Source organism: Anthonomus grandis, chromosome 6 (assembly GCF_022605725.1).
Source record: "Anthonomus grandis grandis chromosome 6, icAntGran1.3, whole genome shotgun sequence".
NCBI lineage: Eukaryota > Metazoa > Arthropoda > Insecta > Coleoptera > Curculionidae > Anthonomus > Anthonomus grandis.
The window spans coordinates 7360161-7495146 of record NC_065551.1 but is presented as its reverse complement, the minus strand read 5'-3'; the positions used below and the strand labels follow the sequence as shown (position 1 = coordinate 7495146).

The window sequence follows — 134986 nt, the reverse complement described above, 5'->3', positions numbered from 1 at the left end:
CTTATAAACGGTATCTAATTAAATCAAATCAAAAATGTATTTATAGATTTTATAATATACAGGGTGTTTCGGGAGGAAGGGGAAATATTTTGGGAACATGTTCAGAAATCATAATCAAAATAAGATAAATTAACCCATATGTTTTAATCCGATTCTCAAACGTTTCTGAAATAATCGGTCTAAAGTTTTTTTGTCAGATTTTTATATTTTAAAAGCACCACAAGCAAATACTAGTAAAAAAACTAAGTTTCACTAATTTAAAATGTTTTCGAAAATACCTCCAGCAACTTCAAGGAGAGCTGCAGCACGTTTGTTAAGCGCTTGTGTTGCACGCTTAATTGCTTGGGGATTGTTTTTAATAATATTTAAAGCATTCAAAATTTGATAGTGGAGTCCTTCACGGTTTCTACTGATGTTTCGTATACTAGAGCTTTCATCTACCCCCAGAGGCAATATTCCAGTAGATTTAAGTCTGGTGACCTCGGTGGCCAAACTTGAGGTCTTCCTCTGCCAATCCAACGATCAGGAAAATGATTGTCTAAAAAATTACGCACTCGACGAAAATGAGGCGGAGCTCCATGGTGTTGAAAATACATTCGATGTCGAACAATTAGCAGAACATCATCCAATATGTATATTAAATGGTCTTCCAAAAAGCGTAAATATCCTTCTCCAGTAAGAGGTTCATCTAATACAAAAGGACCAAACAATTGGTCGTTCAGCATTTCACACCACATGTTAACACTGAATCGATGTTGAAAAAGTTTCGTTCAAACGTGACATAAGGATTTTCATCTGACCACCGATGTTCATTGTGTCGGTTATTAATGCCATTGCGGGTAAAATGAGCTTCATCGCTAAATAAAATGTATTTATGTAGGCATCGATTTTGTTGGATCCATAATCAACCTCTTTAAGATGTTGAACTGGTTGAATATGGAAAGACTTAAAACCGTTTTTCCTGTGTGTCTTCTAAACGTCCACATGTGTTAGTCAAAGTTATTTTGTAATCCGTCTCGTACTAACACCCGGATTCTCTTCAGCCATATCCAGAACATTTTCTTCATTTTCTACATTTAGTCCCGCCTCTCGTTCAAAATTAATTCTTACGATTGGATATTACGTCGGGCCCGAAAAATCGTGTTTTTTTGGAAATAAAAATTCATATCTTTGGCTGTATGGCTAGCGAAACGATGAAATTTGGCATAGGGTCTCTCAATACATTGGGAATGATGGATCCGTAAACGAATTTTTTTTCCGGTACCACCAAACGGAGCGGTACTGTCTCAAAGTCAAAAATTCGTAAAAAAATTGGTAAAAATCGAGTTGCTCACGAGATCTCAATTTTAAAGCAATCAATCGAGTTGAAATTTTTAGGATATAAGGGTTCTTGGGGCTTACGTGGCTGTATACTTTTTGGGCCAGATCGGTATACAGGGTGAGTTGTTATAAGCGAACGAAAGTGACTAAAAAAAAAATTCAAACTTCTCCAGAGGCTAAAAAAAAATTTTTATAAAAAAAGTATTTCGGCGAAAAGACTTTGTTTTATAAGAGATTTAACATACTTGGAGCTTTTTTTTGTAAAAAATTTATTTTACGAGTTCTGGCATTTTCAGTTTTTTGGAATTTTCCGCCAAACGATACTTACTTCGGAAAAAAAGTTTTTTTCAAAAAATAACTTCATCTTTTACCTTTCATATGCCATATAACCGAAATTTTTGAGAACCATACAGGGCGAGCAATAATGAACTTTACCCATGAAGGTCCGACCCAAAAATCACATTTTATTTAATAACTTTTTCGTAGTGGCACTTGGACCATTTATATTCTCAGGCATTAAATACTTTAATAACCCCATTATTTGTGTAAAATTACAATCTTCCAACTTTAATAGGATCTGAGCAATTCGAATTTTCGCGTTTAATTCATTTGCCACGTCCCTGTACATGGTGAAAAGATCAAACAACATCTAAAGGATCCGAAATTTTGTTTTACAACACATACTAAAATTTCAGGGTTCCAGCGATAGTACAAGTACCCGAAAAATGCGATTTTATGAAAAAAGTCCATTTTTTTGCGTTTTTGCAGGTAATTGGAGGTGTCAACCTAAACTCTAAAGAAATGGCTAGTGGGAACAATACTTTGACGCATGGTGGGTAAAAATTTTTTGCTCGTGACAGGTGGCCGGGACTTGGTTGGGTTTTTTGTAAAATTATGAATGAAAATGAACCGGAAACGATCAGGGAAAGGAAGCACCGAATCAGAAAATGAATGGGCTTTCCGAATCTGTGCATATCAATTGGGGAAATTGTGTATTGCGGCCAGGAAAATTCGGCAAACATTTTGACGTCTTCGAAAAATGCCGTTTTTTTGACAAGTCAGTGGTTTTATACCGGGGTGAGACGAAATGAAATTAGCCCGATTATTTTATTAAAATTATTTGAATATATACACGGGTCAGTCGTAATGATCTATTTAATTTAAAATAAGAATTTAGATATTTATTGAGTTTTATGCTATTTAGGTTATTATTAATAAATGTTAACAATTCTTAAACATTGCTTTTGGGATATAAATAAAAAAATTTTGAAATTATTGATTTTTAAGGTTAGTCGAGTATCATAACTTTTTTGGTATTGGTGCGATTTGGTTGAAATTTGGTACCTAGTACCTATTTCGGATAGGATTAATAAATTTTGACAGATATTTGAAATGACTATGTTTTAAGGTCACGTGACTACCTTAACTTTCTTCCTATTTGTCCGATTTAATTGAAATTTGGTATTTGGGCTTTATTTAGGATGCAATTATTAATTTTTGACAGATATTTGACATTTGACTTCCGGGTCACGTGACTATTGTAACTTTTTTGCTATGAGTCCGATTGGGTTCAAATTTGGTATTTATGCTTTATTTAGGATACAATTAATAAATTTTAACAGATAATTGACAAATTATATTTTAAAGTCACGTGACTTTGATAATCCTTTTGCTATTGAACCGATTGGGTTGAAATGTAGTATTTGGGCTTTATTTAGGATGCAAGTAATAAATTTTGCCAGAAATTTGACATATTGAATTTTAAAGTCACGTGACTTCCATAACTTTTTTGCTATTGATCCGATTGGGTTCAAATTTGGAATTTGGGGTTTATTTAAGATGCAATTGTGGATTTTTTACAAAATTTTAAAATATTGAGTTCTAGGGTCACGTGACTATCAAAATTTCCTATTTGATTGAAATTGGCTATTAGATGATATTTTTATATTTGTAGATAATATTTTGTATTACCCTATTCCTTTTATCTTATTTTGTTAAATTATTTTTTAAATTTGCCTTTAAAAAGAAAATTAAGAAATCATCGGTTCGAATACATAGGCTTTAAAGGGAACTTATGTTCTCTCGTAATATTGTGGCATTATTATAGATTTTGAAAAATTTTGTCATAAAGCTTTTTCATTACTTTTTGAGTGGTCTTTAGCCAGAAAAAAGAAATTTTGAATTTGGAGCATGTTTTGAAAAAATTTTCATTTTGGGCCCGATTTTGTTCGAAAATCGATAAATGCAAATAAATAGGTTTTCTGTTCATTTTAGAGTCAAATCGATAATAACCTTTTTAAAAGGTATCCTGGAGTAGTACAAGATAGAAAAATAAAAAATTGAAATTTTTCCATAGGGCTCTTGATAATTCGATATTTATGATTAATAGTTTTTTACAATTTTCTCCGAATCTGTGGTAGCTATAATCAATTAGTTTTAACATTCGAATACCTCGTAATATTCCCTAGAACTTTTGTTTAAGACAAAAAGTTGTCAGAGTTATAGTTTAGATAGAAAAAAATAAAAACCATTTTTTCACAATTTTTCATGGCTATACCCCTTTCGATTTTTGAGCAAAAAAAAAATTTTTTTTCTTTTTTTTTTTTACTGGAAATTGCCAACTTAGGGCTTACATTATAATTTGTCGGTTATCATTTTAAGAAAAAAAATGCTACCGTGGGAAAAAACGAGTTTTCTTTAATTTTTTTCACATTTTTACTAATATCTCGACTTCTGTAGCTTCGATTCAATTCGTTGAGAGTTTCTATTATTCTTCTATTATTTTAACGAGAAAAAAGAAATTTTTAATTCGGAGCATATTTTGAAAAAATGGTCATTTTGACCCCGGATTTTGTTCGAAAATCGAAAAATGCAAAGAAATAGGTTTTCCGTTCATTTTAGAGTCAAATTGGTAATAATCTTTTTTAAAGATACTCTGAAGTAGTACAGGATAGAAAAATAAAAAATTGAAATTTTTCCATAGGGCTCTTGATAATTCGATATTTATGTTTAATAGTTTTTTCCAATTTTCTTTGATTGTATAATAGCTAGAACCGATTCGTTTTAACAGGCGAATACCTCTTAATATAGTGAAGAACTTTATTTTAATACAAAAAGTTGTCAGATTAATAGTTTATTTATAAAAAAATAAAAACCATTTTTTTGAAATTTTTCGTGGGTATACCCCTTTCGATTTTCGACCAAAAAAAAAATTTTTTTTCTTGGGTTTTTTTAGTGAAAATTGCCAGTTTAGAGCTAAAACTAAAATTTGTCATAAATTATTTTAAGAAAAAAAATTATACCGTGGGAAAAAACCAGTTTTCTTTTGTTTTTCCCACATTTTTACTAATATCTCGGCTTCTATAGCTTCAATTCAATTCGTTGATGGTTTCTTTTATATCTTATTCTCCTCCTGTCAATTCTTTTGATATTTTAGTACTATTACTTTTCAAAACAAAAAGAAAAATTAAATCAAATCGACGTAAAATCCCTGTTTGTTCTATTTCAATAAATAGACCCTTATGGGAACTTCTCTCTGAATTTGGTATTTATGGTTTATTTAGGATACAACTAATAAATTATGACAGATAACTGACATTTGAGTGTCAGCCAAGGTCACGTGACTACCGTAACTTTTTTGCTATTGGTCCGATTCTGTTCGAATTTGGTATTCAGGCTTTATTTAGAATACCATTAATATACTTCGACAGATATTTGAAATATAAGACAGTATATTGACACACAACGCGACTATATAACAAATTATGGTTCTTTGAAGCATGATACCCCAACAACTGGTCCTCTCTTTCCTCGGCAGGTAAACGTTAGCCTCCCGACTCACCTAAGTACACCTGATAATTTTTGTTTTTTTTTTTTTAATCCCTTATGGCTTTTCACAGACAAGACCTAAAGGATCAAAACAAGACCCGAAATATTCCTGTTTCCTGAGAATTTGCAAAAACTGTCTGAAAAATTTTTTGACTAGGAATTCTTTGATTTGGAAAACGACGTCGGTATTCATCGACAGCACGAAATGCGCTACCATTAAGAAACCATACACGAATATCATGTCAGCATACTCCCTATGGGTGAATGTGTGAGGGATTACGTACTGGAAACTTTGCTCTTTTCAAATTGAAACGTTCAGAATCAATCAAACTGACAACCATGCTTGTCAAAACTACCAGTCAATTAAAATAGGTATTAACACACAATGATGAAATACCTGCAACGTGAGTTAGAAATACAGAGAACGTAATTATTCCAAAAATTTACAAAAACACTTTAGAGCCGATTATTTCAGCAACAGTTCAGAATTGGATTAAAACATATAGGTTAATTTATCTTATTTTGACCTTCACTGAATATGTTCCCAAAATATTTCCCTTTTCTCCCTAAACACCCTTTATATTTGTACAAGTCAAAATGTAAGCCTACTAGCTTTAAAAAATGAAAAACTAAAAAGGTAAATTAAAACATATTTAAATTTAAACACAAATCAAATTAAATATAACAAGAGAACACCTAAAGAGAACAAATATTCATACAAAATCAGCAAATAAATTCTAGTAAGAAGCTAAGATTAAAATATAAATATAAAAATCTGGATACTTAAAAAAACAACTTAACCTAATAAGGACAAAATTTAAAATCCTCAGTCAGGAAAAATTAAAACTAGCTGCCCAGTATTCGATAAAAGATTAAAAAGCACCATTTATCAAATATAATTTAATTTCTTAAAAAAATATAAATATAAATAGTCAGAGCTGCGACTGGTTCTAGAAATTCTGCGAAAATATGTGCTGATGTTCCTACTAGCATTTTAAATAAGTTCTTAACTGGGAGTAACTGCCTGTAACAATCTATACAGATTAAGGAATTGAAGATTACATATTGCCCAAAATAATGGTAACACCACTTATCGCTCTTAGTCGCTGTTTTTATTTTTTACAGAATAACAGTAATAATATTAGCATGTCTCATTTTGTTGTGTGACAGCACTGGAATGTTGAATTTTGAAGTGCTATTATTTCTTCATGAAAGAGTTTCAGTTAATGCTTTTATATAGGCAGGCAAGTCAACAGTACAATAAAAATAGACCAATTCCTTTAAAAAAAACAACTTTAAAAATGTTTCGAATTTTGAGACATACTTTATTTTAAAGATTGTTATAAATGCCACACTAAAGTGCAAAGGAGCAAGAACGACCCGAAAAAAATTGTTTATAGTGCCCTAATAATAGATTCAACACCATCAAGTATAAATGTTGTAGGAACTGGATATGAAACTGGACCATCAAACTGTTACCAGTTGATACTAAAAAACATGGGTAAAAATGTTAAAAATATTTCAAAACTTTTTGCAGGTATCGATCGTCTGCTTGCACGCATTTCACAAGGGAACACAGTTAACACGATTTGCAAGGCTTGGGTCTTGGCGCCATTTGCAATTATTAATCAGGTATTAATTTGTGATCTGATTGGTGGTGCATGTACGGTTATGTTGTACGAGTCAGGATCTGTTGCGAGGAATAGATCCAAAGTCTCCCTGTCTATCAGGGATCCTGGTTGGCTCCCGTATAAGCTACGTTAGGCCGTAACTAATCTTCTGCTTACCACCTCTCAGCATCAGTTCTGTTAGAAAACGTCAAATAGTTGACCTTGTGGACGTTAAAGTCTCCTGTAATAACAATTTCTGCACTTGGATGATTTGCTTGCAGATCGTCAATCTTACCAGAAAGGTGTGTGAAAAGGTGGACTATAGAAAAAGCAGAAAAATGTTCCAGAGCTTCCTTCTAATGAAGACCTAAATCGGATCTACAGGTCGTATCCAGGATATAACATATGAACCTTGCTGGTTTCCGAGTTTACTTTCGTCTTTGCTAGAGCTAAAATGCGTGTTTATTGGTTTACAGATGTTGATGTTTAGATCTCTTATATTACATAGATCCACTCTTAAATGTTTCACGCCTGATGGGGCGTGATGGCATGGTGGCCTCTCCAAATTAGCCCGTACCCGGATATCTGACGGGGTAGCTCCGGACTTTAACTTCGTAATATTTTGATCCAGGAGAGGCCATCATATAATTTTTTGTTTTTGTTTCCACCCTAGAAAACGGACACATGGGGATGAAGCTTGAGTTCCGTAGGGCCTATTCGCGTCGCCGCAATCCTATGAGGTGGTATCTCAAAAAATTATTCAATTGTTAGATATTGGTCTCGGCAAATGAACACAGAAGTTTTCAATTCAAAAATGGAATATTTGGGCTGATATTTTGAGCAACCATATTATAGAGCCTTTTTTATTGATAATACTTTAAAGGCGCAAAAATTCCTTGATGCAAAACCTTGAAAAAGTTCTTCCGGTCATTTAAATCCTCCCTAATTTAGTCCTAGAATCGGTCTATTTTCAGCAAGACCGCTGTCCTGCTTATAATGCGGTATTGGTAAAAACATTTTTATCAAATTCTTTTTTGTCTTATTAGTGGGATTCGCGATATTAAATGGCCTCCTAGATTGTTGACTTTTCACTAAAATAATTAATTTTAAGAGTTTTAATTTTATTTTTATTAGAATAATGCTTTAATTTTCAGTATATATAAAATATTTATTATGCAATACACCGCATAATAAATATTTTTAAGATTACGATTCTATGTGGATTGTATATCTGTAAAACCTGCATAAAAAAATTTTAGATATGCCCGAACTTTCTCGTAATATTTTGCACAATTTCATTGCAAATAATACAATTACCTCCGTCAAAGTGACATGCTTGCTGAAACGTCGTACATCGTCTTATACATACTGAAAAACAACGACGTAGCAGGCGAGTAGCAGACCGCACAAAATGCATGCTTGCCCGTTGCCATATTTCCCCTTTAAGCACCCCTCTATGCATAATGATCGATTCGCCAGCCTGTAGATCCAGGCTAACATGGTCCTGACACCACTTCATTGAAGCTTAAATACTCCTGTGCACGGCTAGAATGGCTCCAGTTCAAAATTGCGTAGCACATATTTGCAGAAAAGTTTTTCTCTCTCTAGTCATGAAGTAAGAATAAGAATTAATAGATGTTCTCTTCTGTTTTTGGACACAAACTCAATCAAAGTTTTATTTTTCATGAACAAGCAAAACTTAATATTCTAATAAAGGTCCCGACTAACCTTACTTTTGTTTAACTTTCCGTGCTTAACTTATTGTTTCAGTTCAGATTCGATTAATTAAAAAAGAGTAATTTATTCAAATCAAAATTCTACAATTTACCTATAGCATTGAATTTTCAATATTAGGTATGTAAAAAATGTAAAAAGTACTCAATAAATAATTAAATTAATTTGACACGGTTGACTTGATTTTTTTAATAAGCTTTTTAATCGTTTACTTTTATTATCTTGAAATAATGCATTTTTCCTAAAAGAAATACAGTGGTTTGTAGTTTAATTATATTTAAACTAAGTTAAATATCGAGTTAACATATTACCCTTTATAGGTACCAAATACCATTTGATTAATTTAATTTTAGATATAACGAATTATCTTACAGTTTTGAGAAACTAAAATAAGTTTAATTATTAAGAAAAATAGAATTCTGAGTTTAAGCTTCGGTATCTTTCTTCTAATTAATAGCTAACGTTTCCTTTTGAATCTAAAATATATGAATAGTCACTGTTTATAAAAATGGTTGTGTGTTACAATCGTAGTTGCCGAGATTTCGCCGATCATCCTACCGGCGTCTTCAGAGCGTATTACGACACTTCAAAATAATTTTTTTTGTTGCTCCCTAGGTAACTTTGAATATTCGGATATCGGATTAAGGACGAGATGGAAATGAATAATTTTAAAGTAGTTATTTTTCTTTTGCATCATTTCACTAATTATTTTTTATCGGCGTTTTTCTTTTAAGTATTAACCCAATGGGCTAGTTTTTCACTTCTTTGACTCTTCTGGAATTAAAGCTAAAACTGATTTTATCCAGATGATAGATCCGCTCAGTATATTTGAAATGATTTCTATCATTAAATATATATGTAAGCCGTGAGTTGGATAAAACCATTTATCATTTATCCATTCGGTGTAAACATTATTATTTATTTATGCACTTACTAAAACCCCTTACAGGACCAAAATTAATCGATAACACAAATGGAATATGCTTTCAAATAATTAGGCTGAATTTTAACACAAGCGACTTGGTAATTTGCTGGGTTTATTTAAATAAAATTATGGTTGTTTAAATAATGAAAATGCTAGTTTTTCGAGTGCCCTCTTAATAGTGTGTGTGTGCTCACATAATAAAACTGACAGAATGATATATTAATATTTGTTAAAAATAAGTAATTTCAATACAAGCATTATTAAAATATTTGGTAAGAGTAAGTTCTTCCCAAAGCACGTGATTTCTCACAGGTGCATCGGTGTTCAATAATAAAATCAGAATCGGTTGTAAGTTGTTGCACCTACATATTTTCCGAAAAAACCCAACCAGTCGTCCCAAGCTGTCTAACCTTGGTCAAACATCTAATTATACTTTTCCAACCACACGTGAAAAATACATACTAGTAAGGAATTCAGGAACCCACTCCTACCTCCTCTGGTTATTGTCAACATCATTTTACAAAACTTTCATCTGACTCGTGTTGACTGTCTATCTTTAATCATTTCTTAGATAAATAAAAAACTAATTCAAAACACCTCCTAGCTTCGTGCCTCTTAAAGAGCCATAGAACAATTTTCAAATGCATAAAATATTTTACATTGTGATGCCTGATGATCTCTAATTTTAATAAAATATTCACATTTAAACCAAGCAAATACATAGAATGTAGAAAATTAAAGTTACCGGACAATAAAATAACCTAAGTTGGGGCCTAAACAAGGCCTAAGATAAACTACTAAAAAATAGACCCTATAAATAAAAGTAGAACCCTAAATAAATTTAACTCACCAACGTACTCTCTAACTTAAAGTCAGAACAAAACAATATAAAAACTATGAGAAAAAATAACGTTTTTACAGTTTTATAACAATACGTTATTTCATACTTTAACGAGATATCTTCTCGTTATTCTTATTCACTTTTGTTCTGGTGTATAACATTCACTACGTATAGTTTTAGTAACAGTAAGAACTATACAAAATTATAGTTACAGCAACAATTAAAGCCCGTTCGAAGAATCTCTAAATTTGGTATCTAAAAAGATATTATAGACATTTTCATTGCTTGCTTAACAGAAGTTATGAAAATGCATGATGAAAATAAATGATGGTGTAACAACGGACAACTAAATAATTTGTAAACATAAAAAAAATTTGCTGAATTCATTTTTCGACTATCTGCATGCACCGCCCTTAAGTAGTTAAGTCACTAAAGAACAGAAAAAGATAAATAGCTTTCAAAAAAGACCTAATTTATAGAAAAAAGTAGTAGCAATCTGCATGATATTCCCATTATAATCCTAAAAAAACATCATCATAACTTTGTTGAAACATTGATTTTATTACTTTGCAGTAAAAATTAAATAAAAAAATATACAGATTTTAGCGTATTTCTAAATACAAAAATCAACATATACTCGTAATACTTATCTTTTGTTTTAAAATGAATACTAAGTCATAAATAAATACTTGTATCCTTGTTTAATATCTCACAAGCATAATTGGACAGTTGTTCACATTCTTTAGGTTTTGTAATTTTACGGTTCATGATATATATCTCTTTGTTTTTAAAACTTCACCAATTAAAGAATGGCGACAAACTGTTTTAAAAATTTTCGACCGTGGCGATCCTTTCAGCGTTACTTAACATTTTGTAAATATTTAATTTGTTATTTAAAATTCAGTTGGCTTTCCTGTTTTGTCTGACGAGGACGCTTGGGTAGTTCATCCACTAGTCGGAAGTTAAGCTTTTATCTCTATGGGAAAAATGATTATTGCTATTTTTTTTTATAAAAAGAAGTGTCTTTGTAAAAAGTGCTATCAAACTTCCTTTCTCTACTATGAAATTGATTTTCAATTTGTGTAACCTATTGTAGGTTTATGCAATTAATGTCATATACAGTGAATAAATTGAATTGTCGAAACAGTGAGCTGCCAAGGCAGTTATGCATATAGGTCTCCTAATGGACCCGTCATGCCCCACCGGGGCTTACCAGAGCCCAACGGCCTTAGAGAAACCGATAAGGCTCTTTGGTCTGAAGGACTTAAAAGTCACTCGGTATACTGAAAGTGTTACCCAAGTATTTGAATCTGACGCGCGTGAGTGCTGGGCACTCCCCGACTACATGGTCAACGGTTTCATCCTCCTCACAGCACCATCGGCATTCCGGATTGTCCGCAATACCGATAGTATAGAGATGGCTTCTTAAGTGCCAGTGACCGGTTAAAAGACCTGTCACTAGCCGAATTTCGCGTCTTTTTAGGCGTAGTAGATTTTTGGTGAGACAGACAGGCAGGAGGGCCCACCTATGTGCGCTTTGGCCTGTCTCATACCAGGGGACTCAGTCCATCTTCGGTGGGTCCACTTGTCCAGCAGACCCTTCATTGACGCGTCATATACAGTGCTTTCATTTCCAAACAATCCACCCTTAATAACTTTCTTAAAAAAAAAAACACGTCAAATTAGATATACAGGGGGACGTTTAATTATGCATTTACTGATGTTCTGTCAATCACCTCCTCACCTCCAGCTAACCTCACTTTAATATGTCAAATGGGAATCCCCATTGTGTGATACATCATAGTAAGGAGCGTAAAATTCTTTATTCAACGGTACTAAAAAAAATGAAATCGGTAAATGTGTAAGCAAATAGTTAGCGAAAATGTCTAGAAATAATGAATATTTTATTTACGCCAAACTTTGGTATGTCAAATGGCTACCCCATGGTGTTATACATTATTTTAAAGGGCATTCATTATGCTATCAATGGTTGTAAAAAAAAATAAAATTGATTGACCAAGAAGCAATTAAAGTGTAAATCGGTAGGGTAGGAAAACAAATTTAATTAGTTTAACAAATTTATTTTATTAAATGTTCAAAATGCGCGCCGTTATTATCGCCGTTATTGGCAAGGGTCTGCCCGCTAATTTCTCTGCATTCTTGAAATATTCTATTTTTTAAATTCTCAATACTCTCAGGTGGGGTTTTATAAACTTTGCTTTTTAAGTAGCCCCAAAGAAAAAAGTCTAGTGGGGTTAGGTCCGGAGACCGCGCAGGCCATTCGATTGCACCACGTCTGCCAATCCACTTTTCTCGAAAATTTTCATGAAGCCACTCTCGAACTACCAAAGTGTAGTGCGCGGGAGCTTCATCCTGCTAAAAATGTATATTATTTTCATTTAATAATATAGTACCATGTTGATCTACTTGATTTTCCATAGATTAGATGATAGAAGGGTATATTGCATTTTCTAAAAGGTTTAAATAAGAATATGAATTTTATAAGGAAATAACTTTTTTTTTAAACTTTATGTACGGAACCAGTGGAAATATTTGTTAGTTTTGCGGCCTTTGGTATAGACAAAGTTGAATCCATAGCAAATTGTCCTAGTACTTCAACTTGGCATGCTTCATCGACAACTGTATTTTCATATTTTTTCTTATTGCAAATCGATTCCGTCTCTTCAAATTTTCGTATCAATTCTAATACGTATTTATGACTCACGTTTTTATCTTGATACCTTAAATGCTTTCGCGGTTCTGCGAGCACACCGATCTTGAGCTCCATAAAGGAAAATTATTTCTATTCTTTCGGCTAGCGTATACACCATTTTATTAACTCACTGTTTTAACTAAAATTGAAAAATTGCACGCGTCAAACTGACAGTTTTAACAATAATAAATCGCCTGCTTTTTAAACGCCTTAAAAATGTTAGGTATTGCAGTGTTTTTTTGTACCTATTAGGTAGGTTTTGCAAAAAATATAAGTGAAATAAATACACATACAAAGTTATAAGACTGCAAAGATTTTTGCAAAAAATTTGAAGACACTCTTTTTTCTCGCAAATAACGGTAAACATTTTTTACTTAAAAAAATAAATAATTTGCTTGAACTAAATGTACTGTTTGTTACCACACATTTTAACTTCTAAATTGCTTGTATTTTTTTTTGATGATCTATTATAAAAAATGTAAGAATTTTAAAATGATGTAGGTACCACACTAAAAGTATTCATTTAAAATACCAAAGTTTGGCGTAAATAAAATATTCATTATTTCTAGACATTTTCGCTAACTATTTGCTTACACATTTACCGACTTCATTTTTTTTTGGTACCGTTGAATAAAGAATTTTACGCTGCTTACTTGATGTTCTAAAATGCTATGGTCGCAAAAGTCCATTGACTTTTATAATAAAAGAGTTATTAAGTTCTGTTAAAACTGCTGATGGCATCTTAAACCTTACAATTACTTACTTATCGTATTTATTAAAATTGAAAATCCTTATTGCTCATAAGCCTGATGGCACCACTAAAAATCCTTGGTTATTAAATATTATAAGAGGGTAAAACATGCTTTTTATTGTTATTATTATCCTTTTATAACATATATGACAACACAAATTTTAACAATCGCGAAATGTAATTAATATACCTACATTGGAACACATTAGGTTTACAATCATTTTATGAGTTTTTCGTCTGTAAATAGGTACCTACTATTTGCGATATGAAAATGTCATCATAAATATAATTATTTAAAATTTTAATGACGCTTTGTTTAAAAAGCTTTTGTTAATAGGCTTACGTTAAATAATAATATATTTATTATTTAACCATTCCGAATCATTAGCAAGTAAAAAATATAATTTTTATGAATAATAACGTTGTACGCCTTTTCCGGTTTGATATTGTTGATACAATTTAGACATTTTTTATTGACGACTAGTATACTTTCTTATTATTTGATTAATAATTGTTTTCATAATGGTGCTTATACATATATTATTTTAACAACTGAAAGATAATTTAGTAAAAAGTATAATATGTATATCAAAACATTGTTGGTTTTGTAGTTTATCTTTCATGTATAAAAGCGAATTTCTAAACTAAATCGTTGACTATCGACATTACTATTTATTATACAATTTATACAGTGAGGACGCGCAAGTTGGAATAAATTTATTTAAAATTCAAGCGTGTGTTCGAAAAAAAGACGATTTTCTTGATGATTAATTCATGTGTCAGGGTGAACAAAAAATGAGCTACGACTATCAACTTAATTTTCTTAAATAGAAACACACATTTTTTATTTTATTTTTAAATTTTGTATAAAATTTTAAGTATATTTTGTATACCATATCCTATACTTAATCTCAATATTTATTAAGAAATTTGCGATTAAATTTTATATAAATAACCATGAATTTGGAACAGTTTATAAAAAAAAAACAAAACAAAAAAATTAAAATAACTATTCAATTGTTGACCATTAACTTCATGACAGTAACCAAGTCGATATTCAAATTCTTGTAATACTTTACTTATTGATTGAGGCCGGATTTGTTGTATTTCGGCTCTAATTCGATTTTTTAATTCTTCTAAGCTTTCAGGTTTATCAAAATGAACTTTAGATTTTAGATAACCCCATAAAAAAAAAACCATATCGAATCTACCGGTATAAATGGGTTTTCACTATTTGGACAAAGTGCAATTAAACTAGGTACTATCTGATTTTGAAGCAACTCTAAATATTTTTCAGAGGTAAGTGCGCCCTCAATAAAATAGGGACCCACAATTGACGTGCCCACAATTCCTGCCAATATGTTTAACTTCTTGAGAAAGTGTGTGTGAACTCCAGAGCGGATTTTCTGGTGCCCAATAACGAAAATTTTGCCTATCTAGAGATCCATTTAAAAAAAACTTGCCTCGTCGGAAAAAACAATCTTACTTAACAATTGTGGGTTTGCATTACATTTATTCATCATTATTTCGCAAAACTCTATTCTGCGGATGTGATCATTAATAAGCTCCTGAATTAAATAAATTTTATATGGATGCCATTCATTCCTATGCAAATATTTAAGAACACATGATTTACTATTTAATAAATTTAATTAAACAGATCGCAAACTTCGGCTTGTGTTCGAGTCTTGTTGCCATAGCCTATCATCATCAAAATTTCAATTCTTTGTTTTTTAGCTAAGCGCGCCATACTTTAAACTTTGCAACTGCACTTGACCCTTACTGACATTTATGTACAGTAATACATACTGTTACCATGCGATTAAATGGTGACAAGGTATCAATAATCAAATATACCTGTTAAAAAACTATGAAAAAAATATGTTTGAATATGCTCAAATGACCCAAACATTTGCACATTTATTAATAATGTTAGTATTAGGTATAAGATATAGTATACAAAATATACTTAAAATTCGACGTGTCCAAGCGTTTTTTTTTCGAGCACACTCCTGAATGTTAAATAAATTTGTTCCAACTTGCGCGTCCTCACTGTATATGAACTTAATGTATGTCTATATTATACGAGTTTATAACTCGACATTTTATTTTATAATAGATTCGGGGTAATGATTCGTAGCTTATTTACTTAGCCAGTACGAAAGCAGATATAAGGTCATGTTACTGTGGCATTATTGTTAATAATTTACAACGTATGTTTATAAAACAGTAATCTTAGTTGACAAACGTGCATTCGCATATTGAGTTCATAAAAAGACTAAGATGTTGATCGCAGCCTAGTTACTGAACAGTAATCAGATCATTTTGATCGTCTATCCTTAAATTTATTAAATGATGGGAGAAAATATTTTACAAATAGTTTCGATTAGTTGGAAAGCGATGAAACTATGAGTTTCTGAGTTAAAATTACAAGCCAATAGACTCATAAGCATATGAAATAACAAAACTTTTGACGTGCTTTAATTCAAATATAAAAATCATTTCTGTCGGTGATGACCATTAGAAATGACCTAATTCTACTTTATTCTTACTTACACTAGAAGTGTTACAAAATTATCTATCATACTACTCGTATAGATCCTTGACGGATGTGGCAATCCAAAAGTAATACAATCTTCGTGCTATGTCTCTTTCTCTGCCTAAAACCTCGTAAAAATCGGTATTATGTCTATAAAGTACTCAACTAATCATAAAGAAAGAACAGTTATGATATCAAAAAAGTCTCATCAAAACTAGGCAATGCTAACTTAAGATATTTAACTTAATATAGTTACCTCACGCTTCCTGAGGCATGACCTCTCATCTCAGCCACCCGCAAGTGTCTAATGCCCCCAGGTCTTATTTACTAACGCCATATATACAATCAGCCATAAAAATGTAACCTCCTGTTATGTATCCAGCGACACCAGCTTTACTGAAGCATCTAAGGAGGATGTGCTCTTTGTGTTGGCTTTTTCAAATGGAAGAGCTTGCCCGTACTCTAAAAAATAAAAACAATACCGCACCAGGGATCAATAATACTTAATACTCCATGGTTTCAAACTTACCAGATTTTGTCAAAAAAATTCTACTACAAATTTTTAATGATATATATACAGGGTGATTGATGGTTGATGGTACCTTAGACGTTTACGGAGGACGGCAAATAGAATTTTTTTGAAAATTTGGCATCAAGGGTAGCTAGTGTTCTAACGATTAAAAATATTTTTAGAAATGCAGCGTTGCCGCTTCTATTAAAAAGTAGTAGTAACTTTGTTATTTTTATGCTTTGTTTGTTTTAAATAGAATACCCTGTATATTATTTTATTTAATGATCCGTTATTGCTTTATAATGGTTTTTGTATAAGGTGTTATATGTAGGTATTTTCTTTATTTTTTGACCCTTTCTAACGAGGTATCATGTTTCTATATCTAAGTAGTTCGGTTTCTGAAATTAAAGCAAGTTTCTGTAAAAATCGGAATATTTTGACATATTTCCTATACGCGGCCATGAAAGGTCATGCCCAAACAATGCTATGCTATTGACGTTTGACAGTTATATTTAGTTGATCAATATACACGTGGGTGTTTCTTTAAAATAGTTACCTAAAAATTAATTGAAATAGAAAGAAATTCAAATAAAGTTTTGATGAATCTATTTAGGAGAAACTGACCTAAAATGACATACTAGGGTAAAATGGCATATCGGCCACTTCTCTAATTTGAGACGTGGCAACGCTGTCGTAAATGACAAAATGTAATTGGTTTGCAGCTGTGACCTCAGTCGAGTCTACTCTGCGGGGCAGAATACACGTGTTTTTAAGGAATACCGAAAAAAACTTTTTCCGAACCTGAAAACATTGTTCTGTGGTTTTCTAATTTCTCGATATCACTTGATGAGGTACGATAAGCCTAAGTACGGTTAGTCCAGGTAAAAAAATTGACTTTTTTCTTTATTTTGATGTGATTTAACTCCGATTTTTTTTGTGTTTTTAATAAGTATTTGGGTCATTTCTAACACACTTATTCTTTGGGCAAAATGGCATACACAGTGTTGGTGTAAAACGACATAGGCTGAAACCTATACTTATGTTTTTATGATTTCAGATAATATGGTTGGAAAGTATACGCGTAAATCGATGCGTCAAAATTGGGGTGAGGCACGCATGAGCGAAGCTATTAAAGCAGTCCAAAACGGTGATCTGGGCTTGTTTGCGGCGTCTAAAAGATATGGTGTACCGCAAGCAACCGTTAGACGAAGGGCACAGGATAAAAATAAAAGAATAAAACGTTCTCAAAAAGGCTTGGGTCGTTATAGACCCACATTTTCTGCAGAACTTGAACGCGAGATAGTGCAACATATTAAGAAATTGGAAACATGCATGTTTGGCCTGAACACAACAGAGGTCAGGCAATTGGCATTTGAATTAGCTGAAAGGAAGAAGTTACCCCACAGACTTAACAGGATGAAAAAAAAGGCTGGTTGGGCTTTAGGGGGCGCATCCTGACATTTCACTCAGAACACCGGAAGCCACTCCAGCGGCTCGTGCGCAGGGTTTCAATAAGCCGCAAGTTGAAAAATTTTCCAATTTATTGGATACAGTACATACAGTAGCGGAATATAACATAACCTTTGACCGTATCTACAATGTTGATGAGTCTGCGCTTTCTACGGTTCAACGTCCGCAAAAAATTATGACCACAAAGGGAAGAAAGCAAGTTGGTGCCATTACAAGTGCAGAACAGGGGGCACACACTTCTGTAGTATGTGCTATGAATCTAATAGGTAATTTTGTGCCACCGGCTCTGATTTTTTTTCGAAAAAAATGGAAGCCAGAGTTAATTGATGACGCACCAGCTGGGACATTGGGCTTGTGTCAAGAATCGGACTGGATGACAGGTGACCTGTTTTGTAAGTGGCTGAAACATTTTATAAAGTTTACATATTCATCTCAAAATAACAAACCCCTCTTACTGCTTGATGGTCACGTTAGCCACAAACAATTGAAAGTTATTACGTTGGCTAAAGAAAATGGTGTCCTAATGATTTGCTTTCCTCCGCACTGTACACACCGATTACAACCCCTGGATTTGTGGTCCTTTATCTGCCTATTATAATCAAGCGATTACAAAGTGGCTCAAGAATAATCCAGGTCGCACTGTATCTCCTTTTCAAGTAGGAAAGCTATTTTCTGAAGCCTATGAACGCAGTGCAACTATGGAAAATGCCGTTAGTGGGTTCAAAAAAACAGGAATCCATCCGTTTAACGCCAATGTTTTTCCCGACTGGATGTTCGCTGCGTCATTAACAACCGCCATCCCTGAACAAAATGATCCCGAATTACAAACACGAGACCACCAAGGACCTCATCCAAACACATCCCCTCCACCATCACAAGCCGACAGGGATAGACCTGGATCATCCCATATAACTCCAAATGAAGAAGAAGATAATATACTAGACAGTAGCCGGGTTTCCGTGGAAAGCATCATTCCAAGACCCAAGGTATCAGCATCTTTTAAACGAACAAATCGGAAAAGACAGGGAACGGTTGTGCTAACATCTACACCTAACATGGAAGAACTCAAGGCGAAAGAAGAAGAGAAACGTTTAGTCTTGGAACGACGTGCAAAACGTAACCAGGTTAAGGTCACATTGTGGACCGATGATGAAAAAAAAAATCAAGATTCATTTGCTGAGGTTGAAGACGATGTTTAAGATGCTGCGTGGATCTATTGCAAAAGCCTTTATTCCCAGTCGAAATCAGGCGAGCTTTGGCTGTGGTGTCAAAAATGTAAAAAGTGGAGTCACGCAGAAAGGGGTCTTCCGTCGCACTAAGTTTTTTACTTGCGAACTGAATAGGCATTTGTTTTTTTGTAAGTGACCAAAGCATTATATTTTTGTATTTCATAATAAAGGTTTTTTCAATATTTCTACCTTTTTTATTTGCAACATCTTTTATAAAAAGGTGTATGTCATTTTGCCCAAGTATAAGCCTAAAATGACATACTGCACATTTTTTTTTAAAATTTGGCATCAATATTTTAAAGTGAAAAAAATGAAAGCTTTGTGCCCACCATGGGAACTGGCATAAACTAACGAACTCACTGAACTTGAAATGAATGGTCGTCAATAAATATTCCTAAGTTTTGTGGAAGCTTTTATTTAGGGTATTTCATTTTAGGCCAGTTTCCCCTATTATTCATGGACAATGTGACAAAATTGTAGCAAGAACCGAGTAGTAGAAGCCAAAAGTTCCACGAAATATACCCTAATTTACAAAAAATTTATAAAAGAAAATTTGTGTGAATACAAAATAACTTTATACAATTTGTTTCATAACTTAAGAATGATTTAATTAGTTATCCTAAGATTATAAGTAATTTACAATCAATTTTCAAAATGATTGCCATTGACTTCTAAGCACTTCAAAATTCTGCATTGTACAGCATGTGTTGTCGCTGCTTGTACTTCAGAAGGATCTTGTTGACTAATGCAATTAATAAGTCGTTGACGTAGTTCCTGTTTCCTGTTTACCGGTGTCTTGTATACCATTTGCTTCAAATTACCCCAATTTCGGAGGATCAATTGTCCGTTATTGGGAAAAGATATTGCAACGATATTATAAACCACCGAGAAACCAGCTGATTGTCCATAATTCCTGAAGGACACAAGTGGCACATCTCGAAGGTTGACGAGAATTTTCCGAAAGAGCGTCTGCCGAGTATATAAGGGGCTGCATCGCCGACGGAATTCAGTTGTTGGTTCAGCTTAGGGTCGCAATCTTGGCGCTAGTAAAAATAAATGCCTCTTTCGTGAGTGCTCTTGTCTTCGTAGTGAAGTGTGTAGTTAAATTAGATGACTATTTTCGATTGTCTTCACACGGAGCTATGTTAACTTTTTAAAAATGTCTAAAAATTTTGTAAATTAAACCAAGCCGAAAATCATTATAAAATGTCCGATACTTATTCGTTGTAAGAGTACTTCAGCTGATTTTAACTGATAGGTAAGAATGTAAATACTACTATCAACAGAAATAGACATGAAGATTAATGTTTGTATTGATTTTTATGTTTTTGTTTTTATACCAATGAGATTAGCTAATGATGAGCGGTGCCTGTGTAATGATCGTTAGCCGGCGTGACCTCCTGTACCACAAACCGTATTTTCCTAATCCTACAGCATAAGAATCTTGATGCTATCCACATTTAAGGCACCTGGCCGGAAGACGTCAATAATGCTTCTTCTGGTCAACTTATTAAATTTTTAGGAAGATTAATCATGCTTAGCATGCCCGCACGAAGAGATCTACCGAGATGCGCTATGAGGTACTACAAAACCCTGCCGCTGCAGTCGTTTGTTACATTGCATTTAATTTTTTAATATATCTTTTGTTTTCTTTCTTTATCTTTTAAATAAAATATAATAAATTAAATAAAATAAATTAAAAAAAAATGTTGTAATGATAAAGTATTTTTAAACTGAATTTGAATGGATGTTGGTGGTGTAATAAAATACAGGGTGTTACAAAATTTGGTGCAAATATTTTAAGAGCGTATTGTTGCAGTCAAAATAAGACTTTTTTTTCCTATAAACATGTGTCCTAAAATGCACTTCCTCTAAGCTACAGCTTGCGCAAATTTCTTGAAGAAAATTTATGATTTGGAATATTGACGCAATTTGAGGGAACGACTCAGGGTGCCTTATGATTAAGACCCATATCTTATTTTTCCGATAAGAGATTTGAAAATCTCGAACATCATCTAAGTAGTTAGTCATGAAAAAATCTAAAATTATTTTTCCGCCCTTTTTGATATAATTAATTATTATTTGAAAAAAAATGAAAGCAGTCACAGCCAACTTCGTTTTTTCTATTTGATAGTTTAATCAAGTTTAATAATGCTCCCCTTTCGTTTGTCAGCGATTTTCTCGAAAACGGTTAATTGTATTAAAAAAATGCAAAAGGCAAAAATTTTAGATTTTTTCATTACTAACTAAATGGTGTTGCTAGATTTATAATTGTCTTATCGGAAACGTAAGATAGGAGCCATCAGAAAGTTAAGCTTCCCTGAATGCTCCTCTAAAATTAGATTTGCCTTACTTTTGTGACTGAAAATGAAAAGAGCAACCAAAAAACGGAGATTTGCAAATTTTCAGGAGATTTGACGCGTAACTGTAGTCACGGTTCTAAATAATAGATTTTCTTCAAGCAATTTGCGCAAAGCAATATATAGCTTCCGCAATCAATAAATCGGGAGAGTTAAGTTTGCGATTTAGATCATGGCAACGTGCGTTTAACTCGATATCAGAATGTAATCAAAAGACATTAACAAAATCATATTTTTATAATAGATTTTGAGCAGCCAGACAATTTTATCTTCAGAATTTTTAATTTCATTTACCGTATACATTTTTTGTTGCAGAATAATTATAACTCAACTAAAGGAAAGATGCTACCCCTACATATCCCGAAAAGCAATAATACTTCTCTGTTGCTTTCAGCCTAGTTGGGACACAATTATGATAACCTGTAAAGTAATATAGTTAATTTAAAACTTTAATGATTTCAAGCAATGGCCTATTTTTAAAATATTCATACCAGCAAAAAAAGCCCTAACTTGCTATTTAAATAAAAACCTTGTGTTTACACACCTGTGAAGTCAATCTAACATTTTTTTGTATTCTGCAATGATTTATTTAATTGTGATTTGCTTGATTTCATTTTCTTGATTGATCTGTTCATTATGAAAGTAAATGAATAATTTTTTTTATTTCTCAAAGGTTCTAAGTAAAATAGTTTTTTTTGAAGGTTTTTATTGTTAAGTACAAATGATCTAATATTATGAAAAATATCCTAATTTAAAATTTTCTACCCTATATACTCGTAGTCTACCTAAGTTTTTGACTGTTTTAATATAAATTAAAACAGTCAGTTATTAGTTACTAAGTTTTTGTGAGGCCGTAAAATATTCTAGGTTACAGAACTGTGTCAATTTTTTTAGAAATATATTTTAGTGAAATAACTTGATTCATTATCAACTATTTGAATGTTGTAGTGTTGAATAAAAATATAGGCAATAAATAATTAGATTATAATGATCTTAACTTAGCTAATATATAAGGAGCCCTCACCGCTAGGAGGCCCGTTAATCTAAATAAAGTCTAAATAATGGTACGCCGTTTAAATCAAAATGAATACAGTGTAAATAAATGTTTTTATTATTTTGTTTAGTGTGTACGTGTATAATAAATCGGTTGACTAATTTTGTGTGTTGAGTGGTTTAATCCACACCCAAACAAATAGTAAAAACACTAGTATTAGTATATTATATTTATAGAATAAATCACCTAAAGCTAAAAACTGTTTTATGATTTGAGTATTACTCTATACCACGTTATAGTCAATAATAATCTATAATACTTACCGTGAAAAATTGTATTTTACATATGTGCTCGAGATCATTGTAATTACTTTAAAAAAATTACGTCTGTCTAGTAACAACCTGTAAGGACAATTAAACAACGGCAACCTTCTCCAAAACTAAGCAGTTAATTTCGATTTAAGAATAACATGCAAGTTGCGCCATCTACTGAAAAATTTTAAAGCTACGTCGCCTTAAAACACAAAGCACCTTACTCCGTTGCGGTAAAATAGTAGCATATCTTTCAATTATTTTTAGGTGGTATTAATTAGGTGGTAAAGATATTGATTGCTGTTACGTTACGATCCTTTTAAGATGCCAATTATATTTCCCTATGGCCCCAGGTTTGGCCGATCTTTTACCCATTTAACAAGAAAAATATAATGTTTAACTACGTCATGCATGAATTTGTTTACAATCCAAGTGACTTTCCCAACACAATATTAAGAGACAAATCTCAGTACCCCCAAAATTCAACACCTATTACACCCTCCCAAAGAAGAACCCAAAACATGAACAATAGCACTATTAAAAGGGCATACTCTCAAGTTGCTACAGTTAATAACAATAAAAAAAGAATAGTCCAAAAAGGCTACGACAGAAAACTCCATGAAGAAAGCTTATTTTTTCCTAACTCTAGACCTAATAAATCCGATCCTGACCACACTTCTCAAATTCAAATCAATTCACAGTCTTTCTCGTGCTCAAATTCTTCAAGTCCTTCTCAAGTAACTTCTCAAAAGCCTATTAGTGCACAGCATAATTTCAATTTACCTTGTAACATGGAAACATGTATACAATTTGTTATGAATACAACAAATGATGACTATCTTGACACCCTAAAAAAACTCATATTATCCCGTCAAAACCCAGATCTAGAAATGGATCTGGAATTGTCAGACTATTAAATAAATACAATTAACACACAACATTTAATATCTCCCACACAGATATTTAAAATTAAAAAATTATACATCAAATTCAATCTTAAAATTATACAGTGGAATATTCGTAGCATTAATTCCAATAGGGATAATTTGATATCATTAATTCATAGGGAATCACCAGATATTTTATTCCTAAATGAGACTTGGCTCAAATCACATTATAATTTTACTCTGCCAACATATAATATAATCAGGGAAGATCGACCAGATGGTTATGGTGGGATTGCAACCTGTATTAAAAAGAATATCATTTATAACAAATTAAAAACCTTCAACTCTGACTCAACCCAATATATTACCATTCAACTAGGTAAACTTCACCTTATAAATATATATGTCAATACTGATAAAAATATTACTACCAACTTATTGGAAGACCTAATACAGGGTGTAAACATAGAACAAACCATTATAATGGGTGATCTTAACTCACACCACCCTTTATGGGATGATTCTCCTGTCAACAAAGGGGGAAAACTAATTGCAGATTTTATCTCAGATAATAATTTGGTGGTAATCAATGATGGCTCATGTACATTGGTACAAAGTCCAAACTCATATACTAGTGCTCTTGATTTAACTATGGTAAGTGGTATATTGGCAGTAAACAGTTGCTGGAAAGTCATACATGACTGTGCTAACAGCAATCACTACCCGACCTGTTTAGAACTAAACCTATCGCTAAAATTCAACGCAAGGAAAATTTTTACGGCACCTTTTATGGCCAGAAACCTTAATAAAGCGAACTGGCAACTTTATCATGATAATATAATACTAGAAATAGACGTAGAAGACCTTAATATGACCTATAATGAATTAATGGACATCATGGATAGAGCGGCTGATATTGCTATTCCTACTAAAAAGTGTGGTGTTTCTAAGAACATTGGCAATTCGTGGTGGGACAAAGAATGTTCTACCTGGATCAAAGAAAGGAAAAATGCAATAAATAACTTTAATAATACCCCTACATTAGAAAATTACCTTGCTGCAAAAAAATGCATAGCAACTACAAAGAAGAGACTTAAAATTAAGAAAAAAGAAAAATTTAAGCTTTTTTGTCAAACACTCAACAGAGAGTCAAATATTAGATATGTGTGGAATAAAATTAAAAAATTTTCAAATAATATAAATAATACTTCAAGCAACTATAATATTTCAGATGATATTAAAAAAGAAATTCTCCAAAATATGTCTAGTGTGAATCTGGATCCCAATTTTGTTGTCTTGCAACCACGGGATGAAAACAGTGTTACTCCATTTTCTTTAAATGAATTTAACAACGCATTAAGAAATAAAAGATTGTCCGCCCCTGGCATGGATGACAAAGCTTACCCAATGTACAAACACCTACCAATAAGAGCAAAATTAACTTTACTAAATATATATAATAAATGTCTGTTTGAGGGACATATTCCAGAGGCATGGAGAAAATATAACATTATTCATATTTTAAAACCAAAGAAAAACCCTATCCTACCGGTAAATTATAGGCCTATAGTATTGTCAATGTGTGGCTGTAAGATCCTTGAAATCATGATTAAAAATCGATTGGAATGGTTCCTTGAAAACAGAAATACTTTCACACATGAACAACTAGGTTTTAGGAGGGGCAAGGGCATATATGATAATATTGCTTATCTCTCAAATTCAGTCCTTGAGGCCTTTGGTCGGTCTGAATCTGTCATTGCAGTATTTTTAGACATTAAATCTGCATTTGATAATGTTAATATATATAAATTGTATAATAAATTAAATCATCTTCAAATTCCTATTGAAATTAACAATCTTATTCATCAAATTATTGTGAATAGACTTCTATACAGCAGAAAGGCTGATGGCACATTCATGGGCCCATATTTAGCTACAAAAGGACTCCCACAGGGTTCTCCTTTGAGCACTATACTTTTTAATTTGTATATCTTGGAGCTATTTCAATTGAACTTACATTCTGCAAAAATAATTGGATATGCTGATGACTTGGCTGTTTTTGTGAAAGGTTCCAATGTCAGTGATATGACAAACAAAATAAATGGAGCATTGGAAATGATTAATTGTGTTTTAAAAGATAATGATCTCTCCCTCTCCGTCGAGAAGTGTGAAGCAATTTGGTTCACAAAGGGTAATCGCAAAAATCCCCCTCCACCTATACATATTGGCAATTATCTTATTGATTATAAACCCCATGTTAAATATCTGGGACATATTCTGCAAGAACATCTAAAGTGGAACATTCACATTGACCATATAGCTGATAAGGCTAAAAAAGCACTTAACATTCTGCGCGCTGTCTGTAGGGTTTGGTGGGGATCTGACCCTCTTACCCTGTTAACAATTTTTGGAGCAATGATTCGATCCCACCTGGACTTTGGCTCGATATTTTTAAAACCTGTAAACCAAAAGGGTCTAAATAAATTGAATGTAGTCTTTTTTGAAGGATTGCGAATATGCCTGGGCTGTATGAAATCGACTCCTAAAGCGGCTTTATTAGCGGAAGCGGCAATGGTAAACTTGGAGCAGAGACGAAAAACCTTGGCAAATAAATACATTGCAAGGTTGACCTCAATAACTAATCATCCTATACTAGAGATTTTGCAGAGAATCCGGAGAAAAATGATTACATTGCCAACTTACATTAACTCTGATAACGTTCCATATTTGATATTCGCCTTACAAAAATTCATTCCTTACCTAAACAGAATAAGTAAAGATACAAATTATGCATGCTATGGAATTGATTTTGATATCCTGAACAATCCAATTAAAATCTTAGACTTAGGAATGAACAAGAATGACACTATGTTAAAACAATATTTCCTAACTGCTACAGAAAAATTTAAAAACTCCTATACCTATATATACACGGACGCCTCAAAAAAAGATAAAAGATTAGGCTATGGGATATATATTCCGGATATAGACTATAAATTTTCATCTAGACTCCCAGACTTAATAAGTATATGTAAAGCAGAATGCGTGGCTATACACGATGCTGTAAAGGTTGCTATAAATAAGCATTTGAAGAAGGTAATAATCTTTTCAGACTCAAGAAGCGCGATACAAAAAATTAATAAATATGGTCTATCAACCTCAAGCGATTTCTGGTCTATCAAAACCAAGCAGTTAATTTCTCTAGCTAATAAGAACAATTTTGACATAAGAATTGCTTGGATTCCTGGACACTCGGGCATTCCTGGTAATGAGGTGGCGGATTTATTGGCAAGAATAGGTAAAGACCTGAATGTCCCTAAAGATATGAAAGTGGATTCTATGGAAATTTTTAACCTGATCAAGGATGATATGAGTAATCAGTTTAAAGTATACTGGAAAACTTTAGTACATAGTAAGAACTATCAATACTCTAAAATACAAAATACTTTCCCAAAAACCAAATGGTTTTCAAATGTACCTTTCAAAAATCGAAAATACATAACCACAATAATCAGATTACGGACGGGCCATTGTCTGACTAAAGAGCATTTATATAAGCTTAAGATTAAAGATAACCCATATTGTGAATGTGGCTCTGTTGAAGACTTAAATCATCTCTTTCTGGAATGTCCTATAAATTACATTCCTTATATTGATCTGTATAAGGAATTTGTTAAAAGGAATTTCCCCACGCCCTTAACAATGTATACTGTTTTGTCTGAACCAAATGAGGAGTCAATTGATCTAATTATGTCATTTTTGAATATAAATCGAATTCGGTTATAATAGTTCTGCTCAACAATTCGTGTTTTGTCTATGTTTTCTTTTCCCGTAGAATCCCAGAACCTGTGATGTCTTATGTTTGTCCAATTTACCTATATTGTGTTTGTCCATACTAATAGACTTAATCACTACAAATGAAGGAATACCACACAGCACTATAAAGGAAGTCTGAAGTAATTAAGTACAAGTCAGCGGTCCCGATTTGGTCCAGAGCCAGTCAACATCGAGGTCGCTCCAAATTGTGCTGGCAATTGCCTCGTTGCAGTGCCATAAAACAAGCAAGCAAGCAAGCAAGTAGGTCATGCATTTTAGCATTTTTTCACGCACACAGTATATAGGGTAACAATTTAAAATATGGCAATATTTCCTAATAAATGGAAACATAGTTTTTAAATTTCTAATTTTAAGAGCGGTGAGAAAAGTATTGTTAATAACTACAAATTGTTTATGTTTCTAGCCAGTCGTGAATCCCACAACTATTTGACAGACCGCAGGTCGATCTACAGTCACAAATCTATTAACCTATCTGACTAAAATTACAAAAGCTCTTTAGAATTTTAAACAAAGTGGACTTTATACAGGGTGTTTCACTTTTTGTAGCAGGACTTTAACAGTATTTAGAAAAATTAATTTTAAGGTAGGTTTCTCATATAAATATTGATCGTTAAACTTTTTATTTCTGAGACTTTTTATTACTTATATCTTATTTATAACAAACAACAGATTACAAGAACACAACAAACAATTAACAAATTTAAAGAAGGTGTTCGAAATGTGGAACCATTTTTTGCAATACATAATTCACATCGACGAATAACCGAACGTGAAATTTTATTTACATTAATTTATTTTAATAATTTGAATAGTGTGCCATGAAATAAAAACAGTGTCATAAAATGTAAATGTCATATTAGTATTATCGTGTCAAATTGCAATTGCGTTCTCAAAAAGTGTTATTTGTTTATTTCTTCTTATCGTTTTTGTGTCAAAATGCCATTTATGTTTTCAAATCAAGAGTTAGCGGATATCCACTTTATTTATGGGGTTGCAAATGGAAACTCCGCAGAAGCAGCCCGGGAATATATGCGCAGATATCCGATTAGAAGGCATCCACATCCTTCTGTATTTGTAAGAGTCCATCGACAAATTATTGAGAATGGTTTAGGCAATGTACGAGGAAATGAAAATAATGTACATTTTCGAATAGAGAGAAATAGGCAACAAATTTTGCGTGAGTTCAACAGAGATCCTACAACAAGTATTAGAAGAGTTTCCGCTGGTTTAGGAATTTCAGCTTCCCGTGTTTACCGAGTGTTAAGACGGGATCATAGACGTCCTTATCATTTGCAGCCTGTTCAGGGATTACAACCAGGAGATGAAGAACAAAGAACTGCATTTTGTCGTTGGATTCTTAATGCAGCTAATAATACTCCAGGTTTTTTAAATAACGTGTTGTGGAGCGATGAGTCGTGTTTCACTCGGCGTGGAGTGGTCAATTTCCATAATCAGCACATTTGGGCGCATGAAAATCCACATGGAATTCGACCAAGAAACTTCCAGCATGAATTTAGTGTTAATGTCTGGATTGGTATTTATGACAATCGACTTTTTGGACCATATTTTTTGCCACCACGGGTAAATGCTGCAGCCTTCTTGGAATTTTTAGAACGGGAGCATGCGAATATGTGGGAAGATATCCCTTTAAATTTAAGAAAACGGAGTTGGTTCCAGCTTGACGGTTATCCTGCGCATTATGGGAGAATTGTGCGAAACTGATTGGATACCAGATCCAGAAAGGTGAATGGGTCGTGGAGGGCCAGTAGCGTGGCCTCCACGATCCCCAGACTTAAACCCCTTAGACTTTTCAGTATGGGGATTTTTAAAAGAAAGAGTGTATGCGACACCTGTTCCAACAAGGGATGGCCTTATAAAAAGAATTAGGATTGCTTGTAATGAAATAGTACCATTTTTAAATAACATTTCACGTTCGGTTATTCGTCGATGTGAATTATGTATTGCAGAAAATGGTTCACATTTCGAACACCTTCTTTAAATTTGTTAATTGTTTGTTGTGTTCTTGTAATCTGTTGTTTGTTATAAATAAGTTATAAGTATTTGTGGTATTGTTCTAGTTGCGATTTATTAGACGGTTGAAATAAATTTATCTTCCTGCAAAAGTTCCTTTTTCAGAGAAAAGTTCAATACTTCTTAGTCACGCGAGGGTTAACTCTAAAATATGTCTGCAGAATTAAGGATCTATGAAAACTTTTTTTGTTGAGCATATAATTACAGTTACAGTAAAATCATAAAAGATGCTAGGCTTCAGAGTTAGAAGGTGTAAGATTTATTCTGTGTATACAATTAAAACTATTTATTGTTTTTTAGTTAGGTATAGGCTACAGAACAGATTGGCAGAGAGCATCAATCAGCATAAATCATTGAACATTCAGCATAAATTCTTGCGAGTATATTCATATGAACTGATATGATCAATCTGAGTTGCAATACTAGTTTTTGTTGTTACATTAGTTGGAATAGATATTCGTTGTCTATTTATGATATAACACTAATACTTTAACTCATATCTGCAAAATTTGCATTTCTCCCTATTCGAATTTAACCCATTTTGCAAACGTCGCTTAAAAACCTCACTGAAAATCTTGACAAATATTTCAAAAATCAAGACTTATCAAAACTACATCGTCAAGGTATATAAAAATATAATCTAAACCTGATCCCAAAAGACCACCTTTCTGCTACCATTGTTTTAAACTTTTTTCAAAAACACTCAGTTTTCAGATGGACCCCATCTTAAAGAAAAAATGTTCTTTTTAAAACTTATTTTAAGCCAAAGTTTATATCATTATTTATTTTTATTATTTAATAATAATAATAAATAATTATGATGCAAATTTATTTTGTATACCATGGTAATTACAAGGCAAATAGACATTTAAAAATACATAACTTTAAAATCCTATTTAAAAATTATTTTTAGTTTAAAACCATTAAGTCAGACCTACCCCATTTTTTATATTATTTATGTAAAGTGTAAATAAACACCTTATGAATTAAAACCAGATACACAATTTTTTTTCAAGAATATTTGATCAGTGCTATAGCAATTAATAAACCATTTTTATCGATACACATACATTACAACCAAATTTGAAAAATGCAAGAATATAAAGATTGTTGAAACAGAACACAGAAACAAAAAAAAAGGTGCAAAACCTATAAAACTCATGCAAATGTTCTCACCAGCAAAACAGGAAGAGAGGATGACCAAGCATAATATATATAAAAGATAAATCCATAAGCAAATTAAACACAAATATCCAACTGAAGTTGCGAAAAAGCAACCAGTATTTAAAATAGCCTTTATTATTTTTATGACAATAATAGAGACTATCTCGAAACTTCTGACGTTAAATATTTTGCAATTATTCTTTCCATAAATTCCCTGTTGAGTCAAGTTGCGTTTTAAAAATAACAGATTTTGGGTGATTCCCAGAGGAAGAAATCAAGAGGTAGTAGGTCCGGGAACTAGGAGGCCATTAAACAGAACCTCTTATTTTGACCCATTGATTAAGATTATGATGAATAGGTGCCCAATCCTGTTAAATGGCCGTCTTACCAAAATAAATGTGTGTATATCTGATTCTCTAATTCATGCAGTATCGGAGATTTAAAAGATCAGCATAAATTTTGCTATTTAAATTTTATTCTATAAACAATGAACCAATAAATGCATCTCCCAATATAACAGCCGAAACATTAACTTTGTAAGGGTATTGGGAATATGTCCTTATTCGCGGGATAATTCGGTTGCTGTAGCTGCCTGACGAATCGATAAACAGTCGTTTTCCTCAACTTTGCCACTAGTTGGCGAATGTACACGCAACTTCTATTTCTCTCTGGATCCCTTTGGTTAAATAAAGCTGTCTAATCATTTCGACACGTTCAACTTTGCTGTACACAATTGTTTCAGATAAATATTTATTGTTTATGTTCTTTTGTGTCTATTAAGCAGAAACAAATAGTTTTCAGACAAAAACAGAATTCCTATGATATTCAGATTAACTAAATTAATTATAAATAATACAATTTTTTATTTAATTAATTAAATAATATTTTATTTATTAATCAAAAAAATGATTCAATCAAAGGTAGCTGTATAGAGCACTATTAAAACACATTTTAAGAGATTTCAAGTAAAGTATCATAAGCAGGGAGCCATTTGAGAACCATTTTTTTTTAATTCCTCAAGAGATTTTTTTTTGTTTGGGATCTACAATCATGCTTTATTTTAATTGAGGAAAATCAAATAGGACATTAGTACCCACTAATGGGATGCAACAGTTTTTGGAAAACTCGGACCGTTTATTATATACAACACATTAAGAAAAGGAAATAATAACTTCATTCTGAAAAAATAAGGCATCTTACGCTGAAAAAAGCTAAGTATTTAGTGTCTAAAGTATTTAGACATCGACTTCAGACCTTACTTAGACATGAAGCAGATACATCTCCTCAGTATTATCGTGGGAACTAAGAGCAGATTCAGCTAGAACTTCATTATAGAAAGAAGAAACTTATCGATAATATCAATACCAGTCAAGAGCTTTTTGACGTCGATTTTTTAAGGCGGTTAACATGGCTAACTACTGAAAGCTGCCGATATCTGACTCCTTTCTTGAAAATTTCCACTTCTATGTCATGTTCTGTATAACTGGTACTAGCTTTACAAATTACTGCCTCATCTATTTTTTGGTACGTAAGGACTAGAGCGGTTATTCTAAAAGGAAGTTTTTTCGTCAAAATACTCTGCGATATTTACTAATAATCAAATATATTTACGTCTTGTCCTCAAACATTTATAATTCCAATGTTCTTCAAAATTTAACAATATTCTCTTGGTACTCAGATTTCTTCTCGATTTGGTCGATAATGATTTTCAACTCTAGCAAAAACTCTCAATCTGTGGGCATGAAAGTGTGAGGCTTTATACTGAAATAACAATTTGCAGTCACCTAAGTTGAGATTACTCTTATTTTCACTAGTTGCAACGTTGTTTTCAGTGCAAAATTTAGTTGGTTTTGCAACGACGTTTATTTTCGACCAAACTTGTATCGCAACTGTTGTAAAACTCTGCTGTTTTTACAACGTATTTTTTTTACTATAGATGGTAGCAGTACTAATTTACACTTAAAACATAAAGTGTAAATTAAAACCATTGAATTCAAAAATAGTAAAAAAATTACTAAAAATCAATTTTTGAATGACCTTTGTTTTTCAAGAATATGAAAAACAAAGGTAGAGGGAAAAAGAGGAAGAAAAAATATTCGATTCAATATAACCTACTTAATCTATATTTTTATTTTTATAATTCATTTTTTGCTTGGAATTATTGGGATTTATTATTTTCGTTTTGCTTTAAAAAATGAAGAGGTTTAAAGACTTTAAATATTCTGCAACTTACTATAGACACAACAAAAAACTTGCAATGGAAGCAAAAATGCCTACAACTAGCTTACCTAAAGTTGATATGGATTATGTAGAATTAATGGAAGTGGCGGAAGATAGCAGTGAAAAGGTTTGTATTAAATTTTACATATTTAAAGTTTAAAATATGGTTCCTATATTTATCCTAGTTTATAGCCTTTCTTTACACAAGAGACTAACCAGTTTGAAATCAATGGTAAATTTTATAAAGTTTTATTTTTTAGGATTTATATAGCAGCAGCAGCAGAGAGAGAACTCAGAATGTAATGTTAACATTACATTCTGAGTTTATATTTTTCGAAGAGCTTATGCATTTTTTTGTAAAAGTTAAAGTTTTTGTTTAGTAAAGTTTGTAAAAAAAGTGCTGCATACGCGCAACAAACTGCAATCAATCATTAAAATATTAAAATGTTAGGTTGGGTCCATCCGTTCTTCCTCTTGCTTCAGGCTAACCAGGGACAACGACATCGGGTTTCTTATGTAACCAATAAAAAAATTACTTATTTTTTTTTTCGAAATCCGCTATAAATTGAGGCCGCGCGTATTATTTAGGGCTAAAATAACATCTTTTTACAGTAAATTATATTCCATTTATAAATTAAGTGCTTGTCAATCTTTCAAAACGGGTATTTTACCCGTATAATTCACTATATTAACTACATACAAAACAAATATTAATAAGGACTGTTCAAAAGATGGATTAAAAAGGTTGTATTTTTCGAGTAGCTACCTACTGAAGTTATCTATTAGTTTATTGTTAAAAAAGTAATTATTTTTTCTGTCGTTATGGCGTCCATCCGTCCAAAAATCAGTAACTCTAAAAACGTTGCAAAAGCGTTTAGCAAGTTAACACTGCGTAACGTTGAGACAACCAAAAAAATTGGTGTAAAACGGGGTTGTCTCTACGCTTAAGACAACGTAACAATGCAACGTTGTCGCGTCGAAAAATTGTTAATTGGGTAGGGAAATCCTCTACGAATTTCTTTAAACATTTTAGACTATTCCAAAAAGATAATAAGAACAGTCATCCTTATGCTGCCCGCGTTTCCCACCAAACCTAGAAGATATCCTGTTTTGTTTGCTTTTTACTTTGATCATGCACAATACTTAAAAACATTAAGCTTGTTTATGCCAATTATAAAGCCGAACTCGTCTTGAATAAAAAACTTGCCTTATAGGTATTTGTGGCAACGGTTGGTTTTGTTGGCGATAAAAATAAACTTTAAAGATGTTTTCGATAGAAGCATTCAATAGTTTGAAAAATGCTTTTAATCTCATCTTATAAATTCGATAGCTGGTGATAAGCTTATGTGTTTTCTCCTTACCAAAACCTTAGTTTTTTAAAATTTTTATCAAAAACTTCTTACATATGGAACATGTATCTGAGTGTGGAAACATGTATCTCTACATTTTGTTGCTGCCTATATGATTTGGTAATATCTTAATCAATTCATTTTTGCATACAAGCTCCCCGCTTCTTAACCAAGACATTATTTTGGCCGCTTATCTTCACTTGCACCTTAAACATAAGTCAAGTTCTAGGATAACATATTATAGGGGGTATTATATATACAGTAATGCCCAAAAGTAGACAGACAAATGGTTTTTAAAAAAAATCAAAGGAATTAAAAATTGTATAATAAAGATATTTAAGTATATTATGGGCAACATAAACATGTATAAAAATAATAAAACATTCTTTAGAAACAATCACCTAATTTGGTAAATAATAAAAAATAACTAAATATACGCTGGACAAAAGTAGATAGACAAATTTAAAAATAACCAATACTCTTTTTTTTTTCGAAGTAGTTTTTTTTAATTATAAACTAAACCATCTACAATAGTAGTATTTTGTAAAATACCCATTATTGTCAATTACAGCCTAACATCTACGTGGCATTGATTCAATAAGATTGTCTATGAGTTTAAAACCAATATTTTTCCATTTCTGTTGCAACCGTTCGAATAATTCACCTTTATTTGAATAGTTTGTATCCCTAATATCACGATCTATAATTTTCCATAAATTTTCGACGAGTTTAAGATCGGGTGACTGGGATGGCCATTTTAAAACTGGTATTTTTTCTTCTTCGAAAAATAGCCTCATAATTTTGGAGGTATGCTTCGGGTCATTATCTTGCTGTAATTGGAATCTCAATGGTAAATTGTCTTCGACATAGGGCAACATAACATCTCTGAGAACCTCCCTGTACATAAACCTGTCCATTATGCCCTCTATGAGATGTAACGGGCCCATTCCATAACCTGAGAAGCAACCCCAAACCATCACTGATCCACCTCCATGCTTAACTGTGGGTTTTGTGTACTTTGGATTCAAACGCTGACCAGAAGGACGTCTAACATATTGAATTCCATCGGAATTAAACAAATTAAACTTCGATTCGTCGCTCCAGCAAACACGTTTCCATTCATGCTTTGTCCAGTGTATATGCTGACGGGCAAATTCCAATCGGGCTAAGCGATTCTTTTTTGAAAGCAATGGTTTTTTTGCTGGCCTACGTGCAAATAGATTCTCTTCTACCAACCTTTGTTTTACAGTCCTTCAGGATACATTACAAATCCCTAGAGCCTGTAATTCTATCTGAATTTGACGAGAAGTCATGAAAGGGTTGTTCTGGCTAATTTATTGGCTAATTAGTTTTAATTTGCGTACAGCTCTAATGTCCATTTTTTTTTTGGTCGACCAGATTTATTTTTTGGCTGTAATGATCCTGTCCTTTCATATCTTTTGATAATTGCCCAAATTTGTTTCACCTGTTAGTTTTTGAAATGGAGCAGCATAAACATCGCGAATTCTTATCGAGTGTTTTATTCCTTGATATGCCGCTCATATTTAAATTAAAAAGAAACGCGTAAAAACCAAAACACGAGGCGACGACAAATACCGATAAGTATTTTATTTAAAACTGCACTCAATTAACACACTTTCTAATAAAAATATTCTCTTATAAGTTATAGACTTTTTAAGTAAACCGTGTAATTAACGAGTTTTAAAAAACGCAAAGAATTACCTATAGTACTTGTATATCTTTGAACTTATCGCGTCTCGTGTATTTAACGCCAACATTTGATCAGGCATGGAATTGTGATCCATTTTCAATAAAAAATATACTTGTCGAATCTTAAAAAAACGGTTTCTTAAATTATCACTCTTAACCCTTATAACCAAATTTTGTTAAATTATTGTGCAATTAAACTTTAATTTTTATTGGAATTATTTATGTATTTTATCTGACCATTCTACATAAACACAACAATGTTTAGCAACATAAACTTGACCTCAACACGTTCAAACCTTGATATTATTATTTTAGGTGTAATAAATTCCATTATTGAAATAATTACTGGTTAAGTTATTGTTGCGTACTTAGTTTAATTAATTCAATAACCTCGTTTTTTCTTTTAATAGATTAATGAAGTTTATATTTATTGATTAACGAAAGTATACATGTCATTGTTTAATGTATTTACAGTATGTGCGTAAAAGTAAAAGCAGTATAATTTAAATATAATTTAGGGCCTAGGACAAGATAAAAGATACATTAAATTATAGCAAGAACGAGCATTTTAGAATTAGACAAACATCATTAAAATATAAATCGTAATAAGTCATAAAGTGGGACCAAAAAATAGTAGACAAAAGACAAAAAACATTGTTAGAAAACAATGGATCAGAAACCTGTATTACCACAGACAATAAGGAAAGCGGAGCTATGATTAGAATAGAACCCTTAATAATCGACGAAAAATCAACTTTAAATGAGTTATGAAATAAATTGAAATAAACGTAAAATAGTGTAGATCCTACGTTAAGATAGAACTATGTCAAATCTTATCTTTGTGCTCTTTCACATCGAGATATAAAATATTATGTAACAACGCGCCCAACATAAAAATTTCGTTCAAATCAGTCATTACTTTAAGGTCAACTTTAATTAATAATAAACAAAAAATCCTTTATACTAATAAAAGTGTCTACTAATATAGTGTATACTAATAAATTGTGAAAACTGTGCTGTCACTTACATCAGTAAAACCACTGGAAAACTCGACACAAGAATTAAAGAACACATTTCTAAACCCAATAAATCAGCTTTTTAATCTACATTTAAAAACATCTTATTACAATTTTTTCCATTCTGCTGTTCGAATTAAAATATGACCTAGCTTTTGAAGCCATGTCCCAATATTAGTAAATGATTAAATGCAGATTATTTAAAAAAAATATTAAGTTAAACTTTTGTAATCCAAAAGTCAAAGACAATGAAAATACAGAGTGATAACTTGTATGTATTTTTTTTGAAATTTGGCCATATAAACTTGCGTGCATAGGTTGGTACACTGTAAACTTTTGACTTTTTGACTGAAACTTTTGACTAAACTTTTAAATATTTTTTTAAATAACTTATCAGATCAAAAAAAATATGCTGTTTGGTAGATAATAAATTTAAAATGCTTTAATGTCAGTATAAAATTATCGAGAAAACTTATCGTTTATATGCGTGGCAACCGGTAAACAAACGAAAAGTGTTTATGTGGTGATTGTACGGAAAAAATTAGTCACATATTAAAATTATTGCATTTACAACTGAAATTTGCATACTATTCGTTTTTCATAATCTCAACAGTATTCAAGTCTATGAAGTTTAATGCATACTACAGCACAAAAAGCCGCCCAAGTTATTGCTTATATGCCATTCAAGCGCAATTTGAAGCGCGAGAGATTGGTTCAAAACTTACTCCAACTCATCGGAAAGCATGCCTGCTTTTTGCACGGTATCATCTGAATTAGACGTTGGAACACTAGGGATCTGTTCTGTTCTTAGATGAGATCAGAATATGCCTCGATTGTAGCGGTCGAAAAAGGAAAATGTACCGAATACCAAGAGAGCCATTTTCAGATTGCTGAAGAGCTGAGTGCTTATGGAGTTACTTTCTGTATGATTTGGGATGCAATTATATGGGAGCACGAACCGATCCTTAATTCATTTGTAAGGGCAATCTGTTCAGGAAAGAAGAGGTTTAACGGCTGCTAGTTATAAACAGGAGATTTCGGTATGTTATATGGTACCTTAAGGTAAACACACAAAGAAAGCAGGTCATCCAGCGCCTACTTTCGGCGCTAAATACCGGTGCCGGTTTTCCAGCTGGTACGTACATAAATAAAGCTGGTATGTACATAAATAAAGCTGGTTATCTGCCAGTAGAAAGCAGACTTTGTGAAAGCAAGATGTCCAGTTCATCCTCCGATGAAGAATTGTTGCTTCTGGAAAATATTTTTTTACGAATGCGAAAACTAAGGCAAGAAACACACATCCGCTAAATAAAGAGCGTGTATGGTGAAATACAAAAATAATATATGGTGAATATCATCACCTATTTCTAACGCTGAAAATTCATAAAAAGCGGTTTTTTAATAACATGAGAATAATATTAAATATATTTAATTATATTTTGGAAAAAATTAAACAACGCCTAAGAAAAACGTGGTGCAACTGGCACAAACAGCCGATTCTCCTCAAAGAAAGACTTGTGATTAATATTAGGTGAGTAAAATATTCATTTTTATTAAAATATTATTTATTAAACCAACGAATAATTGTAACAAAACTTTCTAAAAAAATTATAGACATCATCATTCAAGACATTCTATCTATCTAAAGCTTAAGAAAATCGTTTGATAATGCTTGTCCTGCAGATTTATCATAGATTGTAGTTGAAAAATTCGTATGTTGTGCAAAAAGCTGCGTAACTTGTGAAGTGTACGTAGATGATGAAGAATATGAACTTCCAGCATGCGGAGAAACTTGAGGAATTGGTACATAATATGAACGATATGTATAGGTATATTCTTCAACAAATTGCTCCCTCTGAACGACAGTACCGACAGTGATTGCTTAGCATTCTCATGTAAATATTCTAATTTTTATTTTCAATTGTTATTATTTATTCATTACAAGTTTCAGTTTTCCTGACTGTCTGTTTTCTTTCCATCGTTATTGATTTCGGTTTCATTATTTTCGTTTATTTTTGGAATAGTTTCATTTTCATGTCGCTCTGTGTTTATTTCAATATCTAGATTATCATCTGAAACTTCGGCAATACTGTCATTTGTCTGACTATTTTCGTTTTCGACTTGTGTAGACTTTCTGCAGTTTGTGTATTGCAATTTCCAGTCGAAATTCTAGATTTAACTATGACTTTTAAAAAGATAAGCGAATTAAAAATGCCATTTTGACGTGTAAGAGGCTGCTGGATCTCCTGATCGAGGTTTTGGAATTTTTCCTACCTCTACTGCAAACTGGTCCTGCAAATATTTCCATTTTTTTCGTAAGGCATTTTCTGAAAAAAGAGTTGGCTTTAATTTTTTCTTGCAGAAGATTAAAGTTTATTATTTGTTTCAGGTATTTAGCAACAGGCTGTTTATTTAAGTCTCTAAGCTTTTCTTTTCGAATGGGAGCCTTAACTGTAGAAAGTATTATAGCTGAAACTGTAGTTGTAATATGGCATGAGTTGCAGCCGGAACATATGCCTATTCCAAAAAAGGAAACTTTTAAAATGATCGCCGAAGACTTTTACAATTTATGGAACTTTCCCCACGTAATAGGTGCTATTGATAGAAAACATGTCGTTATTTGTCTAAAAAAATATGGGTCTATGTTTTTTAATTATAAAAAATATTTTTCTGTTGTACTTTAAGCGATTGCAGATGCTAATTATAAACTAATTGCTATAGAAGTAGGTGGTTATGGAAAACAAAGTGACGGCCGAACTTTCCTGTCCTCAGATTTTTATAAATTATTAACCACAAAAGAAATGAAAATCTCTAAACCTTCTAATCTTCCAGGCACAAATACGAAGACACCAGGCGTTTTTATAGGGGACGAAGCCTATCCACTTTTAGAATTTTTACTGAAACCTTTTGGAAAATCATGGTGGAAAAAATTTGTCTATTGATCATGAATGCTTTAATAACAGACTTTTCAGAGCTCGAAAAATAATCGAATGTTCCTTTGAAATACTAACTGCAAAATGGCGTATCTTCTCCAAACTCATCGAAACGGATATATTTGTGGCAGATAACATTATTTGCCTTATTATAAATGCATTTGTATTCTACATAACACTATTCTTGATAGACAACATTTTTCAAAGACACTTAACTGATGTAGACATTGAGCAAAGAAAACGTGAAAACCAAAGTGCTGGGAGACCGTAAAATACAGCTAAAATAATTAGAGATATATTTACCAACTTTTTTTCTAATAATGCATTGAATTATCGCTATTAAACAATTTAATTTTTACTATAATGCCCTTTTACCTGGTTTTTATATTTGTTTAATAAATTATACATACAAGTAAAATTGTAGTTTTCCTAAAATATTGAAAATATATACTATTATTATTAGTGGAAAGTTACCATTTAATTCCATTTCAGCTGTTATTTCATTCTACAAACTTTGGGATACATTTCTTTAGAGTCAGACTAGCCGTTTATTTCATAGTGCAGGCCTTGCAAAAACAGCAGAGATCAGACTTTTTACGTTCATTATCACAATTTATTAAAAAAATAATATGCACTGAAAATGCACGCTGAGCTCCAAAAACCAGCGACCAAGAATTAAAAAATCATTCCGGTAAAAGAGTCGGCGCCGATTGATGCTTGCAACAAGTTCCGACCGGCTTTGTCTATGTGCGAGAACATTTAAAAGCGCACTTAATTATTGGCGTTTATAAGCGCAGACTGCCATTAAGTAGGAAACCTGCTTTCTTTGTGTGTGTACCTTTACGTCGAATACATTGGAGACAAATTTACCTTTATGCATGACAATACAAGATCACACACCCCAATAATCGTGCAAGATTACATTGCAGAAGTCGGTGAAATCTAGTCTTGCTGGAAGATCTGCACCCAATACAATTTGTAATGAAATAAAATAAAATAAATATGTTCGCGATGAAAAACTGTTAAAACTGAAGATTTACTAATTCCAGTTCTTACTGCCATACGCCTTCCACTTATTGCTAGATCTTCAGCAATTTGGATTAACACATCTTTTTCTTGACCCACATTATATCTATTTGGACGTCCAACAGCCCTGGTCTGAATGAACCCCTTTCCCCAAGTCTTTGGTAAATGACTTTAAAAGTTAGTAAATCGGGCTACCTCATCTTATAAATGAAAAATCTAAATATTCCTGGTAGCGCCCTTTGTGACATAATATAAAATAAAAGTTAATTTTAAGATTTGCTGTATAAAAACAAACATATTCCAAATTTTGTTAATATCTTGTTTGTAGTTGTTTTTTGGACTAGGAAAATGTTACTTAACCTTATGTTTTTTGTTAATTATGGGACACCCTGTATAAAACATAATTAATATAACAATAAAACAGAATAATTTTCAGCTTCTAAATCTGGGTTTGTACCATTATTTTGAGTTTATTACCTTTAAATAATGTTTTAGGCAATAGGTATATGAATTAAATGTGTATATTAAGTACTTGAAACTCATTCCGTGTATAGTCCGCCTTCGCTATTATCGTGCGGGTTCAAAGGTCACCACGTAATATAAATCAAATTGAAAAATCAGTGGCTCCAAAATGTTATTTCCTTGAGAGTTTGACAATACATTGAACGCCGTCATGTGACATATTAAAGCCGCGTATACACCTTAGATCATAATTATTAACTGACATGATGCCTTTAACGCCGTAAAAATGTCTGCGGAATACTACGTATCCGAGATTCGGCATGTAAAACAAACGTTGGTTATTTCTTTTCATGACGTGAAAAAGCCCATAAGTATAAAGCCCGTTGGGTATACGCCTTATCGGTATATGCCTAGAATCCCCGATATTCTGCTAAGTTGCCAGACATATTTACTTTTCTTTTTTGAAAAATTGTCTGAAATAGACGGAATTCTCAATAACAATTTTTCTTTACGCAATAATATCTAAATCTAAGCATTTTATATTTTTTATAAGAGCAAAAATGCCTCCCTAGCCTTTCATTAAAATTGTACATATTTTATTTAAAAATGGTTGTTACCTAAATTTTTGAGAAATTAGTATACGATTTAGCATGACCCTATGTATGTGCATAACATACTAATTTGTCGATTTCAGGGCACAGCGTCTAATTTTTAACGATTATTTGATCTTGTCTTCTTCTTTGTTTATGTGTGATTATGTTTTTTTGTAATAATTATTGGGAATCTATACATTTTGGTTTAATGACAAACAATTAATTTGTATTGTGTGTGACGCAGTGCAGTCAGAGACCAGAAAACTACTTTCTTTGTTTAAAGGCAAGTTCATGTTACAATCTCACTTTTAAAATGACATTTTAATTTTATAATTTATTATTTGTCGTTCGACCCAATCTATACGTTGATGCACAGAAAATTAAAAAAGTTGTGTTGTCTTTTCTTTTATATCAGTTAAAAGTCAAAAAAAGATAAAAAATAACTAAAAAAAAACTGGTGAATGCGGCGGGCATTTCTATCTCCCAGCGCATTCACCAATTTATTTACTTAGCTTTTTTAAAGAGATAAATACGAAGGGAGCTACGACAGTTCTTTAAAATGTCGTTTTCTTATGAATATTTCTTTATTTACACATTACAAGGCAAAAAAAGATTGAAACTAACTATTAGAAAATGGAGAATGCGCCGGGCATATCTATCTCTCAGCGCATTCACCAATTTATTTACTTAGCTTTGTTTAAAAAAAATATTTTTGTACTTTTTAATCATGCTTAAATAATAAACGAAATGCAAAAAGAAAACTAATTATTTTAATAACGAAAAAGAAAATAAGGGATTGCTTTGAATGTACAAGAAGAAGTAGCTAAAGCGCTTGGAATTAGTTTAAGAATGGTGCAACTGGTTGTATATGAAAACAAGAACAATCTTATTTCCAAGCAGGAAACAAAGTGTAAAAGGAAGAAGCCGAAGACTGAAGATTTAAGTGAATATGTAAAAATGAAGTAACAAATTTGATTAAAAAAATATACTAATTATGACTATCATTATCACTAACAGAGTAGGAAAACTCTTCGTCATTTTCCGAATCTTCTTCAAATGGAGCAATGGTCAATGGTTCAACTTGGATATCGAGTACTTTTTCTCTCTTCCACCAGGTTCTAATAATGTTTTCTGTGTGATCCACTGATTTCCGCCAATACTCCTTTGTGATGTGATTCAATGCCTCATTCCAAACAGCTTCTACCTGGTCAGATCTAAGCCCAGCACCCACATGCTTCTCATAATAAGATTTTGACCCTGCCCATAAGGGCTCATTGGCATTAAACTGACAATGGTATGGTGGCAATCTTAAAACTTCATGGCCATATTCACGTACTATTTTGTCAACAGCATATATTTTGCAATTGAAAGAAGTTCGGGTTTTAGCATATATGGCAAGGAATTCTGATTTTCTTTTACTAACCATTCATAAATTTCGCTTTTTCTCTAACTTAAAACTTGCGCCTGGAACGAATCCCGTTGAAGACCCGGCATGTAAAATAATAAATCGTTTTCCCTGACCATATCCTTTTTTTCTTTTCACGCTTTTCACAGATTCATCTTGCCAAGATTTTATTCTACTCCCGTTTGAAAATATCCAAGTTTCATCTAAGAATACCATTTTCCTTAACTTTGATTTTTCATTTTGTGTATATTGTCTTAAAAATCCTATTCGTTGGCTCACAATATTTGGCAGTTCACACAAATACCTTCTATTGCAGTCTTTTTTATAGCGAAAACCTATGCTTTTAATTAATTTTGATAAAGCAGAAAGTCCAGTTTCCAAAGTGCCGCGTTGCTTTAAAACATCCCTCAAAAATGGCAGCGTTATATTTGTTTTTAGCCTATATAGTTCATAAATCCTATCCCTTACTTCCATTTTTACACATTCACTTAAATATTCAGTCTTCGGCTTCTTCCTTTTACACTTTTTTTCCTTCTTGGGAATAAGATTGTTCTTGTTTTCATATACAACCTTTTGGACCATTCTTAAACTAATTCCAAGCGCTTTAGCTACTTCTTCTTGTACATTCTTAGGCAACCCTTTATTTTCTTTTTCGTTCTCGAAGTAACTAATAACATTAAGTACCATTTTTTTGGCTTGAGGATTTAGAAATCCACAAAAAGGCTTTTTCTTTTCCATAATTTGAAATTTAAATTATCTTGTGACAAATAATGTCATCCGTCAATCGAAACGAGACAGGCATGTTTGTTATGAAAGTAATTGTTCTAGAACCACTGACATTTATAATTTTATCTTCTTTTGATACATTAACGCTGCATATATCTGTTTCGTTTATCTGACGCGTTGTAGTTAAAAAACGTTGTTGCGCAAATTGAATTGAAACGTAACTACAAAAATAAATGGATAGACGCAAACGACCATTTAAAAGTAACATACATCAGGCAGAACAACAATCAAGAAAAGGATAGTGTAATTTATGCGGAATGCTCAGGGGGATTGTTGGACAAAATGATACATTATGGGAAAATATTCATGGATTGGCAGCGTCTGCCAGTATATGAAGATCTGACCGTTTCACGTTGCTACAGGTGCCAGGGTTTTCAGCATAAAAGCACCAAATGCACCACAAACGAAGTGTGTGGAAAATGTGCTGGAAACCATGGCACACGGGAATGTAACCAACAGTTAAAACTATGTATAAATTGTACGGTTGCTAACCAGAAATACAAGCTTAAACTCAAAACGGATCACTCAGCTCTCGACCAGGAATGCCCAACTTTGAAATATCAAATAGGAATTTTGAGAAGTAAAATTGACTATTCATAAATAAATGGTACTTAACAACCAAGATGCTATTTTAGAGGAACTAAGTATGGAAAGTGACATTCAAGGGGAAATGGTGGACGAAAAGAGGTTAGAATGTCTTAAAAATAAAAAATGTTTAATAAGTTTAATTCATTTTAATATTAGAAGCCTATATAAGAATATTGACAACCTAATTACTTTTTTAGAAACTTATAAATTGCAAAATATAGATGTCATTGTACTAACTGAAACCTATCAAATCGCAACAGTAGACCATTGTAACATTCCGGGGTATAATGTTTTTTATAATGAAGCAAACTACAATAAAAATGATGGTGTGGTTATACTTGTCAAAAAACATTTCAATGTGGAGTTTTCTTTTACTCTATTGCCGAATTCTATGGCAACAGGAAGCCGAATAAATTTTGAAATAAATGGTTATTCTATTGGCCTAACAGCAACATATAAACCACCCCCTATTCCTAAGTCTAATTTTATAAGTGATTTACACTGTTTTCTGGAAACAATAAAATTTTCGAACATAGAGATTTTTGTGGGAGACATTAATATAAATTTATTAGAAAAAGATGATAACCAAGTAGCAAGTTATCATGCTATGATGAATGCTCTTGGTTTTCAGTCATACATTAATTCAGTAACAAGAAATATTTCAAAAAGTTGCCTTGATCATTTGTTTATAAATCAAAAATTAAAGTCCAATATATTATGTTTTGAATCTTATATTATAGAAGAGGACATTACAGATCATAGCCCAATAATGCTTCATATAAGCCAAAAAGAACCAAAGAAAAATTTAACATCAACACAGAAAAAAAGAAGTAAAATTGATATCTCTAAATTTAAACAGCTTCTACAGAATTTTGATTGGTCAATTGTATTAAATGAAAATAACTCTGAAATTGCTACAAACATTTTTTTAGAAAAATACCAACAGTTATTAGCAGATGCAACAAAAACTTACATTCTAAAAAATCCAAAATACAAAAAAATTAAAGCATGGATTACTAATGGTATCATTACCTCAATTAGAACAAGGGATAAAATGAAGAAAAAATTATCAAAAAATTATTGTCCCATTCTAGAAAAAACGTATAAAGACTACAGAAATAATTTAAACAAACTTATACATAAACAAAAAAATCAATATTACAAAAATCAAATAGAAATTAACAAAAATAACATGAAAAAACTTTACGAAATAATCAAAGATGCCACTTATGAAAATTGTAATAACAAAGACACTTTTCTAAATATAAAGAATAAAAATAATGCAAATTTCAGTAGTCCACTTGAGGCATCTAATTATTGTAATGAGTACTACATTAATATAGGGGTTGACATGGACAAAGCAATTCCACCACCACAATATGTTCAACAATTGGAGCCTCCAATAACAAACTCCGTTTACCTAATCCCAATTACAAAAAATTAACTAATAAAATACATCTCAGAACTAAAAACGAATAGCTCCCCTGAACATGATGGTATAAGGGCCGATCTTATAAAAAAGACCCATTTAGAAATTATAAACCCACTTTTACATATACTAAATTTAATTTTAGAAACAGGTGAAATACCTTCACAAATTAAAATTTCAATTGTAACTCCCATTCACAAAAAAGGTACCAAAACCTTAATAAATAATTATCGACTTGTCAGCCTCATTAGTAACTTTTCAAAAATTTGTGAAAAATGCATAAAACATAGAATAATAAACTTTTTTAAACTAAACAATGTTTTATCCACAAACCAATTTGGATTTGTTGAGGCATGTAGTACAGAAGATGCGATGCATAGGTTAATAACTGAGGTTGTAAATAATTGAAACTCAAATAAAAGGTGTTTAGCGGTATTTTTGGATCTTGCCAAGGCATTTGATACCGTCCCTCATAGGGATCTTCTCAATGTACTTGAAAGATATGGAATAAGGGGAAGAGCCCTTCAGCTCTTCTCTAGTTATCTGTCGGAGCGGTATCAGATGGTAAGGCTAAATAATGTGTTGAGTGAAAAACGAAAAATAAAAATTGGCATTCCTCAAGGAACGGTCTTAGGCCCGATATTATTTATAACATATTTAAACTCCCTTTTAAAATTACAGATTGATGGGTTAACAGTATCTTATGCTGATGACACGGCAATTGTTGTTTCGGGAGATTCTTGGGAAAGCATAAGGGACAAATCCATGAACATATTGGTAGAAATAAAAAACTGGCTAGAAACTTCTAAACTAACTTTGAATTTAACAAAAACTAATTACATAGCTTTTTCTTTGACTAGTGTAAATAGACCTGAGTATACCTCGATTTTATTTAATGATGATTGCATTAAGGAGACCTCATCTACAAAATATCTCGGAATTATAATCGACAAAAATTTAAAGTGGAAAACACATATTGATCATGTCTCCAACAAAGTCCGAAAACTTGTTCATAAATTTTACTTGCTAAGAGAATTTTTGAATAAAAAAACACTTACTATCATTTATAAAGCATTTGTAGAGTCAATTTTAAAATACGGAATACGGGTGTGGGGAGGACTTTATAATAACAGCTTATATAAGTTAAATATAATACAGAAGTACATTTTAAAAATAATTCTTAAGAAAAACCGTTTATATCCTTCTCATTTGCTTTTTAATAAAGATATTCTAGATATTAGATCGTTATATATACTTACAACATGTTCCTATATACACACTCAACCTAACTTAAAGATTTTGATAGAGCATTCCTATGAAACAAGAGATAGATATCACGAGCACATAAAAATTCCGACAAGTTTAAATAATCTTAATCTGAGGTATATAAACTACTTTGGCCCAAAACTTTATAACTTATTACCAAGAGAGGTAAAAATATGTTCTAGAATGAAAAGATTTAAATTACTAACAAAGAATGTAATCTTTGAAAATCACAATCAATTTGTAAGGATTTTTAACTAGTTTTTGTGATTTTATGTCTATTTGGGTAGATTTAGGAGATCTATGATGTTAACATTACTAATCTTTTGATTGTATATGCAAATTGTTATAGTAGAATTGTTTTTGTTTTGGTTTTCACGGTGTAGAATAATATTACAAATAAATGTAACAAATTATTAGAAAACTTTACTACGCACATACAGATGTTTTTACATCTAGGTGTTGAGTACTAAGACTTGTATTAGATATAGCTATAGTTTAATTTTTGAAATAATTAAATAATATCATTCTATTGTAATAACTGATATATTGTGAAAATAAATATATTTTCTAGAAGAAGTTTCTTTTAGGAAACAAATAGAAATAGAAAAAAGTTTGTCGTTGATAATCCGATACACCCGCACGATAAGAGCGATTTTGACTATATAACTTATCTATTCGACTGTAAAAATTTGATTTTTGTTTCTGATTCCGTTTCTAATCTTCACAAAGTAATATGATCATACTACAGTATATAGATTTATCCTTGGAAAGTAATAGAAAAAAGTGTGTTCGTGTCCAAAAAAAAAACAAATAAAAGAAATTAAATACCAGATGTAGGTTAAATTTAGGTTAAGTATGCTAGTCGTAAAATTATTTTCATAAGTGGCGTATCAGAGGTTTGCCTCTCGTTATATTGATGTATCTAGTTGGCTAGAAGTCAACTGGCGGTGTTTACTTTTTCCATGCGGCAGAAAAATAAATTTTTCCTTGGCAATCTTGTAAAAAACTATATGTGGAAAGTTAGTTTTCTCATTGACTTTTGGTAGAAAAAGTATTTCTTATTTCAGAAATTTAAATTGATTTAGATTTGAATTTTTAATCTCAATGTTAAAAAAAATACATTAATGACTCGCGTCTAAAAGTTTTTTGAATTGCTATCCTTGCTTTCACATGATGTAAAAAAAATTTCTCTTAATGGTTTCAAGAAAACTTTTTGAATGAAATCGCGTCTTTTGGAGAAGCAAAAGGAATAATTTAAATTGGTTTATTTTGAGCAATTTAACGTATTTGTATTATTTTTGTATGCTTTAATGGCTTAAAAAAGCTTGTTCTACTTAAAATTATTATGTAATACATTTTTTTCTATTGTCAATATTCGCATGCCTTATGCATATCTCATGTTTTCTTTAAGAACTAAAATTAAATTGTATATTTCCGATGCTTTTTATAAATTTCATTTTGTTTTTCTTTTCTTCCTTTTTGCAGTAAAAGTTCATCATTTTTCTCTTTTTTTTCATCAGCTATAAGTTTTTTTTTCTAACTTACACTTATTTTAATATTTTACATTATTGTAAAAATAGTATAGAGGGCTACAAAGGGCTAATACTTTACACAGCCTTGTGTAGATAAGCGACTCTGGATCGGTTATTCTCGTATAATCGCGCCGTAGTTTTAAATAGTAAATTGGTAATGAAAATATTAGACATAATTTTTTTGTGCAAGGTATTTTGAAGTATGATCATATAAAAAGTTATACAGTCAGAATACCTAAATATGAAGTCGGTATTTTTATCAAAGCAAAAAATCGGTAAATGCAGATCTTCTAGCTTTATTTTATCATTTCTCCATAATTTTCTCAAGAAATAGAAGAGAACGCGGCAAATGAATCCTGGGGCACCACTTAAGTACACTCATAGACCTTAAAGATCCCTATTGCCTTTCGGATCAGCTTTTAAACAGTGAAGAAATCAGGTAGTGAACCAGAAAATATAATTTTAAAAGAATAAAGAACTAACACTTCTAATGAAAATTTAGTAATGATAGGTTTTGTTGCGTATAAAAATTTTAAAATAAGACTGAAGATATTCTGATTTCTATTAATTCAAAGTTTTGTAGATCTAGCACAGTGAGGTTTTCTCTGATGTGGTGAAGAGTCATAGAAGGTGGAATAAAAACCATCCCTCGTATTAGTGTATAGAATCAAAAATAGATTTAAACGATCGTTTCTATTTTCTTGTAATTTTGAGCAAGAATTGTTATAAAATATTAGTAATGGGCAGTCCGCAATTAACTAAATACAGTCATTTTTATTAAATGTCATGAAAGGACTTAATCGAAGTTAAGAAATAAAACAATTCCAGAACTTGAAAGCTAACACCACCATGTGAAAGAAGATTTATTACACAATAAAGAAGAAACTACAACATGTGCAACAGGATCCACAAAATCATACTCTCACTCAAGAACTTTCTCTTTTTGTACGAGTTTCAACTCTTATTTGTTTCTTTTACATGAATGAGTCATATTTGGATTTCCATACCTCTAAACAGTTTTTTCAATTTAAAGTCAGGTATTGTCCCATTGTATCTGATACCTTCATTGGGACTTTTAGATCATGAATCAATAAACCTTTATAGAAATTGGATTAAATTGGATGATTTAATAACTCTAATTAAACGAATATATACATCCGGGCTTGAGCAAACTTGAGAAACGCCATGAAAGACACCGGCCATTTTTCTTCTCAAGAGAATTCGTTGAAACTATAAAAAACCCAATACAGAAGAATTCCAAAAACATTTTGCTTTTGTTAGGTACAAGAAATGTTTTATCTACAATCGCTTATACTGCGTACAGCGATTTAACGATTTCTGATACCTCGAGAAAGGTGTTGGATAAATGTTGACTATCGCTTAAACTATTAAATTAATATTTATTTAACTATACACTTAAATGCAATCATTCTAAACTAAGTAAGAAATAAAATAATAATTGTGCAGAATTCTTGGCTATGTGACATGTAGATTTAAGCAGTATGGGTTAGAGTTTAAGAAAGTACAAAGTACAAATACAACAAAACACAGAACGATGTAGTATTTGAATACCTATAAAAGATGTTCTAGCCAAGGCTTAATGCTTAATTACAAATAGATCACGAAATGTTTACGTTTAAAGAGCTTCCGAACAAGACTATTGGATTAAGAAACTATGATCAACATACCGTAAGTAACCGTTATTAAATGATGTTCTGTTAAATCCTTAAATTATGCCAGAGTTTCCCACGGAAGGTGTCACTTACCTGCTGTCAAAATATACCCATATAGCAACACATCTTACAGCAATAGAAAACTCGTACTTAGTATATCCTGGTAGTATTGGGATGCATCACGATGATGCTGGGGATGGATCATTTTCTTTTTAAACTCACCTATGTCAAATTAGCGGACATCGATCGATCGAAGCATTTAAATAAGCAGAATTTGAATTCGAAAAGGTTTTTTTCAAGGCGATTCTTAAAACTCATTATGGTTTTGCCTCGTCATGAATCCACTCATACTAAATTCAACAAGGTATCGATTTGCTAGAAAGAACAACAATAGAGAGCCACTACTACTATACTCTCTAAGTTGTTAGCGGTGGCCCGAAATTAATTTTGTTAACGTTGTACAGCATTAAATGACCTTCTCCCCATAACGGCCAAAAATATCGCAAACTATGCGGCATGTTACTACTATGTGGAACTATATGGAAATCGTAATGTACATGAGATCTTTCCTGACCGTCCAGTATGTCGAAAGTATATTTGCAAGCTAATTCAGAAACTTACCGAGATGGGTTGTTGCCAATAGGAAGAATCCAGGGAACTGCTATCAAAAGCTATCCAGAAGAAAAACAGGTAGATATTACAACAGCTATGGTAAGAGATCCACAACAGTCTACTTCCACAGTTGGTAACACATATGATGTATCTTCTGCTGTTGTGAAAAGGGTACTAAAAAAATTGTTCATCAATTGACAGAAGATGGTCCTGATCGACGTATGGAATTCTGTGAAGTAATGACCGAGAGAATAGGACGCCAGCCTGCTTACATGAAGAACATTTGTTTCAGTGAGGAATGTACTTTTTTTGTGTGGCAAAAGTAAAAGGGCAAAGTACTGTGAGTAAAATTGAAGAGCAATTTAGAAGTCATGGACATATCAGAAGTATCCTTAGATAAAAAAAACCATTGCCTCGGTAAGCGAGGATATAAAACTGGATATTCTACTGAATTATGAAGAATCACTCCGGCAAAATAAGTAGCTCAGGATTACGTTGTATGTCACAAAACATTCGTTTTAAAAATTTTAAAGTCAACAGGAAAATCCTTTAAAATGAAACCAGTCCAGGAGCTGGTACAGGAGGATCCTGATGTAGATTAGAATTTTGCGAAACCGTGATGATTTGATTAATAATGTTCACATACTTAGTGTGAGTGTTTTAAAGTTTAAGGCAAAATCTTATCAAGTGATCTTAAATATTTATCGCATAGCTTTTTTCCTAGCTAAATCGATAAAATTGTGGTTACGCCCAAATAAATCCAAAGTGGATGGTCGGACAGCATACACATCACGCAAAAATTAAAGTGTGGACTTAAACTGTGGAGTGGAAATAATTGGAGATCGAATTATTGTCCCAATATTTTTTGATAAAAATTTAACTGGTGACAGATATCTTAAATTTTTTATTGGTGTCAGAATTAACACGACTATTTCCTACTATTTTCATCACCTTTCCAAACTTAAACAGTAACAATACCAGAAATGTTTCAATTTAATTTTAAAGAAATTTGATTTTTTAATAAACTAATGACAAACCAAATGTGCAATTAACCTTTATTTTAAAGTATTCGTACAAGAGGCACTATTCCACTTAAACAATTGTGTAGGGACGGTCCTGACCTGACCACTTGTGAAATGATGGTCATATTTTAGTGATTGATCACTTTCTCAAGATAAAAAATTGGCAGATGGTAATATATTTATTTCAAAATTCCATTAGCATCCTCTAAGCTAGTCTAAACCATCCTCAACCTAGAACCTTCCTTTCGATCGCAATATCTCGATGCAACCAAGTTTTTAAATGCTCTGCTGAATGAAAACGGGATTGCTCGCATATCCACAAGATTTCGGGGCAATCTTGATCCTAGGTTTTTTGTTAATAAAAATCAATAAAAATTTATGAATCGAGTAGGCTACTATCAAATTGTAAAAGGCTATCAGTTTAAAGATTTTATTAGAAGGTTAATAAAAAATATATAATTCCCAATAATTTAAAACTAGATATATGACAGTATTTTTACATTGGATATTGTATGTGATAATATTTTTACAGTCTAAACTATTTAAATCCTGTTTTTATATTCCTACTTCCTGATAGTACAAATGGAGTACAAAAGACATGCATCACCAAATTTTTACCAATTTTGAATATGCTGAATATCGAGGGAATTTTTCCTTTTTCTTTCTAAAAAACTTTTTTTAGATCTGTTTATAGAACGTTTAGTATGTTTGTCTAATTAGGCTAGGATAATCTTTATTCACATTAAACATTCCGTTTTAATTTATTCCTTGATACTTGTTTATTTATTTATGAAATAAGCAGGTAGGTTAGGTTATATTAAGTTTTTTATGAGTGGGGCACCTTGTGTCCCTCCACTGCGACCCTAGGTTTATTGTGGCTCACTCCTAGATGTTTATACTTCCCCATTCAAGTCCGCCCTTTTTAAGAGTTCGATAATTTGACTGGGAGAAGCATTATAAATATCTTTCGTCTTAAGTAATTGCCGGAGATGGGCTGCCTGATTCTCTCTGGTGCCAAATCATCATAGGATGTGCTCTGCAGTCTCGTCTTCCGCACTGCATAGTCTGCATTCGTCGACTTCCGTCAAGCCAATTCTATTCATGGGGTGACGCAGTCTGTAGTGGCCGGTATAGATTCCGATTAGGGCTTTTAGGTGCTTCCTATTGAGTTCCCTTATGGTATCTGGTACCTTCCTTGTTACATCCGGTATGAAAGCCTACGTATGGTTGTGTCTTGGTATCCTGCATAAACAGACCGCATAATGATCACCAATACGAATAATTTTAGAAAGAACACTTTTATTTTTCATTAAGTTATTTTCTAAAGTTAGGAGCATGCCTTCTCCAGTTCGTTCTCCATAGTTTTTTTTTGAAATGTTCAGCCCATAAATTGGAAAAATCAGTTTTGGTCGGGAAAAAATCCTCCCAGTAGCGCTTTGCTTTGTTGTGCTGCAGGTTAGAAATGTTTGTATTTTGCCATATTGTAGGCAATGCCTAACTTATCAATTTAGGTTCTACTTCTTTTTTGGGTAGCTTGTCAGCCGCTTCATTTCCTGTAAGCTCAGCATATACCGGCATCCATGTTAGGATAATTTTGTTTTGTTTTCTAAGCAGTATGGTCCCCTACCTACAAATATTGCTCTATATGTGCAGGTAGAGGATTCTAGCGCCTTTAGAGCCGCCTGACTGTCACTCTAGATTTTGATGGTTCTGTTTTCAAGTTGCATTTAGTTAAACATTCTTGCACAGATTTCAATAGCATGTACTTCCGCCTGAAAAATTGATGTAAGTAGTTCTTATGGCTTCCTTCTGCAGGTATTTGTGCAGAGGGATCAGTCCAAGTAGTACGTCCATGGCGGCTGTCGGGGTGGTTCTGATCGCCCTCGTAGTGTTAAGTTTTGTTTTAGCCAGTTGTTGTGTTGCTTTGCTTCACCACACCAGAGCCGTAAGATATCGTCAGTCTGATGGCCTGTGTGTATAACCACTGCATTTGTATTAATTCCCCAGGTTTTACCGCATATCCTGCGACAGTTCTATAGAGAAAGTTTTGCTTTCTTGATAGAACTTGTTTTATCAAGATGCTAGTTCCAATTAAACGTTCTATCTAAGGTTATCCTAAAATATTTTGTCTCCGTTGCTAATTGGATGGTTTCACCACTTAGAATTGGCGGTTTGAGTTAGCGCCCATATTCCTTTTTCTGGTGAATGGCAGTATTACCAGTTTATGCGGATTAATGGATATTTTCTCCCTCTCGTACTATTTTAGAATAATGTTCAGCACTTCTTGTAGGGCTGTTGAGATTGCTTTCTCATTTTTTCCTTTTAAAAGGATCACTAGATCATCTGCGCAAGCTTGGACTTCGACCTCCCATTGTCGAATTATGCCCAACAAGTAGCGACCCCAGGAGGGGAGATAGTATTTCTCTCTTCTGCCGGCAGCATCGCGCGGCCCTAAAGAGCACACGTTCGCCCTGTAAGGTGGTCGTTATTCTTCAGTCATTTAGCATGGCTTTGATACAGTTGCAAATAAGAGGGCTGACTCATCTTGCTGCTGTCGATCCATAGAGTAAGCGTGGCAGTGCATTGTTGAAGGCTCCTTCAATGTCTAAGAAGGCCGCCACTTCTCCTTCCTTTTGTTTCAGCGAGCTACTGAAGTTCGTTACAAGATTGTTGAGAGCTGAGTCTGTATTTAGCTGTCTGGTAAGCGTATTGATATTAAGCGAGGGTTTCTCCAGCGCCACATCTCTGATGTGTCAATCAATGATCTTCTCCAGGGTCTTCAATAGAAAGGATGTCAGGCTTATTGAATATGCCTCGGCAATTGGTCGCCCGCCTTTCGGTATGTATGTTACGTTTCCAGCACGTTGGAATGGGTCCCCATGCTAGGCTACTTCTAGGTAGTACTAACAGGTGGGGTAGAAGTAAGTCCATCCCAACTTGAAGAAGTGCTGGATAAATTCCTTCCCCCCCGGGTGATTTAAAAAACTAAATTGATTTAATGGCACTTTTAACTGCGAAACAGGCGAACTAGGCGAAATTATGTTTCTGGTAAAAAGCCAGTTTTAAAGTTATAAAGCAATTCGGACCCGGAGAAGTATGTTTGTGCTAGGACTTCAAGCGTCTCTCGTCTGTTTTGTGTGAAAGTGCCATTGGGGCATTTTATCAACCCCAGCTCCTGTTCACGTTCCCTTGAGAGCACTTTGTAGATCCTTGCACTGCCAGGTGTTTCATTGACGTCCTCGCAGAACCTTCTCCGTGAAGCTTTACGTATAGCCTTATTGTAGGCGGTTAAAGCCCTACGATACGGCTCCCAGTTCTTACTGGTTTTGGCACGGTTGAAGAGTTTGCGTACTTCAGACCACATTTTGTTAAGCTTGTTGTTTCACCAAGGTGTGCTGCGATTGTCCCACTTCACCTTCAGTGGACAGTTTTCATAATATGCTATTACAATAGCTTCAGACACTTTATCAGCCATGTAATTTAGCTGATCATGATTCTTTATAGTTTTGTCACAGGATAGTGAGTTCCTCTGCAGGGTCGATTTATATCCGGCCCAGTCAGTATTTCTCACGTTCCTGTACTCAACTATTCGTCTGTTATCGATAACAACGAATTTAAACCCGTCATACAACTGCAGGTTTAAATCCTAAATCTAATTCAGACTCAAAAACACAGTATTCCAGATTAAAATGCAATAGAGACGTGGGAAAAGCCTTAGAAAGGGGAAAATAAATATGGAAATAATAATTTTCACAGTCGCGAAAACATCCAATAGACAATCAAATTGCTTCTACCGTGATCTTGTTCAGCAGAACCTATGTTGGCCGAACTATTATTTCCGGTGCCTGAAATATACATGAAGTAACGACATCATTTTGACGAAATTCTATATTTGAGAATTCACGCAGGAACTAAATTTATAGTGGCTGTTCTTTACATTTCTGTACATTTTTGTAAATGTTTAACATATTTCTTCAGAAAATAGTGGAAAACCTTAATGTTCATGATCACATTAAGGCATAAAAGATATATCATTTTTATAATACAGGTATTATACAGGTATAGCTATCAAAAATACTTTTAGTTATATAGGAGTGTTTATCGTTTTAAAAATAAAATAGCTTTGTTTTAAACATTCTTGCATTTCCGCTAAATTTTTGTTAGGTTTCGTATTCTCCACTAATTTGATGGCCCGAATTGTTTTTTGAAATATTTTCTTCGCCTTTTCCAGATCTCCCTCTTCTAGGGAGTGTAAATCTTTTTGGGATATAAGCAACTCGCGTCTTTTAATTTCTTTCAAATTGTCATAAAGCGGGTAGTCATTTGTGCAAGCGATACATGAACATTTGAATAAATACTGTTTTTGAAGTTTAGCCTGGCGATCGGACTTTGGCATCACAGCATAGTGATATCTAAAAAATAGTTTAAAATTCCTTAGTTACTTAATAAAAATACATTATGGAGACTTACCCATAGTTATCAAAACATTGGTCTCCTTTTTTAATGGTTTCCAGTGCAATAAGAACAGTGGTGGAGCCATAACTGTATCTAACCACATTAGGGCAGCAAGAATGGTTAAACATGCTTAAAAATGAATAGGCACCACTTCCAATCTCATATCCTTCCATAGATTTATCAGAGGATGGGTGTTCTAAAATCTAAAGAAAATGTTTATGATGTCAAATAATTTTTCAAGAACTTACTTCATGAAAGTTACATGGTCCTGTCTGCATATGATGAAGTAACAAATTTTTAAAAACATCTTCTGAAAGATCAGTTTTAAAGAAACAGGTATGAGATCTTAGCAAATGAAAAAAGGCAGCAGCATAAACAGCGCGGTTAAAAAGATCAGAAACAGACCGTTTGCTCGTATTGGCTACCAAATTATGTATTTCGTTATATCTAAAACAGAAACGAGTAGAAAAAAATAATTAAAACTCCAAACATGCCACAAACCTATCACTTCTGTATATACCTTCCTTGTCTGGCACAAGATTACTGATTTTATCATATTCGCTTCTTGCCACTATAGTGATCCTTAAATGAACTAGTCTCCACATAAGTTCCATATGTTGAATTGTTAATAAAATTTTACATTCAAACTGGTGGTAAGATTCGTATGAGAATAACTTGCAACTCTCGCTGCAGAACATCGCTTCTGTACACATTTCACAAGGAATTAAAGTATAACAGAGTTTAAGGCAGTGGTGACAATGTGTGAGAAATTGGGCTAAAAAAGGTTTTTATTTATATTTTAAAGAGGATTTGCTATAGATATTCTAGCAAAAGTGCTAAATATAGGGCTTCGCAAGTCTTTAAAAGGAATTAAAAAGCCAACAAACTTTCTTTTTGTCAAAAAAATATGGTTATACCTATCAAGGTCTGACAAAAAGGATCCTCTACAGCTATAATTTCGCCAGGTTCAATATCCTTCGAAGCTATGATATGGCGACCCAACTCTTTGGAATCTTCTATCTGAATGCTGTCCATAGCACTCTGAATTAACGTATTTTGCCTCTTCTTTGGTATACTTGGAACGGGAGTTAAAAATTCAACTTTTTTCTGACTTGGCAATAATTCAGTTGCTTTTGCTTGTCTTGCTAAAAGTTTGGACATTAACCTCTCCGGATAGTCATTTTTTAATGTTAAATTGATGTCCTAGAAATCATTATGAGAATAAATATAGGATGGCCATATGCTTTTATAAAATTTTAATTGTAGTAAATAAGAGTTTAAATGAATAGGGCGTTACCAAAGATTAAAGTAAACGATTGTTTAATTGGAGGTTGAAATAACTGACTAATTATAGTAAAAATAGAACATTTAGATAGAGAACATATAGGATAGGATATTTTTTATGGCTTAATTATTATTAAAAGAACAGTTGCTTTTTTATTAGAAATGCCCATATATCTTAATTCGCTTATTTTTTATTAAAATGTCCATTCTTTATTGTATTTAAGCTGAAAAATTCGGTGGTAGAAATATAGAAAATGACTCTTTACACAAATATTGATACACTAGCTATATTATTCCAGAACAGATCTTGGACGAATTTACATTCACAAAATTTAAATGATTAACGTTAACTAGAGTCCATGTAAAATATCTCGAGCTCTACTATTGAATCTACGAGATTAATGAAAGTCAACATAAACAGGTTGACAAAAAACTGTATTAAACAAAAATAAGCTAACGGGTGACATTGAAGAGTAACAAACTAAATTTTAGATACGATATGATGGGGTGGTTGGTTCTACGGGAACTGAATGGGTCTATTGATTGATTGATAAGAAATTTAAAATATTTTGTAAGGTCGGTAATCGTTCTTACTTATAGTATATTATATTGTAGAATTAATATTCTAAATAATTATTTTAAATTTCTACCGATCTGCCGCCAATATACCAGCTGTTCTCCGTCATTTGGAAATCATCTCGGTGGCGCAACGTGCGACATCTCGGGAGACACGTGGAAGGTTAACGAATCTTCTGGGACAATGGTCTAGACTCTAGTTAATGTATAATAAACAATTCTTTAGTGATTCTATACAAAAATTAGAGTCTATGGACCATATATCTGAATCCGATGAGGACGATGAGGACTCAGAATAAATATTTTGTGACCATAATGAAACTCAAAAGATGGATGTTTCGAGCAGTGATAGTGATAGTAAAAATAGTAGTGATAAAAAACTAGACAGTTACCATTTATGTAACAAAAATGGAGAAAAAAGAAAAAAATACTTCTATGGGAAAAATAGATTCAAATGGAGTACAAATGAACCCACAAGAAATGTACGTACTTTAGCGCATAATATTGTACGTTTACCAGCGGTACGTGTTGTTGTAGGTGATAACACTAATCCAAAGGCATTTTTCAGTCAATTGTTTCCTGCCCAGATGTTTGAACTGATTTTAAAGTGGACAAACAAAAAATTAGTTTCCATGCGAACAAAATATAAACGGCAAAATAAACCAGAGCTTGTAGACATTGGTATAAGGGAATTAGAGGGGCTTTTGGGTTTATTGTTATATACTGCGATTTTCAAATCCAGCGATGAAGACGTTAGCAGTATTTTTGCTGACTGATGGTACAGGCAGGGATGTCTTTCGAGCAGTAATGTCTAAAGAGCGTTTTCTCATACTATTAACAGCTTTACGATTCGACGATTCAGATGACAGGGAAGAACGAAAGAAGGAAAATCCAGTAGCTGCTATAAGTGAATTATTTGACTTATTCATTGAAAATGCCAGAAACTCCTATACGATAGGTGCGAATGCTTGCATAGATAAAATGTTGGTGGGATTTCGAGGCAGATGTAGATTCAAGATCAGAAAAGTATGGCATAAAAATAATGGCACTAACAGATGCAAGAACCCAATATTTATACAACGCCTATATTTATGCAAGCAAATATAGTGACGGTCGTGGATTGACGAATGAAGTGAAAAAACTTTGTAAACCAACTCAGTCAGTCATAAGGCTCGCCAAATGTGTGTACAATTCCAATAGGAATATAACTGCTGACAACTGGTTTTCGTCTGTAGAACTTGCCGAACACCTATTTGCAAATAAATTGACATTTGTGGGGACCCTTAGAAAAAATAAAAAGGAGATTCCTCCTGAACTTCTTCCTAGAAAAGATTGCAAGTAAGGTGATAGGCTTTACGGATTTACAAAAAATATGACTATCGTTTTACATACTCCTAAAAAAAATAAAGCAGTTATAATTTTATCAACTATGCACCATTGTGAAGCAACTGATAAAGCAACAGGAAAGACTGAAATAAATGCCTTTTATAACTGTACGAAAGGAGTTGATGCCATGGATGAGAAATGTGCTAAATATACGTGTAGTCGCCGAACTCGACGATGGCCATTGGCAATTTTTTATAAAATTGTCGATATTTGCAATGTAAACTTTTTTATAATGTATGCTTCCTTTCTTAATAATGATATGTCCCGTTTCACTTTCATTAAAACCTTAGCATCTCAGTTGATTCAGAATCATATGAGAGATCGATTAGAAAATTCATATGTTAACAGAGATATAAAAGGTCTAATTCGTCGAATTTTGAGTATGCCGGAGCCTCCAGCTCAGGAAGAACGTCTACAAACCAGGAAATACTGCTATATGTGTCCTTTCCGATTGAGAAGAAAGACTGCATACACCTGTATAACATGCAAAAATCCCATATGCCTTCAGTGTTCACGTAAATGTTGCATACACTGTTGTCATGGTCCAGAAGACGTCTAAAACATTAGCGTTACTGTTTCATTTGCACATTTTTTTGTCCTTCAACTTTAGATTTTTTTTTATTATTTTTAGCTTTACTTTAGTTTCATGTTATCAATGTTTTCAAAACAGTTTACTCGACGGTTTACGATACGGTTTAATGGACATATTCTATGAATAAGGACCCTTAAGTTGTATTATGTTTTGGAAATTGAAAATTTTATATCTTAACTTTTTTTGTTAGTTTTTCGTAAATAATATACAAATATGTATTTTCAATAAACGTGTGGTAAACGTATTTGATGTAATAATGTATAAATATGACATTCAGGCTTTTGTTATAGTTTTTATTTATATATATATTGACAGGAGTCTACGAGACTCCCTATCAGTATTACTGTTCGAAAAACAAGTGGGGGTACTTAAGAGTTAAGTTTGTTTATAAGTGGGTGATTCTACCAATGATAGGAATTAAACGCAAATATTTGGTGAAAACATATTTTTTTATATATTTTGTATGAATAGTATGTAAAGATCAACAAAACAGCATAAATACCCTATCTTGTAAGCGGCCAGATACAAATAAAGTTTATTTTTTATTTTTTACTTAACAAAATATTATTATTTTTATTTATTAGGTATACCTATAATTAATTAGAATAAAAAAACATATTTCTTAAAGTGCTTGGAAATTATTTATTTCTCTCTATTTAACAAAATTTTAAATTAAAAACTAAAAAAGAAATTGGTTCCTATTTTAAAGTTTAAAAAATAAATGCTTTTTACGCATTATAATACAAAAATAGAACATTTCAAAGAAAAAAATTATATCTTAAAAAAAAAAAATTGGTCAAAATTACATTTTGAACAGATAAATAAGTTAGGATCTAGTTTTATACAGTTTATTTGTGCCCATTGAGTACATTTTAGGCATTTGACCCAATCTTGGCCAGTGGTGTCATATTGATACAAAGCACCACAAATAACACATGAACAATTTTTATCAGACTCTTTTTCTACTTTTTAATTTTTCTTTATTTTACTTTTTTTGGGTCTTACTTTTGAATTTTTCTTTTGATTTTCTTTTTCTTTTGTTTGGTTATTTTTAGACTCATCTTCTTGCTCCTTTTTATTTTGATGAAATTCCGGATTTTTTTTGCATTTTTGATTTTTAAATTTTTTTACGTCTTCTGGAAAAAGTTCTTTGGGGTCTATATCAATAATGGAAATATTAAGTAAGCCGTCAGGATCATCTATGTTAAAGGTCAAATCAGTTGTATTATTTAAAGTGACATCATTGTTAGATGAGTCGGATTCACCAACAACATCATTTACGTTTACTTTTTCTGCTGAGGAATACTTTATCGCCCCCAATCGGAAATGATTACATGTATTTTTACAAAAGCAGCTGAGAGATTTCATTATAAGTTTCTGCATCATAAATGCACATCCTTGTACTTGATGAATTTGCAACGTACCCTTAAATGGAATAAGATTTTTGAGAAAATTTGGCTGGTCTTTGGAAATAAGGCATTCCATTTCTTCAATGTCTTGATTAGTAATTAAAAACAGGGTAATGTTTAAGCAACGATCTTGAATTGCATTACAAAACTGGGATAAATTAGTTATATCACCTCCTAATGCCACAACTTGATCTGCTGTCCGTTTACATGTAGCACCCACTCCAACGGGCGCACCCTTGCCATGGCCAGCTTCGTGGTAGTTCCAAGTCCAGTTGGTAAAAAAATTTGCACTTAAATCTGGTAACCTGCAGGCCAATACGTAAAACATGAGCTTATAACGGTATTGGGTTACCGGACCATCACTGACAAAGTGGTCGTTTTCAGTTTCTGCTGGTAATCCAGCCAATATTGGTTTTAGGTGAGCCCATATAGCAGGAACGTTATGGGATAGATTACTGGACACTGTGCAATAAGACCTTGTTGAACTTTTTAAGTACACCACGACATCATGAAGTGAGATTTGTAGACGGGACCCTCCAAAATGAAAAGACTGCACCTCTTCACTGTATTTTGTTCAATAGTTTTCAGCAAAGTCCATATGAATGACCGCATCTTTTTTAGTTAGCGTTTTTCAGTTTTTTTTAAAAATTGGTATTGATGCACAATATTTCTTTCATGAATAAATCTTTTATCCAGGCTGTTTTTAAATTTTGTAACTAATTCCCCAAGAAAAGCTTCATAAGTTGATTTTTTTGTTTTAATAACTGGACGGTTTTTCTTGGTTTTCGGATCAATTATATTTTCACGAGTTGTATTCCATTCTTAATATTTTACAAGAACTGATTCATCAATTGGTTCACAGAAAGGGAGAGATATCAAGTTGCAGTTTTCACATGATCGTTCCAGACATCGTTCAATATAACGGTCACAGCAGAGTGTAATCAGCAAATTTTGATAAGTTGGCACCTTAAGAACTTTGACTTTATTTAACGCTGTCACAAGTTACTGTATGTTGCTGTGCATCGTACATATATATGTATCCCTATCTGCAACTTTTGGAGCAACTATCCAAAAGGGTGTTAGCCTGGCAAACATTGAATAACTGATTTTTGCCTTACCAGTTTTTAAAAATTAATTGTGCAAATTTCGAAGAGTATCAAGTCTATATCTCTTTTGTTTCCTAACCTTATTTCTCTTGATATATTCCTTTTTCCCTGCACTTAATCTGCTGTATTTATCATCTTCTAAGAATGTATGAACTAACTTCATAAGGAAGCCGTCGTTGAGTTGTATTTTTAATTTTTGTTTTTTCTTGGTCCGCATTCCATATTTTTTTATAGGTTATAATTCTTTGGTTTGTTTTCCAAATTTTTCTTTTCTTTACCACAGAGCCTAAAAGCAATTTATTGATGGTCTTCTTTTCTTGTGTAGTCTTAAGGTTGCTGAGGTTAACTGAAATTTGTTGTTCAAGAATATCTCCAAATAACGCCTTTTTAACAGCTTCGTCTCGGGTGGAAGGGTTGTCCGCCATTCTGTACATTTGTGATGTGGGAGATAACTTTGTTTTAAGCTTTTCTTTTTGTTTGAGAAATTTGCTAACTCTTTTTTGATACTTACGAACAGGTTTAAGTCTTAGAATTTTCTCATCTTTTTCTTTACTTTCTTTACTGCGTTTTCTTCTTTGGATAATGGATCTTTGTCTAGCCGCATTTAATCTAGGCGAGTCCTTAACCGCTTGATCTTGGCCCGTATTAATTTGTAAGATTGGTGAATTACAAATCAATGCTTCATCACATAAGCTTACGGGTGTATTTGCTCTGATGAATTCCCAGCCTCTTTTTTAAGTGCACTTTTGTTCTTGTAATATTTACTAGATCTTGCCCGCCACGACTTTCTGCATTGCCGCTTTTCACGCTCAGTCATTTCAGAGATGGTTTTTCGTACCCCAGTAGCTTTTTCTTTTAAATACTTTTGTCTATCTTTTTCTTTATAAGCAGCTAGTTTTTCTGGATCATTTTTAATTCTAGCATAGCGCTTTCGTTCATTTTGTCTTTTTCTTTCTAATATTTCTTCCCTAGTTAAGGTTTTCTGTTTGATTCTTGGCATTTTTAATTCTGCAAGAGAATATTATTATTACCAATAAATACTTTTAAAAAAAGTTAAGTGGCAAATATATCCAAATGTAGTATAAATACATAAAAGTATAAATACTAGGAATATATTTTCTATAATTTTTACATTAATTATTATAGATATTCTATATTTTTATCACTTCCCTGTCTCTAAAACGGGAGGGAAGTGATATTTACCAGTTATTTTTAAAATACACCACATACATGTAAACTTTATCGATAACTCTTATGATTAACAAGCGCATGCAATACAGCTTAAGGAATTAATATCATTAAGCCGGTAATAAAATAAAACTTACCCTATTTTAATCGGCGACAGATAAATGAGAATTTGTTTGGTATCAATACGTCTGCATTCACCAAGATGTTTTCACACACTGACAGTTGCACGATGTGAACAAAAGAACTTCAATAATAGATTAGGCCTAGTTCATACTTGCATTTTAAATTACGGTAACGCCGTTAAATATTTTATTTCGGTGAAAATTTTATCTAGTTTAGGGTGACAGGGAAGTGATACATATTTTGTGTCGCCTTCGTTTACAGTATAATAAATTTAGATATAAAAAATTATGTACGGTCATAGTACCATACAATGATAGTCAAAGTACAGATTATTTATATAATAGTAAATATATTAGCTGTAATATAGTTTTAATCATTTTATATCAATGTACGTACGTCTAGATTTACAGACAGTCGCCCCACAGGTAAGTGATAATTTTAACTATTTGTTTATAGGTTTCTACTAGAAATATTTTTTAAACTCAGATAATTTTCAATGCCCAGAGAAAAGATAATAAGATAAATATATTTAGTTTCAAAAATAATTTTAATACCTTTTGTTTAGGGATTAATTAGCGAATCTTTATAAAATTCCGTGAATAATAGAATCACCCAAGTACACAACTTGTCTGAGTCCGACTCAAAAGGTACTTTCCTGGAGCTCAACTATTTTAAGACAAAAATTAATATTAATTTCTGTTTAAACTGTTCTTTAAATAAGGGTAAAATGTTTTGAATTTATTCTGTTTTAAAAGATTTTTTAAAAGTTTTTATCGAGTGGCGATATCGGGTTAAATCTTGGACCGATAGGTATACAATTTATTTTTTGGAGTGTTACGCTAATTAAATGAACAAGTTACAAAAAGAGTGAAATTATGATTATATTTAAACAATTGTTTCTCGTAGGTGAATACGAAACTTAAAAGTTACGAAATAAACTAAATTCTCAAATACGACATATTAATAATAATAATAATAATAATAATAATAATATATATTACATAATAAATTACACTAAATCATACCTAATCTTATTTGGTTTTACTTACTTCAATACGCATACATATGCATTCCCTCCTGAACAACACTTATAAAAGATGCCCTGACTGTTCGGTCAGTCATCTTGAATAAAGTTCCGGTTTTACCCGTTTTGCTCAAGAAAAATAAGACATCATAATGTAGGATAAAAAAGGACGATAATAATATCCTACCACTATTTAACTTATTATTAGATATACAGGGTGGTTCATAATTAGTGGGAGAAACTTGGAGGGGTTGTAGAGGTCGTCAAAATAAGCAAATTTGCGCTATGAACTTCTATCCGAAAATGATTAGATTTTGAGATACAGCGTGATGAAATTTGAAGAACAAATCTTATATTTAACATTAACAATGGCAAAATTTCACTTTCTAGTACCGAATTCTACATTAAAAGCAAGTACTTTTTTTTCCTTATAATAAATACCGAAAATATTATCAAAAGGATGAAACTAAAAATTTAAATTTTAGCGAGAAACAAATTTCGAATAATGGATGTAATGTTTTTATGCGAAAATGGTACGTCAGAAAAAACAAAGTCAGGAGACAAAATTTACTCTAAATTAACTGATGATTTACACGATATTTCTTATTTGAAGAAAAAACAGTGGTATACCATTTTTTTAAAGAGTTCACTAGGTTCTAGCCCACTGGCAAATTAAAAAATTAAACTATCTATTACGAAATAGAACTAGATGCATAGAAACTACCTACTAATTTTCAGAAAAATATGTACAGAGATGTCAAATTTATCGTGAAAAATAAAAGCTTTTTTCTTAAAATTGTATCACCCTCTATCTCAAAATCTAATGATTTTCGTAGATGGATTTATTGCGCAAACTTGCTTATCTTGAAGCCCTCTACAAGTACATTAAGTTTGTCCCAATAATTATGAAACACCCTGTATATACCTACTAAGTTAGACGCATAGTTTGAAAACTTACTCATATTATACAAAAAACACAACTCGAAAACTAGTTGTAATTTAAAATTTAAGCCAGTTTTAAAGTAAATTCAACATTCAACAACAGATCAAAAGTACCAATATAAGAAAAAAGTTTTACAAATTGTACATAAAAAAAATTGTAGATCCCACATTTCAAATTTGAAAGCTTAAAATCTAGTCCAAAACCTATTAAAAGACAAAAAAAACTCTATAAAGTAAATTAAAATTTCTTTTTTTTAGTTTTTTTGGATAAATTAGTCTATTTCTAGATGAATTGTCTCCCTGTTCTCTAAAACCCATTTATTAAGAGCTTTTTTGAAAGCGATATTGTTTTTTGAGCGATATTTAAGCTCTTACTTTTTCTGATCCGTCTTGGCAGAATATTAAAAAGTGTGGGTCCGCTATATCTATAATGTTTCCGTCCTATAGCTTCATATGCTTGATCTGTCGGGATTAAGTTATGTCTAGCTTTTGTATGTTGTGCATGTTCGATTATCTCGTATGTATTCTTATTTTTGAAAATCCATAAAAGCATTTTTTTAGCATAAAGTTAACGAGAATCACAGATATACGATTCTCTGTATAATAGTAACGTAGAACATTGAAATGGTTTGCCAAAAATTATTTTTAGATTTCTCTTTTGAATAATTTCAAATTTATGCAGCACTCACTGTTTTGGAACAACCACCACAATCGATATTTCCATAAGAGACTGGACAAGACCCAAATAAATACCTTTCAATGCCGAAATGCTTAGTACTTTTAAGTTTTTTAATTTTAAATGTTATACTCTTATCTTTTGTACCAAGTATTCAATATGATAGTTCCGCCTTAAGTTTTTATCTAAAGTTATTCCTAGATATTTGAAACGGTCTGTGGAAAATATATTTATGTTTTTATCATTATACTATAGTCTGGCAAATGTTGAGTATAGGATGAAAAGGGCATATATTTAGTTTTATCATAGTTCACTGGCAGTAAATTAATGGTGAACCAGCTAAATATATTTTTAATATCTCTCTGTACCTTTGATTTTAAGCGCCATAACAATTTGCTTCATGGAGAACAACGGTATCATCAGCAAAATTAATCATTGATTCCTTTAAGACTAATTTTAACAGGTCACTGACATGTAGAGAAAACAATAAGGGCCTCAATACGGTCCCTTGACGTATACCACAAGTAATTTCTTTCATACCACTAAAAGTTTTATTTATTTATACGTATTGTTCTCTCCCTGCTAAATAATTTTTAAATAGGGGATTTGTGCTGTACCCCGTATTCCAATATTACGTAACTTTTGCAATAAAAGTTGATGGTTGAGTGTGTCGAGATTTTTATATACCTTCTTCCGTTGTGGTTAACGTCGATATAGCATCCTTCATATTTAAACCTTCTGCAAACCCATATTGCTTGTTTGATAAAATATCATGTTTTTGATTCGTTCATGAGAAACGATAAAATTCGATTTTTAACTATTGTCTCAAATATTTTTGTAAAATTCAAAATCAGGCTAATAGTTCTGCAGTTTATCATTTTATTTTTCTCTCCTGTCTTAAATATGGGTTTTACCACGCAAACTTTAAGTCTAGCAGGGATATCTCATGTTTTCAAAATTTTATGAGATATAAATCTTAAAGGCTTGACGACGGAAGGTGAAATTTTCTCTATCAATTCGCTTTTGATATTATCCTTTTCAGGCGATTTATTGTTTTTTAATTATTTAATACACGATTCAATTTCACTTCTATGGACAGGATATGAGAATACTGATTGGGGTATTTCTGTTTTTGGAATTTTTTTAAAATTATTGGTATGTATGTTATTTGCTAAGGTGTTTCCCATGGTAACAAAAAACTTATTAAAAGCATTAACTATGTCTGGCTGTTTATGAAGCTTGTTATTTGATCTATCAACAATCGCATTCGTAAATATTTTTAGTTTGCTTTTTTTATTTGCAAATTTTCTTTGTTACTTGCCATAGTCCTTTAGAATTTCCATTATTAAGTTGTATTATCTTATTGTAGTCATTATTTTTCGTTTTATTATTGGTTTGTTTTGTCTTTAAGCAAATCTTGGTAAAGTATAAGTCTCGTTTCATAATTGATTCCAAGCTGTCATCCAATCTTTTCGTCTTTGATACTTTACTCTTTTAACTTCTGTACATGCCAGAATATGACTAGAGATTTTAGAGATCAATGTGTCAAAACAGTTTTCGGTAACCAATGGGACTCATGGAGTAGCACTTATGAGTGTAAAAATGTCTCTTCGGAGAATGTTATAATGTGTGTGGGGATGTTGGTCTCTGGAAAATCTCAAACGCATAGGCAAAGTTTACTGAATAAAATACAAGTTGCTTCACTCGGCGAAAAACCTTTTATATTTCGATCGCAAAGGCAGGCCGCCGAGCTACTCGCCGACGGGGAACTAGCAAAAAATGTAAAGGGGAATTATGGTAAAAAATACCTATTATTTTACGAGTTTCGTCTAATTCGAACTGTAGGGGAAGACGGAGCACGATTTTATAATAACTTTATTATCGTGCATAAAATTATTATTTAATGTACCTACCTGGGAAAAATATGTTAATTGATAATACTATAAATTATTTGTTTTTATAGCCACCAAACTAAATAAATTTTACATTATCAAAGTTTACGTAATTCAAGAACTAAATGGTTAAATTTTTTTTGTTAATAATTAGATACTTAGGTATCTTATTAAAGGTTGTTTTGGTACGACTGGTTTCATTATGATTTATTTTTAAATCAAAGTTAAAAGTTTGTGTGAAAAAATGCATATATTGCTGTTACTAAACGTAACAACTAAAGATAGACATAACTACTAAGTAATGACCTGTTTGAATTTTAAATGATTGATTACTACACTTTTTGACGTTTTTGTTATTTTGTCAGACTAATAATAGCATTACCAAAGACATTATAAGTAATAAACGTAATGTTTTATTCATACCCAGCCCAAAAACGTGCAATTTTATTGTTTTAAAATTAGTAGTGAGAGAGAAAAGGATGGAGAAAGTGTTGTTAGTACCCCTTGGCAACAATGCATATTTTCAATTAATTTTTGTTTGTTTGGTTTGTTGCCAGTGGGGTAGAGCTTATGCACTAGTGCAAATAATATTATAATAATAGACAAATTTGTAATGTTCATTTTCCCTCCTTTAAAAATCGGGTTAGGATTATGTACTATACAAATAATTTTTTATATCTATACGTGTTGTTTTCGTCGCTCTCGTGCAATTTTAAATAGAGGCGAAAAATGTCATTACATAATCAATTAACCTTAATATTTTTCATGTGACGACGCTGGTGGTAAACATACAAAAGTCTTTTGCTGTTTAAACGTAAACAAATAAACTTACCGATGAAACGTTAAATTTGGATCTTAATGCTCTACTCTCTTTACTACACAAGAATCGTGCTCCATGATCGTTTATTTTGGCATTAATTTTCTCCAAAAAAGTACGAAAACAACAAAAAAATTATAAAACACACTCTAAACACAAAATACGCCCTTAGACTCAATAATTTAAAGCGTAAAGCGTTTATTTGTTTTAAGTCCTTGGCAACATCGCTCGGGATTCATTCATTCATAATTTTTGACAGAACTCGAAAAATAGTAAAACGTGCGTAATACTGTAGCGCAACGCTGCCGAAGTGACGAAATTTTTTAATGCTCCAAGATATTTTTGTTTTGACTGCTGCTTTTATTAATATTTTTGCTTCTAAATTAAGTCGATTTTTCTATGAATTTTATTAATTTTCGATTAGTTTTTTTTCATTATAAGCTCAGTTATGTTTCCGACTCCAATAACCTTTAAAAGTTATTACATTTTTTAATACTTAAAAAGCGGATAAATAGCTCTGGCAAAAGTGCAATATTGTAAAAGAAGGACAAAAGATTGAGAGGAAAATATATTTTGCCATTTTAAAATGTGAGTAAGGTAGTATCTTAAGCTGGATTTATACAGACAAATAAAGTAAAATAAGAAATAAAATAAAAATAAAATAAGAGTTAAATGTACAAAAGTTCCATAACGCATTTATATAGCAAAATAATATAAGAATAAAATAAGAAGTTGACCAAAATCCAACTTTCATATTTTATTTTATGTGAAAACGAAACTGCGCACGTTATTTTGGTCACAACACACCCTCTCAACACACCCTCTCAATACAGAGAGGTACTATAACCTGGCATGTAATTGGTTACCCTTATTTCTTATTTGTTATTTTATTATATATATAAATATATATTTTATATATATATTTTCATTTTTCGGACATCTAAAAAACATAAACCACTTCCACGCTTTGTAAAACAACTGTCTACCGAACAATAAGTCGACATTTTAATATAATAGATTATAATAATTTGCCAGTCCACTGAGTCCACCCGGTACAACTAGTAATAAAACGCTCGCACATCAAAACGATTTAAACTCTACTCACTGTGTAACCCAACAGATTCGATTGTAGGAGCGTCGCCCGGCAAATGAAGTGAGGAGCAGTGAATAGGTAATTCGGCGCGTGGAGCCGAGTGAAGCAACTTCTATTTTATTCAGTAAACTTTGGCATAGGCGATGACAGATATTTATTAGAATTCTTGTAAGGGATATTTCTAATATGATCCTTTTTAGAAGTCAGTTCGACAATAATTTGACTCGAAAACAGTCGCGCAGCAGTGTCCACATTAACATAATTTCTAATGCTGCACATCAGGTATTGTTCTACCTGGACTGGAGAACAACTCTTTAACGAGGTCTACTGATGTCTATAATTTGAAGGATTTGTGTTATTGATAGTTTTATGGCATTGTGTACAGGTGCTATAAATCTGAAATGGCCTTGTGTAAACCTATTCTACTTTTATTGAACATTCACAATAACTAGGGTAAAATATTTGCTTACAGGGTACCTTTTACTTTTAAGGTAAGTATCGTATCATCTCATATCAATGATCTCGAATCCTGACGTAAGCACTCCATCTATCATTCTGTCTTCTTACACGTTCAAAACATACACGACAAGTTAATGTCAGTAAATTTACCATTTTGCCACTGTTTAAAATTTACTGTTATAATAAATCCTGACAAGATGTAAAATGTTGTACATTTATTAAAATCAAATAGAAATAACTTGGATAATCCATTATATTTTATTATCCAAGATAATTAATCTGATTGATGAATTGAATCTTCAAGTAGATCAATATTAACGTCCCCTAGAAACCATGAATAATCGTAATTCATGTTAGAAATTTTTTTGAGAGTTTGTGTCAATGATTGGTCCATAGAAGGTGGCCGGTAAATTGCAACAAGTTGAACTTTGGTGTTAAATTTCTCAAGTAAAGCGACAATAAATTTAAAATTTTTTTTTATATATTACTTGGGAAGTTTTTAGTAATAAGGTTTTAATAAATACTATTGTTCCGTTGTTCTGATTATATTTACTGTCATTGTAAATGCAAGTAAAACTGAGCACTTTCAAAGTCACAAGGGTCCGCAACATTTCTCCTCTCTGAGAAGACCGTACCATCTATGTCTAGTCAAGTATAATAATTACTATAACAGATCAATTTAAAAATAACATTATTAAAAAATACTTACGATAAGACATTCTTGATAAAGTCCATTTTCGAATAAAACAGCTGATCTGTTTGCATATGCGAGTGCTAAGTTTTGGCTACCTGATTTAGCGAAAGCCACGCTCTTAGTATAACACTCAAGCGCTTTTTTGGAATTTTTATTTTTAAACCATTCATTACCTTTTTGCCTAAAATATATATATTTTTCGAATAAGGACTGCACATAAGTAAGATATGATAAATAAGTCTAAGTACTAATGCATATGAAAAAACTAAAGTTCGCTTACCTAAACTCTTCACTTTTCTTATTATTCTTTTTGTCTATGGATAACTGAGGCAGAATTCTGTTCTCCTGCAATAAATCATAGGCAAAACTTACGCGTTTCTCGTTTGATTTTAAAAGGAAAAACGACTTTGAGATTGGGATTATTTGGTTTTTTTCCTGAAGATGTCGAAGCAATTCTTCACGTATATCTTCCCTGAGTTTATAATCTGTAAAAAAAAACTATATAATTAAGTACCCATAGAGCATTATAAGTTATGGTTTAAATATGAACGTTCTGACATTTTGGATATGGTTTTAACATTATAAAGTATATATCAAATGCAAACATCTCACTTATCCTTTTTTCAAAAAGAGTGTATATGGGGTGGTCATGATGGTCTTTCCAATAGTTGCTAAAAGAGGAAACGACGTCTAATTTTAGAAAACCATCAAAAGACGAAAAAAAATGGCTATAAAAAAGTATAATTTATTTTTGCTACGATAACATCACCAAATAACAAAAGTTTTTAATTTTTATTTTTTTTCAGGATTATTTTAAATTTTGAAACGGTATTTTATTAAGCATTAAATTATGCAGTTTTATCCCAATATAACCGACCTTATATCTTTTACGGTTTCCGAAATCTCAATGGTAACCCGCGAATTTATGACACCTTGCATATAGAAAGAATGGAAAAATAGTGAAATAAATAAAGAAATCAGTGAAATAATTTATTTTGACCGTTTTCGTTAGAATGGTAATTTTAGTCATTGTTCGGTTTTTGATGATTTTTTTTTTAATGGCCTTGTGTTGAGCACATTTAGCCACAAGTTCCAAGCGGAACAACGGTATTCATGTTGAATGATGGCTCTTATCTCATAGCCATCTATACACCTGTGTCTCAAACAAATTAGAAAAACTCATTGATTCACTTAATTATCTAAAAACTTATATCTAACTCTCTATAATATAGATATCTAATAAGATCTCATCCATTTTTCACAAAGAGACCGACGTATACAACAGACGAAAAACAATAAAAAACAATGAAAGTCACGGTCTCACAACATTTACTTAAAGCTACACGTGTTTCGCTCTATTCAGAGCATCATCAGGCCTAAAACAATAATAATTAGTATTGAAAGAAAAAAAGGGGACAATAAAAAGACTAAAACCTTAAAAAGCCACTAACGTTGGCAAAACAGTAAATAAACATACATTTAAGGTTAGGATGACTATACAGTTATTTAGAACCAAAAAAACAAAAAATAAAAAATTGTAAAATAATATTACACCTATTGGGAATCGAACCCGCGACAACAAGCTTACAAGCCAGAGACTATAACCTATGGACTACCGGAACACTGAGGAGAAGTTAAAAACATTTGTTGTTAAGCCAAGGCATTCTAACACAATATTAAACTTATTTCAGTTGGAAGATGAAATGCGTCTATTTCTCCCTATCCATACAAATTTGCCTCCTTCAATTCTTTCTTTTACAGACTTTTTAACATCGCCCTGTCAAAGGAAGCATTTGCTAAAGAGCTTAATATTATAAAACATATTGCTTTTAATAATGGATTCCCACTTTACTTAATTAACAAATTATACTTTAAGTTCTTAATAAGACATGGCAACGTTGTACTAGATTCGATAAGTTTGTTTATAAAGTGCTCTCGTTGAAATTTTGTAAATTAAGCCTTTAGTGTACTAAAAAACATCATTTTTCTGTTGAGAGCTGTCGAGTGCATCGAGTATTATGGATTTTGATGGTAAATAGTCCCTGAATACTATTTTTTTATTGTATTGTATTGCCGTTATTATAAGCCGTAATCCGCCAACCGGACTCTTAAACGATTAAGCTCCGTGCAGTAGTACGTGGTACTTGCTCACAAGCTCAAAGCGGGGTTGCCGTTGTCTGTTAATTTTCCCGCGACTGAATAAAGATGACGCTTCCAAGAAGTTGCCGCCATTGTGGGAAAGGAATAGGCAAGAAAATAAAATTGCAATGTGGCATATGTAAAGGTCTTTACCACTTAATATGTGGGAATGTATCGGAGGTTGAGGCACGAATTATGCAGGAGGATAGGACACCCTGGAACTGCAGTACTTGTGTTCGTAGATCATCGAGTCATTTTTCACAGCCAACTACTTTAATTCGAGACAAGGACGCGTCATTTATGGATCAAAACAGAAGGAGTTCGTCCCTCTTTGTTCCACAGTCTGAGACTCTTACATCGCGTGATACTGAATTAAAAGTTTTAATTCAGGAGCTACAGAGTAAGGTCAGAGAAATGAGAAAATCTATGGATTTTTTAAATGAGAAGTACGAGGATGAATTAAAACGCACCAAAGTTCTGTCGGAGATGGTTTCTGAGATCGCAAGAGATAACCAAGAATTAAAAAAGGAGGTACAAAAACTGAAATCAGCCATAAATATGAACGAGACTGCTAAAATAAAAAATAATGTTTGTGTTACTGGACTTCTAGCTTCTGTTAAAGTGGAAAATAAAGATACTTGTGTATTAAAATTGCTACATAGGGTGTGTCCAGACGTCAAAGAAAGTGATGTGGACAAGATGCAACACATACCGGTTAAAAATGGGGTTAAAACCATAATTACCTTGAAATCTGAGAATTTAAAGCAGCGCCTCCTACGATCCAGGGCCACCAAGGGGAAAATCACTGCAAGCAATTCAGGTATGGGAGATTCAGCAACACCGATTTATATAGAAGGGGAGCTCACAAAAGAAACTTATCTACTTCTTAAGAGGACCAAGCAGCATTTAAAGGACTCGTATAAATATATTTGGCACAGAAATGGCAACATTTTAGTTCGAAAAGCTGATGGTGAAAGGTACTTAGTAATTAGGAATGATATGGACTTAGATGAAATTACTGCTTAATACTTCTTGTTATCATATTTTGAGTATATACTTTTTTGTTTATTTATTTTTAATTTACCTATTATAAAATCATTTAAAGAATATGACGGACAAACTAAAAATAGGTCAAATTAATATTCGTTCCTTGTTGCCAAAGTTTATTAATTTTAAATCTTATGTATTAGATAATAATGTAGATATAGTAGGGTTATCTGAAACCTGGTTAACTAATTACACGACGGATGAGTTTCTTCGAATTCCAGGCTATAATTTAGTTAGGCAAGATCGCTCTACTGGTCGAGGAGGGGGGTAATGTTTTATGTAAAGAGTTTTATTAATTTTCAAATAATTAATTGTTTAACTGGGAATTATGCAGAACAATTATGGTTAAAAATCAAAATTGAAAACAAGATATTTATAGTAGGATGTTATTATAGGCCGCCCAATAGTAATATTAATAATTTTTATGATGAATTTGAGGTAAATGTTTCCACTTTACTAACAGAATGTGACCTTTTCTTGTGTATGGGCGACTTTAATGTAAATATGTCTAATCTGCAATCTAATGTTGTTGAACTCTTCTTATCCATTCTAGAGTCTTTAAGTTTAAAGCAAATGGTGGATGAACCTACTCATCAAGGACTCTCAGGTGAAACACTTTTGGATTTATTTATTTGCTCGCATGAAGAATTTATTAGTTCGGTAAATATAGATTTAAATTCTAACTTTTCAGATCACTATTTTCTAACATGTGACTTAATCTTAAAAGTAGCAAAGCCGGAGGCTTTTTTTCATACTTATAGAGATTTTAAAAATTTTAACAAGGAGGATTTCACTAGGCAACTAGAGACCATTCCATTTGATGTAATTTTTTATTTGACAAATTTAAACGCTAAGATCGATGCATTTACCAACTGTTTAATAGAACTTTTTGATATTTACGCTCCAAAAAGAACTGTACGCATTACTAAGAAAAAAATTCCTTGGATAACACCTAATTTAAAATATTTAATGTCACTTAGAAATAAAGCTCTAACTAAGTATAAGAGGAGTAAGTTGCGTGATGACTGGGAATCTTATAAAGAGTTAAGAAATTATGTAAGTGCAACTTTTAAGAGGGAACAGAGGGGGTATTTTGAAAATCAAATCAGAATTAACGGATCTAGAGAAAATTGGAAATTGATGCGTGACTTAGATATTTATGGGTCATCAAAAAATAGTGCGATTCCGGAGCGTTGGTCTGCAGAGGATATTAACAACTATTTTGTTAATATACCACAAGTTAATCCTGATGCGGATTTGTTAAATTTTTACCTTAATAATACATTATCAAAGGCCAATGTTTTTCATTTCAGATTAGCTACAGATCAAGAAGTTAAAGATGCTCTTTTTCAAATTAAATCAAAAGCCATTGGAGATGATGATATTGGTATTGATATGTTGCTACTTTGCTGTCCTATAATTCTCCCTGTAATAACACATTTAGTAAACTATAGTATAGAAAGATCATCTTTTCCTGATAAATGGAAATGCTCTTTGGTAACACCTCTTCCTAAAGTAAATAATCCTGTAGAATTGAAGGACTTACGCCCGGTTAGTATACTTCCTACTCTTTCTAAGGTCTTAGAAAGAATTCTTAATATCCAGATAAGGGAATATGTACAAAAATATAATTTACTACCGGAAGTACAGTCTGGATTTCGACCAGGATACAGTTGCTCGACGGCGCTTTTGAAGGTCACAGATGATATTATTCAAGCTATCGAAAATGACGAACTAACTGTCTTTATTCTTCTAGACTATTCAAAAGCGTTTGACAGGATAAATCACACTCTTCTTTTGGCAATTTTAAAATATCTGGGTTTTAATATACATTCATGCACCTTAATTGCTAGTTATTTGCAAGGTAGAAGTCAAAGGGTAAAATTGAATAGTAAATTGTCCAATGCAAAACAGCTTTTATTTGGTGTTCCACAGGGATCCATTTTGGGACCTCTTCTGTTTACATTGTATACTTCACAGATGGCCAAATACATTACATTTGCACTTCTTCATTTTTACGCAGATGATACACAAATGTATAAATCCTGTAAGTTACACCAATTGCTACAAACCATAAATCAATTAAATGAAGATTTAAGTACGCTTCTATCAATCTCACAGAAACATTGTTTAGAGCTCAATCCTTCTAAATCTCAAGTCTTACTTTTTGGTAGAAACAGGGCACAAAATTCACAATTACCTAATATTAAATTAACGTTAAATGACGAAAGTCTTATTGTCACCGATTTTGCTAAGAATTTGGGCCTAATTTTAGATAGCAGTTTAAGGTTCACTCAACACATTAATATGTGTATAAAGAAAGCCTTTATCAATTTAAAACTTATATTTAAGCAAAGACACTTATTAACAACTGCAATGAAAAGGATGCTCTGTGACTCTTTAGTGCTTTCTTATTTTAATTTTGCAGATGTAGTATATGGACCATGTTTGCTAGAAAGAGATAAATACCGTATCCAACTAATACAGAATCATTGCGTAAGGTTAATTGGGGGTCTGCGGGGCAGGGAACAGGGAGTATCGGCTAAATTAAGAGAGTTGAACTGGCTTAGAATGGATGAGAGGCGTATTTATCACTCAATAGTTTTAGTTTATAAAATAATAGCAAGGAAATGTCCAGAATATTTATACAAAAAAATTAAGTTTCGCACTGAAATACATAACTTAGATCTTCGCGACAAAGGCTCTATAACCATACCACGTCACTCCACGTCTATCTTTGAGAGATCTTTTATTTATAATATAGCGAAGCTTTACAACAGGATTCCAAATAATTTGAAACATTTGCCGGAAGTATCTTTTAAAAGAAAAATTAGGTCTTACATTAAATATTTGATGTAGTATATTATGATGTTTTATAGTGGCTAATCTGATTGCAATAATGTTTAGGGTGTAGTACTTATTGATATGAAATACTAAACTCACGAATTTACATATAACTTGCTTTTTTTATATAAATTATAGTACCTATGTAAATTGTTATGTAGTTAGTTTTAGCTTAAGGTATAGGGTTCAGTAGAGTAGCTATAAGCTAGACTGCGCCGTAATAGACCTTAGCAATAAGTTTATATCTTTGTATTATATGGGAAAATAAAAGTCATTATTATTATTATTATTATTATTAAATATAGGTTGACTTACAACCTTCTTCATGAGAAAGACGACAAAAAGTCCTTTAGATCTTTGTCCTTTTTCGGCTCAATTTCATTAAATTTAGCTAAATTTTTTAAGACCTCTAATATCAAAATCGCTTTCAAAACCGCGAATAATTTAAAAAAACAGTTAGTGAGCGTGATAGACAAGGCAAATGTCTTTTCGAAATCAGGGGTTTACTCTTTGAAATGTGGGGATTGTGACGCTGTATATATTGGCCAATCTGGAAGAAAAATTTCTACACGCGTTAAAGAACATGTAGCGTTGTTTGAGAAATTTAAAAATACAGACGTCCGTGATACAAAGTCAGCGTTTGCGAATCACCTGTTAGCTTCCACACATCACTTTTCTCCAGAGGTCGGAGCTGAAATACTTCATGAATGCCCTAAAGGGAAAAAGCTTGACCTTCTGGAGAGGATGGAAATTACTAAAGAAGAGTCCTGTTTTTGTCTGTGTTAACGACGTATTTAATTTTGAACCCAACCTTATTTTTAATAATCTTATTTAATCAATTTTATATTTACATAATCTCTTCCAACTGAAATAAGTTTAATATTGTGTTAGAATGCCTTGGCTTAACAACAAATGTTTTTAACTTCTCCTCAGTGTTCCGGTAGTCCATAGGTTATAGTCTCTGGCTTGTAAGCTTGTTGTCGCGGGTTCGATTCCCAATAGGTGTGATATTATTTTACAATTTCTTATTTTTTGTTTTTTTGGTTCTAAATAACTGTATAGTCATCCTAACCTTAAATGTATGTTTATGTACTGTTTTGCCAACGTTAGTGGCTTTTTAAGGCTTTAGTCTTTTTAATGTCCCCTTTTTTCCTTTCAATACTAATTATTATTGTTTTAGGCCTGATGATGCTCTGAATAGAGCGAAACACGTGTAGCTTTAAGTAAATGTTGTGAGACCGTGACTTTGTGTTTTTCATTGTTTTTCGTCTGTTATATAGATATCTGCTTATATCAATTATTTTAATATCTGTGCTTATAATGCTCATTTACTTATTTATTTTTATATATCTACTACCTAATAGGAATGAATAGGACATCTTTTGAAAATTTTAGACAGGGTGAATCGGATAAGTAGGAAAATAACACACGGAAAAACATAGGGGGTATTTTTAACTAGCTTATATTTTACATACTATGTCTAATTTTATCTATATCTATCTTATCTATCTTATCTATTTCTTATCTATCCTCAACTAGCATAGTATATGATTTTAAAAAACTTTTATAAACATGATATACCTTTTGAAAGGATAGAAGCCAGAGATATTTTAAGATTATTAAAGTTCTGAATCGTCTTTAATTTTTTTTTTATAATGCAAAGTTAGATTATAGTTTCCTTTTTAGTAAATCCTGCACTTTTTTAATTCGTATTAATCTTATTTTTTCTTGCTAAACAAAGATTATTTTATTTTATTTTTATTATGGTAAAACCTTTGTCTATTTCAACTTTAAAAACAAAATAGTTGACGTTGATCCGGTATTTAGATTGAAAGTTATGTCAATACAATAATATGTAATAATATCTATAAGATAGGCTGCTACTCTACTAAATAGTAAAGTAGTTATAAGCTACCTCATTAAATGACACTCCTTTTAAAATAAATGCGCTAAGTTAAACTTTCTTACAAAATACCATTATTATACAACGTGCCGAAGATAAGGAGGGCCAGCCAGTACAGGGATCTCAGTAACCATAAGAGTTAGAAAGTTTGTTAAATAGGAGGAATTTGGCGGCGTTGGGTGCTCAATAATATGCCTCTTTGAAATCTAAAAAATTCCGAGTAGTTTTCAATCATGTTTAGACCTATTTTAAGCATTGTTAAATATTTTCGATGCCTTAGAAGAAAGTAGGCCTTGGAAACAAAATGGTAGTCATAGAGATGCTGAAGGTTTGACATTGACTTGTGAATTATTTCACTGTACTTTGCTCAATAATGTGTTATAGTCCACGATAAAAAGATGCTATTTATGCTAAGAAAATGAAGGAAAAATTTTTGAACATCTATTACCGACATATATTCTTTTATTTTATACTGTTTTATTAGCTTTTTATTGTTATTGTTTGCACTCATGTTATGTATTACGAGTATTATTGTTTGTTAGCGTTGTTGAATTGATTAATTAGCCAGCATTAAATTAGTTGTACTGAGTAGGCCTTAGATTGTTTTTATTTCAATAATATTATTATTCGAAATAATAATATTTTTCGCGAAAACATGAAAAAGCATGGTTCTATGATGACTATTTTTTTTCCAAAGCCTACTTTCTTCTGAGGCAGATATTTAATATTGGGACAACACAACTTGTGATATACCGTTGAATTCGGAATTAAAAGTACTTTTAATATCTGATATCTAAAAACCAGGTCCGTATTTGAAAAAAAAAGTAGGTGATGGTGGCCCGAAGACGAAACGTCGGATCTAAAATTTAATAACGGCATCTTAAAGAGAAAAAAAGTGGCTATAAGAAAGTGTAATTTATTTTCAAAAAAATTTCGTGTTTTTTCGGATATTTCTGGAACTGCTCTAAATTTTTTAGATTTCAAAGCGGCATGTTACTGAGCACCCAAAGCCGCTAAATTCTTCCCATTTAACCAACTTTCTAACTCTCATGGTTGTGGAGATCCCTGTACTGGCCCTCCTTATCTTGGAGGCACGTTGTATAGTATATACCCGCCCTACAGTTACCGTCGATTAGATATGTACTTTATTTTATTTTCTTCATTTTTCATTTAATTTACGAATCTTCTTAAATTTTAGCAGCATATTCCTAAATAAGTGGAGAGGGAGAGGTAATGCTTTCGTGTAGTGCCTATTCAGTGTTTCATTCTCCAAATGTAAGTCCTCTGGACAATTTCTTTTGAGGACATTAAATCCGCAGTTTACAAGACACCTATAAATAATGGAGACGAATTCAGGTCAATAAAAAGAGTAAATTTAAATTTCCTTCGTCGTCTAAGTTTTCGTATATGGGAAAATGAATGAGCATCCTTTGTAAATAACTATTCTTTAAAAAGTTCAATTTTAGAACGTTTTTATTTGCATATATTCCTATTTACATACCATGTAAAAGGGATATAGAAATTACTACATTATTTAATCTCATTTTCATTATTTTTAATCTCATTTTTAATTAATTAAAGTAAAAAAACATCATTTAAAAGCAGTTCTTTGATTTTAAATGATTTTTTTTTACTTCAATTTCTATATTTTCCTTCTTCTTGGCAGTCTTTTTATCTTCTGCAGAATGTAGTGATAATATTTTAGGTATGCGTTTGAATTTATTGTTTCCATGTGTTTCTATATTCTGCTGGATGTATTGCCTCGGGCATTGAGTGTTCCATCATTTATTGTAATTTGTCTGTCCACGTAAACTTTTTCCTCGACTATGACGATCTCCATCTCACCTGTTCTTCTGTCATGTGGCCACAGTAACTGAGATATGCTATATTTATTTGACTTAGTGGACGCTTTTTGATTTTTGATTCTTGTAGAACAGAAGCGTTTTATTTTGTGTTTCACCCATAATACTTTTAGGATTCATCTGTACACCCATAATTTGAAGGCTTCATTTTCTTTTTCTTTAGTGTTCATATGTTACAGCGGAGTAGACGGCAATTGGGACAACTAAGATATTGGCCAACATTACTTTCATTATTTTAAGGGTTTGAACGTTCGTTTAATTGTAACGGTTATCTACGATCCCAAGTATATAGTATACAAACTTATCCACCACACCATATCTCGCTACGTTTTTGATATCAGATGTATCATTGGATCGATTGATGATTAATACTTTTTATTTTTTTGTTGATTTTTAAAGCATAGACTCTACTAAAGTTGTCGCCATAATCAATAATAAGTTAGTAACAATAATAATAATAATAGGTTACTAATTGGATTGGTAACCTAAGCCATCTGGAATTTTTACCTTTATTTTTTGTAGAAGAACGACTCCAATTCAACATTGCTTGCATATATAAATATCAGCTTGAAATATCACAAAAAGATATTGACTATGTCTTTCGATTAAAGCCAAAAAATCGTAAGACAAATGCACCAGCCCCAATAGTTATAAATTTTGTAAACAATATGATGCGGAATAAGATTTACTTAGCGAAGAAACAATTGAAGAACACTACTGTTTCTATTTTCGAAGACTTAACTCGACTTAGATATAACCTATTAATGTCAACCAAGGAAAAATATGGAAAAAATATGGCATGGACGGAAAACGGTAGAATTTTCGCTTGGAATGCTACAACGAGAAAGAAAATTGCAATCAATTTGTTAAACACGGAGGCAGTGGCGGCGGAGGCTCTCTAATATTAACACTGGTCAGGTCCCGCTCATTGGCTATTCAAGGTTGGAAGCATGTGTTAGGTATTTCTAGGTAGATACGAATAATAATAATAGAAATTTTTGTAAAAAAAAAGAAAAAAAAAATTGCAATGTAGTTCACGCATCTAAACCTAAAATGGTATTTTTGCCAATGGTAATTGTAAAGTATCGGTAAATATACATGGTGATATACACTAATATAAACTTAAATAATATGCTAAATTAATTTATTCTTTTTACTTTTATTTAACTAATCATGGGAGTAATGCTTGTTTTAGTTGCATTGGGTAAATCATATATAAAATAGAAAAAAGAAGAAAAAAATAATTTTTATACTATAGATGAATGCTGTTATAGACTATCATAACGAACTGAGCAATTATGCCAATGTTATAACCTCAGATATTAGTCCGATTGAGTATTATTCTGATGAAAATGATCTACTGAACTTCATTCATATAAACATTCGCAGCGCTGGTAAAAACTTTGAAGAGTTTTTGGTATTTGTTGAAAGCCTGGGCTGCACCTTTGATATCATTTTATTAACCGAAACTTGGAAAATTACCTGCTTGGATATTTTTAAAATTTTAAATTATGAGGTATTTTATTCTGAAGGAAGGTTTAATCAAAACGATGGAGTGCTTGTCTATGTCAGAAAGGGTATATTGGTGGAAAATGTTGTTAATATCAAATAATGAAGTAACTTTTACACATCTTAATTTTAAATTTAAGGAAAACAAATACCAAATATTTGCTCTATATAAATCACCTGCATCGGATACCACTGCTTTCTTAAATGACCTAAACCATTTATTATTGCAATACAAAAATAATGAAGCCATTTGTATTTTTGGGGGAGATATAAACTTAAATTTGCTTAGCGAAAATGTAACAATAAATAACTATAAAAATATTTTAAGTTCTTAGTTATATAAATAGACCTACTAGAGTAACATCAGATTGTGAATCCTGTATTGACCACTTTTTTATCTACTGTCCCAACAAAATAAAAAATAAATTGACCTTTTTACCATTTATACTAAAGAGTGATGTAACGGATCATTTTCCTATTGCACTGAAACTACAGAAAATTGATAACAATTCAAAAAAATCATGCGATAAAACTTTTGTTATATCTATAGACTATAATAAATTAAATAAAACTCTGGAAGAGGCTAACTGGGAAGTTGTTTACGATAAAGACCAAAGCGAGGAGACATATGAACTTTTTCAAAATATAATAAAAAATGCTATACAATTGGCAAGTACAAAGGTAAATTTTACATCAAAAAATAAAAAACTAAAACCGTGGATCACATCTGGTTTAATTAATTCCATCCGACACCGAGACAAATTAAAAATATCTTATCTAAAAAATAAAAATAATATAACTCTGTTGAATGAGTATAAGAGTTACCGTAATATTTTAAATATGCTAATAAAACAAACAAAAAACTCGTACTTTCAAAAAAAGTTTAATGAAACTAAACAAAATCCTAAAAAAATGTGGAAAATTATAAATGAGGAACTGAATACTAATCAAAATATGAATAAAAACAAAATATCACTTAGATGTGAAAATAACACGATTCAATCTGATAAAAAAGATGTAGCAAATATTTTTAATACATTTTTTATAAACGTAGGAAAAACAATGTCAAGTAAATTAAATTGTAATAAAAAAAAAATAAGTTTTCCCGCTTAAATTGTACCACTATGTTTTTAACGCCTATTACTGAGGATAAAGGTCTAAAAAATATAAATGCTCTAAAAAACTATTCTGCACCGGGGTTAGATGGATTAAAGAGTACCTTACTTAAGCAAATACGGAATAATATTGCAAAACCCTTGACCCATGTTTTTAATTGTATTATTTTAACAGGAATAATTCCGAATGAATTAAAGAAGTCAGTGGTTGTTCCGATATATAAGGGAAATGACGTGTGTTCTCCAGGCACCTATCGCCCAATATCACTTATTAGTAATATAGCAAAAATACTTGAAGCTTGTATACGCATTAGGTTTTCAAAGACTTACAGAAAAACAACATTTTATCTCCCAACCAATATGGTTTTAGAGAGGGTAAGTCAACTGAAGAGGCACTATTTGAGGTAACAAATCATATTTGTAAAACTTTTGAAAAAAATCAAAAACCGTTAGCTATATTTTTAGATTTGGCTAAAGCCTTCGACTCGGTATCACACGATATTCTACTTGATAAATTAGACGACTACGGGATAAGGGGATTAAGCTGGACTCTTATAAAAAATTATCTTACTGAAAGAAAGCAATGTGTTAGGGTAAAGGATGAGTATAGTGTTTTTGAAACAATAAATTGTGGTGTTCCACAAGGTACTGTACTGGGGCCTCTTCTATTCACCCTCTATATCAATGAACTTCTTTTTCTTAGTACATCTGGAAAACTTGTATCATACGCGGACGACACTGTTTTGTTGGTAAAGGGTAATAACTGGGCGAATGCTGTGGAGAGAGCAACTTCAGATTTTGCAATGGTTCGTCGGTGGCTGGAAGAAAATCGTTTAGCAGTAAATATTGAAAAAACAACATTTATGAGTTTTAGCATTCTCGATAACCATCAAATTAATACAGATGTACTAAAAATACACACATATCAGTGCATATTAAAGGAGAAGCCATGTGCTTGCATGGAAACCTTAAGTAGGACTCCATGTATAAAGTATTTGGGTATTTTTATCGATTAAAATATTAAATGGGAAAAACATATAGAAAGTATTAATATAAAAATTCGTAAACTAATTTTTAAATTTTATCATCTTAGAAATTGATGCCTCTCCACATTTTAAAAATGTTATATACATCCTTGGCTGAATCAGTCATTAGATATGGAATATCAATATGGGGAGGATCATTTGCCAGTACCATAAATATTTTAAACATTACTCAAAAATACCTTTTACGAGTAATTTTAAGAAAACATCCCAGATACTCCTCAAACCGTTTATACCAAGAAGCGCGCGTTTTTACAATACAGCAAATGTATGTTAAGTCAGTGCTAATATTTGTCTATAAATATCCTGATTTGCGGCGACCGATAGAGAACTTGGGTTGCTATACTAGAAGCCAAGCAGTGCATTCTGTTAGTGTGCTTTTTCTGACAAGAGCGACTACTCAAAGGTTTTTAACATACCTTGGCCCAAAATTTTTTAACCTTCTTCCAAGTAGTATTAGAGAAGTTCGAAATATACATATGTTTAGTAGAGAAATAAATAGGTTGCTTCATGAAAACTTTGAAGTTTTTGCTACGGTGTTGCGTAGATAATTATTTATTTGCAAATTAAATATAGGGAATATGCAGCTTTATCAGTATATTTGTGGTTAAGATCTGTTATTCTGACTAGGGCGATTTAAATCATTAGTTCATTTAATCATTATTTTGGTTTATTCTTTGGTTTTAATATAGTTAGTATATAGTATAATATAGTATATAGTATATTGGTATATTTAGTATATAGTATATAACTTTAAGTGAATTGTGAATTATATATATTATCTTCTTAATTACTTTTGTGAGTTTTGTAAAATTATTGTAAATTATTGTAAAATTATATGTAGATATTATATGTAGATATGTAGTTCTATTGAATAAAACTATAAACTATAAACTATATGTATCCAAAATAAAAGTTTGTCCAGAAATCGGAGATGTTAAAATTGGAGATGTGCACAGTGCTCTCTTTAGCCTGCTTTCAATTCTTCACACTTTGCTGATCTGTATATTGATATATTGACACTATCTGGATATCATTTTATCCTCCGTGACCTTATGTAGAGGCTTTGCAAGGTTTGCGAAATTTCTTGCAAATCTTCTGTAATATGTGCAAAGGCTCAGAAATCTTCTTAACTGGTGTTTTTCACTGAGTCGTGGCCAATTTTTGATTGCTTTTACTCTATCTAGATCAGCCTTGACACCATTTCCTTATATTACATGTCCGAGATATAGGACTTCTATTTGAAATAAGCAACATTTTTGGGACTACAACTTGGCTTCTCGTAGCTTAGCAAATACCTCTTGACTATTCTTTAAATGATCTTTAAAGGTTTTCCAAGTATGATGACGCCATTCAGATAAACAAATAAGTATAATTCCCAAGTCTATGTAACACAGTTTCTATAAGACTTTCAAAGGTGGCTGGAGTATTACAGATTCCAAAGAGCAGCATTGTAAACTGCCAAAGTCCTGTTTTAATAGAGAATGCCGTCATTTCCTTATCTTCTGGATGCATTTTTTCCTACCAATATCCACCAGATCGAGTGTTGAAAACCACTGTGAACCTGATAGTTTGTCCATGATTTCGTTAATTCTTGGTTGGGAATAACTATCTTTCAGTCGCCGATAGTCTTCATAATTTGGATGCTGCACCAAATCAATACTTTCCAGGTCATTATCGTGGAAGAAAAACACATAGATTTTCTCCCAGAAGATATTGCAATTTACTACTCTGCTCTATGGTCAAATTTGCAGAAGATTCTTTAGAAAGGTTTTATAAACATACAGGAAAAGATCAGCTTGAATGACGAATTCTATTAACATTTTTAATGACATTCGATTCAAAACAGTAACAGTATTCCTTCTGGGTGGATAACATGTGTTATGGTGGAAAAATTCTTTGACCATATACTACAGTTTTCCATGGGCTCAATCAAAACAGTTTCTCCATCTTTTTCTCCAGTTGTGGCATTAATCGCCAACTCTAAATTAGCTGATATGGTAATATACTGAGATAACCTAACGATTCGGACATTTCCAATATCTTCATGTTGATGGTGCTTTTCGTTAGCAATATGCGATTATATACATCAATTTTAATCTGCTGATCATACATAACATATTATTCTAATATAATATCATTCCATAATTTCTACTACTAATATTTGCTGCTGGAATATTGTTAAGCCAATGGTGACTTTAGCTTCATGTAATCCAATAATTGGCATGTTTTTTCCAGTCGGTGACATAAGAATTAAATTTGGTGGTGGTCTGCTGCAGTGAGATACGATGTTCGGCTTTACGATAATATGACTGGATTTTATATCTACCACCATCTTACCCTCATGGCCGCATATTTTTTCCGTTACTACCAAGCTCTCTCCAGGGCGTGGGAATCGATTTGTTGTTATACGTGGGGGCATGCACCTCATAAAGTTTTCTTTGTTCCTTGACTCCGTCAAACGCTTAGGGCATTGACGTTCAGGATGCCCCTCCTTATTACAATTGCAATAGCGAATTGATCTCTTGCGTTTTCTAGTCAAAAATGACTCGAGCTTCTTCAGGCGGTTTTCGAGGTCACTCTGCGAAGTTCCAGATTTGTTTTATCCGGTTTTGCCTTGTAATTGACTAAAAATGCTTCATACTTCAGTCCATGAGCCAAAATTCGGAAATACTTTTATGGTGAGCCATCCTTTAAGCATAGTTGGTATCTGGATCTGGAACCCCATTAATGAAAAGAATTTATAGAAATTTGTTCCCGAAACTCGATTGGGACGGAAGGGTAAGCCAAATTTACTAATCGAGCAACATCGACCTTAAACTGTTGGAGACCTTCCTCGGGTCGTTCTTCTAGATTTTAATTGGGCATGATATACGTGTTGTGGTGGCTGAACCATATCTCATCTCGAAGGACGCACCAGTACGTCAAAATTAAGCTAATCCTTAGATGGCACCATTTGGTGGCTTTACTGTCATCATTGTTGCATTCCAGGATCGGGATAAAGGGCACGCTTTACTCAGCTGTAGTCCTTGCATCTTTTTTGTATTTGCCCCAATGCTTCTTCAAGCTTCGAAGTTAGTCATTCTGGTTTAGTTTCTGTTTCCTCTCCAGTTCTTCTTGAAGTTGTAAATCTTTTTTTTTCTTGTTTTATGTCTCGTTCATCCTGCTCCTTTTTAAGGTCATCTTTTAAATTCAGTAAGTCTTGTTCTTGTTTTCTGTCTCGATTTGCATTTTCTTTCTTCAGGTCAGATTTAGTAGTTCTATTAATTTCTCGATCCCCATCTTGGCCTGACTTCTAGTTGTTGAAAAACATCCACTAAAATGAGACCAAATATCCTTTACTTCTGACACCAATTGTAACGTACTTCAGCAGCACACTACTTTCTGGAACACACTTAGTCCAGGAACCCTCTTTATGCCAGGAACAAATGTTTTATTGACAACGTCAAAACTTTAACCTGACTCGCGTTGACTGTCATTTAATTGTTTCCAAGATAAGCAACAAGCTGATTAAAATGTCACGAAATACGGTCCCTTTTAAGGAATTATGGAAGAATTTAGAATTTTCCGCATTACTTTTGCTGATGAAAACCAGTAATTTTAAATAAATTCAAAGCAAATTGTAGAAAATTTAAATTACAAGAATTTACAATAACATAACCTAAATTGGCGCTCTCAAATAAGATAAACTGCTAAAAACTAGATAATATAGGTGAACATAATAAACTAAACGTAAGTAGAACCCTAAATAAAATTAACAGCGTTTTGTATTGGTTTATTTGCTATGGTTTTTTGCCTAAAAAAAGGCATCGTTTATATATATTCGCATTTTATTATTCCAGAATTTACTTTAGAAGTAAATTTAGCACTTCTTATCTTTAACAATAGTATACAGTATAACTGAACGTGTAGACATCATTTTTGATGTTTCTTAAAGACAGCTCCACTTTTGAACGAAAAGCAGCCTGGTCAAAATGTAAACCCGGATTATGTTCGTCAATTAGCAGCCAAATTTGAAGAAACTTGTTTCTGTCACGAATAAAAAGAGAAATAAATCAACATTAGTCGACTAAAGAGTGCAACATGAAATTTTGGCTCTGTTTGCAATGAATTTAACTTTATCAACTCGTCAAGCAGCAATTGGATTATCTCGTGAATCAATAAAAAAGGTACTCACATTTCATAAGTTTTATTGAAAATACTGCAAGAATTTGATGACGACGAGCCGAACAGAACAATTTTACGAGCCGGACCAGTATTATAAAATAATGATAGATAGAATTAAAAATAGTTGTTTGGAGAGGTTCAGCTTTGGCAGTTGTTTCCAGTAGTTTTTATGTTCCAGTTTCAATCAGTGCCTGATATCAATTTTTCCAGGTTTTATCGCTGATACAGCATGTTGATTCTGGATCATAAGTATGTTTCTGGCCCCTTTCATTGCAAGTTGGATTGTAAGTTGCCATATTCTGTGATAGGATTATCTCTAGCCGGTTTTGATCCTTGACCTACTCTTAAACTGTCTTAAAGCGTTTGTTGGTGCCTAGTCTTCTGTAATGATTGCGATGGTTCGGCCCCTTGGCGCTCCTTCTCTCATCAGTTGGACACACGTCTGGATTCCTATTATGTTTGCCTATAAGTCTGTTGCTTCCACGCCCAGGTTCAGCGTGAGTTGCCTACCCTCTTGTTTATCCTCTAGCACAGCGACTGCTACCCCGATCTTCGATCGTGTGGTCGCAGTGTACTGAGAGTACCTTGTACCTTGTACCTGTACCTTGCCTAAGCCGGGTGACTTATGTTTTCAATGGTCCTTTCCTTCTTTAGTTATAAAGGATCTGTCTAGCTGTGTCACCTTGGTTTTGTCCGTTCTTAGTTCCATATGCTCAAGATCCTGTATCTTGTCGAATATTGTGTTGTCTTGTGATCATTGTGTCCAACTTCCGTTATGATCGTTGCGCCATCCGACAGTAGCCTTGTTGCCCCCGATATTGCTTTAACCCGTACTACTGGGTGTGGCTTAGACCTGTCAGGTTTGCTAGGGTAGCTATTTTTAGTGTTTTGTTGAGTATCTGAATAACAGTCCTCCTTTCTACCACATGCCACCATATTGGTGCGGCGTATGAGACCCACTTACCATTGTTGCGTATACCCAGGGTATCATTTTTGGTGGTAGTCCCGATGATCTGCCGGCAGATCTGCATGATCTCTTAGAGTACATAAACGTTTTCGTGGCCTTATTTGTGTTATTTATTATTTGTTTTTTGTAGCTGGGTTTTTTTATCCAGTACCACCCCTAGATATTTGACTTTTTCTTCGAGTCGTAGGTATTCGCTAAAGAGAATAGGTCTCTAATAGGCTCCAGTTTTGTGAAGGCAACTGGAGGTTTTTGCGGGGTTTACCCTAAGTTGTTCGTGCATGCACTAGTGCTCTCGACAACGTTCAGAGCTCTTTGTATTTTTTCGAATACATGAGCCTGGTTGGAAAATGCGGTCTCTCCAGTCATCTCAGTAGGCTGTATACAAGGCACAGCAACGGTGAGAGTACTCCCCCTGCGGTGTCCCCTGCACACTTAGGCTTTTATGGTGCTGCGGCTGAGACTCGGTGTCGCCTTCCTATGGTTTGGCATTTGGTTGACTCAATTGCCTATCATAGGATATATACCTCATGCAGCTATGGCATGGTTGATTAAATCACATGAGGTGTTGTCAAATGCTCCCTCAATGTCTAAGAAGGCTAAGGAGATTTTTTTGTTGTTCAAAGATTGCGTTCGACCATCTGGGTTATCTTGTGAAGTTATTTTTAAACAACGCTTTTTTCAGCAAAAAACTATAGCAAATAAATAAATACCAAATACCTACGAGCTTGACATGTTAAGAATTACAAATAATGAAAAATTTCAAAAATAGGTTTTTATTTATTGTTTTCTTAATAAACAGAGAAGAATTTTCCAAAATGTATCATTGAAATGCATTTTCCAAAAACTTCAACTTGACGCCCCTTTCTATTTAAGATTTAGGGGTGTATCTTACTCTGTCTTCGGATTGCAGATAAGGGTGAGATAATATACTTGTTTTTATTTCCCCTTTGTTTTCTACATACGGTTTTCAGCATTTTTAACACGCTTTTATTAGCTCGGGTTGTATCTATGTATGTATGTATGTATCTTATGGAATCTTTAAGCTTAATTTTCACTGGTTTCTAAAAGTCTGATCAACTTGAAACATTGCACACGTACCAAGGAACGATGACAAGGCAAATAATTTGATAACAGTTTCCCATTATCCATATTAGGACTGCCAGGATTAATAAATACTTTTTTAGATCGTCTGTAGAAGAGTAAGAGAGATAGAGCTAGCGAGCGATCTGCGCATGCCTGCACTCTCAGAGTTACTCTTACTGATTTCTGGAGTCTACAACTTCACCTTTGGAACTTGCTTGGGCACGTGGCTCTCCACAACGGGGACCAAAATGTCTTTAGCGTAGTTGCATTCTCACCTTGTTTATTCCTTATACATGCGTGGGTACTAATTAGTCTAATAAACGCAGGTTACTTTAATAAATATTGATATAAAATGTAATATGATACCGTGATTTAGAAAGGCTTCTTATTAATTATAACAAAATAATCAGAACATAAATTTCAAAATTATTTCACGGAACAAAATGTGGCAAGTAAATAAGGAATTTATCGTGATCAAAATATTTAATTCATAAAGTTCTATTGATTAAAGTACAATAAACGAATATGAATTAAAATAGTTTTAAAAAACTAAAAAGAAACACGATTTTATTGCTAATTGAACTAAAAAGTAGAAAATAATTTTTAATTACAAAAAGTTTTTACAGTAGTAGAAGGTCGGACAATCAATCATAATTAATTACCTTAAATAAAAATCATAATAAAATTTAAGTTATCAAATAACGAATTTAAGCAAATTTAAGTAATGCAAATAACGACTCAGGATTATTTTGCCTAATGCACCTATCATGTTCACTAAACCTGATCTTAAAGCTATGCTTTGTTCGACCCACATAAAAACAACCATACTCACAATGAAGTTTATAAATGCCTTTAGAGTTTAAAATATCTATTCGATCCTTATTATTAACCAAAAGCACCTAAGGTATGTTTTGTTCTAAAAGCAATATCAACATTAACAGAGGTAAAAACCCTCTGTATTTTATATGAAACAGCCCCGTTAAATGTTAGTGAAAAATATTTTGTTTTGGGTTGATTGTCTAAAACCAGTTGACTATTAGGAATATAGGCATTTCTGGATGCATTCCGCAATAAAATTTTGTTTTTAATTTTATTCACCAATTTAGGGTTGAAGTTATGTGTAACGGCTATTTGTTTAATAATAGACAACTCCGTCTCTCTACATTTAGCCGACATCCGAATCTCTAAAGCTCTATTCATATAGCTATTTAAGGCGGCTGCCCTATGTGAAAAGAGGTGGAATGACTCACTATGGATAATTGTACCAGTGTGGTACTAGGTTTCCTATTAATTTCAAAAAAGTGCCTATTATTTATGTATTTAATACATAAGTCTAAGAAGGTTATTGTTTTATTAGTTTCTGTTTCTATTGTAAATTTTATTTTAGGATGGATGTTATTAATAAAAGGCACGAAATTATTTAAAGATTAATTGCTACCATTCAACAGTAAAATACAATCATCTACGTATCTATAATAATATAATATATTTGAATTATAAGAGTTATTATTTAGAATGTTATTAGATTCAAAGTAGAAATTTATGATTAAAAATAAATTGGTTAGTTCTAGGCTCACCGATATTAAAGTTCAAGAAATTTTAGACCTGTTAGAAGTATGCCTTAAACAAAATTTCTTTAATTTCAATCATGAGACATACATTCAGGAAGATGGCCTTGGAATGGGCTCTTCCATCTCTCCTCTATTAGCTGACACTTTTATGGACTACTTAGAAGAAAAATCACTCAACATCCAGATTGATTTCCCTGACAATAATCTGATTAAAATATCAATTAACCAGTAATTGTCTAATGTTCTTTTAACTCCACCCCTCCCCCTCCCTAATTTTTGCCTTATGTTAAAATTTGCTTGCTTAAAATTCGTCAAACTTATAAACTTATTTAATAAATTGTGTCAAATTTTTCAACTTTCTCCTATGTTTCCAACTGCCATTTCCACCGGTTTTTTATTTATTGTAACAACAATCTGCAATTCAAATTACAGTGGAGTACCGCCACCTGGTGTTTTTTGGTACGCAAATAGTATTTAACTGTTAATTTTTGTAGAGATAAGTTTTCTTTGTATAATTTTTATATAGTTTTATAACTTTTAACTAGGTACCTCCACTTGTTCCTTTTGAAGGGATATGCCAATTTTCATGATTATTATCATTATACGTTTTAACTGTATTGTCCGGTGTATGTTTTTTAAAGAAACCTCTTAAAAGTGTATTTGTATTTTAAATTTTTTTAAGAAATGTATGTTTGTCGTCTTTTAGCCATAGTATATTTGATAATTTTCGTTTTAATAAACGTAAGTACCTTAGTTCTTTTATGATAATAAGTGAGTGTGCTTATTAGCACCTAATCCATTTACCACAACCCTCCCCTTTTTAATTTTTAGTCCTCGACCTGATGATGCGATAAGCTTTGTAATCGCAAAACCGGTCGTCACAAAATAAAAATTAGGAATTTTCTGGAGAAATAAGACCTTTTTACCTTTACCTTGACAAAACCTCAGAATATGGACGTAACTCTACAAAATATACATTTAAATAGTAAAATTAATTGCAGCATAATATCACAGAAATATCTTACAAGCGGTAGATCAACCCTTTTTGTAAAAATACTATGGAACAACATTGTTTTAATTATTATTTGGGATCTATACTTATAATTTTTTACCTCAGAACATTAGCAACATATATGGTAAATTTAAGAAGAAAGCGAAAGAACATTTGTTGTCCAACACCCTTAAATTTTTGGGCTGAATATGGTTCTGATAGTACGGCAACAATATTTGCGAAGAATATTGAATTTGAACAAACATAAGAAAAGACAAATACAAAATACTGATGCTAAAGATATTGTCAAAAATTTGCGAGTTCATAATAAAGCAAATTCGACATACAAATGAAATATAAGTAAACTGTCAAAAATAACCATGTTTTTTAAGTGGGTTAATCTAAGCATCTGAAATTTTATGCTCATAATCCGTCTTTATTAGTAATAATTCTACAGTACCTATAACTCTTAATCATTGCAGTATAAGAAGACGTTTACTTCTAGATCCTTGGAAATATTATTTAAAGGATTATTTCGCTTGAATTGTAACCAAACATTCAACATATTGAGGACATTTAGTAAGATAAGCAGAGATAATATCCGCTAAATGAGATGAACATCCAAGTTGGTCAAAAAGACGTGTTGTAAGAATGTAACGGTCAAGGCGATCGAGAAATTTTCATAGACTACATCAAGTCTAGAATTAATATTTGTAGATTCTGGAAATAATTCTATGTTCGTAATAAGTTTAGAAGCAGTGGATGTGCCCTTCATGAAACCATACTGTCGAGTGTCGATAAGGTGTTTCATACGAAAGTACAAAGCTAAGTGAGGGGCTCGCTCAAAAACTTAAGAAAAGTTGTTGTCAAGAGTAGTCCGACATAAGAAATGCACGTGTTTTATTGGGTTCAATTATAGTATGCGGCTTAATGGATTTTAAAGCTCAATAACGGAAACTTAATCCGATTCTTCACCGTTTCTGAAATAATCGCCTCTAAAGTTTTTTTGTATATTTTTGGAATAATTACGTTCTCTATATTTCCCACTTGCAGGTATTTTATCATTGTTTGATTAATACCTCTTTTAATTGACTGGTAGTTTTGACAAGCATGGTTGTCAGTTTTATTGATTCTGTGCGTTTCAATTTGAAAAGAGCAAAGTTTCCTTTAACGTGCTGCAGGTTGCCTTGAAGTTGGTGGGGTTATTTTCGAAAACATTTTAAATTAGTGAAATTTTGTTTTTTATCAGTATTTATCTGTGTTGCTTTTAAAATCTTACAAAAAAACTTCAGAACCGATTATTTCAGAAACGGTTGAGTTTATATTACTTATTATATTAAGTTTATCAAAATAATTTAAGTATATACTTGCCTACTTGTGTATAAAATAACATTATATTCCTTGTGCTACACAAGAATGTTTTTTACCACATAAAACTGTACTTGATTATTAGTTTTAGGAGTAATTTGTTGATTTTTTTTTGAGACATACATACTATAGTTTGACAACTTTTATTGTATTTACCTTCAGCACATACAGGTACTGCGTAAGAAAATATTTTTTTTTTATGAGTACAGAAAATTGTGCATCTATTTATTTTAAAGTAATCAATCAATCATTTCAAATTATCAATTATTTCTAATTGCGAAAAAAAATATATATAGGCTTAATTAAAATTTGCCCAAAGTGGCAACAGTGAACAACCGCTAAACGCTTACCTTCAGCCATGTCTGCCGCCAACTCGCCGTCGCCGCTTCGTGTGGATCGATTCAATAGAAACAAACAATGCCGGTGTGGGAACGAAATCGATTTTTTCTTACAGCTTAGTAGGTAGCTAGAGTAACTGCAGTTAGTCACCTTCCTTTGTAGCTATGTCGCTGTACTCAACGCCGTTTCTCGTTCTGAACTTGGGTTCCGAAATGATTTTTGTCATAGCCCAGCGGCTACAGGCACAGAATATTTCTGAAGAACGGAGTACACTAGGTTAGGAGGTTACTGTGTTATTTTTAACCTTCACGGCACTGTGGCGCACGTCAACGTTTGTTGGGCATTATCGCACTGATTTAGAAGTTTTATCTAATTTCACTACACCGCAATATTTTTTATGTTTGATTACCTTTATTTGAAATGCATCGCTCAATGTAAATCTAATGTACCTTATTCTTTACGGTCTTATTCTTTACAAATAAGACCATTAATTTGATTACTGCACTTGCTGAATTTGTATTGCACTATTTTTGTCTAGTCAATTAAAATTATGAATTATGTATGAATTAGAGTAGTGTTGCAAATATTTTTTTTTATTTAATAAGAAATAATTTTGATGATGCGTGTATTGGGAACTCCAAAAGAATAGAAAAATGTTTAAAAGGAACACGTTCTAAATCATTTAGTTTTTTGAGATACCGATCTAAAAGTAGCATTTTATGTAAACTTTTAGTTCTATAGTTTTGTTTTTGAGCTATTCATTTAAGGAGTATTTCTTTATGCAGAAAAATATAATAAATTTTAATTTTAGTGTTTATTCTAATATTTAAGCATAGGTATCAAAATATTTTTTTCGTGTGGTCGTAATTTTGCATTTTAAAACTAACCTAACGAATTTTTGATATTAATAAATTGCGACATATGTCTTAGTCAAAAAGCGAAGATTTTTATATTAATGTAAATATTATGGAAATGAAATATATTTTTATTTCTTGTAAGAAAAAAAATATGAAATAAAATGCTTAGTATATAAGAACTTTTTATTTGTTTATTTTGTTAAAATTAATTATAACTTAAAACTTAATTTTTAAAATTTTTAAGGGTTTAGTTGGATAAATAGTTCAACCCAAAAATCCAACCTTTTCAAATTTTTTCTTTAATTACCAACGTTTCGTTTCGTTTTCTCAGAAATGATAAACATAAAAAAACATCAAAACAATGTAAACAAAAAACAAGATACTGACAACTTAAATCTTACATTACCTTACGCAAATTGAATTAATCTACCCAAAAATTAAATTTGAATACTCTTCAAATGACCCTTGAATAACCCATTCAACAACATTTAGAAACATACTTAAAATATTTTTAACGATAACTTAAAAAAAGCGAAAAAAGTCTTTGTTTTGTTTACATTATCTAAACACCTTAAAAATTACAGACCAGACCTAGAATATTATTCATTATTGTTAAGTACATTGTTACTGACGTACCAACAGGTACATATTCCTTAACAACAAATGAACCAAATACAATCATATGAAACCACTGTGTTCTATTTATCACAATTAAACGAAGAGCTTTGAGTATATTCAAATGTTCCCATTTAATTTTTAATTTTTTAAATTTTAACTCCTCTTAGTTTTATTATACTTATTTCATTTGTTTTTAATGTATTTTAATTGTTAATAATTTTTTTTTGACCACTGTATAACATACCGTTTTGACTTCTCAATAAATGTTTTTACTATGTTTTTTAAATTTTGTAGTGCCCTGAAGAAGACCTAATATAGGCCGTAATGTTGGCAATTAAAGAAAAAAATTGAAAAGCTTGGATCTTTTTTTTTGATCATTTATCCAACTAAACCCTTAATAATTAAAAAAATTGGACTGGTTCACGAAAACAACAAACAAAATTAAAACTTAATCTTAAATATCAAATAAATCTTTACTGGTATCTGCATCCAAAATTAACAATATTGACTTTAATAAACTAAAATTTACCTAATTACAATAAAAAAAAGTATATGTTCATCTTATTAAGATATGGGCCGTATGAATAAGACTAAAGTAAATGCTTATAAGCATGAGGTAGAAGACAAAGCAAATGCTTAGAGCAAAAGGTATAGGAGTAACATGTATGTATGTAACATGTAACATGTATTTTAGGTTTTTCTATCTTGACGAGTGAACAGTCCAGTGCTTCAATAGCAGTCGATAATCTAAACTTTCTTACTCACAGTTCTTTAGCTTTCAGTACGGCATAGTGACTTTTAGGAAACTAAATCCAATAATTGATCTGTTGTATTATTTGTTTTACCACCATTCGCACTCTGCGAGATACAGTGGACTGCTCAATGCCTAGTTGTCCGCCAATTCCGCTTTGAAAACCTGGATTTGCCAAGTATCTTTAACAGATTTTCATTCTGTGGACAGCAAATACTGCACCATAATTTTTTTTTGTTCTACAGTCTCGCCTAGAAAGTTCTGAGCTAACCACTCCACATTTTGCAGTTCAAATCAAAACATGCTTTTAAAATGACTCGTTCGCGGTGTAAGCCGTTGCTTGTAGTACTTTACAATTCGGAGATTTATCATTTCAGCCATATTTATTTGCATGACACCTAGTCGTGTAAAAAATTAAAATCGTTCCACGTGGAATTCGCGGATCCACTAATGGTTATTATAGGTACTACACAGCACTATACTGGTACTACAGCACCTGATGCTACTAAACAGCAGCATACTCAAGTAAATACACTTATAAGCAAATAATTGGCTTTATTCATACACTTGAAGCAAACCCTTTTATTTCGTGAGCATTTGCTTCATACTTTTAAGCAAAAGGATTACAATTTTATTCATTGAAGCATTTACTTTGAATTTTGCAAGTATAAGCATATGCTGCTTTTTATTCTTATGGCTCAATGTTACCAATATAAATGATACAATTTCTGTTGCGACAGGGTTTCTTTGGATTTTCACCCCTAACGCTATTTTTTTGTATATGTTTTTCGGTTAATAAAGTCAATTTTTTTGTTTATATAAACATTTGTTATCATAGACGAACAGAATATTTTAAAAATCAGAGTATTGGCAATCAATAGAAATAAACTTATCCCACCTTTCTACCAAGAAAAGGATTCCTTGCCAGAAGAAATGTTGTTCTGAAAGTCCGTGCTGCATTGATCGAAATAAGGGATAGTCAGAAGGAACTAAGTCTGGGGAATACGTCGGGTGGGGAAGAATGTCCCATTTGATGTTTTCCAAATATTTTTTAACACACTTTGCAAGATGAGGTCGAGCATTGTCATTTTGAAATATAACTTTGTCGTGTATTTGACACTGGACATTTTTCCTTCAATACTCGATTTAATTTGATGGTGTGCTGTTTCACCAGCAATTCATAATAAAGATCACTCTTACTATCGCACCAAATACAAAGCATAACCTTTTTTCCGTATATATTGTATACAGGTTGTCATGTTGATGGCTGACCTAGATCTCCCATGATGCCCAGCGCTTTGGATTGTCAAAATAAATCATCCATCTATCCACTGTCTATCACCTGTCGCAACACGATGCAGCAAAATATCACAAATAGTGTTTATCCTTTCAATATCTCTCTCCTTAAATTCATAAGGAATTTTCCTTTTTTTTTTTTATTTTACCCAATGCGTGCAGACCTTCGGAAATAGTCGATTGAGCAATTTCTGCTAACTGCTTCCATGTTTGAGTTACGTCTTCATCCCATAATGTAATGCAATAATGCTATGCATAAATCTGCATCTTGAAATTTTTTTGGCTGACCTGGGCGATCCTTGGCTTTCACATCAAAATCACTACTTTTAACACGTTGAAACATCCACAAGTTTTTTGGGTTGGCGCATGTTTACCATAAGCTTCAACCTACAGTTGATAAGTCCCAGCAGCCGTTTTATTCCAATAAAAGTATGTAATAAGGCTTTCCCACAAAAAGTCTTTTCCCGGTATAAGATTTGACACATATATAAATGAAAACAAAGTGGCTTTGATCGCATCTGTTTACCCTTCAAAGTAGCCCACAATAGATCTCACTAATGTTCAACTATTAATATACTTGTATGCTGAGTTCCTAGTAATTGTATTTATGGCACTAATTAAATTCTCGTATCATTATATTTGTTTTTAACATTCTAAATAAATTTCGTCTGTTTAAATATTCAAAATTTTTATAATTAATCTTGTTTTTCATGGTAATATTAGAAAATAGCTATTCGTCGGAATTACATATTCCTAACCTATAAAACAAATTAAATTAAATTATTTAAGAGTTCCGCTTTTTAAAGTTGAAGATAGGCTAGACAGTAACTTTTCAACAGGACTCTTGTTTGCATTGAGATCTAAGTCATCTTCAATGTCTTCTTCCAAGTGAAAACTGAGGCGTCTTATTGAAACGATGTTGTAGAATCGCTTTCGAAACAATTTTGTATTTGAATTTTCAAAGATACACTACCTTCAAAATTTGCAGGCCACGTAGATGACAATTAGTGAACTAAAAATTAAAAATTCTTAGTTTTATTTTAAAATATTTAAAAACAGTTTAAATTTTTTAAACCAAACTAACGATAAACCTAAACCTAAGCAACTCACATTTAGAGTAAATGTTAACCCGAGGTCACCCAGTATTTAGACGTACTACTGCCGTTCTTGTTGACATACCTTTAATATAGTGGTTTCCCAATCTAATTTTCTATAGATACTGTTAGATACTATGATGTATTTGAAACTGAAGCTTCCGAAGTTTAAGTGGTGTTACGTCATCCGCAAAAAGAACGATCGCAAGTTTTCAAAAGATTTTCTGATCTAGTTGCTTGCTATAGCTGTCATGAACTTGTTCGTTAATTCATTCTATATACTTCTATAATCTATTATTTGAGTTTGTTTTATTTTTAAGTATTTCTATGTTTCTTCTACGTCTATTGCTTAGATGATGTGCTAGCTTTCCATCTGAAAATTACGTGGCTGCAATAATATTAACAGTATGGAATTTGGTTTATTGGTTGGTAAAAGTCTAATCATTTACTTAATATGGATGACGATTGCAATTAAGGTCATCTATATAAAGTAAATGATTAAGCATGGCTACTTCTTTATTGTAGGTTTTAGAAAATCCATACCTAGTTGAATTTAGTCGGCTTAAGAGAGGATTGGCAAGGCAAAATCAGATTGAGCTTAGGGAATCCCCCTGTGAATTGGGATACTATTAGTTTCAATGCTGCTACCACCGGAAAGCTAGAGATTTATCGATTGCCAAAAGGATGCGTTAACCTACCCTATATAAATAGCCTGAACGAATAAATAAGTACATAGGCCATTAATGTGGCACCGCATCAAAGGTCTTTCTGTAATCGATATATTAATAATAATAATAATAATAATAATAATAATAATAATAATAGTAATAAATATGCCCCCCTCCCCAGGGGCGAGTGCGATTGCCGCTGGCATGAAAACTCATAATAATAATAATACATATATTAAAACATGTGATAAGGTTTTTGTAAATGTTTTTACAAGCGAATGAAAAAAATTTAAACATACAGATATTTTGCGAGATAAGAAAAAAACGAAACATAGTTTCGCGTAAAGTATTTATTTACAGTGTTGATTGCTTAGGGCTTCCGTACGCTACATATGCTTGATTTTTTGATATAGCAAAATACATATAAATAATAAAAAAATCATTAAAAAGGTAATAAAATAATAGGTACTTGTATTTATCAAATATGGAAAAAAGCACAGAAAACTATTAAAGTTTTTTGTAGTTCATTAGTTTTTTTTCACAAGGAATGAAATCCACAATAACAGCAAAGCTCTTAAAATTCCTTGAGTTTATTTCCATTGTTTGACGCCTTCGTCCATTATAAGTAGCGCCTCCCACGTCCCTTTATGGAATAAATAGAACTCCCGAAACCAAATGAATGAAAAATCGATATTTAATAAAAATGTCTGCTGAAAGAATAATAATAGAACGCTCTTTCGATTTTTTGTCTTTGAAGCATTAAACATGTTATATTTTACCATATATCATAAATTCTGTTCGCTTAAAGGAATAATAATAATATAGTAAATGTTTTAGTTCTTAGGTGGAATAGGTGCCTACCTATAATTTACCCATAAATTATGTATGTATATTCACTTTATATTTCAATAAAATCGAAAATAAATTACCTGAATAATATAGCACATATTTGAGTTAAAACTTATGAATATAAAAAATATTTTCCGAATGCGTATTGAGAACTAGCAATTATTATCTTCGACAATAATCAAGTGTTAACTAGATAATTACAATAATTATCTATAAAATATATGTTCCATATTTTATGTACATTGACCTACTCGCCGAGTTTGAAGGTATTACAAAACTTTAAAGAATTTGAGGGTTACACCCCAAATAATTTATATATTTTATAACTTCAGTCTCTGAAAACATTTGGCTCTAAGATATTTAATATGCTATTTTACCCTCTCACTGCGGTCCAAGGTGTGACAATAAAATCTTGGTCTACTGTTATGATTTTTTAAATTATTAATTTTTTTAATTAAGTATTGATGAGAGTTCTCAATCATTAATCCTAATATGAAGTGCGTATTTAAAGATATTATGAATTTAAAAGCAGTGGGCAGCTAAAGTGGTACTCTGCCCACTTTCAAATAAAATAGGCACTCTGTTCAAAAAGGCTTAATGTCGCTGAGTAACTATAGGTGCAACCCAGATATTTAAACATAGCGCACGGGAGTGCTGGGCAATCCCCGATAACCTGGTCGGCAGTTTTATCCCCATCTCAACACCACCGGCATTCCGCAATATCAATGTCGTGGAGATTCCTAAATACCAGTGTTCGGTTAAGACTTATCACTAGCCGGATTATGCACCTCTTAAAGCGCAGTAGTTGTCTAAGACAGGCACACGGCCCATCTATGTGTGCCTTAGCCTGTCTCATGTCAGGTGCTTTCGTCCATCTCCAAAGGGTCCACTTATCGGGCAGACTCTTCATTGATGAAACAGCTACAAATTTAGATATACCGATTATAGGTTCAGGGCCTACCGGCTCTTTCTCAGATCCCAGTCCAGCAAGAGAGTCTGCTTCCTCGTTTCTAGCGTCCAGACAAGCATAATACTGCAGCCTTCAGCGATTCCTCCAGAACATTTATGCACTAAAGTTCGTGTTTGGAGCTGACCTATTGGGAGGTAATAGCCTTAATGATAACCCTGCTGTCTGAGAAGATTTATTAAGCAAGTGGAGTCCGCAAGTTAAGATTTTCTGTCCGTATTTCGATACAGCAAGTACTTCAGCCTACAAGACAGAAGCGAGCATCTTCAGCGAGTATGTTCTAATGTTATAAGGGGCCTCCTGCACTCTGTACCAGCTCTGTTGTTCTGGAGCGAAAGTTGATTTGAGACACTCACTCCTTTCTGCCTGAAATATAGGTCACAAGACCTTTACAATCCACTTTATCAGGTGCCATATAGTAACTGCTGTATATAGACTGCTCGTATTTCACCACAGGCATGTAGCCTATGCGCCGTCCTTATTGCCTCAAATTGCACCACAAGGTCCAGGGCCGGAAGGCTTAACAGAGTCTCAAGCACAACTGATTAAAGTGCTGACCTAAAGTGCTTTAATCATAACATTTTTAAACTTTAGTTTTTAACTCCGTTGCGAACTTCCATGAGGTCTTCTTCGTTATCTGAGCGTGGAAAAATATAAGTTAGTTTTATACATTTTGAGCCAAAGCCAATCTGTCTTAAGCAAAATAATTGTTTACCTGAAGGTGACAGAGAAAATCCATGAACCGTTGATCATTTCTCTTAGAAAACCAGCAATCTTAAAGTAAAATACTTCATTATTCAATAGCATCCGGAGATTCTTCAAATCAATTAAAAATAGTTTAATAGCATCATTTAAACATTTAATAGAAGATAGAGCAGTGAAAGATCCTAGAAATAACAAAAGCTTGTAAGCTTTTCTTATTTCTAAGAAGCACTGAGCAGAATAATGATAAACATTTGAACTTTTAACTTAAATATTGACATAGGCGCTATTAAGTAGAAAGGATTTTTTAAACTTAATAAATTATCAGCTAACATTAGTCTGAAAAAATATTAACTACAGACTAACGCTATAAAAATTACAAAAAAACTTCTTACGTATATCTGCCTACAGACCATAAAAATTGGCGCGTATACAAAATTCCAACAATACATAGTCAAATTATACAATATGGATATAGTCTTATCGAAGTGTTATTATGTAGCAGGCATGTGTAATTTTAATTACAAATAAGAATAACACATTGAAATAATAAATATAAGAATCTAAGTGATAATTTAAAACGATTTTTTTAGGAAAAAATAATTTCCCAAGAGAAAATCATATAAAATTTAGACAAAGAGCATAGCTATTTATTCACTTTACCAAGAACTGTTGACTGATACATAAAATTAAAAGGAATATTATTTGCAAATAATTTTGCATTTAATATAATATTGTCACGTTTTTCTTTTCGTTAGATGTGAATTTAAAAAATCGATGCACGAAAATAGTCGACTAATTTATTTACACATTTACACTATTAAAGACGATTACTTACGACTACTAGTAATATTTATTTTCAATTTATTTATTTACTATTATTTATGTCCGATAATAATCGCTCCAATATTCCACTTAAATTTTGCGCCAATATTCTGAACTGCACTACATTGAACTGTCAACTGTCTCCCCAGCGACGACACCGGCTTATATACTCGACAAAACGCTATTCTGCAAGATTCTCGCTAACCTTTACGATATCCAGAGATATCGTGAGGTGTGTTTACTTGTATCATTCCGGAATGACGAAGAACAGTTCGCACCGGCGATGTTACTAATATCGTTACATTATGTATCTACAGATCACCAAACCAAACACATATTTATTTTTGGAAGATATAGACTGAAAACTATACATCCTGTAAGAGTAATATCGATTTATTACCAGGTGACAAGGTCAAACATTTTGCAAACTATAACTTTGTGACGACTTATTTAAAAAAAAAAAACAGTGACAGTTTCATTATCTTTAATCTGTATAACTTGTATTGTTATGAACATGTAAAAATATTATAAATTAATCAGTTATTATACAGTTTGCTGTTATTTTGTAGTTTAGGTTCGTTAGATAAGTTTATTTAGGCTTATACTGACGTTTAGCCTAATAGGTTTACATATAAGGTCTGTTATTGACACTAACAACTAATTAAAGTTATATTTTTGGTTGTTATTTTGCGCACCATTTAAATTACCTATAATAGATTCAATCAAATCAGCTAGAATATTTCAATACCCGTATAAACAAAATATATTTGTATGTCAAAATTTAAAATAATCTTTTTTAAAAATTTGCCCTTGAACCTAAAATTTACATAATTTTTCCTGCCTGTTGCTCTTTGAAAACTATCATTTCAGGATTTGTATAAAATTCTCAAAATTTTCTCATAAATGTCATTGTTTTTCTATCTTACAGTTTTAGAAGATCTAATAGCAGGCCTAACCTCTAACAGACTGATTAAAGATTTAATGAAGCCTCAACCTGTCTCTTCTGAAGGAGAGGTGCGCGAAATTATAGAAACCATAGCGAATTCAAGCGCTATGAAGTTAGATCCAGTAAGCATGAATAAATTATGGGACTTAATTACGATGGTTTTTAAGTGGCAGGCAAGTGAACTCAGTCGCTTGAAATCTTTATTTGAATCGAACGATATACACCGAAATCCACTCTCTAAGCTTACCAAAGTATAACACTTTTTTTTTAGTTAACTATTTCGTCAGCAATTATAGAAACTACTCAGCGTCATCTTTACGAACTAGAATCATACGTGGCTAGTGAAGGAACTCAGCTACAGCTTCATAGAGTACAAAACATAATGGAGAACTTCAATAAAATACTTACTGGAGATGAAAAAAGAGCAGTGCATGAAGATCTTGTAGGCTGGTGCCAAGTAAATTTTACAATTATATCCTTAAAAAAGAAACTATAACAATTATTTTAGAAGTTCAACGTTAGAGTATCACTACTTTTACGCATGGGACTACAGAATGACGACGGTAATTTTAACATCAATGATTTGGATCCTGTGGCGGAAAAAATGTTGCAAAACATCGGCGAAAATATCTATCACGTGACACAAAACGGGCGCATATTGGAAAACCAAAATGAACATAAAGCTTCTGAAGACTTTTTAGAAGTAAAGAATGCTAATGAGTTAAAGTTCTTTGTTCATGAAATGCTGGGGGAGAGGAAGTTGAGCACTGGGAGCAATGAGGGTAAGAAGTGTTTAAATTTTTCTATATCGTTTAATATCCATAAAGAGAAAAAACTATAGATAAGTCAAGGTATTATTTGTTATATTGAACATGCATTAAATAATATGAATGTAATATTATATACCGGATGACAATTTGAAAACGAACAGAATTTAATATTGCTTCTCCCAATGATAGTATAAAAATTAGGCGAAACACGTTAATTTAATTTAGTCAACGTAATTTAACGTGGGCAAAAAAAGTAATAATCTGTTCTGTCATAATTTTGCAAAACTCAATACGGTGATCTGGGTCATCATCCCCTACTTCTTGAGTAATTAGGAGTTTGTATGGATAAAATTTGTAAAGCTTCAATACTTTCCTGACTGACTCACACGACAGTCCAGTTTGATCTGCAACCTTACGAAGGGCTGCAACCTTACGAAGGGACGTAGTCGGAGTCATAGCAACTTCACCAAAAACCTCAATCTGAGCGGCATCATTGAGCAGGCTTGGCTCATTTCATTTCTCATTACCAATAGATCCTGTTTCTTTAAATTTAGCTACTAACTCACGGATGTACTTGTGTCCACCATTTCTTTCACGATGTCTTTCGTTGAATATGGCCGCCGTTCTTGCAAAGCAACGATTTTGAGCTCCATAAATGAAAATCATTTCTATGCCTTCAGCAATAGTGTAAATCATTTTAAAAAATGACACTAATAATTGAAAACTATCTGAAATTAACTTTCACAGATTTTTTCACTAATTCTAGAAGAATATGAAATAAAGTCGGAAAGTAAAGAACAAGTACCAACTTATCATTTGATAGCATGCATAAGCAAAATAGGAATCTTGTTTTGTCGTAAATGGCAAAAAAAAATTGATTTATACGTTGTAGTGTCGATATTTAAGACGAAATGTAAATAAATAGAAGAATTTGGATGTATGTTGTATACTATTGGTAGGTACAATTTTTAAACGTGCTACAAGGCGATGAATGCAATCCGTTTTAAAATTAGTTATTACATTACATTTCGCTCATTTGTGATGTGAAGTCACGATTTTAAAAAACAGATGCAGTTTATGTAGAATTTTATAAGTAGGGGCAATATTTAATGCTGTTCGTTTTCAAATTGTCACCCTGTATATCTAAGTGTTTGGGTATAGGTAATATAAAAAAAACATTAAGACAAACAATATTTGTTAGAAAATACTTTTTTATATTGGAGCATTCGTATATCGATTATATATAAGACTAATTGTTATCACCTTCGATAATAGTGGACTTTATTTAATAACACAATTTAAAGATATGGACTTTATTTTTATTACACATCGAAAGAAACATGACATTTAACAAAACGTACAAAAAAAAACGTTATTAATTGTGAAGTACAAAATGACGTCACATGTTTGATCTTGGTGACGCGCGAGACCCTCGCCTTTCATCGATCGTACAGGGACTGCCTCGACCGTCGACTCGACTGGTCGTTTTACTTATATTCCTATGAACGCAAGCGCGGTGAGATGCGCGATGCTACTGACGCCGGCGATGTGTTTATATATATCCGTGGTACGATTAGTCCTTAACATGCCCCCCGCCTTGAAGCACTGCACTTTATTAGCTTCAACCTTAACAGTCAATTTGCAAAGGACATATTCTAGAAAAAGCGCGTTTGATCACACCACTTGAAGTCTTAATATCAGCAACACGATTAATCTTGTCTTTACCGGGATAAACCGACAAAATGCTACCCAACTTCCAATTCATTGGAGGTACGTTATTTTCCTTGATGATGACTAAACTATTTACCTTAATATCTGATTGTGTTTGTTTCCATTTCGTTCTTTGCTGGAGTTCACTTACGTACTCTTTATTCCAGCGATTCCAAAAATTTTGCTTAACTTGCTGAATGCGCTGATATGTGGAAAGTCTATTTTCGGATATTAGTGTCACATTAGGATCGGGTATTCCGGTTAGGCTTTTCCCAATTAAAAAGTGGGCCGGAGAAAGGGGATTATAATCGTTGGGATCAGTTGAAAGGGGAGTAAGTGGCCGGCAGTTCAAAATAGCCTCTATTTGGGCCAATAGAGTTGTCAATTCTTCAAAAGTAAAATGTGCGTTACCTGCTACCCTCTTTAGGTGATGTTTTGAAGATTTGACACCCGCTTCCCATAAACCACCGAAATGTGGAGAGTTGACTGGAATGAAGTGCCACTGGATCTGTTCGTTTAAATACAACTGTTCAAGATGACATTTCTCATTTATTAAATATTCACCAAGAACATTTAGTTCCCGGTTAGCTCCCTTAAAATTAGTGCCATTATCGCTATAAATATGACTAGATTTTCCACTACGCGAAACAAATCTGCGAAATGCCAAAAAAAAAAGCATCACTACTCAAATCAGACACGATTTCAAGGTGAATAGCTTTCGTTATGAAACACACGAAAATACTCACATAACATTTTAGCAACCTTGCTCCGCGTCCCTTTTTATGTTTAAAATTTAGTGGTCCCATGTAGTCAACACCAACTACGTCAAAAACTTTACCAGGGATCAATCTGTTTCTCGGTAGATCACCCATAATAGGCTTAGTCTGCTGCGGCTTAAAACGAAAACATGTCAAGGATTTTCTTACGACAGCCTTGGCTAAATTTCTGCCAGCAATAGGTCAATATACTTCTCTCACAGATGAAAGTAACAACTGTGGTCCCGCATACATTAAACGTTTACGTTCGAACTCAAAAATAAGACTAGCCAAACGATGCTTTGATGAGATTAACATAGGATGTTTCTTATTAAAATCATAATTAGATTGATTTAATCTGCCTCCTACACGCATTATCCCATCCTTATCCATGAATGGATTTAAGCTTAATATTCTACCTTTAGAATGCAGTTTTTTTTTTCGGTGAACAATGAAAAATACTCATCGGGAAAACTAGTTTGTTGAGAAATTTTAACTAAAGTATTCCTAGACTCAATCAGCTCAAAGAAATTAATACGACCCTTTCTATGTTCATTTGGTTTCTTTGAAATTTTACAACGCAAGTTGTGGAAATATCGTAACCAAATAGCAAAAAACTTTACCAGTTTCCAAAACTCGGAAAACTGACTAAATACCTGCTCTTGAAAATTAACTGAAATAAAGCTAAAAATTTTTCTATTTGGACGTAGCTCAGAAAGGTTTTGAATGGTTACAATGGAAGTGGGCCAATTTCCCTCAGGTTGGTACAAAAACGATGGACCATTCCACCATGTATCTAATTTTGAAATCTGATGAGGAAATACGCCTCTTGATAAAACATCAGCTATATTGTTTTCCGAAGTAGCATGTCTTCATTCGTGACTTTCGGTTAAAGTTTGAATTTCATTCACCCTGCTACTCACAAAAGTTTTGAGCAAATTAGGAGCAGTCTTTAAACATCCCAGCACTATTGACGAATCCGTCCAAAAGATACACCTCTCAATATTACATGTTAAAGACCTAAGAACCTTCTCAGCTAAGCGAGCTAAAACCAATGCTGCACACAACTCTAATCTAGGGGTAGTCAAAGGCTTTAAAGGACTAACCTTTGATTTAGCACACAACAATCTAACTGTAATAATACCCTGTGCATCAATTGATCTTAGGTATATACAAGCACCATAACTATAAACGCACGCATCTGAAAACCCATGCAACCCGATTTTTTCAGGCTTTACACAAGTAACATGACGTGGAATTTTAAGGTCATTTATGTAAGGTAACTCTTCACGAAACTTAATCCAGGTCCTGTTGATTTCAGCTAGCAAACTGTCATCCCAGGATAATTTCTGAACCCACAATTTTCGTAGCAAAACTTTAACAACAACAACACATGGTGCGAGAAGTCGTAAAGGATCAAATATCAAAGCTATTTCACTCAAAACACCACGTTTTGTACTTCTACTTGACCTTTCTTGTATCTTTATCCTGTATGTCAAATAATCAGATTTACACGACCACGTCAACCCGAGAGTTTTGGTATTTTCGCTTTGACCAAATTCCAAAATTCCAAAACTTTCGTCCACATTACTCACAGATCTCAAAATTTCAGGCTCATTTGAAAGCCACTTTCTTAATACAAAGCAACCAGTTTTTAAAACGTCAGACACTTTCTGACACACATACTGCCTGTGTTCTATAGAGTCAACGGAAAAAATCATCGACGTAAAAGGATGTCTCAATGATTTTAGAAATATCAGGAAAACTGTCCTTACAATCTTGGGCTAATTGCACTAAACACCTGACTGCTAAGAAGCTAGCAGCAGACTGACCGTATGTCACGGTATTTAAATCAAAAATTTTAACCTTCTCATGGGGTGATTCGCGCCAGACGATTCGTTGCAACGGCCGCTGTGTTGGCTCAATTACGCTCTATACATCTTAGCAACATCAGAAGACACCACAAACGGATACTCGCGAAATCTGAACAAAATACTCAATAAATCAGGTTGCAACACAGGCCCTACCATTTGTAGATCATTAAGCGACTTACCAGATGTTGTTGGCATACTACAATCAAACACGACTCTAAGATTCGTAGTGATACTCTCTTTTTTTATTACCCCATGATGTGGCATATAATACGCGAAATCACACTCTTTTGCACTAGCTTCAGTCATATGTTGAAGTGACTCATCTTGAAGTGATCTCTTTCATAAACTGGACATATTTTTCCCTAAAAGATGGATTAGATTCAAACTTTCTCTCTAGGTTCAAACATCTCTTAAAAGCCTTATCTTTTGATTCACCTAAACTTTCTAGCGGTTCCTTAAGAGGCATAGACACAATAAATCTGCCGTCTGCATCTCTACGAAAAGTTCTCTGAAAATAAGCCTCACATTCATTCTCCTGACTAGAGAATATTTTATTATTGCTAGAAAATTCTTGCTCTACATCCCAAAACTTTCTTAAATCAAATTCAATACCTTTTGATTCTTTTACGCTAAGATTGCAAACGTAAGTACCTATAGAAGGTGGAACTGCCATAGGCCCACAACTACCCATCCAACCTTAGTTTTTTGCAAAATAGGATTTTGAGGTCCCAAACGTATCTGACCTATACACAAAAGTTAATAGAATAAATCATTGCCAATCATTAAGTCGATTTTATTTGGCTTATTAAAGGAAGGGTCAGCCAAAGTTACATTATTGGGAATCACAAGTCTGTTTGTGTTTACATAAACAGCTGGAATGCTACTAGTGATATGTGGCATAACTAAACAATTCAAAGTAGTCTTGAAAGTACCATGTAAAGATCTAATATTTAATTCGCATTTAAACTTTACTTCAGAAGCATTTTGACCTATGCCACGAATTAGAAGCCTACATTGCTGCATGTCTAAATTAAGCTTATTACACAACTCAGAAGTTATATAAGATGACTGACTCCCAGAATCTAGTAAAGCGCGCGCAGCGTGCCAAGCACCATTCTTGTCTTGCACCTTTACTATAGCCGTCGATAAGAATACAATATTTTCTGTGTTAGAAGAAACACAAATACAATTTCTTCAGTGGAGTCTTGACTATTCTGCTTCGGCGGTTGAGGTTCGGAGTTCTGCGGGCTAGATTCCCTTTTTTTAATACCATAATCAAGATGCAATAAAACGTTATGTTTACCCTTACATGCTGGCTTTGTACAACCACCAAACCTACAAAATTTGCTAAAATGACCTGGTCTTAAACATGACAAACAAAGCCTCAATGATTTAGCCTTTTCGATGCGATCATTGACTGATAATTTTAAAAATGACTCACAAGTAGATATTACATGATCCTTTTGACAAATAATACATTTTATTTCATTTGATACAAAACTTCTGCTAGATTTCTGTTTATTTTTGTCATAGCGACTTTGAGAGTAAAATCTTTCCTTTTGCACCGAATTTGGTACAGTATTTTTCCGTTCAACTGTCTCTAAAAAGTCAGCTCTGGATTTTAAAAACTCCTTTAAATCGTTCCATTCCAATATTGTCAAACGAGTACCTTTAAATTTTTCCCACTCACGCTCTGTATTTCTATCGAGTTTAGTGCTAACCAAATATGCAATCAAAACACCCCAATGATCAGTGTTCTGATCTAAAGTTTTTAATGCATTTAAACCCTTTGACACACTATCAACTAAACTTCTAATTTTGTCTGCCGCCTCACGGTCTATAGTTTCTAATTCAAATAACGATTTTAAATGCATATGTACCAACAGACGATTATTATTGTATCTTTCGCATAAAGTCATCCAAGCATTTTCATAATTCTATAATAATAAAATCTAAAGATTTTATAACTTCTGCAGCTGATCCTTCTAAACAACCGCGGAGGTAGTGAAACTTTTTAACTGGCACTAAGCTAGTACTCATGTGTATTAAACTTAAAAATAAATCCCTAAACTCTAACCAAGTTCTATAGTCGCCAGAAAATTTAGATAAAGGAGTTTGAGGTAACCTAATTCCACTCAAATCTCCACCATTTTGACTTATTTTATCGCTGCTAACATTACTGCGAACGTCATCATTTACCACACTATAACCGATTCCAAGCGGTCTATCGGTAATTACCGTTCCTAAATGGTATTAACCAAACACGTCCAAGCGGTTATAGTTATAACTGTTTGAGATACGTGACGTCACCAATTAGCCCTTTTACGTCATCAATTTGGAACGGTAATTACCCACGTCTGGAGCTGTTTTCTAAACGTCAAATGTCAAAAATATTAAAATAAGTGCGGGAAAAAATAAAAACAAACAACAAATTATTTCCTTTTTAAAGATGACACAAAATTTATTATGGCTAGTATTCTTTTTTGATATTTATGTTTAAGAACTAATTACACATAACATTACTGGCGTCTGGGGTATTATTTACAAACAAACAAAATGATGAGAGCGACAGCTGACAAGTTACGAAGTTACTTCAACCAAACACGTCTAAGCGGATACGATTGGTTATGTTATAAAGGGACTTTTCAAGGTCAACCAAAGGCTTAACCGCGGTTAAAACCGATAGATCGCCTGGAATCGGTTTATGTTTTTTCAACAGAGCGCGTGCCCTAGCTAATAAGCTAAAGAAAGAGTTTTCAAATAAAGCTCTCTCTTCTAACTCTTTCTCCAAGTTATCGGAGATGTATTCGATTTCTTCTTGAATACCCTGAAATTTGTTATAAATTTCCTCTATTTTTTCTACCCGATTCGTAAGCTCACACATCTCAACATCACATAAAGCGGTTTGCATTTCAAACTCCTCTAATTTTTTCTCAAAACGTGTTTTTTGAGCTTTCCAAGCGCCACGACTAATATTTAACTTTTTGAATGCTTCCTCAGCCATATTGAGTTATATTTATAAGTGTCAAACAAATCAAAATAACAACCCTATTAACGCCAAATAAACTGCTATTCAAGAAGGGATTTAGGCAAAATAGGACTTACCCACTTTTGACATCAGCATTTCCACAACATAAAATTCTTATTAATTACGGTTCATATGTATTTAGAGCTTATAGGCACTCTAAAAATCACTTTAAGGTCCAAAAAAAATCAAAAAATCACTGTGGTTCACAAATTGCTACTAAAAAAACCTAAAGCTTTCAATAAAACAGTGCAATTTAACAAAGGTCCTTGATAGTCCACAATAGGCACAAAACTATTGCCACCAAATTGTCCTAGAGTAGTCACAAAAAACGTTCAAATAAGGTCCAAGTTTTAAAGTCCGATAAAAAACTGGCTATTTTCACACATCCGGCTCCAAGGACACCGTTATCGGTCACCTTCGATAATAGTGGACTTTATTTAATAACACAATTTAAAGATATGGGCTGTATTTTTATTACACATCGAAAGAAACATGACAGTTAAGAAAACGTACAAAAAAAAACGTTATTAATTGTGAAGTACAAAATGACGTCACATGTTTGATCTTGGTGTCGGCGCGAGACCCTCGCCTTTCATCGATCGTACGGGGACTGCCTCGCCTCGACCGTCGACTGGTCGTTTTACTTATATTCCGATGGGTTTATATATATCCGTGGAACGATTAGTCCTTAACACTAATATATATTTTTTATTAGATACTTATAACTTCCAATAGCTTAAACATTGGCTAGAACTTAAGTACAACTTATATACTTGTATATATTACATTGAATTTTTCTTCAAAAAATGTTTTGAGGCATATTAGTTATTATTCGGTGTTTTTTCTTTCAAATAGTTATTTATGTAACAAGTGGGTAAAATATGCCTTTTTTGATGAATGGGAAACTTAAAATAAAAAAGGGGAATTTACACACGTGTAACATACAAATTTTTTTCTACTACCGAAGAAAACATAAAAAAATCACAAATATCAAATTACGCACTTAAACGACTTTACAGTACAAAAACGTGACAAATTATAAATGCGTAAAAAGTGAAACTTTACACACCCTGGAAAGTGTGTAAAGTGAAAACTTTACGCATGATAGTAGAAAAAGTTTTTTTATACTATATCAAGAACTAATATATTAAATATTTATTCGCTCTAAGCAAAAAAATTAATTGAAGATACAAAATAGCTGCTAATTATTAACTCTTTTACAGGAAACCCAAACATGCTTCGGCTCTGTTCTCTCACAGAATCTAAATTAAATAATAATCCGATGGATGACAGGTTTGACAGTATAGATGTCAACGTAAATGACAATGACAATTTACAATCTCTGATGACCGATATGAATATCAGGGATGAAACCGAGTGTAACAGCTTCAAGGATGATTTGCTAAATATGATTGATGCGGGACAAAACGAAATGGTTTAAAATTATTAATTTACGATGTAATTTTAAGTTCACGCATGTGTGATGTGTATCTTAAAGACTTTTTTGAAAATAAAGTGCCTTTTGAACTCGCTCTAGTTGTTTTCTAATGAATTTGATTAAATTTTAATATTTCTTTTATTTTTTCTTCTACCGTAATTTTTCGACGAGGTATTTGTGGTCAACATTTGTTTATATATAGGGTAATTGAAATTAAGTTTCCATGTGACAGAAAAAAATACACACGATAGCGGTATTATCCAACATCATTAAATCACACGCTTCTATATTTTCCTTGCATTGTCGTTTTTAGGAAAAAAATTGTTTTTTAGAAAATCATTTGGTTGGATTTTATTTGATAGGAAGAAAGTGTCATTTTAAATGACAAGTTATCAGCCGCTTCCCCTATTTGTACTTCTTATATACATTTTTGGTTTCAAGTTCATGCTGCTGGTATACAACTTTATTTCAGTTTTCAACCCATGAAACCTTAAATACAAATCAAAATGAATATATTAAGCATGATTTTTCAAATTCTCATAATCAAGCAACTCAAAGCTAAAAAACACACCTTATGTCACCCTATAATCACATGGCTTCCAATATTTCATTACTACTTGTTTTATACTTTATAAAATGGTATAAAAATGCTTTAATGGATTTACTGAGAAAAAAGAAAGGATAAGTTAAAATAAAAGCCTCCTTATGCTTGTTCTAGTTAATTGTGATGGTGACGAAAATTTAAGATGTCTGGATCTTCTAGGTAGTTTGGAGCATCACACCACAGGATAGTGAGCTTGAAACGCTAATTTTAAATTTTTATAAATGACTTTCTAAAATTAGCAGAAATAAAGCAGAATTTCTTAAAAGTGCCAAGATCTTCATTTTCTGTGATGACACAACAGCTTTTATTTCTCATCCAGACTCGATAAACTTACAACGCAAAGTCCAAACTCAGCCTAATCAAGCGTTACTAAGCTTACAGAGGTTACACCGCTGCTCGGCATAACCTCTGATCCCTAGATGGAGCCATCCGGAGAGGTAGCAACGTAACAACCAAGGTTTCAGGCGCTTTTTTGGGCCGTCAGTTAGTATAGGGGCCCACCCTTGCCAAGCCAGCGTAGTAGCCTTTCAACTGGCGAAAAATCTCGATGGATGTAGTAGTGCCAGGTAGCACCTGTGGTAACTTTGCTGCATCCATCGGGGGGATGAAGTTTCGGCTGCCGGATCTTGACCACATCAACTCGTGGCGGAGCAGACCGGCGGTGCGGCTTTTTCTTCAATGCCTCATATATATTACCTTAATATATATGAGGTATATATATGAGTATATTACCTTATTATAAGCTGAAGACCACCATCCTGCCTACGGCACCCGCCTATATGTACAACTTTCCCCGACGGAAGAACTAAAAAAGTCAATAAAATACTGTAGGAATAGTGCTTTTCCATTAATCGCGGGGTGTGACGCAAACGCGCACCACATTGTATGGGGAAGTACGGACACCAACGCGAGGGGTACGGCATGATTGGAATATGTAGTATCGAAAAACCTTGAGGTAACGTAAATGCGGAACCGACTTTTGTCAATCGAGTTAGATAACAGGTTATCGACATAACGCTGGTAACACGGTCATTTGTGGATAGGGTTGAAAACTGGAGGGTATCGCAGGACATAACGATGTCCGACCATAGAATGATCCGATTCGAAATCGGTTCGGATAAGGAGGAAGAGTCCCTCAAGAGAAACCCGAGGGCTACCGACAAGGCAAAATTTAAAAAGGGCCTTCTTCAGTCCATACGGACTCTAGGTGGAACCATATCCTTCAAAGAGCAACTAGATACAGAGGTGGTACGTGTAAACAGTATAATCATCAATTCTTACGAGGCAACATGTCCTCCCAGGATCTCCTCTCCTGACTGCAACAAGAGATTGCCCTGGTGGAATGACACTTTGGACCGTCTCAAAAAAGACGTAAGAAGGTCGCACCGCGCTTTCAAGGGGGAAACTCAAGAGAACTGGGATTTATACTTAACAGCTAGAAGGAAATTCAAAAACGAAGTCCGACGATGCAAGAGACTGCTGGCGCAAGTTCTGTGGAGAGATGGATCTTTTTCAGACACAGTCCGTCTTCTGAAGCTACTGGGCTCTGACAGGAAAACCGAGATAGGATGCCTGAAGAAAGGTGAACTATGGACCTTAAACAAAGAAGAGACCATCGAGCTTGTCCTTAAAACTCACTTTCCTGGAGAAGGAAACGCTGCATCTTGGGGCGAGAAACCCGATCCGGAGACGGACTTGGGCAGTGGGTGAGTTTAGTCCATATAAGGCTGCGGGACCTGATGAAATCATACCCATTATTTCGATGAGGACGGTAAATGTGGTCTTTATCCCAAAACCAGGCAAGAAAGGCTACCGTCAACCAAAGTCCTTTAGGGCAATAAGCCTGACTTCATTTCTACTAACGACTATAGAAAGGCTTATAGACAGGTATATAACAAAGGAGATTCTAATAAAATTGCCACTACATAGGAATCAGCACGCCTACATGAAAGGAAAGTCGACGGAAAAGGCACTTCACTCTGTAATGAGCAAAGCTGAAAAAACCATTGAGAACAACGAAATAGCACTTGCTCTTTTCTTTGGTGTGGAAGGAGCATTTGATAAGGCAAAAACAGATACTATCTGCCAAACCCTCCTGACCAGGGGCACTCCGGCTCATCTGGTCAGGTGGGTCAAAATGGCGCTGGAAGACCGGAAGATCAGTGCTACACTAGTAGACTGTCGTGTCGAGACCAGGGTGAAAAGCGGCTGATGGTCATGGGTAAATTCGTGAATACAGTCTGTGGGCGGATGCAAGTCGCGTGCTGGATAGTGGAACAGTGGTGTCGCGAGACAGGGCTGTCGGTCAACCCTGAAAAGTCCGAGCTTGTTCTCTTTACTAAAAAGCGGAATTTGACAGGCTTTAAACCTCCCATTATGTATCAGGCTCGCCTAACTTTGAGGCAGCAGGTCAATTACTTACTTTAAACAGCAAGCTCACGTTTAAAACTCACGTAGAGCAGGCAATAAATAAGGCAACGGCCAATAATAGGTACAAGATGGGGTCTAAACCCCACGTTCACCAATGGCTTTATACTGCAGTCATACGACCGAGGATCTCGTACGGATCCGTGGTATGGTGGCCAGCCGTATTGAAGATCACCAACGCCCAAAAGCTGACCAGAATGCAAAGACTGGTATGCTTGGAAATTACTGGAGCTATGAGAACAACACCTGCGGCACCACTAAATATTCTTCTTGGGCTACCGGACATCCCGGTCTGAATTGAGAGGGAGGCCATAGCGGCGCATAAGAGGATGAAGGATAGCGGAGGGTGGAGCAATGTTCACTTAGGACAAGGCCATATGACGATTGCTCTCAGGATGTATAGGAACATACCAATTCTGACATCCAGATGCTCTACAAAAAGCGGTTAAAGAAGGGGTTTCAAGTCGAAATTCCAACAAGGGAGGAATGGTTGGCGAACCAAATTAAGAGCCAAGTAGTTTCCAGGCCTGGTACACAGATGGATCATGGATGAAAAGCACCAATTCAGCCAGAGCCGAGTGTACAGGATGAAAACGAACACAGGGGAATCCTTCCCGCTAGCGGCTAGGGAAACACACCACAAATTTCCAAGCGGAGGTGTTTGCTATACTCGAAGTAGCAAACAAACGAGAGGCATTGGAAGGTAATGGGGAGATTTGCATCTACTCCGATAATCAAGCTGCCCTCAAGGCGATTCAGAAACCCAGGGCCAGCTCAGCACTAGCCCAGGAATGTAGAGACGCATTGGAAAGGCTTGCAGTACACAGGGAAGTGAGACTGAGGTGGGTCCCAGGACATCAAGGTATCGAGGGCAATGAGCGGGCCGACGAACTGGCAAGACAAGATTCCGTTAACCCCTTCATAGGCCCCGAACCTTGTCTTGGTCTTAGCAAAAAACAAATCTTCCAGGCACTTAATAATTGGGTCTGGGAAAAAACAAGGAAGAATTGGAGAAGGACAGAAAGATTTAGACAGGCCAAGGAAATGATACCAGACCATGACGACTCTAAAGCAAGGCGACTGCTTTTATACTTCTTGGTATAAGAGAAAGCCCACTCTGTCCAAATTGCGGTATAGGGAAGGAAACTTCATATCACATACTAGGTATCTGTGATAGATGGAGTCGCCCGGGGAATGAAAACTTTCGAAGCAACGACACCCTAACGGGAAGATCTTAAAGATCTGGACTGGGACAACATGCAAGCCTTTATTAAAAGGGCGGGCTGACTCAGAAGACCGCGCATTGGGAGTGGACGCGTAGTGGTTGGTGATTCTGGGGTTGGCGAAAAGGGACTGTTCAGGCCTACTTGCCGAGCTCTAGCTCCCCCGCCCTTACTACTACATATTAATATTGTATGTAAAAAATCAAATAAAAGTGTCTATCTTATAAACTAACTTAAAAATTCACTTGATATCATGGAATTGGTGAATGTGTACTATAGCTCTTTTTAACAGTGCATTGGGTTACTGCATAATATAAAGGGAGTGTTTGTGATTCAAAAACGTAAAATTAGGATTTTATTTAATATACCATTCAGATAGTCTTGTCGAAAAACCTTTGAGGAGAAAATAATTTTAACAGTGGCGGGTTTTATATTTTAAAGGTTCTTGAAATTGTATTTATTAAAAGTAAATTGATGAGGTGATTGAGGTGATCGACATCAGCATAATACTCCTGGTAAAAATAACTTACTTCCTACTAAGCATATACTCACCAATTTTACGAAAGTCTCGGTATTCTAGCCATCTTTTTAGTTTGTTACCTACAGAAGTAAAATTGGCAAAATCGCTAATAAATTTTAAAACTAGTTAAAACACTGCTCTACAGCGCGGTGTTTTATGCGGTTGGAGAGTTTGAAACCTTTTTAAAATGGTATAAATGATACTGCATACCAAATATGTGTTGACCTGTGTAATTTTATCAGTGTTAGAACTTTTTAATGTTTATTATTTTATTTTTATTACATGTCTGTTCATATATTTTCACAAATTCCTGATTGGAGAATACCTGTACCTACTATACATTTACCATATGTACTGCTTTGTATAATAATAGTAATTGTGACGTATCTATGCTATGTTTCTGGTATCTAAGATAATAAATGATTTTTGATTTGATTTTGTAATATTTTTTATTGCTGTTATTAAATAAAGTGATTTATGAAAAGTGACTGATAAATATTAATTTAAGGTATAGCTCAAAAATCATTAAAAACCTTATAATAAACATTAACCAATCTTAACCATCATTTATTTGGTATTGCTCGACCAAATCACAAAATTGTGTAGTAAAAAAACCACGGTTTTAGTGTTCGGTTATTAAGGCGGTGCAAGAAGCAGAATAGTACTATAATTTGTACAATTAACGAATTCGAAATTATTTATATTTTAAATATTAAAAGAATTCCGAATATAGAAGTTTTTTTGTGAAAAGTGTGAACTATTTGAGACGCATACTCTACTTTAAAAATCAATAGAAGACAAATAAAAAATATTGAATCCAAAGATTGAATAATGTTACAATACAATATATAAACAAAAACTAACGGAGCTTGAATCATCCCATATGCAAAAACCACCAAGTATAAACTTAAATATCACTTTTAAACCAAAGCAAAAACCAACTGCCGAATGAACTGAAAAGGATATTGAAAAAGTCATAATTCCAAAAGCCATAAAGGGATCTTCGAACTGCCATAAACAATTCTAAAAAAAAAGATCAGTGCAAAAATATGCTGCAGTTCTCCAGTTACATGAATCTAGTTTTTCTTGTATCTTAATGAAAGACCTTAATCCCTTTTGAATAGGATTTTGTCGTCAACAGGAATGTCCTTAATTTTCATAAAAGTTATATGTATATAGTTTTTTGAAACTAGTATTTGGTATTTTATTTAGCATTCTTGAATGGTTAGATGCATTATCCATAACAATTACTGAATTTGGATAAATGTTAGATAATGTTGCTGATTAGAAACCCATTTTTCAAATAATGCCGCAGTCATATCTTCAAGGGAATCAGCTGAAGATTGAAAAATATTTTAAGCAGACAAAAGTAACGCATTTTTAACAAATCCTTCTGTACTGTCCGCATAAGTATAATGACTCATTTGCCTTTTGAGCATGACGTATTCAAAACACAATACGTGGAATTATCAACCCAACGGTATTTAATTACGTCATGCGTAAAACCATGTTTCATCTAAATATATTATATTATTAAGTTTATTTAATTTACGATATAACTTAATACTACGCCAATGTTTTAAAATAATCCAATTAAAATAAATGCATTTTTTTTGCTGCGGCATGGGCATTGATCTGCTATTGAGGACCGATGCCGACGCAGACCTGCGCTGGGATTCTAAAATCACGACTCGAATTCGATCGCGACGAGAAAGGTGATGCTAAATTTCAAGCGTCGGCTAAACTCGTTTTATTCGATTTGATTTAGATTTCTTGGTATATATTTATTTTCCCTAATATTTGACCGATGGAAACGTCATTTGTCTTAATTTATTAATTTCTCTCATCTCTTATATTTGAAAAATTAATCGGTCAGCAAGGTGATTGTCGATTTTATGCCACAGATTATTACCAAAGAAGCATTCGACAAGATTTTAAATTTAGAATTAGCAAAACTACTACAAGTCGTTGGATTCATAAAATTACTGAAATTATTGCTGACGAATTCATTAATTTTTCAAATAAAAGAGATGAGAGACAAATTAATAAATTAACATTTATAGAGAGATCCAATTTCTCTGGTGTTATAGGTCCTATTGATTGCACCCATGTTGCCATATTAAAACCAATAGTGGATGAACACAAGTTTTTGTGATTTTCCATGAATTCAATTATTATTTTTCAATGGATAGTGGTAGTTTTAAACGACATTTTTTTATTTTAAAGAAATAATATAGGCATGTATTTAAATAAAAAAACACGAGAAAGGCGAAAAATATTAACAAAATAAATGAAAATTCTTAGTGTTTATCAATAGAAAAGACAATTGACGTTTCCATCTGTCAAATATTAGGGAAAATAACAAATATATACCAAGAAACCTAAATCAAATCGAATAAAACGAGTTTAGCCGACGATTGAAATTTAGAATCACCCTTGTCGTCACGACGGGGGATCGGAATTGGTCCTACTCGGAATTTGTTCTACGTTTACGAATTCGGCCGAACGGTTAAAAACAGTGTTGTCAGAACTCTAAAATATTCTTAGCAATGTGACCGAAATTCAGTATTCAGTTCAGGGAGGGGGATACTGTGTGAAATTGAATGTGATACCAACCATACAACAACTACAACGAATAAGGCCTTTCAACCTAGAACTTATTGTTGTGTGTGTGTGTGTTGCAAAGATGGAAGGATTTGGTAATCAAAGATTTTTTGATCAAGAATTTATTAATGAAGCCAGAAGGTATGAAACTTTTAATAAGATTTAAATTTAAAATTAAATCAGTTTTATACCTATACAAATTATTATAAAATAGACAATATATGAGGAAAATCGAAGTTTTATGACCAATATGCTCTATTTTTTTTAAAATATACAAAACCTGATCCAACCTTGGGCCAACCTAACTCGCCCTAACTTTGTGTTATCAAATGATAACGACTGAACGTCAATTTAAGCATTATCAAAATTAATTGGCTACACAACGTCTTGGTGACTTGGGTTGGCCCAAGGTTGGGTCAGGTTTTGAATATTTTAAGAAAATAGAGAATATTGGTCATAAAACTTCGATTTACCTCATATATTGCCTATTTTACTTGGATCGTTACGTTATTGCCCGGCCATTATCGTTAATGTACGAATTTTCATCATTGACCGTAACATATACACTATACAGAATACACCATATTTCCATATAACTTAATAATACAGTTGCCGCCCGCGTGCGCCATCATAGCTATTAACAGTTGCGACACAGACAATCCATCGCATCGGTCGCTATTTAGCCGTCGAAATTCGTAAATACGACGTTGTCGAATATAAATGCCTCCTATCCTTGCTTCTATTTCTATATCGAAATACAAACCCAGGATTTTCGAGGAAAAGCCGAACCGTTCCGATCGACCGTAGGACAAAATCTGAGTAGGACTAATTCCGCCTTCTCGTCACGACTGGGTCGCGAGTTATGTGCATGAACCGATTCCAATAAGTGTGCATATAAGCATTTATTCGTAGAATAAGCACAATAGGCATTTATTATTTTACATCGTTTCTAGGTGGTTTTTAGATTTTATAAGATCAGTTCTAGCATAGAATTTGAACGATAATGTTATAATTATTAAGTTTAGTTAAATAAAACTTTTTTTAAAAAGCATACTGCTGGTTTGAGTTTATAATTGGCGCTGCGAACAGGATTGTGCTACAAGTCTCTCTATCGTGTAACGTTGAGATTTGGTGTATTTTAATACCTTAAGCACAATTGAAGTTTTAGTAAACTTCAAGAACTCAAACTCAAGCTCCCTGCCGTTTGGTCTTTCTATTGTTCAGCATTGAGATCAACTGAGTAAGAAGCACAGGAAAAAGAAAGAAACTCCCTGGGGTGAAACTCTGGCAGTCATTCAATCTAAGAAGTAGGTCGTTGAACCCTAAGATTTCAAGTAATTTTCCTGCAACCAGTAGGCTGACTTGGTAGAAGAAAAGTTGTGAAAGTTGTGCAGGTTTGTGGAAGTTAGTGCAAGTTTTGTGAAGGTGATTTGTGAGAAAATTTGAAATGATGCTAGAATGGTTCGTCATATCCCTCATGTAAGTAATCACTAAAATTGCCTTTAATTTTATTTTATTTATGTCTGTTAATCCTGAAAATTTATTTAAAAGTGTTTTATTATCGAATAGGAGAAGACTAGGCTTAAAAGCTAAGAAAAATAAAAATACTTCCCTTGCACAAAAGCTAGAATCATATAAAGACAGATCTGATTTAAATTTAACCGAATTATTTGCAGATTTTAATCTTGACTCTTCTAACTCTAGTGAGACTAGAGAAAATAATCTTGTTTTAAGTAGTCTATCTTCTATTGAAGAAGAGGAATCTGTAGAACATTTTTCTTTAATACAAAGTTATAAAACCACAAGCGAAATGGACGTTCTGCGATCCTTTGCTAACATTTTACCAACTTTCTCTGGAAATCCAGAACATTTAGAATCTTTTATTTTTTCAATTAACGAATTTCATTAACTTTACTACAATGGAGAAGAAATTCAGAAAAAATTCGTGTTGAATGTTATACGCTCTAAGTTAATTGATAATTCTAGAGATTTTTTGATGAGTAGGCCAGATCTCAAGACATGGGAAGAAATTAAGGTAGCTCTAAGAGAAAAATATGGTGATCCAATAGGTTATCAAACTTTGCTTCAACAACTTAATTATATTAATAAAGATAGAAACGAACATTTACTAGATTTTGTACAAAGACTTAAACTGTTTGTGCAAAGAATTAACTGTAAGATTCAAAGTCAAAATATTGACAATAATTCTAAGTTAATCCTCTCCACACAAGCCGAAAAAACTGCTGTAATAGTTTTAATGTCTAATGTCCCCGAGTCGTTAAAAACGATGTTACTCATTCAAAACCCCGATAATTTAGATGCCGCACTTGTACATGTTACAAACTATAATTTAATCGAATCACAGATTAATTTAAAAAACCAAACTACACATAGACACCAAAACCCACAGCAAAACACGAACTCTCCTCACCACAACCCACATTTTAACCAAAAACACCATAACCATAAGAATCAGCAACATCCACAACAAACTAATTTTAAAAATCAACCCTTTCCGTCTCAACCCGTTAATGTACAGCCTAGACCCGTAAAACAGCATTTTCCGACAAACGCCGAAGTTTTTGGTCAACAAAAAAATGTTTTTGCCCCTCAAAGAGACTTTAATCCAAGGCACTTGCCGAAACCAACCCCAATGTCGATACAATCTGCAGGACCCTCTCGAATGTATCAACAAGCACAACAAAGGCCCTATAGAAGTCATTTTCAACCCGCCGGTGCTAGAAACTTTGCTTCCCAAGAATTAAGTAATTTAGAATGTAATTATGATCCATCAGCAGGTCAATATTTTGATGAATATTATGATGAATCCTTATCGTATGATTGTGAGCAACAGAAAACGCCTGTCATGCAAGAAGCAAACCTTATGCCTTCTAATTGTCCGGGTGGGTCAAATCTTGAAAATTTTCAAGAAATAGCCTCTATAGACCCATTAACTTAAATAATATTGCCCAGAAAGTCGAATTGCCGTATTTCTTTTTGCCAAAAATGCAAATTACTGTTCTGATTGACTCAGGAGCGTCTGAATCAATAATGAACCCCAATGTTGCAAATTTGTACCCTGATTTATTATTTCATGAACCCTTCGAAGTAACCGCGTGCAAAAAGACTTACCGTGAAAATTGCAATATTAATATTCCCTTTTTAAAAGAAATTGGAATTAGTACACCCCTAAAAATGCGTGTTCTTAATTGGCACAAAGATTTTGACGCACTAATAGGCACTAAAGATTTAAAAAATTTAAATGCCATTTTAGATTATCAAAATAAACGTCTTACGCTTCAAAACAACAAGAAAATTCAATTTTCACTTGCGTATAATAAGCCTCTCAGTCAACCAATTGAAAATATTAGTAGCAATGCCCTTAACATCCCTGTAAATCTTGAAAATGGAGATGCTATTCTGCCCTCTTTTCAGATTAATAATCAAGTTGTAATCCCAGATAGTTTAATAACGGTTAAAGATGGATTTTGTAAAATCCCAAATCCACTCCCCAACCATAATATTAAATTTGAACAACGAATGAGAGTTATTCCTAAAGAACATTTTGAGATAACTGATCCCCCCGCGAAAAATAAGTCTATTAATATTTCTAGCCAATTGCGTTTAAACCATCTTAATGATTTAGAAAAAAGCAAAATTGTCCCCTTGTGTCAAGAATTTAAAGATGTCATGTACTCAGAAGACTGCGACTTGACTTTTACGAGCCAAACTAAACATCATATTCGTACCACGAATGATCGCCCTATATATGCTAAATCTTTTCGTCACCCTCCAGCCATGTTGCCTGAAATTCAAAAACAGATTCAAAAGCTTTTAGACAACAAAATCATTAGGCCATCGATTTCCCCTTACTCCGCCCCTGTCTGGATTGTTCCAAAAAAGGCTGATGCTTCTGGTAAGAAACAATTCCGCATGGTAATCGATTATCGCAAGTTAAACGATGCCACCATTGAAAATAAATATCCCTTGCCTGTCATAACCGAAATCTTGGATAATCTTGGAAAATGTAGTTATTTTACTACTCTTGACCTAGCTCAAGGTTTTCACCAAATCGAAATGAGCCCTGATTCCATCGAAAAGACCGCATTTACTGTCAATAATGGACATTTTGAGTATTTAAGGATGCCCTTTGGCCTGAAAAACGCTCCCGCCACATTCCAAAGAATGATGGACGAAGTCTTGCGTGATTTCCTTTACAAATTTTGTTTTGTATATATCGATGACGTAGTAATTTTTTCGAAATCTCTTGCTGAGCACATCGATCACATCAGAAAAATCCTCAAAAGGCTCCGGGAAGTGAATCTTAAAGTACAATTAGAAAAATCCGAATTTTTGTCCAAAGAAGTTGCCTTTTTAGGTCATATTATAACTCCTGAAGGCATAAAACCAAATCCTTCAAAAATTCATGCCATCGAAAGATATCCTATGCCTAAAACCCCTAAGGAGATAAAATCATTTTTGGGACTTATTGGTTATTATCGTAGGTTTATTAAAAATTTCTCGAAAATAACCTTCTCAATAACAAAATGTCTAAGGAAAGGTCATGAAAAATTTATTGGTAATCAAGAGTACCAGGAAGCTTTCATCAAATGCAAAGAGTTAATTACTAACTCTCCTGTACTCGCATACCCCGACTTTACGAAAACGTTTCATCTTACTACTGACGCCTCTAATATAGCCCTTGGTAGCGTACTTTCCCAGAATGATCATCCCATTGCATATTACTCCAGAACCTTAAATTCTGCTGAGCGAAATTATTCTACCATCGAGAAAGAGCTCCTAGCTATTATTGAGTCCACCAAACATTTTCGCCCTTATTTATATGGCCAAAAGTTTATCATAGAAACGGATCACAACCCTCTTGTGTGGTTGTCAAAGATTAAAGAGCCGAATTCTCGCCTAATCCGATGGAAATTAAAATTAGGTGAATTTGATTTCGAAATCAAATATAAAAAAGGTAAAGAAAACTTCGTCGCCGATGCTCTATCACGGGTCGACATAAATGTCCTCGAGAAAAACGAGTCAATAGCCCCTATAACCGACGAAACAGTAGCAAATCTCGCCGATTTTGATCTCGCTGACTTTGCACTCAACGAACGTTATAACGAGCTTATCTCCGAAACTCTTGACCAACCTCAACAAAATGTCGATAACCTTAGAGAAAATGACCTCGACTCTAATGCCACAGTACACTCTAATAATGACACAGAAGGTAAATATTTACCCATTTCTGAACTCCCTGTAAATTATTCCTCCTCACGTCTAATTATAGAATCGGGAAATAATTTTGTACATAAATATACTAAACCTTTTAAAAAGAATCATCATTTTGTCAAAGTAGACAAAAATAATCTTGCAGATAGTTTTAGTAAGATTTTAAAGGAAATAATTAGACCAGATATAAATTTTGTTATTTTTATCCCAAACTCCGATTTAAAACTAGAATTTCAGAAATATGTTGCCGCCAACCTAAACGCTTCCGCAAAGCTTTATATTTCAAACAGTTATTTAATTGATATAGAAAACCAAGATCAGCAAAAGGATATAATTTCTGAATATCACCAAAAAAATCATAATGGCATAACAGAAACCTATAATCAATTAAAACTTAAGTATTATTGGCCTCAAATGCGAGAAACGATTACTACCCTAATTAATACCTGTGAAATCTGTTTACAGAATAAATATGAAAGACATCCATATAAAATCAATTATGAAGGCCCTTTGCTTGCAGAAAAACCATTTAAGACCCTACATATGGATTTATTTCAATTTTCTAATTGTTATTTCTTAACAATTATTGATTCCTTTTCTAAATATGCCCAAGCATATTATATCTCTGATAAAAATGCTACGACCGTTGTAAATAAATTACGTCACTACTTTTCTCATCATAATGTACCGAAGAAAATAGTAGTCGATAGAGGTTCAGAATTTAAAAATCGTTTATTTCAAGAATTTTGTGAACTTTTTTATATTGAAGTACACTACACTACACCTGGCAACTCCACATCTAACAGCCCCATTGAAAGACTACATTCTACCCTTCTCGAAAAACTCAAAACTCAAAAAATGAAAAACCCTGAGGAAACCCCGCAAAATCTGATGATTTCAGCAGTTTTAGTATACAATCAGAGTATTCATTCTACTACAGGTTTTTCACCTTTTTCGCTACTCTATGGCCCGTACTTTAACGAACCTAACATAAACAATGACTTGACAATTTACGAACAATATAATGAAAAACGAAAAAGCGAATTAATCCCCTTTTACCAAAAAGTTTATGAGCAAACTCATAAAACACAATCCAAAAATACTCAAAAACATAATAGAAACTCCAGCCCCATACCTGAACTTTCAGAAGGCCAAGAAAAAAAGAAGAAAAAATCCCTATAGGAATAAGATGAACCCCTCATTTATCCCTACGAAAATTAAGACTATTAAGAAAAACGCTTTTACTGGACTATCAAAAAAGAAAACCGTAGTTGGTCATATTAGGAAACTTAAGAGATTAAGGAAAAATCCTTCATCTTTACAGCGTAACCCGACTTCCAAGGATCAACCTTCTACAAGTCGACCCCCTGATGCCGAATAATGGATTCTTTATAGAAAAAATCGCCCCTACTATGACGTTAAATCATTATCATAGTACTTATGTATATTTTAATCTCACTAGTATTAAGTTTACTTTAGCGGGATTAACTTCTAATTTGTTTATATTTAATCATTTTACCGATAAGTATAATAATACCTTAAATTCGCTATTTTTGCAAGCCAATAAAGAATTAAATAACACATACGATTCTTATGAAAAATTAAGTTCGTTTAAGTCTTTAGTTCGCAAAAAACGCGGATTGGTAAACCTTCTTGGAAGCTACGTTAAATTCATTACTGGCAATTTAGATAATGATGACTTAGAGACTATAAACCAACACATGCAAATCTTGAAAAGTAATCAGATTAATTCCATGCATAACATTAACGAACTAAGTTCATTCGCCGGTCATATAACTGCTAGATTCCAGGAAAATGTAAATATAGTAAATAAAAATTCAGAGAAACTTAAAGCTAATATAGATGTTTTAAACGACACCATTAGACTTTTAGTTGAAATGCAAAATCAAATTCTGCAAATTAAAAATGTACACTCTTATTTAGAAAAATTATTACGCACGTTAACTTTTGCCCATTTAGAAAGCCTAGATCTTGAAATTTTAAATACTAAAGAAATACATGAAATTTGGAAGTATTTAGAAGTTCAATATCCTAAAAATTTATTATGGCCGATAAGACATATTACAGAACTGACATTAATTTGTAAAACTGGATTAATTTTATCCGATGACATGGCAATTCTAGTGATTAAGATCCCCATTTTTGGAACAAAAACATGTAACCTACAAATTGTATACCCCATTCCTTCATCAAATGACACTATTTTAGTGAGCCCTAGTAAGTTCTATTGTAACAATTTATGGTATAAAAAGTGTTTGAAGATTAATACGAATTGGATATGTATGGATCCAATTATTAATGGTTGTAATTTGTTAACAGACTGTATATTTGCAAAGATAAACAACAACTATCAAGTTCACACGTTAACCTATAATAAAGCTCTATTATTTTGTACAAAATCCCCTGAAACTATTTTTGAAACTTGTTTTCAGTTTGTTAAATATAATTTAACGGGATGTTCACATATTCAAAGCCAATGTAATGTAATAATAGGTCAGCATAAGTATTCATTACAATCGAATAATTTGAGCATTAAAAATGTTGAAATGGAAAATTCTGTTTTAGATTCAAATGTTCATTTAAATTTACAACTTAAGCATTTAATGTATCCTGAAAAAATCCAGGAAGATCTTAGGGAACCAATTGTATTTAAAGACTCTGTTCCAGAAAAAAGCCATGTAATTAGCACTTCTGTTTTATTCCTAATTCTTGTAATAGTTATTATAGTTATAACTTATTTGTGGCAAAGAAAACATAAGGCGATTCCTCTGAAGACCCTCCAGGACATTATCAACGAGGACGTTGAAGAATCTTAAGGGAGGAGGAGTTATGTGCATGAACCGATTCCAATAAGTGTGCATATAAGCATTTATTCGTAGAATAAGCAGAATAGGCATTTATTATTTTACATCGTTTCTAGGTGGTTTTTAGATTTTATAAGATCAGTTCTAGCATAGAATTTGAACGATAATGTTATAATTATTAAGTTTAGTTAAATAAAACTTTTTTTTAAAAAGCATACTGCTGGTTTGAGTTTATAATTCGCGATCGAATTCGAAGTCGTGATCGTATCGAGATCGAGTCGTGATTTTAGAATCCCAGCCCTGCATCGGGTGGTCTCTTTGCAAATCCGCCGCGGCATAGTATGCTGCCAGTGTACCAGTGTTCCCCTTATTATATTGTTCTATGCAGTGTACCGCCATCATAAGATAATTCTGGGAAAAGAAGTAGGTTTAAAACTGGCCTCGGTCTATCGGTCTTTTCGTCGGCACGCATTCATCGTTTTTATCGTCATTCAAGTGAGATTAAAAAGACTATACCGAGTTAATCGGAGGCACACTGTGTAACTAAATATCGCCTATTTGTAAAAGTCTATACTTTTAACTATTTCAATATTTCGTTTCCTACTCCTGTCTAAAATCACCTTTCTTTATTCATGGGAATTCTGGCAATAAAATTATATCAAATTTATAAAAAATTATTGAATAAATGATTTTAATACACTTTTTACAGTAAAAAACTAGTTTATAATATTCAATTTTTCATTTTTTTAAATAGCTTCAATGTGGAATTACTTAAAAAATATCTTTTATAAGCTGTAATTATTATCTTTAATTAAGTAAAAGAAACCACAAGCGAGCCGGATTGTGATACGACCTTCATACAGACCCCATCTGCTAGGTAAATAAAACCCGCCCGAAAACTACCCACGCAGACAAACAGGCAGAAGGGTAGATAAGAAAAGTGAAAGTTACCATTAGTCTTCGTTCGCTATTCGGTGTAAAAACCACAGCTGTGTTAGATTATTTTTGAAACGTCTCGGAATATTATATTTTGGTTTTGAAGGAACTTTTGTTTTTTTATTGATTAGATTTTACGATCTTACAGTGCAGCGGCGGGATATAACTCATAATATCTGAAGAGACTGGTGATTTTTACGGTTTATACCGCGCACTTTTGTATTAGGACAATTTCTACGTATTGTTAAGTTTAGTGTAAATAGTTAGTGTATATAGTTAGTTATTTATACTCACTAAAAGTGACCATGGGAAAACGAAGATATAATAAACGTAGTTCTACATCTAGCGATGAAAGTTCTTCGGATTATTCTCGATCGGAAAGATCACCTTCAAGAACAAGGGGCTCTAAAAGGGAGTTTAAAGGTAGCAGCAGATACCAAAAAGAACGGTATACGTCTAGATCTAAGAGAATGTCGATCGAGTGTGTCTCTAATAGAGAACCCGAGTCAAACACACCCCCACAAACCCGCAAAGATTCGGACCAAGCTACGTCTATCGTAGTTCCTACAGAAACACGCAGTGAATCCAACAATGATAAAAAGAGGATAGAAGCGCTGGAAAACTTAGTATTAGAACTGCTAGATAAAAATAAGTCCAGAACAGCAGCGCCAATGCCTAGAGGGGATGTAATTCCGGAACTAAATCCTGGAAAATTTGGTATGAGTGCTACCAAGTGGCTTCATAAAATTGAACAGTTGGCAGAAATCAATAAATGGGATAAAGCTACCATGGTCTATTTAATGCAATCCAGACTTAGAGGTTTAGCTCAGACATGGTATTTTAATTTAGAAAATTATGACCATAGTTGGGAACAGTGGAAAATTTTAATAGAAAATGCTTTCCCAGATCATTTTGATTTTCCTTTCACACTTAAAGCCCTAGTTCAAAGAAATAAGCTTTCCACAGAGAACTGGACTGAGTATTATTTCGAAAAAAATCAACTTTTAAGAAAATGTGAAATTACAAATAAAAATGCTGTTGCCATGATAATTGATGGTATTGAAAACACAACCATTCAAGCTGGAGCTAAAGCAGGAAGGTACGGCACCCCAGAAGACCTTTATAAAGATTATCTATCTACTCTACCTACGGAGTCTCCAAAACCAAGACCTGTACTCAAAAATATAGTTGCGGAGAACTCAAAGAATTCTCTTACAAAAAAAGAGAAAAAGTGCTACAATTGTAAAGAAACCGGACATTTTCAAACGCAGTGTCCAAAACCCAAAAAGGAATGTTCATTTTGTAGACGTTTGGGACATACATTGGCTGAATGCAGACGAAATAAACCGAGTGGCTCCAAAAAGAGTATGGTAGGAGAGCTTCGAAAAGGGGTAAGTCCAGATTGCCTAAACGTAACTTGTTATATTAATGGAAGTCAATTAAAAGGCTTTATTGATACGGGTTGTGAAATCGTTACTCTAAGGGAATCCGATGCTATAAGTATTGGAATAAAATGGTACCCATCAAATATAATTATTAATGGTTATGGTGGGGCACAAGTAGCTGTAATTGGTCAAACCACGGCGGAATTAAAGGTAGATTTATTTAAAGCACAAATTCAAATTTTTATTGTTCCAAATTTACTTCAAAGTATGGCAGTTTTAATAGGGCAAACATTTTTAAATGCTGCTGATGCCGTAGTTTTAATGAGAAATAATGAACTAAGAATTTTTGATAAGCATATGTCATTATTCCCTCAGCTAGATGAATTTCCAACTAAGGTGCAACTTAGATCTAAAATCACTACTACAATTCCCCCAAATCATATCGGGTTGATAGTTTGTACTACAGCCGACTCATATAGCGGAGATATTTTTATAGATTTAAGACAATCACATAAACCAAATGCTGAATATATTATTCCACGTTGTGTTACTTCGACCTCTAATGACATAATCGTACCTTTGCTTAACATATCCGAGCACCCAATTTGTTTCAACGTGAAACAGTTGGTTGTACGCGGATTAGCCTGTATTCCTGACGTAGGAAAAAGGGAGCTTGAGGTATCGATTAATGTTTTAAATAAAACTCAATTTCCGGCTTTTTCACTAAAAGATATAGAAAATCAAGTTAATTTGGATGTAGGTCAGGAAAATGTTAAGATTTTGCTAAATACCATAAATAAATTTAGGGATTGTTTTGCGCAAATACCAACTGAAGTGCATACAGATGCTTCCACTCGTGGTCTAGGTGGTATACTACTACAATGGCAGTCAACGGGAGTCCTAAAACCTGTTATGTATTACAGCAGGCAAACCACTAAAGAAGAGCATAAGTACCATTCGTATGAGTTGGAAACTCTCGCAGTAGTATGCTCCCTGCAAAGATTTAGAGTATATATTTTAGGAATCCCATTTAAACTAGTGACAGATTGTATTGCATTACGTACTGCAATGACAAAAAGAGATATCATTCCACGAATTGCAAGATGGTGGTTGGTAACGCAAGAGTATGATTTTACTGTGGAATACCGCCCTGGGACAAGAATGTCACATGTTGATGCCCTCAGCCATAATCCGGTTGAGCAAGAAGACGAAGCACCTATACCTGTTGTTGAAATTATGGAAATTAATATTGTAGAGGATGACTGGATTTTATCAGTACAACTACAGGATAACAAATGCAAGAATATCATAGATATTTTACGAAATCCTCTTGCAGACATTGATGATAAATCCTTGACAACCAATTATGTCTTAAAGAATGAGCGCTTGTATAGAAATACTGACTATGGTCCTAAGTGGTATGTACCGAAAAGGGCCCAAAGGACAATAGTTGGGTATTATCACGATAAACGAGGCCATCCAGCATTAACCAAAACTCTAAAGGCAGTAAGTGAAAATTATTGGTTCCCAAGGATGCGCAAATATATTGACAGATATATTAAAGCATGTCTAGAATGTCAATATAACAAAACGCCTACTGGTAAACAAGAAGGATTCTTACAACCCATTCCTAAGAAATCATGTCCTGTGAACACTATTCATATCGATCATCTTGGTCCCTTTGTGAAGAGTACTCGAGGTAATTTATACCTGATAGTAGCAGTGGATGCTTTCACAA

At 32.9% G+C, this 134986-nt stretch overlaps 3 protein-coding genes and 2 long non-coding RNA genes across 9 annotated transcripts; 3 read left to right on the top strand and 2 right to left on the bottom strand.

Annotated features, from left to right (window-relative positions):
* Window positions 1-10988: 10988 nt before the first annotated feature.
* On the bottom strand, window positions 10989-18225 carry LOC126737785 (uncharacterized). The gene is made up of 3 exons (XR_007661106.1): window positions 16518-18225; window positions 16279-16382; window positions 10989-11234 (listed from the first exon to the last, which is right to left on the bottom strand). It is a non-coding gene; the product is annotated as an uncharacterized LOC126737785 (long non-coding RNA).
* A 2273-nt stretch (window positions 18226-20498) lies between these two features.
* LOC126737783 (uncharacterized) lies at window positions 20499-21124 on the top strand. Its single transcript, XR_007661104.1, has 2 exons — window positions 20499-20729; window positions 20824-21124. It is a non-coding gene; the product is annotated as an uncharacterized LOC126737783 (long non-coding RNA).
* Window positions 21125-56550: 35426 nt separating this feature from the next.
* On the bottom strand, window positions 56551-114591 carry LOC126737752 (SET and MYND domain-containing protein 4). 3 transcript variants are annotated; one of them, XM_050442775.1, is made up of 8 exons: window positions 114129-114591; window positions 72674-72878; window positions 72409-72574; window positions 58050-58335; window positions 57634-57907; window positions 57381-57579; window positions 57148-57335; window positions 56551-57089 (listed from the first exon to the last, which is right to left on the bottom strand). In XM_050442775.1, the coding sequence occupies exons 1-8, from the start codon at window positions 114145-114147 to the stop codon at window positions 56762-56764; spliced, it is 1665 nt and encodes a 554-aa protein (XP_050298732.1). In that variant the 5' UTR covers window positions 114148-114591; the 3' UTR covers window positions 56551-56761. The 3 variants fall into 3 exon arrangements, with proteins under 3 accessions (XP_050298732.1, XP_050298733.1, XP_050298731.1); XM_050442776.1 differs by lacking the exon at window positions 114129-114591 and adding an exon at window positions 96353-96494; XM_050442774.1 differs by lacking the exon at window positions 114129-114591 and adding an exon at window positions 96006-96141.
* On the top strand, window positions 74299-115577 carry LOC126737768 (protein OSCP1). Of its 3 annotated transcripts, none has more exons than XM_050442816.1 (5): window positions 74299-74424; window positions 105897-106087; window positions 106186-106371; window positions 106423-106696; window positions 115275-115577. In XM_050442816.1, exons 1-5 carry the CDS (start codon window positions 74412-74414, stop codon window positions 115490-115492), a joined length of 882 nt encoding a protein of 293 aa, XP_050298773.1. In that variant the 5' UTR covers window positions 74299-74411; the 3' UTR covers window positions 115493-115577. The 3 variants fall into 3 exon arrangements, with proteins under 3 accessions (XP_050298773.1, XP_050298772.1, XP_050298774.1); XM_050442815.1 differs by lacking the exon at window positions 74299-74424 and adding an exon at window positions 96474-96617; XM_050442817.1 differs by lacking the exon at window positions 74299-74424 and adding an exon at window positions 105515-105604.
* On the top strand, window positions 74599-78709 carry LOC126737769 (uncharacterized). The gene is made up of 2 exons (XM_050442818.1): window positions 74599-76239; window positions 78008-78709. The coding sequence occupies exon 1, from the start codon at window positions 74599-74601 to the stop codon at window positions 75556-75558; it is 960 nt and encodes a 319-aa protein (XP_050298775.1). The 3' UTR covers window positions 75559-76239; window positions 78008-78709.
* Window positions 115578-134986: the final 19409 nt, after the last annotated feature.

Excerpts from the sequence above, each read along its gene's own strand:
- LOC126737769 (XM_050442818.1), top strand. The coding sequence starts at position 74,599 with ATGACGCTTCCAAGAAGTTGCCGCCATTGTGGGAAAGGAATAGGCAAG.
- LOC126737752 (XM_050442774.1), bottom strand. The coding sequence starts at position 96,027 with ATGTTATTTTATACACAAGTAG. Across the intron at positions 72,879-96,005 it reads GTTATTTTATACACAAGTAG|ATTATAAACTCAGGGAAGAT; the intron begins GCAAGTATATAC and ends TTTTTTTTACAG. Across the intron at positions 57,336-57,380 it reads GACCATGTAACTTTCATGAA|ATTTTAGAACACCCATCCTC; the intron begins GTAAGTTCTTGA and ends CATTTTCTTTAG.
- LOC126737768 (XM_050442815.1), top strand. The coding sequence starts at position 96,506 with ATGTCGCTGTACTCAACGCCGTTTCTCGTTCTGAACTTGGGTTCCGAA. Across the intron at positions 106,372-106,422 it reads ATCTTGTAGGCTGGTGCCAA|AAGTTCAACGTTAGAGTATC; the intron begins GTAAATTTTACA and ends CAATTATTTTAG. Across the intron at positions 106,697-115,274 it reads GAGCACTGGGAGCAATGAGG|GAAACCCAAACATGCTTCGG; the intron begins GTAAGAAGTGTT and ends ACTCTTTTACAG.